A 134,019-nucleotide genomic window follows, 5' to 3' on the forward strand; every position below is an offset into this window, starting at 1 on the left:
AACATTGAGATCTGAACCTAAATTTCTTTTTTTTTTTTTTTAAAGATTTTATTTATTTATTTGACAGACAGAGATCACAAGTAGGCAGAGAGGCAGGCAGAGAAAGAGAGAGAGAGAGGGAAGCAGGCTCCCCGCTGAGCAGAGAGCCCGACGTGGGGCTCGATCCCAGGACCCTGAGATCATGACCTGAGCCGAAGGCAGCGGCTTAACCCACTGAGCCACCCAGGCGCCCCTCTTTTTTTTTTTTAATTTAATTTTTATTTATTTTTTATTTGAGAGAGAGAATGAGGAAGACAACATGAAAAGGGGGAGGGTCAGAGAGAGAAGCAGACTCCCCGATGAGTGGATCCCAGGACTACAAGATCATGATGGGAGACGAAGGCTGTCACTTAACCAACTGAGTCGCCCAGGTGCCCTCAGCCCAAATTTCTGACCATATTCTGAGCTCTGAACTTTCTCCTTTAGATTAAAAAAAAAAAAGGGAAGAAAAACTGGTTTTTAAAATCTTATCATTCATTTGGCTGCATGTTAAATCAACAAGTTTCTAATCGTAGGTCTTCTGGGAATAATATTTACTTTGTTTCTGAGTCATGAGAATTTTCCTCAAATAATGTTCAAAAGTGTATGATAGTTGAAAACATTACTGAGTTGCTGGGAAGGAATATTTGATTAAAAACAAAGCTTTGCTACAATTTGTGATTACAGAACATGATTACATTGAGCATGGCCTCATATAGCATTCAACAAACTATCTCGCTATTGACAGATGATGTCTTAGGTTTTCAGGCTGGCTTTTCTTTCTGAACATTTTCTTTTTTTTTTTTTTTTTAAGATTTTATTTATTTATTTGATAGACAGAGAGAGATCACAAGCAGGCAGAGAGGGAGGCAGAGAGAGAGGGGGAAGCAGGCTCCTTGCCGAGCAGAGAGCCCGATGCAGCACTGAGATCATGACCCGAGCTGAAGGCAGAGGCTTAAACCACTGAGCCACCCAGGCGCCCCTTTCTGAACATTTTCAACTACTACCTAAACACACCCCATTAGAAATAGCTAAGAGGGGCGCCTGGGTGGCTGAGTGGGTTAAAGCCTCTGCCTTCAGCTTGGGTCATGATCCCAGGGTCCTGGGATCCAGCCTCGCATTGGGCTCTCTGCTCAGCAGGGAGCCTGCTTCCCCCTCTCTCTCTGCCTGCCTCGCTGCCTCCTTGTGATCTCTGTCTGTCAAATGAATAAATAAAATCTTAAAAATAAATAAATAAAAACTTAATTCACCCAAGGAAATTGAAAACATACGTCCACACAAACACTTGAACATGCGTGTTCATAGTGGCATTATTGATAATAGCCAGAAAATAGAAATAACCCAGATGTCCATCAATTGATGAAAGTTTAAACAAAATGTGGTATGTCATGTCCATGTGATGGAATATTATTCAGCCATAAAAAGGAATGGAGTGGAGCACCTGGGTGGCTCAGTCAGTTAAGTGTGTGCCTTTGGCTCAGGTCATGATCTCAGAGTCCTGGGATAGAGCCCAGGGTGGGGCTTCTGCTCAGTGGAGGGCCTGCTTCTCCCTCTCCCTCTGCTGTTCCCCCTGCTTGTACTCGCTTGCTCTCTTTCTCTGTCAAGTAAATAAATAAAATCTTTAAAAAATATTTTTAAAAGATTTTATTTATTCAACACAGAGAGAAACAGTGAAAATCCCAGGGACCCAGGGATCATGACCTGAGCTGAAGGCAGAGCCTAAACAACTAAGTCACCCAGCTGCCCGAAATATATAAAATCTTTAAAAAAAAGAAGGAATGGAGTACTGGCAGGTACAACATGAATGAATCTTGAAAACATTGTGCTATTCTTAGACACAGAAGGTCACATATTGTATTATCCATTCATATAAAATGTCCAGAATGGGCAAATCAGTAGAGACAGAAAGTAGGGTAGTGGTTGCCAGGGTCTGGAGACAAGAGGCAATGGGAGTGACTACTGATGGACCCGAGATTTCTGGAGTTAGACTGTGGTAGTAATTATACAATCTTGAGAATACAGGAAAAGCCACTGACTTGTATGCATGCTTTAAAATTCAGGGTGGGGGCGCCTGGGTGGCTCAGTGGGTTAGGCCGCTGCCTTTGGCTCAGGTCATGATCTCAGGGTCCTGGGATCGAGTCCCGCATCGGGCTCTCTGCTCAGCAGGGAGCCTGCTTCTTTCTCTCTCTCTCTCTCTCTGCCTGCCTCTCAGTGTACTTGTGATTTCTCTCTGTCAAATAAATAAATAAAATCTTTAAAATTCAGGGTGAAGTTTATGGCCTGTGAAAAATATTTCAAGTTTTAAAAAGTGGAAGAAAACTCTCAGTTCTCTTCAGAACATCTCAAAGTACACTATAAAATAATAGATGTGTGTTTATAAGTCTGAGAGTATTAGGAAATGTTCCCTTGTTTAATTATAAACTGAATGGAATGTTTGGAGATTTCAGTAATCTGACAGCAGAACATTAAGAGGATTAACCTGACTTCCCCAGTGTTAAGAACACTAATTTAAACTGCATCATTCGAAAACTACATGGTCATGCTAAAATAATTGTAGCAATGATTTACACACACACACGCTCACACGCACACGCACACACACAAAATTAGATTAACTACCCATTAAGGCTGTCATCATTTCAAATCCCTTATATTTACATAATGCTTTTACTTCCTTAAGGATTGAATTGTACCGAAAGATCTAATGTATGGGAGAGTCACATCTCTAACCATGCAGTTAAAGGCAGGGAAATGGGTGGGATTGAACATAAATTAATTAGCAATGCTGACATTCCAGATTGAAGCACAAAGTAGAGCAGGAATTTAAGAAACCGAAATTCTAGGCTTCAATGCAGATAGTTAAATTGCCAATAACTAAAATAGTAACATTTTGGAGTAAAATTATTATTATTTGTTTTTAATTTAAATTTTAGGCAGTTAACATACAGTACAATATTGGTTTTGGGGAAGGATTTAGTGATTCATTACTTACATGCAATACCCAGTGCTCATCACAAGTGCCCTCCTGAATGCCCATCCCCCATCTAGCCCATCAACCACCCACCTCCCTCCATCAACCCTCAGTTTGTTCTCTGTCCATAAAAGTCTCTTATGACTTGTTTCCCTCTCTCTCTCTCTCTTTTTTCCTTTCCCCCTTCCCATCTGTTTTCTTTCTTAAATTCCACAGATTAGTGAGATTTATGGTATTTGTCTTTCTCTGAATGACTTACCTCACTTAGCATAATACACTCTAGCTCAATTCATGCCATTGCAAATGTCAAGATTTCATTCTTTCTGATGGCTGAGTAATAGTCCATACTATCTATATCCATATATCTACATATCTATATCTGTATCTATATATATTTACCACATCTATTTCATCCATTCATCAGTGTATGGACCTATGGACTTTTGGACCTTTCCATAGTTTGGCTATTCTTGATAATGCTTCTATAACATGGGGGGTGGGGGCATGTATCTCTTTGAATCTCTATTTTTATATCCCGTGGGTAAATACCTAGCAGTGTAATTGCTGGATAATAGGTAATTCTATTTTTAACATTTTGAGGAATTTAGTATAGTATATTAATATACTATATAAAAAGATACACAATGCTATGTGTTAGACGATGAATTTTCCTAAGTGAACACTCCTTTGGAATTAACCTCCAGATCACGAAATAGAATACAACACACAGAACTAGGCTCCCCCGCCCCCATCCAAGAGAATATTAAATAGTTTAAATCTCGGGGCGCGGCAAAGGACGTTGAGTTGTAAATAATGGATACTACAGTGTGAACTTTATTTTCATGGCAAATTTACCAACAAGAACATCTATCATCTCTCACCTTCATTTAACCTCTCTGAGTAATGGTCTTCTTGTCTGGCTCCAGAGATTCAGAAACAGTTCCTTAATTTAATTTTGAGATCTCCCACTTCTGGCTGCTTCTTTCCAACAAAATCTTACCAAATTTTCGGAGCAGAAAATTGGTAAGTAAGGAGGGGCATTTCGCGTCGGAGGGCTGAGTACCCTTGGACCTTCTTCAAACAGTCAGTCCCCTCCAGACGTCCCTTGGCCTGGGATCGCTAACTACTCCCCTGTTCTACCCGAAGCCTCCCGAGTTCGGAGCGCGCCACAGCGCGGGCCAGGGCCACCCGCACCCTCCCGGAGCCCGGGCGCCTCGTCTACGCTCAGTCCCCAAGGCTGCGCTGTTCCTTTAACTGGGATCGCGGCAAGGGTGTGCGGAGAAGGGCTGGTTCCTCCCGCCTCCTTCTCCACCGCTCCCTTCCCCCTCCCATCCGAGTTTCAGGTGAATGGGTCACTGAGGGAGGGGACGGCCACAGCACGCTTCCTCGCCGGCGTCTTCCTCCCCCTTTCTCCTTCCCCTGCAGGTGGCGGCGGGACTCCAGCCAGAGCACCCAGGGGCCCGCGCAGGGTGCAACAGGTGAGCTGGCCGTGCGCGGGGCCGCGGACCTCCAGCACCGGCCTGGCGTTGGTGCGCATGCCCGGGGGCAGGACGGCCGGGGTGGTGGGTGGGGGCGAGGGGGAGGAGGAGGAGGAGTGGAAGAGGACTGACTGAATTCCTAGCCGAGTCTCCGGCAGGTGCGCCCGCCAAGCGAGCGCGTCCTTGGGCTCCCGCGGTCCTTGGAGGGTCGGCGGGGCTGCCGTGAGTAGGTGAGAGTTGGGCGCGGCGCCGGGGGCGCACGGTAGCCTCCGAGTACCCGCGCGGGATCGTGGCTCGGGTCCGGTAGGGGAGGCGCGGGGAAGGACGCCCAACGCTGGTTTCGGTGGCGGTTTCGCTCTGGGCTGGGACCGGCGGGAGTCGCAAGGGAGCGGGTCTGGCCGGGGAGCCGCACTGGTCTAACTTGGAGGCTGCCTCGGCGAAGGGCCACTTGGAGCGGCCGATCAGCTCTTTTCGGCGGAAAGCTTGGTGCTCTCCCTGCGTCTCGGCAGCGCGCCCACCTTTTCGCTTTGATGGGGGCGGGCGGGCGATTCCCGAGCCCCGCGTTCAGCCCTCCGGAGCGATGCTGGGAGGTGCTCGGGAGCGGGGCACACGCCCGGCTTCTCCGGGGGCCTGAGCCAGACGGCTGCAGCCGGGGGGCCTGCTCGCTGGCCGGGCGGCTGGGATCCCGGGGCTGGGGCAGGACCTCATCGATTCCCCCCGACCCACCCCTCGGGTGTCGCGGGGCGGGGGAGGCGCGGGGGCCGGCTGTCTTCGTGAAATACTGCTAGCGCCCGGGGTGGGCCGGCCGGCCGTGTGGCGTCCAGTTGGTGGGGAGCTGTGCGAGCCCGCGTCGATTCAAGCCTGGGGCGGGGATTTATTTTCGAGCGAGGCTGGCCTTCGAGGGAAGCTGCTCACGCTTCGGATTCTCACCCGTGACCCAGAGGCCGTGGCCGGGTGGGCGGACCTGCCTCCGGGCTTTCGCAGCTGGGCGCGCGCGGGCGCTCACCGGCCGGGCGCACCGACGCGGACCTGCCGCGGGGCTCAGACACCTACGGGGCAGGGCCGGCCGACATGTTGCCTGCGTCGGAGGAAGTGTGCGGGGAGAGCGGGGTTGAGGGGCCAAAATGGCCTCTGCTCCTCGAGGCTGGAAGAGCAGTTCCGAGCCCCTGTGTCCCGGGCAAAGCGATAACCCCGAGAAGCCAGGGCATCCTCAGGCCGGCCCTGGGGCTGGCTGGGCAAACTGCCCACCTGGGAGACGACTCGGGGCCGGGCAGAGGCAGCCTGCCAGGTTAGTGTGTGGCCCTCACGCACAATAGGTGTATTATTGGGATCCCTGGAAAAGAGAAACCTTCCCATGAAGGCACTTCTGGTGATGCTTGGTGGAACAGCAAACTAGTCCTTTCTAGGCGCAGGTGGATTTCTCAAACTGCCCATTCCCATTATAGCCGTGTTGCTTTTGCTCGGTACAAATGAATCTTTGTTTTCTCTTTCTGGTGTTTTAGAATAGTAAATGGTGGAGCCACAGTAATAGCTGTCTCCTCAAAGCAACACTTCTGTGTAGGTTTTTTTTTGTTTTGGTTTGGTTTTTTTTTTGCATTTATTTAGTTATTAGTGCCACCGTGGTTCAGTGATGGAGAGGCGGAGGGCGAGATTTCAAGGAAACGATGGGCAGTGCCTCCTGACTGAGAGCCCGACACTGTGCCAAGAGTTTTGTTCTTATCATTTGGTGATACTGACAACTCTAAAAGGCAGATCTTACTAGAACTTCATTTCAAAGGGAAAACGAAGGTAGGGGAAACATTACAAATAGTATGGCTTGAAAACTGCTTTGGCTAATCAGGGAGGGTATACCAGAAAAGCAGCAGCCCTTGATACTCCGGCACTAGAAGGATTTGGGGTTTTTCTGGATCACTCTACTTTTGACTAGCCGCTCTGGTCTCATAGAATATTTCCACCTCTTGTTTGCTGTGATGGTAAACTTCCTGTTTTCTTTTAAAGATAATTGGAATTACTGTCCTTTCAAAATAACAAAGATTACTTTTGACCACACAAATTAATTGATATAAAATCTTTCACCTGCCCAGGAGACTGCCAGAAGGCAGTTGCGTTTAAAGGCTTCCTTGATTAGAGTCCTTAGCAGTTTTTTTTTTTTTTTCTCCATCCAGGTTATTATTTATGGAAATACTGGGGGTGAAAAGACCCTGAGGATTTTTATTAACACTTTTGTTTTAGCCTCTTGGCTTGCCCTGCCCCCTAACCCCATGGTTCCTAACCTTGATTGTGGTATGAATCACCTGGGGATCTTATTAAGATAGATTCGGATTCATTGGGCAGATGTGAGACTGGAATTCCGCTTTTCAACAGACTACCAAATGATGTCCTCATGGTTGTGTGTTTGACTCTCTTCTCTCCTTCAGATTGTAAACACTTAACTAATTTGGTCGAAACTAAAGGATTATGTTTACTGAGTGCTAGCATTGTGAGGAACTTACAGGCATTCACAGCTGTATTGAAATCCCAACTGTAATATGAACTGTTGGGTTTTATAAATCGTATGTTGATTGATCACACAACACTTTATATCAGGGATCAGGAAGAAGAGTGATTGATGGTCAAGACAGAAAAACTGTATTCCAGTTGGGGCGGAGATGCTGGCAGTTTAAGAAATTTTTAAAAAAGAAAGAAAAAATAATAATTAATAGGGGGGGGTGTTCTGAAAAAACACGATTTGGTGGATGAAGTGGGTGACTTCCAGGAGGGCACCTCTGAGGAGGGGATATTTGATGTGAGATCTGAGCAGCTGGTTCCTGCCCATTATAGACAGGAAATGCCAAGATCAAGGCCCTCCTGGGATTGACTCCTTTAATCTAGGCAGCTATGCTGGAAACACATGGTGTGCTTAAGAATCATTTGGAGAGTTTATCTGAAACACAGTTACCAATACAGAACTCCTCTATTGCAAAATCTGCCCAATTTTTTTTTTTAAGATTTTTATGTATTCGACAGACAGATCACAGGTAGACAGAGAGGCAGGCAGAGAGAGAGGGGAAGCAGGCTCCCCACTGAGCAGAGTGCCCAATATGGGGCTCGATCCCAGGACCCTGAGATCATGACCTGAGCTGAAGGCAGAGGCTTTAACCCATTGACCCACCCAGGTGCCCTAAAATCTGCCTAATTTTAAAATTTTAGACAACTTACTAATTATGTGCTAAAATATAAATAGAAAATTTTGTACCAGTCACAACTTTAAAAAAACTTCATAAAGACAAATTAACCGTTGCTGCATGTGATTGAAAAGGAATAGGCTCTCCTTAGATATGATAAAATTTATCTTTTACTGACCATTGCTTTAAAGAATTATTCAGGGACATAGTGTTTTCAGGCAGAAGAAAATTCTTTGTCTTAGCTTAGACTTCTATTTAGGACAGCTTTAGCCAGTAAACATTTTCAAGGGGAGGGGCGCCTGGGTTGCTCAGTGGGTTAAGCCTCTACTTTCGGCTTGGGTCATGATCTCAGGGTCCTGGGATCAAGCAAGCCCCCTATCGGGCTCTCTGCTCAGCGGGAAGCCTGCTTTCTCCTCTTTCTTCCTGCCTCTCTGCCTACTGTATTCTCTGCCTGTCAAATAAATAAATAAAATCTTCAGGGGGGAAAAAAAAACATTTTCAAGGGGAGAACTTTTTAATATTTTAACTTCAGTCAACCTTACATATTTAGGAAGAGTCTGCTGTTTCCTTTTTGCTCCTGACTCTGCTCCTGCCTGTTTGACTTATGTCTCTATCATCCGCTTGGTTTGGGCACTGTGACCTTGGCCACTGAGCCCCTTAGGCTGGATCCTGTATCCTCTTCATTCCTTTTATTTTATCCTTCAGTCAACATACATTTATTGAGCGGATAATGTTAACAGTGTCCCGCTGGCGTTTGGGTAACAGTCTCTTGTTGATTCTTTTCTTTTCTTTTTTCCCTGTGGCTGTATCCTGAAAGCATGTCCCAGACTGCCTTGAAGGAGACATTAGAGTTCCTTCAGTTCAGCCTCCCCAGATATCAAACAGTTTAAGGTTTGCATACATGGCTTGAGATAAAAATTGTTATTTGTTATTTTTGAAGGGTGTGGGAAGTCTGGGTGAGGGAGAGGCTTCCTAACATTGACATGAAATCTGATCCTGTGGTATCTTTTCTTCAAAGAATGGTTTCTAGGACTACAAAGACAGCTCTGCAGATACGTGAAGGTTGCTGTGGTGGTCCATCTGATGTTGATTTGACCAGGCCAGACATTTCCTGTTTTTTCAATCAGTTGTCTTAAGACATGGTTTTTCTAGTTCTTTTTAAGATTTTATTTATTTATTTGCGGTGTAGACCATGAGGGGGGGGGGGGTGTCAAAGGGAGAAGTAGACTTCGTGCTCAGTAGGGAGTCCAGTGCGGGACTCGATCTTGTGACTCCAGGATCAGGACCTGAGCCGAAGGCAGTCACTTAATAACCAATTAAGCCACCCAGGAGCCGGGTTTTTCTAGTTCTTGAACAGTCAGTCACCTCCAGGCAGGCACCTAGTTGGGACACATGATGCACAAATTTCATGGTTATGCAGGTTTATTTTTTAAAGTGTAGCATTCTGGGGCGCCTGGGTGGTTCAGTGGGTTAAACCTCTGCCTTCTGCTCAGGTCATGGTCCCAGGATGCTGTGATCAAGTCCCACATCGGGCTCTCTGCTCAGCAGGGAGCCTGCTTCCCTCTCTCTCTCTCTGCCTGCCTCTCTTGGCTACTTGTGATCTTTCTGTCAAATAAATAAAAATCTTAAAAAAAAAAAATAAAGTGTAGCATTCCTAAATGGAAGCACTGTTTGTGAATACTGCCAGAGTTTGGGATAACTTGTTAAGTTTGTTGAAATTCTCACCAAGGAAATGCCTTTTTAAAAATTAAGCCTCCTTTTGTAACATGTTTATTTGTGCTACCGGTATTTGAAAATGAATACAATGTACCCAAGTGCCTGAACACTGGAATGTCTCACTTTCAAGATAACCACCTTGCTGTGCATGCTTTTGCTCATCTTCCTTAATATATTATCTTAATTATTTCAGCCTAGAGGTCAGGCTTATCCCCTGCCCTTTGGCAAAGTAGGGTAGTGAGGTTCAAGGAAGAGAAGTAGAATTTGTCCTCTCACAGTGAGCCTTTAAAACCGCTAGGTTTGTTTTAATCCATCAGTCTGGCCCTGCGGAGAATTTGATATACTTGAAGCCAGTGGGTTGGTTATCCTTTATAGTGTTTTGTCAGCTGCAAATCTGGATAAGCTTGCCCACCTCATCTGTGGTCACCAAAGCAACTTCCCTTTAGGTGGACATAAATGGTCCAAGTTTTTTTGTGTTTTATTTTAGGATTTCATTTGTCACAGTGACGGAGCTAGCAAACAGGAGCAAAAGCAGGGGGAATGGCAGACAGAGGGAGAAGCAGGCTCCCTGCTGAGCAAAGAGCCCCAGGTGTAGGAGTCAGTCCCAGGAGGCTGGGATCATGAATGGTCTGTTCTTTTATCATATTTACATTCCATTTTTCAGTTCTAGAGGAGTGTCTGTGCACGGGGATGTGCTCGAGATTCTTGGGCTTCATCTGCCAGTTTGGTAACCTTCTAAAAAAATGAAATGAAGTCAATATGGTGTGCCTTGTTCTTGATAAACTTCCTAAAATTACTTGCTACACAATATAAAATTTTTGGTAATAGAGGAGGCATGATAACTAAACTCTGAATCCCTGAAATAGCACTGTGGAAAGAGGTTTTGGTATCTGGATTTTTGACAAAATTTAAACTTTAGCCTGAGTCTGGATTAATTTAGAATTCCTGAAAACTACCATGGAGGGGCCACTGGCTGGCTCAATCAGTAGAGCATGCGACTCTTGATCTTGGAGTTGTGAGTTCAAGCCCCATGTTGGGTGTAGAGATGACTTAAAAAACTACCATTGAGGGCTCCTGGGTGGCTCAGTTGGTTAAGCCACTGCCTTCAGCTCAGGTCATGATCCTGGAATCCTGGGATCGAGTCCCACATTGGGCTCCCTGCTCAGCGGGGAGTCTGCTTCTCCCTCTGACCTTACCCCTTCTCATGCTCTCGCTTGTTCTTTCTCTCTCAAAAAAAAAAAAAAACAAAAAAAAAAAACAAAACCATGGAGCCTGGAATTTTTTGGCATAGTCTTGAATGTGTGAGCCATAGCTATAAAAGGGTTAAGATAACGTTTGTCAGCATTTGACATTCAGCTTCAGATTGGAGTCCTACATTTCATAGTGTTTAAATTCAGTTTATCTTTTTTCTTTTTAAGATTATTTATTTGTTTATTTGACAGGTAGAGATCACAAGTAGGCAGAGAGGCAGGCAGAGAGAGATGGAAGCAGGCTCCCTGCTGAGCAGAGAGCCCAATGTGGGGCTCAATCCCATGACCCTGGGATCATGACCTGAGCCGAAGGCAGTAGGTTAAGCATCTGCCTTCAGCTCAGGTCATGATTCCATGGTCTTAGGATTGAGTCCCGCATCAGGCTTCTTGCTGGCAGGAAGCCTCGTTCTCCCACCGTTTACTGCTCTGTCTACTTGTGCCCTTTCTCTCTGTCAAATAAATAAAATCTTTAAACAAATTAAGATTTTATTTATTTATTTGACAGAGACACAGGAAGAGAGGGAATATAAGCAACAGCAATGGGAGAGGGAGAAGCAGGCTTCCTGCCGCTGAGCAGGGAACCAGATATGGGGCTTGATCCCAGGACCAGAAGGCATGAGCTGAGCCACCCAGGCACCCCCAAATTGATTTATTAATCAGAGAGCAAGTGCATGCCCTTGCGCTCATGAGTTGTGGGGAGGGGCAGAGGGAGAATCTCAAGCAGACCCTGTGCTGAGAGCAGAGGCTCCCTAGGGGCTCCATCTCAGGACCCCCCTGTCCCAACCTGAGCTGTGGAAATAAAGAGTGGGTTGCTTAACAGTCTGAGCCACTCAGGTTGCCCCTAATAGTGTTTAAATTCAGTTTTTTTTTTTAAATGTTCTTTTTTTGAACATCAGTTAGAAAGCCAGTCTGGACTTCTATTACTCTTCCACAACACTGTAACGTGCTAATGGCTTAAGTTGCCCATTTATATGTGCATTTAGGTGCTAGTTTCAGAGCTCTGTACACTTAAAGATTTGTGCATTTTTTTGGGTATGTTAATACTCAGTAAAACAGTTTTTTGTTTTGTTTTTAATAAACTAAAGAACTTGTCTTCCCTCACTGTGTTTGAAAAATCACGCTAATTGTCTTGGTGTTCCTAACAAGTCAACATATTTCCATCTTTGAGGTTTTATATACATTTGGGCGACATCTTATTTTGAAATTTGGAATTGACTGTCCATAAGGATGTGGAGGATAATTGTCACTGATTCTAAGGAACAGAATTTAGAGAGTTTGAATTTATTTACCTAACATAATACCTTTTTTCTGCAAACTTTATTTTAAAAGGAAAAAATACATAGTTTAATATACTTGGATTGTAGCTCTTGCTCAAGTGATCTTCCTTGCCCACCCCCCCACCCCCAGCTTCTTCCTCCTCTTCTTTAAGTCTTGGTCTTTCTCCTCTGCTTATCCCTGCCCTGCACTTGATCACATAGTCATCCCTGATAACTAAATAACTGCCTGTTGTAGTTGCTTTTTTTCTTTGTCTCTGACCTTCTCTAGTACTTCTACAGACTCCCATGGTATAGGGTAGGCACTTAATAATTACTTGTTGATTGGGGTGCCTGGGTGGCTCAGTCAGTTGATTAAGCATCAGACTCTTGATTTCTGCTCATGTCATAATCTCAGGGTCATGCTCTCAGGGTGGTGAGATTGAGCCCCATGTCAGGTTCTGCATTCAGTACGGAGTTCCCTTGAGATTCTCCCTCTTCCGCTCCTTCTGCCCCTCCCACTACTCATGCCTGTACTCGCTTGCTCTCTCTCAAAAAATAAAAATTTTTAAAAAATGGTGTTACTCAAACTTTAAAAAAAAAACAACAACAGTAAATACATTTATAGAAATTTTCTTATTTTTTACGTTTCTTGTTCTTCGAAGGAACGGTTTGGAAAATACCGTTTTTATTTTTAACCTATGCTGTAAAAACTTTGTGAATTTTTTATGACTACAGCTTAGTAATTAAAGTTAGGATTTCTAGGGTGCCTGGGTGGCTCAGTGGGTTAAAGCCTCTGCCTTCGGCTCAGGTCATGGTTCCAGGGTCCTGGGATTGAGCCCCACATTGGGCTCTCTGCTCTGCGGGGAGCCTGCTTCCCTCTCTCTCTCTGCCTGCCTCTTTGCCTCCTTGTGATCTCTATCAAATAAATAAATAAAAAAATATATTTTTTTAAGTTAGGATTTGTTTCCAAGATTTTTATTTATTTATTTATTTATTTATTTATTTATATATATATATATATATTAAAGATTTTATTTATTTATTTAACAGAGAGAGAGATCACAAGTCGGCGGAGAGTCAGGCAGAGAGAGAGAGAGAGAAGCAGACTCCCGCCGAGCAAAGAGCCCGATGTGGGGCTCGATCCCAGGACACTGAGATCATGACCTGAGCCGAAAGCAGCGGCTTAATCCACTGAGCCACCCAGGCGCCCCCAAGATTTTTATTTATTTATTTATCTAAAAATTTATTTATTTGACAGACAGAGATCACAAGTAGGCAGAGAGGCAGGCAGAGAGAGAGGAGGAAGCAGGCTCCCTGCCAAGCAGATAGCCGATGCGGGGCTCGATCCCAGGACCCTTGGATCATGACCTGAGCTGAAGGCAGAGGCTTTAACCCACTGAGCCACCCAGGCACCCCTAAAGTTAGAATTTATTTGCCAGTGATGTGCAGAGCATGGTGCTTGGTACTGTGAGGACCACCAGGCTGAGTAGTTCTATGCTCAGTGATTCCCTGTACTCAAGGAATTAATGGTATGTAAGGAGGTAAGGATGTAAGGATGGCGGTGAGAAGGACAAGAGGAATAATCATGGTGTGTGGAGTTATTTGAGATTGGTGTCATTAGTTTTCTTAGCAATCAAGGAAACTCTGAGCTCAGCAGTAATGCCATTACCCTCCTTACGTTGCTCAGATCGGTTTATTCTGGGGAGCTGTGGGGCAGTGCCTGAAGAGCAGGTGATCAGTGACATCAGCCATGTCGTCGCGGCCTTTTGAAAGTCCACCTCCATACAGACCTGATGAATTGTGAGTAATGCTTCACTTTTTTTTCTTTTTGTTAAGCCTGTCACGTGTAAAAAATATATATAAGTGAAACTTTGATCTGTTAAGTGTTTGCTGTTAAGAATAGCAAAATAACATGTGTTTGTAAATTTAGATGGAAACAAAGGGTGTAAAGCAGAAGTGAGTTTCCCCCGAAGCTTAACATCCAGGATGCCCGCGTTTCTCTGCAGAGGCAACTGCTGTCACCTGTTGCTGTTGTTTGCTTCTGTATAGTCTAGGCTGATACTTTTGTGTCTCTTTATTCCTTTTTGTTTTTTCACAGATGGTATGAAGCTTCTGTATTAATGCTTCGTTGAGGTGACTGATCCTAACCCTGACTCATTGTCGATTCTTTAATTCATACTTTTTTGAGATAGTGGTAACACACGGTGCAATTCACCCATTTAGAATGGACCCTTCAGGGGTTTTAGTATAGTCACAGAGCTGTGCGGCCATCACATCAATTTAAGAACATTTTCATTACCCCCCCACCCCCCGCAAAGAAACCACTGCCAGTTACCACTCACTTATCACCCCACCCCCCCACCCTCCACCTTCCCTGTACTAGGCAGTCACGAATCTCTCTGTGTTTCTAGATTTGTCCATTTTGCACCTTTCCTGTGCATGTTACCATGCAGTATGTGGTCCTCTGTGGCTGATTCTTTGACTTGACATAATGTTTTCCACATTGTCAGTTTTTTTTTTTTTTTTTAACTTATTTTTTTTTAAGATTTTATCTTGAGCTGGGAGCTGGGAGCCCAATGTGGGACTTGATCCCGGACTCCGGGACCTGAGCTGAAGGCAGTTGCCTAACTAACTGTGCTACCCAGAGGCCCTCCAATTGTCAGGTTTTTTTTTTTTTTTTTTTTAAAGATTTTATTTATTTATTTATTTGACAGAGATCACAAGTAGTCAGAGAGGCAGGCAGAGAGAGAGAAGGGGAAGCAGGCTCCCCACTGAGCAGAGAGCCTGATGCGGGGCTGGATTCCAGGACCCTGGGATCATGACCTGAGCTGAAGGCAGAGGCTTTAACCCACTGAGCCACCCAGGTGCCCCCACATTGTCAGTTTTAAGAGTGATTCTTGCCATTATATAAAACAAGAAGCGAAGTTAAGGGTTCTTGGCATCCTTAGTCATTTGGAAATTTAATAGTGAAAATTTTTAAATTTGTTGCAGAGATTTTTTTCCTTTAAGTAGTTTGTAGCCTCAGCTCTTCGATACCTCAGCTATGGTAGGAATTGTGCTCCTGTTACATTGCCTCTTGATTAATACCTGAGCATTGTAGGGACACAGTTGTTCATGAAGATGTGGTCCTTACGTTATGCTAGAAAATATAGTAATTGAGTAGTGCTCCATGAACCCGAAACTTATTTTGTGTTGCTTTTGTAAACATTGATGAAATATAACGCACATATAGAAAACAGCACAGGACCTGTATATGAAACGATGAATAAAGTCAAAGCAAGATCATCATATAGGTCAAGAATAGAACACCTCCAAGCCCTTCTATGTGTCCCCACCTTTCCCTGGAAACTGCTGTTCTTACATATGGTTATCACTTGCTCTTTTTCATTTTCTTTTTTTTTTTTTTTTTTTTTTTTACTGTTTTATCCTAAACAGTACATTTCAGTTTTACTTCGTTATTAAACTTTCTTTGCTTCAAAGGACTACCATAGAAATAAAATGTGAGGGGTGCCCGGGTGTCTCAGTTGGTTAAGGTCATGATCTTGGGGTCCTGGGATTGAGCCTTGCATTGGGCTCCCTGCTCAGTGGGGAGTCCGCTTCTCCCTCTCTGCCTGCTCCCTGCCTGCCCCCCCATACCCTTGCTCTTTAAAATAAATAAATAAAAATTTAAAAAACAAACAAACATGAACCATATGTGTAATTTTGTTTTCTTCTAACCAATTAAAAACAAATTTATTTTAATAATTATACTGATTTTAATAACATTTAATTTTTCACTTAACCTAATGTATTTAAAGTATCATTTCAGTATGTACTGTAAACACTGACACATGAGGTACTTTATATTCCTTTTTTAGAATAATAGTTATTTTTTTTTTTTTAGAGCAGTTTTGTATTCACAGCAAAACTCTGAGAGGGAAGTACAAAGATTTCCCATATGCCCCCTCCGTTATGCATGTGTTACCTATCCCATTATCAGTATCCTCCACCAGGGTGGTACATGTGTTAAAATTGATGAACCTTAACTGACAAATCATTGTCACCCAAAATACATAGTTAATATTAGGGTTTTCTCTAGGTGGTGTTAAATTTCTTTTTTCTTTCTTCCTTTGAGAGAGAGAAAGAGAGAGGGAACATGAGTGGTGGGGGGTGGGGCAGAGGACGAAGGATAGAGAATCTTTTTCTTTTCTTTTTTTTTTTTTTAAAGATTTTATTTATTTATTTGACAGAGAAAGAAAGAGAGCACAAGCAGGGGGAAAGGCTGAGGGAGAGGGAGAAGCAGGCTCCCCGCAGAGCAGAGGAAGCCCCATGTGGGACTCCATCCCAGGACTCGGGCCGTGACCCGAGCCAAAGGCGGTGGCTTAACCAGCTGAGCCACCCAGGCGCCCCGAGGATAGAGAATCTTAAGCGGCTCCCTGCTCAGTGCAGAGCCCAACATGGGGCTTGATCTCATGACCCTGAGATCATGACCTGAGTTGAAACCAAGAGTCTGATGCTTAACTGACTGAGCCCCCCGGGAACCCCTGCATTTCTTTTTTTATACTAGAATTACTAAGTATTTTATACTTAATAGCACATCTCAGTTTGGACAAGGTATATGTCAGGTGTTCAGTAAATCATGTAGCCAGTGGCTGCTGTATTAGCTCATCATCTCTGTAGCATTCCGTCTGTGGCTATGTTACAGGTACCTGTTCCTCTCTAGGTAGATATTTGGACTATTTTCCAGTTTCAGGATCTCATAAACAATGCTTCTCTGAATGTTACAGTGTCAGTGGGATTTTAAATGATAGAATCATTTAAAAAAGTGCTGTAATCATTTTGGATTTTAAATGATAGAATCATTTAAAAAAGTGCTGTAATCATTTTGGAAAACACCTCGATGTTGTCTCAGAGTGGAAGGTAAAAAAAAAAAAAATTGACTCAAAAATTCTCCTGGATATATACCGTAGAAAAAGAAGTACTTGTGTTTGTGAGGACACATGTTCAGGATGCCCAGAGCTACACTGTTCGTGACAACTCCAGATAGAGACATCCCAAATAACCAAGTAGAATGAGTTATGGAATTTTCATGTGACATTTTCAAAGACCAGCATGTCAGAGTTCTTTCCAGTTTCTCCTTTTCCTTGAATTCTTGTGGCAGCACCCAGTTGTAGGATGTCTTGCTTTGGAAACAGAGAAGCAGACCAAGGAAATAATGGCAAAAACCAAAGAGGATGAGGTCAGTTTGAGAATTGAATTCTGCTCTGCCCGGACCCACATTTCTTAGATTCTGCATGCCACACATCAACGTATCTGTCTCCAGCGAGTTTATGATTATGTCACTAGAGTTGACAAGTTAATAGGCATCACCCTGATGAGCCCTCAGTGAATATCCGATATATCTTGTAGCTCTTACCATAACTAACTGGAGATCATGTAGTGATTTGTTTAATGTCTTACTGCCTTCAAAGAGACTAACCTGGATTGGGGGGCTGGGTTGAGACACTTGCGTTGATTGTTGTGTCGTCAGTACTTGGCACAGTGCCCCCCACACACCAGCCCAGCAGCTCCAGTAAATAGCTGTCATGTGAATAAATGAATGAATGTGCTTTCTCAGGTAAGAGAGTGAGGCTGCCAGAAATTGGATGTGACACTGCGTGGGCCACTGTAGGTGTTGTATCTGAATGCACTGGTCTCACCTCACACAAGCCAAAGGGTTAACATCATTGTTCTGAACTGCCTGGGTCCCCTCCCCAGGGGTTACAGTTTTACTGGAGATGGAGTGCTCCATCTGGGCATTCTACAGATTCCCCAGGTGATTCTCGTAGGTAGAAGATTCGAGAACCTCTAGTCCATAGAACTTAAGAGCTGTCGTTCTCAATGTATGGTTCCCAGACTGGCAGCAGCAGCAGCATCTGGAAACTTGTCCTGCCCCAGATTTGCAGAATCAGCAACTTGGGGTTGGAGACCAACAATCTATGTTTAAACAAGCCCTTCAGGTGATTCTGATACACAGAAACCTTTACTGTTCAGTGAAGGTGTCTCAGTAGCTTCAGGTGTCTCAGTAGCTTCAGGGTGCTATAAAAAGTACCACACACTGGGTAGCATGTAAACAACATGAATTCCTTCCTTCCGTCCTTCCTTCCATTTTCTCCCTCCCTCCATTTATTTATTTATTTTCCTTCCTTCCTTTCTCTCTCTTTTCTTTCTTCTGTCTTTTCTTTTCCTTCCTTCCTCCTCCTTACTCACTCACTCACTCACAGTTCTAGAGACTGGAAGTCCAAGATAAGGTACCAGTGTGGTCAGGTTCTAGGGAGCGTTCTCTTCTGGGTTGCAGACTGTGGACTTCTTTAGACCCCCACCCCCTGAGTCACCCAGGCACCCCAGACTGCCGACTTCCTGTATCCTTACATGGTAGAAGGGGCGAGACCGTTCCTGGGATCTCCTTTGTGAAGGCACTGTTCCCATTCATGAGCACTCTAGCTCAGAATCTAGTTAGGCCATACTTCTAATACCATTACATTGGGACTTAAGATGTCGATATTTGAATTTGGGGAACATAAAGTGTCCCATTGTAGTGACGTAGTACTAACAGGTTTTTTTTTTTTTTTTTTTTTGGCCAGTGGCTGGTTTAAATTATTCCATGTACATTCTGTGTTCTTTCTGCTGCCTCCAAATGGTATTAACTTGAAAGTGTTTTCATGTGCATTTCAGCAAACCCAGTCATTATGCACCAAGCAATGATGTCTATGGTGGAGACATGCACGTCCGACCCATGCTCTCTCAGCCGGCGTACTCTTTCTACCCAGAAGATGAAATTCTTCACTTCTACAAATGGACCTCTCCTCCAGGAGTCATTCGGATTCTGTCTATGCTCATTATTGTGATGTGCATCGCCATATTTGCCTGTGTTGCCTCCACACTTGCCTGGGATCGAGGCTATGGAACTGGCTTACTGGGTGGCGGACTAGGCTACCCTTATAGCAGTGGCTTTGGTAGCTATGGAGGTGGCTATGCATATGGTTATAATTATGGTTATGGCTATGGAGGCTATACCGATCCAAGAGCAGCAAAGGGCTTCCTCCTGGCCATGGCGGCCTTTTGTTTCATTGCCGCATTGGTGGTATTTGTTACCAGCGTTATACGATCTGACATATCTAGGACAAGAAGATACTACTTGACCGTCATAATACTGAGTGCTATCCTGGGTGTCATGATGTTTATCGCTACCATTGTCTACATAATGGGAGTCAACCCAACTGCCCAGGCTTCTGGGTCTATATACAGTACACAGATATATGCCCTCTGCAACCAGTATTATGCGTCTACAGCTACTGGGATCTACATGGATCAGTATCTGTATCACTACTGTGTGGTGGATCCCCAAGAGGTATGGATGGTTTTTGTCCTGGCTTTGGGTAGAGGCTTTGGGTAGAGGCTCTCGGGATGCTTAATAGAATCACTTGGGGGAACTTTGAAAAAATATAGCTGACAAGGTGTCACTTGTATTTAGATCAGAATCTGTAGAGGGGCTGGGTGTCATTATTACAATACTATTAACAGGGGCGCCTGGGTGGCTCAGTGGGTTGAGCCTCTGCCTTCGGCTCAGGTGGTGATCTCAGGGTCCTGGGATCAAACCCCGCATCAGGCTCTCTGCTCAGCAGGGAGCTTCCTTCCCCCTCTCTTCTCTGCCTGCCTCTCTGCCTACTTGTGATCTCTCTCTCTGTGTCCAATAAATAAATGAAATCTATTAACAAAGATACTATTAACATACCATATAATTCATTCACTTAAAGTTTGGTTCAGTAATCTAAGTATATTCAGAGTTGTGCAGCCATCACCATCATCAGTTTTAGAATTTTCAGTAGCCTCAACAAAAACCCCATACGAATTAGCGGTAACTTTTTTCTCTAACCCTTCCCAGATCTAGGTGACCGCTAATCGTATTCTATACATTTGCCTATTCTGGATATTTCATATATACAAAATCATACAATATGTGGCATTTTATGATTGGCTTCTTTCTTTTCTTTTTTTTTTTTTTTTTTTTTTTGAAGTTTTATTTAAGTAATCTGTGCTTTCATTGTGGGCCTCGAGTTTACAACCCCAAGATCAAGAGTCACATGCTCCACCCCTGACCAAGCCATCCAGGTGCCCCCATGATTGGCTTCATTCATTTCACATTAATGTTTTCATGATTCATGCATGTCTTATCAATTCCTTTTTATTGTGGAATAATATTCCATTGTATGGCTATAGCATATCTTACTTATCCGTTCAGCAATTGATGGGCATTTGGGCTATGTCTGTTTTGGCTGTTAGGAATAATGCTCTGACCATTTGTGGACAAGTTCTTGCGTGAACCCATGTTTCAGTTTCTCTTGGGTGTATGCCTAGGGATAGAATTGCTGGGTCTTACAGTGTGTCTGTTCTTAAGCTTTTGAGGAGCTGCCAGACTGTCCTCCAGACTGGTTGGACTGTTTCACATTTACCAGAAGTGTGTGAGGATTCTATTTTGTACACATTCTCACCAGCATTGTTTTATCTCTTTGATTCTACCCATGCGAATAGGTATGAGGTTGCTGATCTTTCTCATGATGGAGTTCTAATCTTTTTTTCCCTGTTTTTTTTTTTTTTTTTTCCTGCCCCCCCTCCTTAAACTGAACCAGGAATTCTTACTCTTTTACCTGAATGAGTCACTCCTTTGGGGTTAGATTATTTCCAGTAACTACCATTATTTTGTTTTTGTTTTTGTTTTTAAGATTTTATTTATTTATTTGACAGAGAGAGATCTCAAGTAGATGGAGAGAGAGGCAAGCAGAGAGAGAGAGGGAAGCAGGCTCCCCGCCGAGCAGAGAGCCTGATGCGGGACTCAATCCCAGGACCCTGAGATCACCACCCGAGCCTAAAGCAGCGGCCTAACCCACTGAGCCACCCAGGCTCCCACTACCATTATTTTGAAGACTGAAATGTTTTCCCTCTGAATTTCAGCAAATTTGTTGTTGGCATTCAGATGTTACCTGTGGTAAACAGGGCTGAGGGTTGGTACTCATGCCTTACCACACCCCATCTCTCTTAGTCCTTTGAGTGCCCCAAACCTATATTCACTGAAAAAGGGTATAATGGCTACACAGAGACCCCCCTGTTACAGTGAGCAGAATCTAGGCCAGGGGCCTGGTACCTGCCTCAGTTTCAAATTTCTTCAGGCCACTTAACAGACCTACCAGACACTGGGAGAACTGTCGGGGTGGGAGTTTCCTTGTCACGGGGCCCTTTCTTGCAAGTACACAAAAAATTTCCAGCAGAAACCACCTGCCAGACTACATGAATCACTCATCCATTTTCTCTAATTTATAGCTTGGTTAAATCATGTCTGCATACTTTATGGTAAGGTAGATCCTCTATGGACTGGAATTTACATTCAGGGTAAAAACATTTGCCCAGTATGTGTTATGAACGAGATTATAAACATGCTTATGTGTCTAAAGCTATTTCTGAGAGTCACAATTTTCAAGCCCTTTAGAAGGATACTGATGATTGAGTTAATTTACTGGCCATTTTCATCTGTTAATAAAAATAAGGCCAATTGGCACTCAAGCTTTGGAACTAGAGTTCTGTCACTTAAAATGGAATGATGATAGTGCCTAACTTGAAGCCTTTTCTGAGTATTGAATCAAACTGCGTGTGTTGTTAGCTTCAGCCCACCTAGCCTGGGCCAACATTTTATATTTCTGAAATGTGAGTGTTTCAGTTTTTTATCTGTTAAACCACAGATATGTAGTGTAGGGCCTTAGGTTTTTACTGGATTAAGATAAAGTAAACAATTAAAATCTAACTGTCAATATCTTTAATCTCTTTTTAGGCAATTGCCATTGTACTGGGGTTCATGGTTATTGTGGCTTTTGCTTTAATAATTTTCTTTGCCGTGAAAACCCGAGGAAAGATGGATCGGTATGACAAGTCGAATATTTTGTGGGACAAAGAACATATTTATGATGAACAACCCCCCAATGTCGAAGAGTGGGTAAGTGGTAAAATATTGGACATTTGCTTTTTTTTTTTTTTTTTATAACAGGTTTCTGTCTCAACCTGACCTTTAGTGCTTTGTGAAATTATGTTCTTAGAATTACTGTTTGTATATGTTGCAAGAGTTGTGCCCTCATGTTTTACTCAGAATTTAAGAAGGTGCGATGATTTTTAAAAAAAGGTGCTATGTTAAGTGGAAATTGTTTTACTGCAAAATGAAAACCAGATCTTTTTTAGATTGATTGACTGATTTATTCATTCATTCATTTTGTGGGGGTGCATTCACAAGCAGGGGGAGGGGCAGAAGGAGAGGGAGAATCTCAAGCAGACTCTGCACCAAGCCCGACATGGGGCTTGATCTCATAACCCTGAGATCATGACCTGAGTCAAATCAAGAGTCAGACACTGGGGCACCTGGGTGGCTCAGTCCGTTAAGTGTCGGACTCTTGTTTCTTGCTCAGGTCCAGTCTCAGGATTGTGGGATTCAGCTCTGCATCGGGCTCCAAGCAGCTTGGAGTCTGCTTGTCTCTCCTCCTCTGCTCCTCCCTTCACTTGCGCTTTCTCTCTGTCTCTCAAATAAATAAGTAAAATCTTTAAAAAAAAAAAAAAAAAATCAGGCGTTTAGCTAACTGAGCCACCCAGGCACCCCTCAGATTTCCATTTGCAAGAAGTGTATCTAGGCATTGAAAGAAATGGCTTCTAAAGGAATTATGCAGAAAGAACTTGGTCTTTGCAAAACAGAACCATTCCTCCCCCTTTATATTCCTGGTTATCATTTTGGAGGGGGGCACTGCTACTTCGGGTGCTTGCTGTCTTGGGTCAAGAGGGGTGTTTTGGAGTGGTGGCAGGTGCTATGTACAAAGTGTTTACATGAGTAACAGCCTAGCAAATTATAGTGACTAATTCTTTTTTTTTTAAGATCTTATTTATTTGACAGAGATCACAGGTAGGCAGAGAGGCAGGCAGAGAGAGAGGAGGAAGCAGGCTCCCTGCCGGGCAGCGAGCCTGATGTGAGGCTCGATCCCACAACCCTGGGATCATGACCTGAGCCGACGGCAGAGGCTTTAACCCACTGAGCCACCCAGGTGCCCCTGTAGTGACTAATTCTGCATGGATACTTAGGAAATATGTCAGTGAGGCAGAGAGAAATTAGAGCAATTCCCTTTTTTATATATGCCATATTGTCATTTCTACCAGTATGTGTAGATGTGGTTTGCTGAAAGCTCAGCAATTTCCTCCTTCCGAAAATACCTTGGAAATATGTATTACTGATACCTAACATGTCCTCAGAGATGTCTGGAGTGAGACTTTATTTCTCAGAAACTCCATTAGGAAGCAGTTGGAGGCATCCTCAGAAACTGCCATCATAGGTTTCTTTGAGCAGACTGACTTCCTGTGATGAGGGTTAGCTGAGAAGCCTGGACAGGGCTTCAGGGGAGGTTTGTTCTGGCCAGTGGGAGTGAAGGGAAAAGCACTAAGGGCGGGGACTGCTGGTCAGGTCAGGGATAAAGACGTTGCTTATCTTGAAGACTTCTTTAGCTCTGGCATTCTGTATGTCTGCTTTTTTTTTTAAGATTCTATTTCTGTATTTGAGAGGGAGAGAGAGAGAACTATCAGGGGGAGTGGCAGGCAGAGGGAGGAGCAGACTTCCCGCTGAGCAGCTGAGCAGGGATCCCGATGGGAGGCGCAATCCTGGGATCATCACCTGAGCTGAAGGCAGACGCCCAACTGACTGAGCCATCCAGGCGTCCCTGTGTATGTCTGATTTTAAGAAATCTAGAACTGTAGATGAGATTTTCCTCTAGTTAGTTAAGGAGCCAAAAGGAAACAGTCTTAGGAACATCAGAAGGTGTGGCATATATACACCACTGAGAGGAGAGTTCCTGTGTTCCTGGCCTTGCCTTGAGGCCTGCGTGGTTTCTTTTTCCTCCCCCTTTTTCCCCCATAAAGTGTGAAGGTGTAGGGGAGTGTTTTCTTTCGACCTTTAGCTCCAAGCAAGGCCACCTGTAGACGGAATAGGACGTCTATTGTGAACTATGAAGTAAATGTTTCGCTGGGAGTTTCTGGGTGTGTCAGTTTTCACTGGCTGTTGGATTTGTTTACTCGAGGTTTCGAGAGCCTGGGGAAAAAAAAAACAACTAAAGAGAGACTAATGCTGGTAGTAATAATGTTCTAGTGAACTTTGGTCTCTCTCGTCTGATTTTATTGTCCTGAGGTTTTAATCAGTTCTAGGTGCTTTTGATAATTGGGCAAAAGATAGCCATAACAATTTATGAAAATGATACTTCCATAAAGCAGAAAGGACTTTACTTTTATTTTTTTATTTAATCATTTTATTTTTTAAAGATTTTATTTGTAAGTATTCTCTACACCCAGTGTGGGGCTCAGACCCACAAATGGTGAGATCAAGAGTCGCATGCACCGCCGGCTGCTTCCCTTAGTTTCCCCAGTTGATGTGGCTAAGAAATGCTATTTGAAATAAGTTATTTGGAGGTGATTTTAGCCACAGGTAGTTTGCTTTTCCATCCATTCTCCCCTCTTCCTTGTTTCTGCCGTTTACTTACACAACTCTCCTTTCTGTGCTCGTTTGCTCCATTCTGCTCAGCACCTCTGTCCCTCTGATAATGTGTGTTACAGGATTTGTATCCCCTTAATGCCCATGGTTCTTGGCCATGCCACTTCCAAGAATGAAGAGGTAGACCAGACAAATACTGGTGGGCAGCAAAGCAAAGGTTATTGAGCAAGAGTGTAAAGTTCCCAGAGAGGGAGGAGGGACCCAGGTGGGTTGCCCCTGGAAGTCCTAAGTTTAGGGGTTTTTATGACCTCTTTTGCGGAACCTTCTTAAGTAATCAGGGTGTGCTGAGTGGTGCCAGTCAGGGCTTGGGCCACGTATTTGTCTATCTATTAGGTTAATGTTTTGTGTTGATGGTCTTTTTCTCTTACTGAATGTGGAGGCTTATGTCTTCACTGTCCCTTGCCTGTGATACTAACTAGTGCTTTGTGGTAATTGTCTTATTTTGGGTCGTTTTGCAGAAATCATTTCTGCAGAGGCTGCAAAATGGGATGTCAGTGCTATCCAGTCTAAGCTGCAGAACCAGGATGTCACTGATACTTGATTTTAGCTGTCCTGACTCTATCTTCTTTTTGGGGACCCTGACCGCCTAACTGTCCAACTAACTCCTAACAATAGCGACCCAGGTGAAAATGTTTGATGCTGCATTTGAAATGCCTGACAGTGGATTTGTGATTTTTCTACCTTTTGGATTTTAGAAATTAATACCGTAAAAATAATCTTCACTTAAAATAATGGAAAGAGGGTGCCTGGGTGGCTCAGTTGGTTGGGCAACTGTCTTCGGCTCAGGTCACGGTCCTGGAGTGCCGGGATCGAGTCCCGCATCGGGCTCCCAGCTCCATGGGGAGTCTGCTTCTCCCTCTGACCTTCTTGCCTCTCATGTCTCTCTCACTGTCTCTCTCTCAAATAAGTAAATAAATAAAATCTTAAAAAAAAAAATAATGGAAAGAAAATGTACCATTGATTAGTTGTACTAAGTGGGGATTAAAATTTGACTTCTAGGAGATCTGGGTGGCTCAGTTGGTTAAGATTCTGACTCTTGATTTTTTTCCGCTTAGGTCATGATCTCAGGGTTGTGAGATTGAGCCCCACAGTGGGGGCTCTGTACTGAGCATGGAGCCTGCTTAAGGTTCTCTCCCTCTCCCTCGGCCCCTCCCTCACTTTTTCAAAAAATTAAATAAATAAATAAAAATGTAAAATTTGAATTTAATTGTAGGGAACTGAGATCAGATACTCCCCATATAGCTAATATCGCGGGGGTTTTTTTGGGGGAAGAAAACCTTATTAAAGGAACAATTAATTAGCTATTGAAAATTAGTTTCCTTCTTCCCTATGTATTAGGGTAGGTCTAGACAGTTATTATTTTATTAGGTCCTACTGCTTTTTCCTGGATTTTTGAAATCTTTAGGATCAGAATCCCCAGAGAAAAGCACTTCAAAAGTTGTGTCTTGGGGTGCCTGGGTGGCTCAGTGGGTTAAAGCCTCTGCCTTCGGCTCAGGTCATGATCCCAGGGTCCTGGGATCGAGTCCCACATCGGGCTCTCTGCTCAGCAGAGAGCCTGCTTCCTCCTCTCTCTCTGCCTGCCTCTCTGCCTACTTGTGATCTCTGTCTGTCAAATAAATAAATAAAATCTTTAAAAAAAAAAAAAAAGTTGTGTCTTAAGAGTTTAAAGCAGGTTTCAGCCCTTAGGTATTATGTGTGAGAGAATGTACAACTCTAATTTCCTGTCTCCCAAATCTCTAGCGCAATGGTTTCTTTGCCTTCCTAGGGATTCTTAGGGTTTTTTTTTTCCCCCTTCCTTTTTCTGCATATCTTATACTTTATAAAATAAGCAGGCCATGTTGTGGGTGTTAATCTGGTCCTTTGTAGTCAGTCCCTTAAGTTTGTACCAACATTGTTGTATGTTAGATGTTTGAAGGCTTTTTTTTTTTTTTAAAGATTTTATTTATTTATTTGACAGAGAAGTTTCTTTTAATAAATCTGAGGGTGTTTGTTTTCTTCTGTTATGTCCTCAAACTCCAGAACTAGTTGGTACTTTTTCTTTCTTTCTTTCTTTCTTTTTTTTTTTTTTTTTAAGATTTTATTTATTTATTTGACAGAGAGATCACAAGTAGGCAGAGAGGCAGGCAGAGAGAGAGGGGAAAGCAGGCTCCCTGCTGAGCAGAGAGCCTGATGCGGGGCTCAATCCCAGGACCCCGAGATCATGACCTGAGCCGAAGGCAGCGGCTTAACCCACTGAGCCACTCAGGCGCCCCATTGGTACTTTTTCTAAATTAAAAAATGTATATATTGGGGTGCCTGGGTGGGTCAGTTTGTTAAGCATCTGCTTTTGGCTCAGGTCATGGTCCTAAGGTCCTGACATTGGGCTCTCCCTGCTTAGTGGAGAACCTCCTTCTCCCTCTCATCCCTCCGCACCGACTCGTGCGCTCTCTCATACTCTTTCTTTCAGATAAATAAAATCTTTAAAAAGATATATATATATAGTAACTGGGTGACAGGCATTAAGGAGGGCCCATGATGTGATGAGCTCTGGGTGTTAATACGCAACTAAAGAATCATTGAGGGGTGCCAGGGTGGCTCAGAGGGTTAAGCCTCTACCTTCAGCTCAGGTCATGATCTCAGGGTCCTGGAATCAAGCCCTGCATTGGGCTTTCTGCCCAGCGAGGAGCCTGCTTCCCCCTCGTTCTCTCTGCCTGCCTCTCTGCCTACTTTTGATCTCTGTCGAATAAATAAAGTATTTTTAAAAAAAAATCACTGAACACTACATAAAAAACTGATGATGTACTATATGTTAGCTAATTGAATTTCTGATGTATTATTTTTTTAAAAAAGATTTTATTTATTTATTTGGCAGGCAGAGATCACAAGTAGGCAGAGAGGCAGGCAGAGAGGAAGGGAAGTAGGTTCCGTGTTTAGCAGAGAGCCCTGTGTGGGACTCGATCCCAGGACCCTGAGATCATAACCTGAGCCGAAGGCAGAGGCTTAACCCACTGAGCCACCCAGGTGCCCCCTGATGTATTTTCTTTAATCCCTCCCCCCTTCTTATTCTAAATCAGAGGAAGTATGATTATGTTCCTTGTCAGTGTGAAATTCTTTTTGTTAAGACTTTTTTTTTTTTTTTGACAGAGATCACAAGCAGGCAGAGAGGCAGGCAGAGAGAGAGGGGGGAAGCAGGCTCCCTGCCAAGCAGAGAGCCTGATGAGGGGCTCAATCGTAGGACCCTGGGATCATGACCTGAGCTGAAAGCAGAGGCTTTAACTCACTGAGCCACCCAGGCGCCCCAAAATTCTGCTTTTTGATTTAACATTATATTACAGTTTTTTAAATCACATCATTAAATACTCCTCAAACATTTTTGATACTTTTTATTGAAGTGCAATGTATATCTGTGTGTACAGAGTAAAGTACAGTAGGTCCACCAGTTGCTTAGCTTGGTGAGTTTTTGTACTCACCCAGGTTAAGATGTAGTTTGTTCCAGTGTCCGTGGTTTCCTCATGCCCTTTCTCAGTATCCCTTAAAGGATGGTAACCCCTCTCATTCCTGTCACTTGGTTTTTCTGTCAGTTAGTTTTGCCTGTTCTTAAAATTCATATGAATGAAATTACAAAATGTGTGTTTTTGTGTCCACTTAACATAGTGTCTGTGAGATTCATTTATGTTGTTGCAACTATCAGTGTGCTATTTTAATTTTTGTACTTTTTAGCGAAGTAGCAACTTCCCCAATCAATTATAATCTTTTAAAAAGCTGGGTGGCTTAGTGTGTTAAGTGGCCAACTCTTGGTCTTGGTTTAGGTGTTGGTCTCAGGACTGTGAGCCCAGTGTGGAGCCTACTTAAAAAAACAAAACAAAAATCCTGTGGTCAGAATTATAATTAAAAACAAAACAAAACAAAACAAAAAACAGGTTTGCTCAAAGAGGTGAACGACCTGTACTCTGAAATACAAAACACTAATGAAAGAAATTAAAGCTGACACAAAGAAGGGGAAAGACATGCCCGTGGATTGGAAAAACAAGTATTGTTCAAATGTCTATACGACCCAAGGCATTCCTTATCAAAATACCAACAGCACTTTTCACAGAAGTAGAACAAATAGCCCTAAAATTTGTGTGGAACCACAAAAGACCCCAAATAGCCAAAACAATCTTGAAGAAGAAAAAATTCAAGGCATCACAATTCCAGACTTCAAGTTATATTACAAAACTTACGTTCACAGTTGTTGTATGGAAGTTTTAAGTCATTATGTTGTACCCTTGAAACTAACATAATACTGTATGTTAACTAACTGGAATTAAAATAAAAACTTAAAAATAGTAAAAAACAAAAAGGTTTTAAGGGAAATCTGTCCTTTCCATCCTTGTATTATTCATTCCCATTTGCTCATTTCTAGGTATCTTTTTCTACCATTTCCTACTCTTGGAAGTACTCTTCTTAGTTTTTTATGATTCCTTTTATTGTGGTTTTTGTTGTTGTTTTTTAAAGATTTTATTTATTTATTTGTCAGAGAGAGAGTGAGTGAGCACAGGCAGACAGAGTGGCAGGCAGAGTGGTAGGCAGAGGCATAGGGAGAAGCAGGCTCCCTGCTGAGCAAGGAGCCTGATGTGGGACTCGATCCCAGGACACTGGGATCATGACCCCAGCCGAAGGCAGCTGCCCAACCAACTGAGCCACCTAGGCGTCCCTATTGTGGTATTTTTTAAAAAGACTTATTTACTTATTTTGAAGAGAGCACAAGTGGGGGGTGGGGCAGAGGAAGAGGGAGACAAGCACACTCCCCACTGAGTGGGGTTTCTGAAGGACCCAGGACTCTGCACCAACCCCAGGACCCTGAGACCATGATCTAAGCTGAAACCAAGGGTCAGACACTCAGCCAACTGAGCCAACCAGGCGCTTTGTTTCATTGTTTCATTTTGTGAAAATAAATCAGAGAAAAGTAGACTCCCTGCTTAATTACACGGAAGTGTACTGATCACACCATTCTACCTGTACCTTGCCCTTTTCGCTTTACAACCTATTGTGATGAACTTCTTACCACTTCATATTCATGTTTCCTATGGATATAACATGTTTGATGTAACCAGTCTCATTGATGATTACATTTGCTCTTTATTTTTTTTTAAGATTTATTTATTTATTTGACAGTGAGAAAGAGAGCACAAGCAGGGGGAGTGACAGGCAGAGGGAGAAGCAGGCTCCCCACTGAATAAGGAGCCCAATGCAGGGCTTGATCCCAGGACCGCGTGATCACAACCTGTGCTGAAGGCAGACGCTTAACTGACTGAGCCACCCAGGCACCCCATACATTTGCTATTTAATATTATAATCAGTGATAGGATTTTAAAAACTTTGTATACCGGGGTGCCTGGGTGGCTCAGTGGCTTGAGGCCTCTGCCTTCGCTTTGGGTCATGATCTTGGAGTCCTGGGATCGAGCCCCGCATGGCTCCCAGGGAGCCTGCTTCCTCCTCTCTCTCCGCCTGCCTCTCTGCCTACTTGTGATCTCTGTCTGTCAAATAAATAAATAAAATCTTAAAAAAAAAAAAAAAAAACTTTGTATACCTTGTGTATCTGGTTATATACTTCTCTAGGACAGATTTTTCAGAGTAGTATTACTGAGTCAGAGGAGATATATATATATATATATATTTTTTTTTTTTTTTTAATAAATATTGAGAAATTGAATATTGAAATTGCCTTTTAAAATACCTGTACCGGGCGCCTGGGTGGCTCAGTGGGTTAAGCCGCTGCCTTTGGCTCAGGTCATGATCTCAGGGTCCTGGGATCGAGTCCCGCATCGGGCTCTCTGCTCAGCAGGGAGACTGCTTCCTCCTCTCTCTTTCTCTGCCTGCCTCTCTGCCTACTTGTGATCTCCCTCTGTCAAATAAATAAATAAAATCTTAAAAAAAAATTTTTTTTAAATAAAATACCTGTACTAATTTAGACAACCAGCAGTGATGTTTGAATCTGTGGTTCCACACACCTTTTCTAGTAACATTCCATTGTATAGATATATTTGGCCAATCCCTATTGCTGAATATTAAATTTTTTTTTTCAGTTTTTGACTTTTTAAAGTAATGGGTTTTGTTTGTGGTGGTTTGTGAGAAGGTCTTAGTATGAAAATAATCAAATTTATTCTAACAAAACACAAATATAGGAAAAAAAAAGAAAAAAGTGAAAGTTCCATCTTCTCTCTCACCATTTCCATTGGGCCTGCTTAATGACTTCTAAGAGGTTTATATCTTTTTTCTTTTTTTCTTTTTTCTTTTTCTTTTTTTTTAAGTAGGTTCTCTGCCCAGTGTGGAGCCCAGCACAGGGCTTGAACTCATGACCCAGAAATCAAGACCTGAGGTGAGATTAAGAGTCGGAAGCCTAACCAATTGGGCCACCTAGGTGCCCAATCCTTTTTATGAAAATTCAGTGCTCGTTTTGGCAGCACATATACAAAAAAAAAAAAAGAAAGAAAAGAAAATTCAGACAAATTTTATTCTTAAAATTTTTAATGCTCTCTGAAGAATTTTCTCAAATGAACTATTCAGTTGTTCCATATCAGAAAGGTCAATGTCTTCCTAATCCTTCTCCTTAATTATTGATTTCATGCTTTTTTCTTTTCTTTTCTATTTTTTTTTTTTAAGAGAGGGAGAGAAAGAGTGAGGGTGGGGAGTAGTGAAGGAGCAGAAGGAGAAAGAGAATCTTACACAGGTTCTCGATCTTATGACCCTGAGATTGTGATCTGAGCTGAAATTAAGAGTTGGACTTTTAAATGACGGAGCCACCCAGACGCCCCCGATTTCATACATTCTCAGACACTCATTTGCTCACTCACAATTTAATTTTTTGAAATTAGGTACTTCTTACTGTCATGTGGATGTTTCTCCTCCCCCAGCTCCCCAACTTAGACTCCATTCATGTGTGTAGTCACAGACACAAAATCAGTACAGTATAGCAGAGTGGGTATAAAGTGTAGACTTGGGCCAAATTCCCCAGGTCAAAATGCAGCCCTGCCAGTTGCTTTTGTGGGACCTGGCAAGATCCTTCTACTTGAGCTTCCCCATCTCTAAAATGAGGATGATCGTTGTACCTACTGAATGGGTTTGTTACAATAAGTGAACTTTGTAAAATACTTAGAATAATTAAATCTGTCAGTACATAACCCTTTACCTAGTTGCTTTTAGCAGCTGTATGGTATTACATAGTATGACAGTCCTATGATTCATTCTCCTATTTATGGACATTTTGATTGCTTCCACTTGTTTGCAGTTAGAGATAACGGTGCAGTGAACATTCCTACATGTTTTTATGCACTCTTAGTAGTATATATGAGGTAGATTTTTAAAAGGGTTCATCGAGTGTCAGATTTTAAATTGTCAGGTGCTGCCACATTGCCTTGTTTTTAAAGGCTGTTTAGTTCTACTGACAATATGGAAGAGTGCTTTTTTCTCCACATCTTTGCCCTGCTCTGGACATCACTAGTCTGATTTTTATTAATCTGATAAGTGAAGATTGAGTTTTATTTTAACTTAAAAATTACTGTGATCAGGGGTGCCTTGGTGGCTCAGTTGGGTAAGCATCTCCCTTTGGCTCAGGTCATGATCTCTCTGCATCAGGCTCCCTGCTCAGTGGGGAGCCTGCTTCTCCCTCTCCCTCTGCCTGCCGCTCCCCCCGCTTGTGCTCTCTCTGTCAAAAAAACAAATAAAATCTTAAAAAAAAAAATTTTTTTGTGATTCAGCATATTTCCATCTGCTAATTTGTATTCTTAAATTGATTGATTCATACCTGGCTTAGTTTTCTTTTGGTTTGTTCACTCTTAATGGAGTTTTTCATATTGTGAATATTAGCATTTTGTCTTATATGTTGCTAATATTTTTTCGCAGATTGTTTTTGGTCTTTCACCTTTTTTTTTTTTTTACAATGTTTTTATTTTTTAAGTGCTTACATTTTTCCATTTGTATGTTTATGGCTTCCATATTATTTTTGTGCTGTTCCTAGAGTTTTCCAGACATCTTTGAGGTGTGTTAATAGTCTTCTGTAGTTTTGGGGCACCTGTGTAGGCAGTTGGTTGTGTCCAGCTCTTGGTTTCAACTCAGGTTGTGGGTTGTGATTTCTGGGTCATGAGATGAGCCCTGCATCAGGCTCTGTGCTTAGCAGGGAATCTGCTTGAGACTCCCTCTGCCCCTGGCCCTGTATGCACTCTCTAAAATAAATAAATAAAATCTCAAAAAAAAGAATAGTCTTCTATAGTTTCTTCAGTTTTTAAAGTTTTATTTTTTTACCCTGTTGTGGACTAAATGTGTGCAGAGGATTCAGTTAAACATACCTGTCAGTTAATCCTTGATTGGTATAAAGTTCCTCTCTTGTGTTTCTTGATTTTATAATTTTTTCATTTTAAACCTTTAGACCCAAGAACTTTTATTTTATTTAAAGATTTTATTTATTTATTTGACAGAGAGGCAGGCAGAGAGAGAGGAGGAAGCAGGCTCCCTACTGAGCAGAGAGCCCGATGTGGGGCTTAATCCCAGGACCCTTGGGATCACCACCTGAGGCTTTATCCCACTGAGCCACTCAGGCACCCCTAGACCCAGGGACTTTTCAAAATAGCTTTAGTGAGGGCGCCTGGGTGGCTCAGTGGGTTAAGCCTCTGCCTTCAGCTCAGGGTCATGATCCCGGGGTCCTGGGATCGAGTCCCGCATTGGGCTCTCTGCTCAGTGGGGAGCCTGCTTCTCCCTCTCTCTCTGCCTGCCTCTCTGCCTACTTGTGATTTCTCTCTCTGTGTGTCAAATAAATAAATAAAATCTTTTTTTTTTTTTAAGATTTTATTTATTTATTTGACAGAGATCACAAGTAGGCAGAGAGGCAGGCAGAGAGAGAGGAAGGGAAGCAGGCTCCCTGCTGAGCAGAGAGCCGATGCGGGACTCGATCCCAGCACCCTGAGATCATGACCTGAGCCGAAGGCAGCGGCTTAACCCACTGAGCCACCCAGGCGCCCAATAAATAAAATCTTAAAAAAAAAAAATAGCTTTAGTGAAGTATAATTTGCATACCATAAAATTCACACATTATAAGTATACAATTAACTGATTTTTAGTAAACTTGTAGCATTGTGCACCCATTACCCCCAATCCAATTTTTAAAATAAATTTTTTTATGTTAGAATAGTTTTAGATTTATTGAAAAGTTGGAAAGATGATAGAAAGGTTTCCCTATACACTGCATTCAGTTTTCACTGTAAAGTCTTTAATAAATACTGATTCCTAATGAGACAGTTCATTACGATTGACCAAGTTATTTCTTCGTGTGATATGAGAGAAGATCTAATTTAATTTTGTTCCCAAATGGCCAGTCATCCTGAATTTTTATCTTCTGCAATTTTACATTTTTGGTGAAAGTCAATTCTCTGGGTTACTCATTTTGACAAGAATAATTATGTAAAAAGTTACTAGATTGGGACATCTGGGTGACTCAGTCAGTTAAGTGTCTGCCTTCAGCTCAGGTCTGATCTCAGAGTCCTGGGAATGGAGCTCCATATTAAGCTATCTGCTCTGTGGGGAGTCTGCTTCTCTCTCTCTCTCTCAAATAAATGTCTTTTTTTTTTAAAGTTGTTATGTCATTTTCTTCAAGTATATGGTTTTTTTTTTTTTTTTAAAGGAGGAAATCAGTGTTGAAGTTAATTTTGCTATTATGTAATGGAGAGCATTTTTTTATTTACATATATAGGGTCATATAGTAGGTTTAAAGCCAGGTCTAGAACCCTAACTGAGTTTTTCCATACCAGCATGCTCTTAGGGAAACTTTAATTATTACTTCTCTCTCTCTTTTTTAATTGGATTACAGGTTCATAGAAACAAATTAATCTTAAATCTTGGTTCATGACATTGTCACCTCTGGCCTATGCATAGCCTCCCTGTTTATTATTTGTTTCATAATGGACACCTACATATCCACCAGCTCACTCAAGAATTATTAAGTCTAAGTTACATTATGCTTTGTGGATTTTACCCTTCCATTTACCTGCCCCCAGAGGTGAACTAGCTCCAAGCTGCCTTCCCTGCTTCAATTAGATGAGATGGTGATCTTTCCCTTTCTATTGTCTTGACCTTAGGACAAGGTGCTTTTCAGTGCTGGGAATCAGCTCATAGTCCCAGTGGAATCGAGTAGGTCCCCTCAGATGTTCTCATATGGAGCAGACCTCCTCCTCGATGCTCTGAGCAATGTGAACAGCCTGGAAAACCAGGCACTGCTAGGTTTGTGCGTTGCCATAGGCGGAGGAGACGCTTCCTTCTTTTGTAGTGTGTTGTGGATAAACAGCCTCACAGGGTTGTTAGGGCCACCCCTTTCTTCTACTCTTCATGTATGATGGTGGCTTTTCTACCTTTGTCTGGTAGAAGCAGCGTATTAGCTCAATTCCACTCGAATAATTTTTTTTTATTATTGCATAGATTCTGTATATGCTTTGATGTGTTCCAAACAGAAGAATTAATAAATTATGTAACCTACCCTAAAGCAGCAGCAGCATGCTAGGGACTTGAAATAACAGGGTTTGGAGTCTAGCTTCAATGCTTCTGTTGTGACTTAAGGCAGATTGTTTCTATTATTTTTAACCAATATGTATGTCAAGGAAGTCTGGTTTGGGAATGGATGCCTGGTATAGGGCAGCAACACAGGATTTTGAAGGTCTGGGTTTGAGTGCTGATTCCAGCACTCTTTGGCAAACAGATTAAATCCTCTCGACCCTGGGTTCCTTATTCATATAATCTGGCCATATTATCTTGTCTGCTTCTCAAGACCAATATGGCATGTATCTGAGAAAATGCAGTAGAAGTATAGTTGTGTGCCTTCCAGGGATATTGAAAACAATTCAATGTACAAAAAAGAAAGAATTTTGATGTTGAACGAATTAGCAATTTCCTAGTTACAGGTGACAGACAATACAACTTAGTATAGGTAAAAAGATTTACCTATACCTAATCTTTATCTTATTTGCAAGATTTTGGGTGTTGACTCATGGTACTTAGAACTTCAACAACTTAGCCACAGAGGACGGGGATATGGCTGGATATCAGGAACAATTAAAATCAGGGATTTAAACGCTGTTAAGATTTATTTCCTTGTTTTCCTTCTGTCTGGATAGGCTTCATTTTTCTATAGGAGGAGAGGGGCAGGAAGCAGCCACTTAGAGCTCTTGAATTTTTCATGTTAGTGCTTCATCTAGGACTGGCCTGCGGAAGGGGCCCTGATGAGGCTGAGGTCAGGGCACCATCTATACACTAACCCGTGGTGCTCATGGGAGGACCCTCGTCACATAACATGTCAGTTGGCACTTCCCATAGTTACCGTGTGGAATAGCGAGGTGGTTTCTAGGGAAACTGCCCTGTAGACAATATGTAGTACATGAATTAATTGTAATTGCCCTCTGATTCATGATGACTCTGGCCACATGGGCTGGTTTAAATTCAGAATGGCTTAGGATGGGTTTCTGAGTAGCTTTCTTTTTTTTTTTTTTTAAATATTTTATTTATTTATTTCACAGAGAGAGATCACAAGTAGGCCGAGAGGCAGGTGGGGGGGTTGGGGGGAAGGGGAAGCAGACTCCCCGCTGAGAAGAGAGCCCAAAGCAGGGCTCGATCCCAGGACCCTGGGATCATGACCTGAGCCGAAGGCAGAGGCTTTAACCCACTGAGCCACCCAGGTGCCCCTCTGAGCATCTTTGAACGTGCCTGCTTCACTCATTGCCCCTCTGAACTCTGCCAGCTTCTCCCAGGAGGGTGTCATGCTGCTCAGATCCCTTCCAGCCCCTGCTTGAGTTGGGCTTCTTACCAGGGCAGAGAACTGTGTTATGAGGAGCCAAGTCTTGCCAGAACACCAAGAATGCAAGTGGGGGCACTCTTTAGCCGTAGATGTCAGAGCAGAGTTGGGAAGGACTAATATTCAGTAGCCCACGAAGATGAGTATTTCATGTTTATCTTTGTGTTCAAATCTCTCTTCCCTCCACCTGCACTTTCAGAAGGTCGTAAACATAAGTATCAAGACATACATATTCATTTTCTCTCGAGTTCATACTTACCAGTGGGGCTGGGCCTTGGAAAAGCACATGCCTATGGTAAATATCAAGGCACTGATTGTGAGACATGTGCTCTGGAGGTTAGTTTTTATTGCTACCAACTGTGTTCGGGTTGCTATAGTAACTAAGAGTTCAGCTCCTCGCTTTCTAGTGCTCTGTGAATAAATTTTGATCCGGCTTTGGTAAAGTGAAACAACCTGAGTGAGGTCCGGGATCTTACGGTGGGGTCACTCTACCACACTACCTCACTACCAAGATGGCAGCTTGTCAGTGACCTGGAGTCAGGCGGAGGCTGCTCTAGCTGAGACTGCTTTCTCAGTGCTCTTGCCGGCATAGTATATCAAGATGAACCGGGTTTGAGTTTCACATCTGAATTTTGGCAACAAAGCCAAAAGAAAAAATCACAGTAAAAGAAATAAAGGAATCAGCACTTCCTAAGTATATATTTTGGGCTAGCCACTTTATACATTATTATTATTATCCTAACTGCAGCCCTAACAGGATGGGCACCCTTCATGTAGAAAGAGAAACCAAGGGCACCTGGGTGGCTCAGTGGGTTAAGCCGCTGCCTTCGGCTCAGGACATGATCTCAGGGTCCTGGGATCGAGTCCCACATTGGGCTCTCTGCTCACCGGGGAGCCTGCTTCCTCCTCTCTCTCTCTGCCTGCCTCTCTGCCTCCTTATGATCTCTCTCTGTCAAATAAATAAATAAAATCTTAAAAAAAAAAAAAAAAAAAGAAAAGAAAAAGATAGAGAAACCAAGGTTTGCAGAGGGCTTTGGCAGCTTGTCTCAAACCTGTCCTCATGACCAGCAGGACAAGTGTTGTATTTGCCTTGTAACGTATAGATTTTGTTCTGTTGTTCTTCTTTTGAAAACCTCTAAGCCTCAGTTGTCTTTGCCAGTAGAATTGGGGAAAACAGTACTTAGGTAATAAAACTTACAGACTAAAATGAGATTTATATGCATGCGAAATGCTTGTCTACTACAGACCAGGATATCACTTCCCAGCTAATATTTTCTGCATGTCTCCTAATTTGCACTTTTTCTGGTTATGCTACTTGGTTTATATCAGAAGCAAGAATAGACTAAGTTTGGAAAGAACACGCCATCAACTAATTTCTCCATTGTTACCAAGTTGTAAGTGAAGTTTATTAAATAAGATCCTGTTTTTAAGTAAGACATACTTTAAATCTAAAGACTGACTTTGATCTCTACCTAGTCTCATTTCTAGAAGTTTGTAAGGTTTTGACATAGTGATGAAACATTTATGTAGCCTTATTTCCAGCATTTACCTCTCATGATGGGAGCTAGTGAGGATGATCTGGCTGGACCTAGAGAAGGGGAGAGAAAGAGACAGGGTCCATGATGTGGCTCTTGGGCCCTGTTCTTTGTGATCAGTATTGGGTGACTTTCGGCTTCCTTGGACTCTGATGAAGGTAATCACCTTGCCCCAGGTCTTTGTCTTTTCGTTTGATAGAATCTTTATATGTCACTGAAAATAAAGGTTTTATCTTCAGATAAGCTGACGCTGTAGTGATTAAAGGGCTTAGGTCAGGACCAGCACATAACTTATTAACGCACAGTAAATTCTAGCTAGAATGGTAATTGCCTTGTTGCAATGATGAGCTTGAATAAGGAAGCTTGGTAAGAGTACCCAAAATATAAATACGTTTAATGTTGGTTCATTTTTTTTTTTAACATCTTTGTTTTATTTTATTTTTTTAGTGTTCAAAGATTCATTGTTTATGCATCACACCAGTGCTCCTTGCAATATGTGCCCTCCTTAATACCCACCACGAGGCTCACCTATCCCCCATGCCCCTCCTTCCAAAACCCTCAGTTTGTTTCTGAGTCCAGTCTCTCATGGTTTGTCTCCCACTCTGATTTCCCCCGATTCACTTCTCCTAATGTCCTCCATGTTATTCTTTATGCTCCACAAGTAAGTGAAACCATATGATCATTGACTTTCTCTGCTTGACTTATTTCACTCAGCACAATCTCCTCTAGTCCCATCTATGTTGCTACAAAAAGAAGAGTATATATCTTTTCTGATGGCTGAGTAATATTCCATTGTATATATGGACTGCATCTTCTTTAGCCATTCCTCTGTTGAAGGGGATCTTGGCTCTTTGCACAGTTTGGCGGTTGTGGACGTTGCTGCTGTGGACACTGGGGTACATATGGCCCTTTGTTTTACTGTGTCTTTATCTTTGGGATAAATACCCAGTAGTGCAATTGCAGGGTCATAGGGTAGCTCTGTTTTTAATTTTTTGGGGAATCTCTACGGTTTTCCAAAGTGGCTGCACCAACTTGCATTGCCACCCACAGTGTAAGAGGGTTCCCCTTTTTCCACATCCTCTCCAACACATGTTATTTACTGTCCTGTTGATTTTGACCATTCTACCTGGTGTAAGGTGGTATCTCAATGTGGTTTTGATTTGAATTCCCCTGATGGTTAGTGATGATGAACATTTTCTCATGTGTCTGTTAGCCATTTGTATGTTTTTATTTTTTTTTTAATTTAAATTTTTTTAAATTAACATATAATGTATTATTAACCCCAGGGGTACAGGTCTGTGAATCACCAGGTTTACATACTTCACAGCACTCACCATAGCACATACCTTCCCCAATGTCCATAAGCCCACCTCCTCCTCCCTACCCCTCTACCCCCACAACCCTCAGTTTGTTTTGTGAGATTAAGAGTTTCTTATGGTTTGTCTCCCTCCTGATCCCGTCTTGTTTCATTTATTCTTTTCCTAACCCCCAACGCCCCCCACGTTGCCTCTCAACTTCCTCATATTAGTAAGATCATATGATAATTGTCTTTCTTCGATTGACTTATTTCACTAGCATAATACCTTCTAGTTCCATCCACGTCATCGCAAATGGCAAGATTTCATTTCTTTTGATGGCTACATAGTATTTCATTGTGTGTGTGTGTCTGTGTGTGTGTGTGTACACACCACATCTTTATCCATTCATCTGTTGATGGACATCTAGGTTCTTTCCATAGTTTGGATATTGTAGACATTACTGCTATAAACGTTGGGGTGCACGTGCCCCTTCGGATCACTACATTTGTATCTTTAGGGTAAATACCCAGTAGTGCGATTGCTGGGTCGTAGGGTAGCTCTGTTTTCAACTTTTTGAGGAACTTCCATGCTGTTTTCCAGAGTGGTTGCACCAGCTTGCATTCCCACTAACAGTGTAGGAGGGCTCCCCCTTTTCCACTTCCTTGCCAGCATCATTTCCTGACTTGTTCATTTTAGCCATTCTGACTGGTGTGAGGTGGTATCTCACTGTGGTTTTGATTGTATTTCCCTGATGCCGAGTGATGTGGAGCACTTTTTCATGTGTCTGTTGGCAATTTGGATGTCTTCTTTGTAGAAATGTCTGTTCATGTCCTCTGCCCATTACTTGATTGGATTATTTGTTCTTTGGGTGTTGAGTTTGATTAAGTTCTTTATAGATTTTGGATACTAGCCCTTTATCTAATATGTCGTTTCAAAATATCTTCTCTCATTTTGTCTGCTGTCTTTTGGTTTTAACTGTTTCCTTTGCTGTGCAAAAGATTTTGATCTTGATGAAGTCCCAATAGTTCATTTTTGCCCTGTGTCCCTTGCCTTTGGCGATGTTCCTGGGAAGAAGTTTCTGCGGCTGAGGTGGAAGAGGTTGGTGCCTGTGTTCTCCTCAAGGATGTTGATGGATTCCTTTCTCACATTGAGGTCCTTCATCCATTTTGAGTCTATTTTCATGTGTCGTGTAAGGAAATGGTCCAATTTCATTTTTCTCCTTGTGGATGTCCAATTTTCCCAACACCATTTGTTGAAGAGACTGTCTTTTTTTCTATTGGACATTCTTTCTGCTTTGTCGAAGATTAGTTGACCATAGAGTTGAGGGTCTATTTCTGGGCTCTCTCTTGTATTCCATTGATCTGTGTGTCTGTTTTGTGCCAGTACCATTCCATCTTGATGATAACAGCTTTGTAATAGAGCTTGAAGTCTGGAATTGTGATGCCACCAACTTTGGCTTTCTGTATGTTTTCTTTTGAGAAGTGTCTGTTCATGTCTTCTGCCCATTTTTTGACATGATCATCTGGTTTTTGGGTGTTGAATTTGAGGATTTCTTTCTAGATCTTGGATATCAGCCCTTTGTCTGTAATGTCATTTGTGAACATCTCCCATTCTGTGGGTTGCCTCTTTGTTTTATTGACTGTTTCCTTTGCTGTACAGCTTTTTATCTTGATGAAGTCCTAAAATTCATTTTCACTTTTGTTTCCTTTGCCTTTGGAGACATGTCTTGAAAGAAGTTGCTGTGGCCGATGTTGAAGAGGTTACTGCCTATGGTCTCCTCTAGGATTTTGATAGATTCTTGCTTCACATTGAGGTCTTTCATCCATTTCCAGTTTATCTTTGTGTATGGTGTCATGGAGCGGAAGAATAAACATTGTTAAAATGTCTATACAGCCCAGAGCAATCTATACTTTCAGTGCCATCCCTTTCAAAATTCCACCAGCATTCTTCAAAGTGCTGGAACAAATAATCCTAAAATTTGAATGGAACTGTAATGTTGGTTCATTTTAACTTAATCTTCCCCTGATTTGTAAGCTTGCCACGAGAGATTAAGTATCAAATGTTCTCTTGAGGGTTTTTTTTTTTAAGATTTTATTTATTTATTTGACAGAGAGAGAGATCACAAATAGGCAGAGAGTCAGGCAGAGAGAGAGAGGGAAGCAGGCTCCCCGCCCGGCAGAGAGCCCGATGCAGGGCTTGATCCCAGGACCCTGAGATCATGGCTTAAGCCACTGAGCCACCCAGGAGCCCCTCTCTTGAAGGTTGTAGGCAGGCTCTGCCTGTTCTATCCCTGCACATGGGAGTGGGGAGGCCAGTGTGTTTGGGCAGGTGACAGGGACAGGGGGGTACTGGTGATCAACATTAGACATCTGCAGAAACTGGAACAGCATTTTAATTTTCAACCAGGGTCAAGAAAGGAGTGCTGACTCTCAGGATCCTAGATTCTCACCCCAGGAAAGATTTTGCTGTTATCTGTGGCCTCAGAGGGGACAGAATAGAACAAAAGTAGGAGCCCCCTATTCGTCTGCAGACTTAGGGCTCAATCTTGGGGAGGCGAGAGCATCATGGAGAGCCAGTTTAGGGAGTTGTGATGAATGGTGAGGTGGGAGGTTGAAAATGCTTGAGCTAGTGGGTGTCTCTGTGGCTCTTTGAAAGCAAAGATTCTTATATTTCTGGCACTGCAATAAATGTTAACTGTAGTTGTCATGGTCTAAGTGGGTCACTTGTCTGTGATGTGTAGGAAAAGTTTGTGGTCCCTTAGCAGTTTTCAAACCATAGCAAGCATCAGGATCATGTGGAAGGCAGAGTTAAAAAGGGCTTGCTGGCCCACCCCCGTGGTTTCTCATCCTCAGGAATGGCACATGAGAGTGTGTGGTTCTAGCAAGTTCTCAGGTACTGTAGATGTTCTGGGAGTGGGGACCACACTTTGAGAACCACTGTTCCATAGAAGCAAGCTGCAGCTGTAACACCGCAACCCCAGAGAGCTTTTGAGAGAAGCCGAGGCCTTTTCCATGCTATGGCATACTTAGAAAATGGTATTGTTGTACAGAGCAGTAAACTTAAAGGGGATGTGGATCCCCAGATGGTGACTGACCATGGGCTCTAGCTCTGAGGACTTAAGTGTTCTGTGCCTCATGGCACACCTGCTGGGGTGTGCTGACACAGGGTACATGAGTCTGCAGCAGGATTTCCGTTTTCAGGACAATGAGATCACAGATTGAGTATGAGGTTTCTACACTGCTCCCCACTTTGAAACTTAGGAGCGGCAGAATTCACCTTTGCTGGTATACGTTAGTAATTCCCTGTGGGCAACGTCAGTTTGGGCAGGGGACCTTGTGTTAGCTAAATCCTCAGTGGCATCTGATTAATATAAATTAATTATAAATTAATATAAATTAATCTGATTAATCTGATTGACATAAATTAATCAGATTTGCTCAAGCCTCGTCCACCATCTCATCACTTGTCGGATTAGTTCCTTGGAGAGCATCTCTGTTCAACCCGCTGAGGGCAGAGGAACCTCTTGACGGTGCTTTCTGGAGGCAATTTTGAGGCTTTGTTGAGCGAGCATCTATGAGAGTAAAACAACCCAAAACAGGAAAAACGAGTTGGGCCACTTGCTGTAGTGCCAGAGAAGGTGGACCTCAGGTGGTAAACACTGGAGATGGTACTTTGAGATTATGGTGCTCTTCCCTCTGATGTCTGCTATGTTTCTCCACTTAACTTACCAAGCAGGAAAAGCCTTTCTGTTTCCCTTTGGAGGGTGGTGTTCCTACACTCTGATCTCAACAGAAACCCCTGGTGACGAAGCACGTATTCGTTTTAATTTTCAAGTCCCTTTAATCCACAGTAGTTTTGTTTCAAAATTGTCTCTAACAACATTCGTTTGATAAGCAAGTAAAACTCTTCAGAGTGGATACACGTCATACCGGTTAGGGTGTGGTGAGGAGGGAAGGCGCTGAGAATGGTTCCTGTTGTTTCGGGGAATAGTCAGCACCTAGATAACAGGAGTACCTCCAGCCATCCTTAAGTGACCGAGGTGGCTGTTAGTTGTGCCAGAAAGAGTTTGTCTTTGGAGTCAGGCAGACCAGGGTTCCAATCCTCCCTCTACCAAGTGACCTTGGGCCGATTAATTTATTCACAAAGACTCAATTTCCTCATCTGAAAATGGAGATAGTCCTATCTCTCCTGGCAGTGGTGAGGAACAAACAAGGCCAGGTTTTGTAGGCATGTGACCGATACTCAAACAGGTGAACTTTCCCTTCCGTTCTCAGAGGTCAGTGACTTGTGTCACATTGACCCCACCACTTGGATGTGGGTGGAGCCTGTGTTGTGTGGACTGGGAATGAAGAGGGGGCCAAGAGGAGAGTGGGGGTTGGTTGTCATTGCTCTTTTTGAGTTATGCTAATTGCAGACGACCTTGGTTTGTGTGGAGAGCAGTGTTTACCCACACTTGGTTTTGGGAGAGGGAAGGTTTCCTTTCAAAGTGACCTAAACCTTTCTTGACCTTTTTGTGCCATCTCTGACTTGAAGAAAGTCAGGGTGGGGCGGCTGCACAGAAGCCCAGAGCGCAGGCACCCATGATGGTGGAGATGATCCGATCCAGGGAAGGAGGGGCCGTGATGATAGTTGCTGGGGGGACACCAAGGTGGCGCTGGAGCCACCCCTTTTGTTTGCCTTTTGGCACCCCACAGGGACTTAGGATGTTTTTATTAACTCTCCAAGGAGCGTTAGATGTTATTTATTACCAGGATTTTTTTCACAAGTGCATAATCAGAACACTTCTAATAAGTATAATTAAAATGGAGGATTTTTTTTTAAAAAGGATTTTATTTATTTATTTGAGAGAGTACGAGCAGGAGGAAGGGCAGAGAGGCAGAGGGAGAAGCAGGCTCCCCGCTGAGTATGGAGTCCAACCTGGGACTCTAGCCCAGGAACCCAAGATCATGACCTGAGCCCAAGGCAGGCACTTAACTGATTAAGCTACCCAGGTGCCCCAGGTATAATTAAATTTTGAATAAAAATTTGTCCTCGTTGTAATTACCTCTTGTGAAAATCTTTTGAAATTACTTTATTTGAATGTATTTTATTTTGACATTTCAGAAGCACTTTAGTTCTTTCTTAATGGGAGTAGGACTCTTAGTGGAACTTTCCTATGTATCACCCTAAATTACTTATTTGTATTCTTTAAACGTGGTCTGTGTGAGTACTTGTCCTTTTTGAAGTTAGTCTTGAGTGAGTCTGAGTCACTCTTTAGTTGGTTAAATGTATGTCTTCTCCACAGCCACTGTGTATGTCCGTCCCTCTTCTTTCTTCTCTTGTTAAAAGATTTCATTTACTTATTCGTCAGAGAGAGAGCACAAGCAGAAGGAGCAGCAGGCTCCTGTGTGGGGCTCCACGTGGGGCTTGGTTCCAGAATGCTGGGACCATGACCTGAGCCAAAGGCAGATACTTAACCAGCTTGCCACCCAGGCATCTGCTTCCTTCTGCTGTCTTGTTTTTCCCTTTCACAATGTCTGAATGTGGGATGGGGTGCTACTAGGACCAGCACCTCCTCAAACAGAAGCCATTTAAGGGAAGCCAATTGGGCCTGCTGTGTGGATTTCTGCAGCATCCGTCCACCCCCACACCCCCTGCTTTACTTGGGTCTCCTCCCCACTGAAAGGCTCTGGGGTGGGAGTAGGGGATCAGGCCTCCAGGCTGGCCCCAAGGCTCTACCCGGCTTCAGAGCAGTACCCACCGGCTCTCAAACTTTTCTTTCCCCTCAGTACTTATGCTTAAAAGGCCTCTTTTTTTACTTCATAGTTGCACTCTGCTTTCTACTGACCCTAATCCCTTAGAGCTTTTCTCAGGATAGTTTAGGAAGGTTGTTCACTATTTTTTATTGAGTATTAAGCCTCGTTTTTCTCAGGTTCTAAAGCTTTAAAAATTTACAACAGTTATTAGAATGGTGGGTTTTATTTGCTTATTGTCAAGAATTTGAGCTGCATCATCAAGTTTTGTGGACTGGCTGAGGACCCAATCAGTAATACCAGTGCCACTCAGAAATCCCTTTGTGGGGTGCATCAGGCGAACCTGCCTTTGGCTCAGGTCATGAGTCCTAGGGTGGAGCCCCATATGGGGCTCCCTGCTCAGCAGGAAGCCTGCTTCTCCCTCTCCCACTCCCCCTGCTTGTGTTCCCTCTATTCCTGTGTCTCTCTCTCTGTCAAATAAATAAATGAAATCTTAAAAAAAAAGAAATGCCTCTGCTCAAAAAAAAAAAAAAAAAAAAAAAAAGGAAATGCCTCTGCTCACTCCAGGAAACACAGGCTGAGGACTCCTGTGTAAGTGCCCACTGGGGCTGCTGTTCTTTGAATGCAGCAAGTTTGCGTTGGTACTATGAGAAAAGGAATAATTCAGCTTCTTTCGGGAAAAATGAAGGATAGGAAGAAAAAAAATACCTTACTCCCTGTTTTACAAACATATTTTGCCTTTGCCTAGAGATTGTTAAGCTCCTTTTCAGGACAAAGCCTGCTTCTTATTTATCTTTGAGTCTGGCTGGAGAATTTTTTCTTTTTAATCTACAATGCATTATAAATTTGCATATCATACTTGCACTGGGGCCATGTTAATAATTAATCTTCCCTGCATTGTTCTAACTTTAGTGTACCTTCTGCCAAAGCAAAGCACTGCCTTGGGATTTTCTGTGTAAAAATGCATAAAAAAGGTTTAAAAACTGGAGCCCTGTGCTGGAGGGTGAAGTGAGGGGTCAAGCTGGTCTGGTTCTGCTGACTCAAAGACCTGAAGGTCAGCTCAGAGCAGCTCATTTGATAAGATGTTTGGATATGTACAGCATAGAAGTTCAGCAGTAATAAACGAGATCACCTTTCTGCAGCCAGTTCTGGGCTCTTGATTTGTGCCTGGTACCATGCTGGGCTCTGGAGACCCAGGGAAAGGTAGGAGGCAGCCCAGGGAGGGGTGGCGGATTGTAGCAGAGGCTTTTGAGGGAGCCGTATAGTTCAATCCCACATTAACCTTTATCCTAAGTGTAGGTGCTTGGAAAAGGTGTCTATTTCTCTGAGTCATAGCTTCCTCATTTCTGAAAAGGGAATGTTAGTATTTATCTGTACGCTTGTGCCTACTGAATGATCTGTGTTTATTGTTTGACACATTGTAAGCGGGAAGAAAGTTGTGGTCTTAAGAATAGTCCACTGCCCCCTGAAGTTAGAACAATGACGGGAGCAAGCCATCATTATTCTGGTTGGGAACGCCTATAAGGCCGTGCCTAAGTGCTCTCCTGTGGGAGGCTTGTGTGCACAGGTGCTGAGCGAGACCGAGCGCAGGTGGCTGCCTCATCTCTCAGCAAAGACATGTGTGGAAGGCCTCTGGGGCTTATGGGCATGGCCACTACTTGGTAATGAGCCAAGACTTGAAGCCCAATTAAGGATTATCTGGCAAAGACAGAGGAAGGGCTTATTCTTCCAGGCACTAAGAAGTCTGCAAGTACACCCAGGTGCCTTTTTTTGGTAAGGTTTCGATTTCAGGTTTGCCAGAACAGTAGAGCTTTGCAGCCTCAGCTCAAGTTGTGAAGAGGAAAAACATGGAAAAGTGTTAAATGGGTCTTTAAGTAAAGGAAGTCTTTTGAAATTCTGATGAAGTGTCCATGATAAGAATAGACCTTTGAGGGACGCCTGGGTGGCTCAGTTGGTTAAGCGGCTGCCCTCGGCTCAGGTCATGATCCCAGCGTCCTGGGATCGAGTCCCACATCGGGCTCCTTGCCTGCTTCTCCCTCTGCCTGTGCTTGCTCTCTCTCCCTCTCTCTCTTTGATAAATAAATAAAATCTTTAAAAAAAAAAAAAAAAAAAGAATAGACCTTTGACTTGGGGAGTGTTTGCCTGTGAAGCTTGGCAGTGGTGTCAAGTTCTAGGGAATCCACTGGGAGCTGAGAATGGCTCCCACCTGTCCGTGTCCCCATGCGGTGACATCTAAGCACACTCCCTTGCAAGCCACCCACTGGTTTCCCAGTTGCCGCCAAATGCCCACTTTCCGAAGGAAGTGATCCCATTTCTGGCTTGAGGGACTGCTAATCAAGAATACCTTATGTACTTCAAGTGGTGGGTAAAGAGGTATCGTGGTATGTGTTACTGCAGTGATGGAAAGGAGCAGGTCCCGTTTCAATGCTACGCTTAATGGGAAACAAGGAGTAAACTGTGTGTGTCATAGGGAAATACGCTGTATTGGTGCTGAACCTAATTGTAAGGACTTAATAGCAAAATAGTCTGCTTTCATATTTAAATACTTGCAGAAGTTCTTTATTTACATCAGCTGGCTTTAATTTCAAAACCCAGCATCTTCTGAGTTTTTACTATGCTCATCAAGGTACTGTGCTAAATATGGTGTATTCTTAACTCATTGGCCTGTAAACAGAACTTTATGACATAGGGCGTTTCCCCATTGACCATGCCACTAATTTTTTTTTAGTTATAGTTAAATTAACATAAAATGTTATATCAGTTTCAGGTGTACGACGTAATGATTCCACAACTGTCTATATTCCTCATTGCTCATATGATAAGTATAGTCACCACTTGTCACCAGACAACCTTATTACAATCTTACTGACTGTATTTTCTATGCTGAACTTTTCATCTTTCTGACTTGTTTTGTAACTGGAAGTTTGCACCTCTTTTTTTTTTTTTTTAAGAGTTTATTTATTTATTTGATAGAGATCACAAGTAGGCAGAGAGGCAGGCAGAGAGAGGGAGGGGGAAGCAGGCTCCCTGCTGAGCAGAGAGCCTGACATGGGGCTCCATTCCAGGACCCTGAGATCATGACCTGAGCCGAAGGCAGAGGCTTAACCCACTGAGCCACTCAGGCACCCCAAGTTTGCACCTTTTAATTCCCCCTTTTTTTTTTAACCTATCCCCCGACCCACGTCCCCTCCAGCAACCACAGATTTGTTCCTTGTATTGAAGATCTGGTTTTTTGGGGCGCCTGGGTGGCTCAGAGGGTTAAGCCTCTGCCTTCAGCTCAGGTCATGATCTCAGGGTCATGAGATCAAGCCCCGCATTGGGCTCTCTGCTTAGCAGGGAGCCTGCTTCCCCCTCTCTATTCACCTGCCTCTTTGCCTACTTGTGATCGCTGTCTGTGTGTTAAATAAATAAAAATCTTAAAAAAAAAAAAAAAAGATCTGGTTTTTGTCTCCCTTTTTCTCTGTTTGTTCATTTATTTCTTAAATTCCATATATGAGTGAAATCATGTGGTATTTGTTTTTCTTTATCTGACTTATTTGACTTAGCTTGACTTACATGACTAACATAGCTTCTAGGTCCATTCATGTTGTTGCATATGACCAGATCTCATTCTTTTTTGTGGCTGAGTAACTTTATTCCATATACATCACATCATCTTTGCCCAGTCAGCTGTCATTGGACACTGGTTGTTTCCATCTTGGCTATTGTAAATAATGCTGCAATAAACACAGGGAGGGATGCATATATCTTTTTGAATTAGTGTTTTTGTTTTCTTTGGGCAAATGGCCAGTAGTGGAATGACTGGATCGTATGGCCTATTTTTAATTTTTTGAGGAGCCTCCATACTGTTTTCCACAGTGGCTGTACCAGTTTGCATTCCGTCCAGTAGTGCCTGAGGGTTCCTTTTTCTCCACATCTTTACCAGTGTCTTGTCTTTTTGTTGTTGTTATCATCATTATTTTATCTTCTTATTATTTCTTTTTGATTTTGGCCTTTCTGGCGGATGTAAGGTGATACCTCATAATGGTTTTGATTTGCATTTCCCTGATGATTGGTGATGTTGAGCATCTTCTCATGTGTCTCTTGGCCATTTGTGTGTCGTCTTGGGAGAAATGTGTCAGGTCTTCTGCCCATTTTTAATCAGATTATTTGGTTTTTCTGGATGCTGAGTTCATGTATTTTAGATATTAATCCGTTATTGGATGTATCATTCGCAAATACCTTCTCTCATGCAGTGTCTTGCTTCTTTGTTTTGTTGATCGTTAACTTTGCTGTGCGAAAGTTTTATTTTGGGGTAATCCCGGTAGTTTATTTTTGCTTTTGTTTGCCTTGTCTCAGGAGACAGACCTAGAAAAATGTTTCTATAGCTGATGCCAAAAAGATTACTGCCTGTGTTTTCTTCTAATTGTTGTATGGTTTCAGGCCTCCCAGTTAGGTCCTTAGGCCATTTTGAGTTTATTTGTGTATTTGGTGTAGGACAGTGATCCAATTCCAGCCTGGGCATACTGCGGTCCAATTGTGCAGCCCCGTCTGTTGGAGAGACTGTTTTCTCCAGGTTTTGTGTTCTTGCCTCCTTTGTCTAGTTTGACCGTATGAGTGTGGTCTGTTTCTGCGCTCTCCATTCTGTTCCACTGATACGTGTGTCTAATTTTTGTCCCAGTACCATGCTGTCTTGAGTACTTCAGCTTTTTAGTGTATCTTGCAGTCCAGGGTTGTGATACCTCCAGTTTTGTTGTTCTTTCCCAAGATTGCTTTGGCTTTTTGGAGTCTTTGTGCCTTCATACAAATTTCAGATATTCTAGTTCTGTGAACAATGCTGTTGGTATTTTGATAGGGACTGCATTACATCTGTAGATTGCTTTGGGTACTATGGACATACAAACAATAATCGTTCTTACAATCCGAGAGCATGGAGTATCTTTCCATTTGTGTGTGTCATCTTAAGTTTTTTTCTATCAGTTTTTTTATGGTTTCATGTGTCTGTTGGCCATCTGTTCGTCTTCTTTGGGAAAATGTCTATCAGGTCCTCTGCCCATTTTTAATCAGATTGTTTGGTTTTTCCTGATAACTGAGGTCGTGTATTAAGAACAGAGCCATTGAAAATGTATGTTAAAGGAGAATAGGTGCACCTGGGTGGCTCAGTGGGTTAAGCCTCTACCTTCGACTTACGTCGTGGTCTCAGAGTCCTGAGATCGAGCCCCACATCGGACTCTCTGCTCAGCAGGGAGCCTGTTTCCTCCTCTCTCTCTGCCTACTTGTGATCTTGTGATCTTTGTCAAATAAATAAAATCTTAAAAATAAGATAAACAAATCTCTCATTGAAGAACTATAGCAGAAGTCAGTTTGCGCTTCTTAATTTCTTCTGTGGCTTCAACATTCCATATTTAGTGTGGATAGGTTAAGAAGAACCAGTGTCTTTTGTCCTAGATTAATTGTTTTCTAACTGTGGTGCCCAGACAGCAGCATAAGCATTACCTTAGAACTTGTTAGGGATGAAAATTCTTGGGGCGCCTGGGTGGCTCAGTTGGTTAAGCGTCTGCCTTTGGCTCAGGTCATGATCCCGGGGTCCTGGGATTGAGCCCCGTGTTGGCCTCCCTCTCAGTGGGGAGTCTTCTTCTCCTTCTGCCACTACCTCGCTTGTGTTCTTGTGCTCTTTATAAAATAAAATAAAATAAAATAAAATAAAATAAAAAAGAAAGGAAAGGAAAACAAATGAAATGAAAATTCTTGCCCTAACCCAGACCCAGCCTAGATAAAATGAGATTAGTCCTTTTATATGGGGTGGAGCAATGGATAATCTTTCTGCCTGGTCACATCAGGATGAGGGTCAGGTAATTGGGATTTTTTCCCCTTCTTTGTAATTCTGGACTTGTTAACAATGGCATCAGTTGTGTATTGGTAGGAATATGGGTTTGATTGTTAACACTAACTAACAATAACAAGGTGGGTTAACAGTATTAATAAGCCCAATAAGTATTAGGTAATTTTATATGTGATATTTTCCTTCATTTCTTTCTCCTTTAAATTACAGGGTCAGTAATAACTGTGTCTCCTGGGGCTTTTTCTTTAGGTTAAAAACGTTTCTGCAGGCACACAGGACATGCCTCCTCCCCCTTCTGACTATGTGGACAGAGTGGACAGTCCTGTGGCCTACTCTTCTAATGGTAAAGTGAATGACAAGAGGCCCTATCCGGAGTCTTCCTACAAGTCAACACCGTAAGTAGCATCTTCCTCCTTCAGATAGAATGAGTCTTAAAAATGAGTAATTGGATATACGTTGATAAATCAGTTCCTATTGTACCATTTAAAATAAATGCTTTAGGGACGCCTGGGTGGCTCAGTTGGTTGAGCAGCTGCCTTCGGCTCAGGTCATGATCCCAGCGTCCTGGGATCGAGTCCCACATCGGGCTCCTTGCTCCGCAGGGAGCCTGCTTCTCCCTCTGACTCTGCCTTCCACTCTGTCTGCCTGTGCTCGCTCTCACTCTCTCTCTCTTACAAATAAATAAATAAAATCTTTTAAAAATAAATAAATAAATAAATAAATAAAATAAAATAAATGCTTTAAAATAAATAAATAAATTTAACAGTTTCCCAAAGGCTGGAGACTGATCTTTTGCAGTGTTGATGGAGGGTTGGCAGATGAGAAGGGTGAGACTGTCAGCTGGTGGGATCTTCTCCCCCTTCTAAGCTTCTTTTCTCTTGCTGGTTTAAGGGTGAAAGGATAAATCGGGTTTTTCTGCTCTGAAAAAAGTGGTTCTCTTCCCTCTTGCTGGTTTTGAAGTTGAGGTTCAAGTGGAGGATGGTACTGATAGAAGTCAGAGCTGTGTGCGGTTCTGTCTCTCCTTGCCTGTAACTACTAGGTCTCATGAATGGAAGGGGAAGGTTGCAGGTTGATCCACCCCCCAGGCATGTCCATCTTTATTTAACGAGCAGACTTTGTTTGAATTCAGGAATTCTGAGATCTCACTGGCTGTGTTAGATCCTTCATGTTGCTGGGGGATGTGAAACTGATAAAGCCTGTAGGTGTCCGTTTTACAAGTAGTGTAAATAATCTCACACTGAGCTTCTGGCCTAGAGTAGGTGCCATTATGGTTGCTGAAATGGTATCCCTGTTGTGGTTTTAATTTACCGTAAAGCCTAATTCAAATTCAACCTAATGACTAGAGAGGGAAGGGTATTTTGAAATACATTTGTAGACTGGATATAATTTTTGCCTGAGGATGAAAAATTACTCATCTTTTTTTTGAAGATTTTATTTTATTATTTTTTTAAGGTTTTATTTATTTATTTGACAGAGATCACAAGTAAGTAGAGAGGCAGGCAGAGGGGGAGATAGATGGGGAAGCAGACTCCCCGCTGAGCAGAGAGCCTGACTCAGGGCTCTCTGACTCCATCCCAGGACCCTGAGATCATGATCCAAGTGGAAGGCAGAGGCCCAACACACCGAGCCACCCAGGTGCCCCTGAAGATTTTATTTTTAGGTCACCTCTACACCCACGGTGGGGCTGAAACTCACACGGCCTTGAGATCAAGAGTCACGTATTCCAGCGACTGACTCAGGCAGCCACCCTCTTTTCTATATACAATTCTAGAACTTCAGATTCCTTAGTAGACTAAAAAATAAAGCCTTCCCTGGGTGACTGCGTGGCTCAGTGGGTTAAATCCTCTGCCTTCGGCTTAGGTCATGATTTTAGGGTTCTGGGATTGAGTCCCACATCAGGCTCTCTGCTCAGCAGGGAGCCTGCTTCCTCCCCTCTCTCTCTCTCTGCCTGCCTCTCTGCCTACTTGCGATCTGTCTATCAAATAAATAAATAAATAAATAAATAAAAATCTTTAAATAAAAAAATTTTAAAAATAAAAATAAATTTAAAAAATAAATAAATCTTCCCTTTAACTACTTGGATTGTTTTAAGTTAAAGGTGTATCTGCTGGAAAACTTGGTGTTGCTTCAAAGTTGTATCTCCAGCTCCCGCGCCTACCCCCATCCCTCCCATCTAGTGGTCCACTTTAGGTAGAAATCCCCCCGAATGCACTGTAGTTTGGGCACCTGCAGCTGAGTTAATTGTGGAGTCAGTTTGAGACAATAGCTTTTTTTATTACCCTGGAATGGAACTTGGAAACAGGAGTTTGCCTTACCCTCAATACTTACTTTGTTTGGGTCTTTAGAATTGACTATGCTGGGACACCTGGGTGGCTTAGTGGGTTAAAGCCTCTGTCTTTGGCTGGGGTCATGATCTTGGGGTCCTGGGATCGAGCCCCACATCGGGCTCTCTGCTCCTCGGAGAGCCTGCTTCCTCCTCTCTCTCTGCCTGCCTCTCTGCCCTACTTGCAGTCTCTGTCTGTCAAATAAATAAAATAAAATAAAAAAGAATTGACTATGCCATTGGTTTCAGTTGTGAATGATTTGGAGGAAGAGCATTTTCTTTGTTCTCCTTCTGTTTGGATTTTGAGAAAAAGCCAAAGTGCTATAGGCAGTCAGGGGCAAAGGTGTACAAAGTAGAGACACAATCCTTGTAAAAGTTTAAAAGTATGATTTGTATGACTTCCGTGCATACATAATAAATATTTATAATGCATCTTGTGACCAGCTGTGCCTCTAAATTAATTATAAAGCCTGAATGGTTACATAGTATTCCACATACTGTCTCTTTTCATGAAAACCAAGATATTTTCACAAGTTCATTTGCAATAATTTAAAAATCTTACTTATTCTTGAATAAGCCAGTACATTTGTAAATATAAAATGGAAAAGGGACATAGGTTTAGCTTTTGTCCCCCACTACCTAGTTCCTGTTCCTAGAGGCAGCTAGTGTTACCACTTTCTTTTTTTTTAAGTAGGCTCCACACTGGGCTTGAACTCAGGTGCAGAGCTTGAGCTCACAGCCCTGAGATCAAAACCTGAGCTGAGATCAAGAGTCAGATGCTTAACCAATTGAGCCACCCAGGCACCCCACCAATTTTTCTTATATAACTCTTTTTTTTTTTTTTTAAGATTTTATTCATTTATTTGACAGACAGAGATCACAAGTAGTTAGAGAGGCAGGCAGAGAGAGAGAGGAGGAAGCAGTCTCCTCGCCGAGCAGAGAGCCTGATGTGGGGCTCGATTCCAGGACCCTGGGATCACAACCTGAGCTGAAGGCAGAGGCTTTAACCCACTGAGCCACCCAGGTGCCCCTCTTATATAACTCTTGATTTCTCTTAATTTCTCTTATAATTCCAGAAATTATTTTTTAAAATATGTTGGCCAAAATGTACATTAGTTAGACCTTTCTTTAGAAAATACTGGCATATTGAGGGGGTGCCTGGGTGGCCCAGTATATACCTTTGGCCCAGGTCATGGTCTTGGGGTCCTGGAATTGAGCCCCATGTTGGGCTCCCAGTGGGGAGCCTGCTTCTCCTGCTCCCTCTGCCCCCAATTCGTGGTCCCTTGCTCTTCTCCCTCCATCTCAAATAAAAATAAAATCTTTTAAAAAAATACTAACATATTAAATACATTATTAGCAATACATCTTGGAGATTGTGCGTATCAGTGTACAAAGAGTTTACTGATCTGCTTTATAGCGGCATAATATTCCACCAGATGGATATACTGTACTGTACAAAATGGTTGCTTCCCTACCTTTTAACCCTATATTGATGCACACTTTTCCCCCAGTGTTTTATTAAAATCGCTACAGGATATAAACTTGTACATGAATCACTTTTCACATATGCGAATACATCTGGAAGAGAAATAACTAAAAGCAGAAGTGCTGAGCTGGAAGAAATTTCCTATATCATTTTGATAGGTACACTCGAATTGTAGTCCTCAGGGGGTGTACTTATTTTTATTCCCAGCCTAAACCCTAGAACTTTTTTGAAGGTCTGGGAAATGCAAATGTGATGCCTAGTTTCAAAATCTAGAAGGGGACGATGGGGATGGTGCTAAGGAATGTGATGGGACATTATGTCCTGTTTTGTATCTATTAATGTTGGAAGGAACTTGCAGCCTCTGGGGAATAATAGATATGGCCAGTTGTTGCTCATGGCAGATTTTCTGCATGCTCTGGAAGATTCAGAGCACATCCACTTGTATGGGGTAGGAGATGCACATTATGTAATGGGTTTGTCTGTCCTCAGGCTTTCATAAAGGTGCTTAGTAGCCCACGAGGGCCTCTCCTTGCTCTTGTAGTCCATAGACAAGGAATTAGAGCAGGAACATTGTGTCTGAGGTCCATGGTAAGGATGAGGTACCTCCACACTTAGAATTTTTTCCCCCAGGGCATAACACATTCAGTCAAGAGTACTAATCTTGAACACATACAGTTTGATGATTTTTTTTGCATGTGTGAATGCTGAAGTCACCATCACCACACCAACAGAGAAACATGCCAAGCACTCCAAAAGGTCCTCATGTGCCCATTCTTCATTGATGTCTCCATCCCCCCCCCCACAATTTTATTTATTTATTTATTTATTTTTTAAGATTTTGTTTATTTATTTGACAGACAGATTACATGTAGGCAGAGAGGTAGGCAGAGAGAGGAGGAAGCAGGCTCCCTGCTGAGCAGAGAGCCCGATGCGGGGCTCCATCCCAGGACCCTGAGATCATGACCTGAGCCGAAGGCAGAGGCCTAACCCACTGAGCCACCCAGGCCCCCCCCCCCCCACAATTTTGATGCCTGTAACTGCCTCTTAGTTGAGTTTATTATTGAAGTTCTTATAAAGTGGAATCATACGGTAATTACAGTTGTGTCTGGTGCCTTGTGCTCATCATGTCCTGTATCTTAGAATTTCAAGGCAATTAGAATTCACACTTGGGTTAGGAGATAGCAGAATTTAACTGAAAATGGTTGCTTCCCTACCTTTTCTAGTTAAATTTAGGAGCTAACCGCCCCCCCACTAGGTACCTCTCCTGCTATCCTGTCTAAATCCAGGGTGAATTCATCTTTGTAAGTCAAGGAAGTTGAATGTTGGCATGTCCCAGAGCTTTCAAGGTGGGCTGACACCCGAGAGTGCCAATGAACCCTTGTATGGTGCAGTAAAGAAGCCATTACGATAATCTGTTAGGACTGTATACGAGTTGTAGGAATTCACTGGTCCACATTAGACCAAGGAATGGGCTCCCTTCAGGAAGGATGTGAGCCAGGAACTCAGAAGGAAGATATGAGGACTCCTGTTGCTGTGTGGGCTTTATTGTCAGTACAGCTTCTTTTAAAGCAGCACAGTCATCCACTTTTTCCAGGCTACATTGACCTTCCAGCACAGGATTTAGAAAATAGAATGTTTTTTCCCAAAGCTGACATACAAAATATATTGAAAGATTCTTGATTGGCCCTTTTTGAGTCATTGTCATTCCCAAGGCTAGGGAGGTGGGGTTCTCTGATTGACAAGGTTTAGATATTCCCTCCAGTAATGGTGGCAGTTCTAAAATACTACATGGCTCAGTCGTTAAGCGTCTGACTTTGGCTCAGGTCAAGATCTCAGAGACAGGGATCGAGTCCCGCTTCAGGCTCTCTGCTCTGCAGGCAGTCTGCTTCTTCCTCTGCCTCTGCCTCTCCTCCCTGTCCCCTCTGTCTCTCAAATAAATAAATAAATTCTTTGGTTAAAAAGATTAAAATCAAATAAAATACCATGTACATAATGGACAGTATGCTGACTGATGTTGATCATGTCTTGTTTCTCTTTCCTCGTCGGTACTGGGTGTCATCAGAAAAGAGGATTCTTGTGAATGTGTTTTCAGTTCAGGAATTCTCTTGAACACCTGCCATGTAACCAGTATTTGGCTAGGTGCCCCGGGAATTCCAAGTCCTTGTTCTCATGGAGGTGGCGATCTACTAGGGACAGAAGACCACACCTAGTAGCTACACTGAAAATCAGGGCAAGGTGGGAGAACCAAAGGCAAGTGAGGGAGGATGTGTAAAGAAAACATATGCATAGAAGAGACAGAATACACAAGGGAGAACTTCTGGTCCTGGACACGGAGTTTGGAGACCAGGGAAAGCATACAGCTGGTTGCCTCTTCAGGGTCATGCAGATTATGACCTAATGGAATTTGTATCTAAAGGTAGGTTCAGAGATTATTGACAGTACACATATTCCCTCTTTTTTAAAAAAAAAAGATTTTATTTATTTATTTGAGAGACAGAGATCACAAGTAGGCAGAGAGGCAGGCGGGGGTGGGAGGGAAGCTGAGCAGAGAGCCCGATGCGGGGCTCGATCCTAGGACCCTGAGATCATGACCTGAGCCGAAGGCAGAGACTTAACCCACTGAGCCCCCCGGGCGCCCCCATATTCCCTAGCTCTTAACTGTACATATACTTGTAAGCATTTTGTGTTTAGGTTTTATGCTGTATCAAGTATGTTACCCCTCTGGTGTTGAAAGTATGTAGGAGAGTGGGAGGTGGAAAACTTCCAAAGTAAAGAGCTATTTATTTATTTTAAAAGATTGTATTTATTTATTTGAGAGAGAGAGTGTGTGTACAAGCAAGGGGAAGGGGCAGAGGAGCCCAACAAAGTAAAGATTTGTAAGATCAATATCTAAAGTAATTATGGGAGGAGGCCCTTTTTAATGTTTTGGGTTTTGTTCTTTTCTACTTTCTTTTGCTGTTTGGCTTCCTCCTCCTCTAGTCACTACTCCCTCAGATACACCTACTGCGTTCCCAGAGCGAGAAGCATAATACTGGCAGTTTTGGCAGAGTGTCTAGGAACTTGTTACTCATTGACTCGTGGAGAAAGTCACATTTTCCCTTCTTTAGATGTAGCAATAACAAAGCATACAAAGCCACTGTAACCTGAATACATTCAAAAGTAGGCATAAATCCCATTTAACCACCGCAACTGTGCATACACATCCCAACGCTTTAGGTTTCTACAAGACATTAGTACGTGTGATAGAAATCTGAAGACTGACAACAGTTAGTGGCAAGCAGTTCTGGATCACCTAGAAAATAGATTACACCTCACAGACAAAGCTCAAGATGAGAGCTTCTGTAAATTGAAAGCAGTGAGAAAACAAAAATCTTAAGACATTTTATTTATTTTTTTAAAAGTTTTTATTTATTTATTTGACAGAGAGAGATCACAAGCAGGCAGAGAGGCAGGCAGAGAGAGAGGAGGAAGCAGGCTCCCTGCTGAGCAGAGAGCCTGATGTGGGGCTCCATCCCAGGACCCTGACTGAGATCATGACCTGAGCCAAAGGGCAGCGGCCCAACCACTGAGCCACCCAGGCGCCCCTCTTAAGACATTTTAAATAGTTGGTTTGAATATCAAGGCTGAGGCTGGAAAGTCTGGCGTGTCTTTTGTCTTCCTTTCAGTGCTCTTCTTGCCCTTCTGCAGCTCTGCTGCCAGGAAGAGTTAAGCTCTGCATCGCTGTCACTCACATGTACTTAACCATTGCCATAGCTCTTGCTACTTATTTCTGTGTTTGGCCTCGTTTTCATGCTTGGCACAGAAACATTTGCAATAAAAAATCTAATGCAATATTAAATAATTGCATTAGGAAAATAAGTCTAATAATTGTAATGCTTCCATGCCATTCAGTCTACATGGCTATAAGATGACCTTAGCAGTTTAAATTTTTAGTACTTGAGTTTTTCTAGATTATATCTTGACAAGAAAACTGCTGAAGAGGAGTCTAGAATTAATATTAAAAATGCATACCTCTGGGGTCCCTGGGTGGCTCAGTGGGTTAAAGTCTCTGCCTTTGGCTCAGGTCATGATCCCAGGGTCCTGGGATCCAGTCCCTCATTGGACTCTCTGCTCAGGGGGGAGCCTGCTTCCCTCTCTATCTGCCTCTCTGCCTATCTCTCTCTGTCAAATAAATAAACAAAATCTTTAAATCAAAAAATGCTTACCTCTGAGAGTCATCTTCCAAAGGTAGATAGGTACGTGCATTTCTCTTCAACTCTGAATTCCACGAACCTGGAAGAACCTGTGGAAAAGAATTCTGAGTGTTATTTTCTTGACCGCCTTTTGTGGAGTAAGTCCCTGGCACAGGTCCAGAAAACACCTCTCCCACAGCAGCCTGGGCTTCCTAAAGTGCAATCTTGGGTCCATCTTACTCAGAAGGATTTCCAGAGGGCCTCCCCTTACATTGGAACCTCTGGTGTGTTCCAGAGGGTCTGAGCTGGTGCTAACCTGAACGCAGGAGCCTGGGGATCTCCATCATGCAGAGTACGTGAACTGCTTGTGCGAACACACGTAGGTGTGGATGTCTCTTAGTGCATACTGTTGTCGCTCTCTGTGGTTACGGTGCTCTTGCTGGCCACGTGGTGTAGGTGACCCCACCATCCCTGAACACTGCTTGCTGTTTCGTTAGGGTGCCGGAAGTGGTACAGGAGCTGCCGGTGACCTCGCCCGTGGATGACTTCAGGCAGCCTCGCTACAGCAGCAGCAGCAACTATGAGACTCCTTCCAGAAGAGCCCCCACGAAAGGAAGAGCAGGCAGGTCCAAGCGGCCGGAGCAAGACCACTATGAAACAGACTATACGACTGGCGGCGAGTCGTGCGACGAGCTGGAGGAGGACTGGATCAGGTAGTGGATGGCCTCGTGCAGGAACTGCCTATGCCGGTTCTGATGTTAGCCTGGGCCAGCCGGCTGGGAAAAGTGCTTGCGGGCTCAGCTGGGCTTGGGTGGTACAATTTCATCCTTGAAAAGCCAGGACTGGAGGCTCTTTTCCCCCCTAGTACTCTTTGGTAACAAAGGTGGATGGGGAGGGGTCTGTTTGGCTGTGACTGTGTTCTAAAAACATGTTGAGCATCTTTCACGAGGTGACTGATGTTGGGGCACCAGTTATCACCCAAGAAGGGTCTTCCAAACAAAGAAAACATGAGTATACAGAAACTGCGGTTACTGATCATAAAATTCCCAGACCAATGCTATGGCTTTGTTTTGGCATTCACTTTATTTTTTTTTTTAAAGGTATATCGATTTTTTTTTTTAAGATTTTATTTATTTATTTGACCGACAGAGATCACAAGCAGGCAGAGAGGCAGGCAGAGAGAGAGGAGAAAGCAGGCTCCCCTTGGAGCAGAACCCTGATGTGGGGCTCAATCCCAGGACCCTGAGATCATGACCAAAGCTGAAGGCAGAGGGCTTAACCCACTGAGCCACTCAGGTGCCCCTGGCATTCACTTTTAAGTTAAAATTTCATGATGAGACCAGAGATTCTTTTAGAAGTTTAATCCTCTGGGTGGCTCAGTGGGTTGGGCCTCTGCCTTTGGCTCAGATCATGATCTCAGGGTCCTGGGATCGAGCCCCACATCGGGCTCTCTGCTCAGCCAGGACCCTGCTTTCCCCTCCCTCTCTGCCTGCCTGTCTGCCTACTTGTGATCTCTGTCTGTCCAAAAAAAAAAAAAAAAAAAAATTAATCTGGAGGATTTTGGCAATTACATAAACAGTGGGCAATGCAGTGTTCTGGGGGAGGTGTGGTTAAGTTCCTGTGTGTGCTGGTGGTTGAGTTACAGTGCATAATTACCAACTCTGCTCGTGGTGGTGTGTGGCCCTTTGATGCTCAGGTATTCTGAAAAGTGGGGTACAAATCAGAAACATCTGTAGTGTGAATCGTGGTGCATCAAAACATTGCTTCTCAGGGTAGAAGGAGGGATGAGTGGTATAGTAGAGTATGAAATCTCACTGGTGATTCTCATTCTTCATTCCCCTTTCTTCACAAGAGTTCTTGGCCAGGGACACCTCAGTAGTTCAATAGGTTAACCTCAGTTTTGGCTCAGGTGGTGAGATTGAGCCACATTTCCAGTGGGAAATTTACTTGAGATTCTCTCCCTCTCCCCCTCCCCTACACGCTTGCTCGCTCTCTGTCTCTCAAATGAATAAATCTTCAAAATAGAAGTTCTTGGCCAAGTTCAGCCATCTAGATATAAAATATATTTTTAACTAGAACCATGGAAGATTTAAATGAAAACTTTTTTTTTTTTTTAAGATTTTATTTATTTATTTGACAGAGATCACAATTAGGCAAAGAAAGAGAGAGGAGGAAGCAGGCTCCCCACAGAGCAGAGCCCCATGCGGGGCTCGATCCCAGGGCCTGGGGATTATGACCTGAGATGAAAGCAGAGGCTTTAACCGACTGAGCCACCCAGGCGCCCCTAAATTAAAACTTGTAAGAAGCCTCAATTCTTACTCCTCTTTTGAGCAAATCATTTCATTTCTCATCTTTGTAAAATGAAGATGTTAAAAGGCCAATTTAGATGTAAAAATGGAAATTCCTTGTTGTTGTGAAGTTCCTTAGTCCTGTGAAACAATTCAGAGTATTTCCTCAGTGGATTGTTAGTTAATGAGCATCACAGTGACACATAAAAAATGGCTAGTATATTGAGAATTACAAGTGATGCAGAATTTCAGGGCTTTTTTTCAGTTTTGTGCACTGCTGCATTATTTGTATGCTGAGCATGTATTTTTGTACATGTACATTTTAAAGTCTACTTCTGTAATCAAAGGACTCAAAATAAGCTATTCCTGTTTAGGAAAACAAGATCAATTTAAAAAGACAGTCTAGGGGCGCCTGGGTGCCTCAGTGGGTTAAAGCCTCTACCTTCGGCTTGGGTCATGATCCCCGGGTCCTGGGATCGAGCCCCATATCAGGCTCTCTGCTCAGCGGGGAGCCTACTTCCTCCTCTCTCTCTGCCTGCATCTCTGCCTACTTGTGATCTCTGTCTGTCAAATAAATAAATTTTTAAAATCTTTAAAAAAAATAAAAATAAAAAGACAATCTAAAAACTGTAGTTGGTAGCAGAAAACAACTACTTGGCTGTCACCTGCTCTGCTCTGCTCTGTGATGATGAAAACATACTTATGTTCCAAAATTCCAGTTTTAAGACTTTAAACAGAAATATTCTATGATTGTGTGGTGTTGTATATTTAGAATAAGTGAGTTCCTATGACTTTACTTTTAAAGTTCATAAATGATTTTTAATTTTCTTTATTTTTTTTTAAGATTTTTGTTTATTTATTTGATAGACAGAGATCACAAGTGGGCAGAGAGGCAAGCAGAGAGAGAGAGGAGGAAGCAGGTCCCTGCTGAGCAGAGACCCTGATACGGGGCTCGATCCCAGTACCCTGGGATCATGACCTGAGTCGAAGGCAGAGGCTTTAACCCACTGAGCCATCCAGGCGCCCCTTTAATTTTATTTCTAAAAATTATATAAGTACAGTAATTTATTTTTCAAAAGATGTATTTATTTTAGAGACCATGCACAAACTGGGGGAGAGGGAGAGAGAGAGAAGTAATCTCAAGCAGGCTCCCCACTGAAGTTGAGCCAACACTAGGCTTGATCCCAGGACCTTACTAAGGTCATGACCTGAGCAAAAACCAAGAGTCAACCACTCAGCTCACTGGGACACCCAGGCACTGCACTCCCCACAAGCATAGTATATATATTTTTTCAAGCATAGTATTTTTAAAAGCATAAGCAGTGATATATAAAGTATAATCATTCTTTTTTTTTTTTGAGAGAAGGAGAGAGTGCAAGCAGGCAGAAGGGACAGAGGGAGTGGGCGAGAATCTTAAGCAGCCACCATGCTGAGCATGGAGCCTGAAGAGGATTGGTTTTATGACCTAAACTGAAATCAAGAGTCTGATCCTCATCTGACTGAGCCACCCAGGTGCCCCTGAAGTATAATCTTCTTAAGAGAACTCATTTGCATCCCACCTTTCTCTTTCTGTAAGCAACAAAACGAAAGCAGGAGATTGTAATTTTCCATATCCCACCAGCTTCATTATCTTTGATGAAGAAATACTGTGATTTATGTCAGCTAGAGTCATAGTCATTTTTTCAATTTTTAGAGAATATCCACCTATTACTTCAGATCAACAAAGACAACAGTACAAGAGAAATTTCGACACTGGCCTGCAGGAATATAAGAGCTTACAAGCAGAACTCGATGAGGTCAATAAAGAACTCTCTCGTCTGGATAAAGAATTGGATGACTATAGAGAAGAAAGTGAAGAGTACATGGTAAATTCAGACCTGATAATTACATATTATAGATGATGTTATTCTAATCTATGAGGATAGAGTATCCTTTCTGTTAATGCAGACTCAGATTTGGCTAGCAGTTCTCAAATTGATTTCCTTGAAAAACAGCTGAAATCCTGTCTTGGATGAAAGTCTTTCCAAAATGAAGAATGTACTAACGTAGTTACAAAGTACAAAAATTAGGCTATGTACATTTATCCCTTTCTATTAAAAAAAAAAGCTATATTTTTCTATTTATAAACACAGTTCATTCTTTATATAAAATATTAAGCAAACAGAATTGGGTACTGAAAAATAAACTGCCTTAAATTCTGTCAGTTGTTTGTCACCAAAATATTGGTTGTTAATATAGCCCCTTCGTGCACAAGTGCACCTAGACACACACTATCTTTGATATGAAGTTATCTTGTGTTTTACTACATCCTTCTTATTATTTTTCTCAGCAGTAGCTTATGGTGGTGGTGGTGTTTTCCCCCATGGCTGAGATAATGTTTGTCTGTGAAAGTTACTCTTTCCTTTTTAATCCCCCTTTCTATACTGTACTCTTTACAAGGAAGTCACTGTTCCTACATCACCCTTCAGGAATGGGAAATTACGCTTTAGCTCTTTAAAGACAGTGCACTTACACAAATTATTTGGAATTCTTGTGCATAAGAAATATGTCACTTCCTCACGTTTATTTATTTTAATCATTTATATCCGTATTGACATAAATTTATGTCGGTACTGACATAAATGGATATCTGTTTTATGCTTTGCGTTATAATCCAATACTAGTTTATTGCTCAAAATATTTTATATATGTATAGTATATAATAACATATCTATAATATATACATCACAAATATATATATTAGTGTGGGTATATGTCTGTACACTTACATATATACATAATACATATATATTTAAGTTAGTTACTAAGGAGCTTAGACCAGTTTCATAATGGGCTATAACCAGATGAAAGCTATGCTTTAGTGAAGGTCTCTCTGGTGTCAGCGTGGCACATGGACCAACATGGGGACAGATGAGAGGCAGCTAAACAAAATAGTTAACCTGTCTATGAAAATGAAACATAAGGAATAAGTCATACATTTCTCTTTACTGGCTGCCTTAAGGCCCTCTGGCTGACTGTAATAGTTGTTAGAACCTAAAGACTTCATTATTTTAATTGCCTGTCATTTTGGCATTGGTATCAGTTTTAGCTCTAAAATAGAACATCAGGAATGTTATTTTTGAAAGAGAAAATGCCCCGCTAACCATCCTCTATTGTGTTTCTCATTAATAGGCTGCTGCCGATGAGTACAATAGACTGAAGCAAGTTAAGGGAGTAAGTATCCCAGATTGTAAGATCCTTCGAGGAAGAATTTTTCTATTATATGTCTTTTATTTAACCTTTTGAAATGACTATGAACACTTAGCACACAAGCACTGATTATGACAAAAGGCCCTAAAACCACAAGCTGAAAACTGTAACAGAAGGTAGAACTTCATTTCAGTTGTTTGCAGCTACAACCAATTCTGATAAGCTTTTTTTTTTTTTTTTTTTTTTTAAAGATTTTATTTATTTATTTGACAGAGAGAAATCACAAGTAGGCAGAGAGGCAGGCAGAGAGAGAGAGGAGGAAGCAGGCTCCCCGCTGAGCAGAGAGCCTGATGCGGGACTCGATCCCAGGACCCTGAGATCATGACCTGAGCCGAAGGCAGCGGCTTAACCCACTGAGCCACCCAGGCGCCCCTCTGATAAGCTTTTTTAAAAACTTGAAGTATATATATATACAGAAACCACACATCATGAGTGTACAACGTGGTAAATTTTCACCAAGCAACCATCTACCTTTGTAGCTGGCACCCAGATGAAGAAATACATTTCCCAGTGTATACATTTCCCTGGTAAACCCCTCTTGTGCTCTCCTCCAGTTTTTCTTCTCCCCACAGATAACTACCATCCTATTTTCTACCAACATAGAGGAGAAGAGTGAGTTTAGCCAACATAGAGGAGTTTAACCTATTTTGGACTTAATGTACATGGAATCATGTAGTATGTATATTTTAGATGTGATTTCTTTTTTAAAAGATTTTATTTATTTATTTATTTGTTTGTTTGTTTGTTTGTTTGTTTATTTGAGAGAGAGTGAAAGCACAAGCACAGAAGGATCAGAGGGAAAAGCAGGCTCTGTGCTAAGCATGGAGTCCAATATGGGCCTTGGTTGGGCTTGGCTTGTTCCCAGCTTATGGCTTTTATAATTAATGCAGCTTGAAACATTTTTGTAAGTGTCTCTGCACATGTGAACACATTTGTTAGGTGTGTGCTTGGGAGTGAAATTTCAGGGTCATTGGGCAAGTATCTGTCTGACCTCGGATAAATGGTGTCAACGGCTTTCCTGGTTTGCCAGTATTTTCCCAGTGAGCTGTGTAGATTCCTTTTGCTCCATATCCTTGTCAACACTTGGCTTTATCGGTCTGTCTTGGTTTAAAACTTTGTTTTTAATAGGTATTATATTAAATTTTTTTAAAAATTACAAAATACCATAATTTTAAATGCAAGAACTTAAAAGAGCATATAGTGGGGGCATCTTTGTTCTTGGGGTTTTGAGTTCAAGCCCCATGTTGGTTGTAGAGATTACTTTAAAAATTTTTTTTTAATTTAAAAAAAGGAAAGGAAAGGGTATATAGTAAAATTCCCTGTCTTAATCCCCATTTACCTATTTCTCCTTTCCCAAGTCAACCAATAACACCAGTTTTTGTTTGACTAATTGTTTTTTAAAGATTTTGTTTTTCGAGAAGCTCCTAGGGGCTCAGCTGATTAAGTTGTCTGCCCTCAGTTCAGATCATATTCCCAGGGTCCTGGCATTGAGTCTGTTCTCGGGCTGTCTCCTAAGCAGAGAGTCTCCTTCTCCCTCTCCTTCTGCCCCTCCCCCCATTCATGCTCACTTGCATTCTCTTTCTCTGTGTGTCAGATAAATCTTTTTGGGAGTCCCTGGGTGGCTCAGCCGATAAAGCATCTGCCTTCAGCTCAGGCCATGATCCCAGGGTCCTGGGATGGAGCCCCACATTGGGCTCCCTGCTCAGCAGGAGGCCTGCTTCTCCCTCTCTCTCTGCCTATAGCTCCCCATTTGTGTGCCCACTTTCTTTCTCTCTCTCTGTCAAATAAGTCTTTAAAAAAAAAAAAAGATTTGTTTTTGGGGTGCCTGGGTGGCTCAGATGGTTAAGCGTCTGCCTTCGGCTTAGGTTATGATCTCTAGGTCCTGGGATCGAGCCCTACATTGGGCTCCCCGCTCTGCTGGGAGCCTGTTTCTCCCTCTGCCCCTCCCCCTCCTGGTGTGCGTGCGAGCACACACTTGCTCTCTCTCAAATAAATAAATAAAATCTTTTAAAAAATTGTTTTTAAGTTCTCTCTACACTCAGTGTGGTGCTTGACCCCACAACCCCGAGACCAAGAATCACATGCTCTACCAGTTGAACCAGCCAAGCACCCTTGCTTTAATGATTTTTTTAGATGATGTGTTAGCAAAAAATCCAGCTAATTTTTGGGGTCACTTTACAAATAACTAGAAATTAGCATATGCTTTGTAAAACTCAGGTTAGAAGATACAATTGAGCAAAAAGAATCAACCGCCTGTATGATCAGAGAAACTGCCTAAGCCTGTATGTATTACTCCATTCCTCAACCCAACAATTTTGACATATTCCATGATTATTTTGCTTCACCTCTGCCTTCCTAGCAGCTAACACAACTTGTTTTTATTCTGTTAAATTTACCTGGTTTATTTATTTTTTTTCTTTTTTAGTCTGCAGATTACAAAAATAAGAGGAATTATTGCAAGCAGCTGAAGAGCAAATTGTCCCACATCAAGAAAATGGTGGGAGATTATGACAGACAGAAAACATAAAAGACAAATGGCATAAACTTGAGAGATTAAGAAGTATTTGACATCTCTGCAATGTTGTCAGAAGGCAAAATGACTTTGGATTCTAACCCAGGAGACCAAGTCTTTGTGATCATTACAAAGTTTTGGTAGCTTTAATATCATCAGTATTGAAGCATTTTATAACTAGCTTTTGATAATCAACTGGGCTGAACACTCCATTTAAGGATTCTAGGCTTTAAACTTTGGCTGCTGTATTAAGGACTGACTGACTACAGGTTGAGGATTTTAAACCTTGAAGCACGGTGACCTGTGCTGTGAACTTGCACAGTCTTCTGTTAATACGTAAGTGCGCTCATTAGTTCCCATAGGCTATCTCGTCCATTCTTCCCGGAGTTCTGCCTTCAGAACTGTTATTTATAACCATTCCTTCTCAGGTAAGGAAATTCTGTCCCTGCAGTGAAGTGTCTGAAGTGAAAGTGCTTGTTTCCTGGCTTGCAGTGTTGGTTAAGTCTGTTTTATGACTTGAGTCCATGAATAAAGTCCCTGGCCTTTTGTATGTTAGCTGTGTTAGCTAACTACAACCTTCCTGTTGATTTCTTTCTGCGAATCAATGGTGTTAAAAAGAGCTTCTATTATTTTATGTTATCTAGATAATAAAGATCATATAAAAATAACAAATTATGGGAACTTAAAGATTGTTTATAGATTCACTTTTTAAGAATCAAAATTTAAAGCTCCTGGTTAGAATTCTGTTGTGTAACCTAAAATACGTTGTAATCTTTTATGGTTTACATGCATTGTTTGTTTGTTTGTTTTTAAACCAACTAGGCTTTTTCATTATATCAGAGTATCTGATGACGTTGCTGATTCAGTTGTGACTTGAATTGAACAATGTTCAGGTTCTGTACATACTTTCTAAGGTATTAAACCTGGTGTTGTCTCTCTTTCATACACTTGTTTTACATCATTAGTGCTGTTAAGTTTTTGGAAAATCATACTCAGTTTTATCTGTTCATGTTTTAAACTATTTTGGGTGCTGTGCTGGTTGCTCACTTTCCCAGTCTTGGCTATCAGAAGGATGATTTTTCTGGAAATAGAATGCAATCCTACAAAACATGAAATTACTTCAGATGGTACCCTTGGTTCACCACTTGTTTTTTAAATTTAAATTTTTTTTTTTTTTTTTTAAAGATTTTATTTATTTATTTGACAGAGAGAAATCACAAGTAGGCAGAGAGGCAGGCAGAGAGAGAGAGAGAGGAGGAAGCAGGCTCCCTGCTGAGCAGAGAGCCCGATGCGGGACTCGATCCCAGGACCCTGAGATCATGACCTGAGCCGAAGGCAGCGGCCTAACCACTGAGCCACCCAGGCGCCCCAAATTTAAATTTTTATTAGTAAAGTGTAATTAGCTGATAGTAGTGGGCATATAGTGAGCACAGTTGGTTGTGATTATCCCCCCAGTTTAGAACTGTTTTTGTGAAAATTTTTGAAGAATAAACTTTAAATAATCATTAGTATACAATTCAGACATTTAAGTATGTAATTCTTTATATACAAGTCTGAATCTTTTTCCAAAGATATATCTTAAAATAATTTTTCTATTATAACGTTGATTCATTTCTTCAAATTGAAGAAATTCTTAATTTTCCATGTGCCTTACATACTTACTACAAAAGGTAATAGTTTATAGTTTTCATACCTTTTGGTTTTACACCAGACGGTAAAGACTCTCTTGAGCAACTTAACTCAGTTTTATGTATGCTAAAATTGAAATTTCTTTGTTCTTGGAAGTCAGTGTACTTAGATTATGAAGATAGGAAGGTTGCTGGGGTTCTGACAAAACAAAAGTGTACAGCTGAATGAACAGAATCAAATAGCATGAATTTCCACTGTAAAATTGTGTCAGAAAATTGGACTTAGAAATAAAATAACAAAACCATTTCTCAAATGTGGTACTTAAATACCTCTTGGAATTAAGCAGCTGGATGTAACTTTAAGAACCACTTAGGCCAAATTCTAGTTTGGAAAATTAAAGGTTTAGATTAGATGTCAGAGGTCTCATACAGCTCTGACCTGAGATGCTTACTTCTGCAGTCTGCCTTCTAATATAAACAGTTGTTCCAGAAGTTCTGTTGGGAAAGCCTGTGATCCTGCTGATAGCTGCACACAGGGATTCCTTTATGTAGGTGATTTTGTATTAAAAGTAGATAAGATAAATATTTTAATTTCTCTGTATTTTGAAAAATTTAAAGAAATATAGAAAACTATAAACATATGTATATCCATCTTCCAGAAAGAACGGGTGTTAGTTTTTTCATATATGCCGTGTAGTTTTGGAAATAAATTGAAGGCTACTAGTATTTATAGTAAAAGTTAAACTGTATACACGCACATATATAAAATTATCATTTAATCCTTATAACATTCCATTGACATGTAATCATTTCTCATCTTCATTTAACATGTAAGAAAACTGATGATGTGGTAGGTTGACTGGTCCCCCATCACACAGTGGCAAGTGATTAAATAGGATTGGAATCTTGGTCTGTTGGAGTATTAGGTTCTGTACTCCCATTCTGGGTTGACTGTCACTAAATTCATGGGTTGGGTAAAATGGGATTGCTCTGTCTGGTGTTAATAAAATATATTTTAAGAGTATTTTAAGTACTTTCAATTGATATAAAATGTTTCATATGAAATACTGAAAGTATCTATAATGACCAGAATGGGTGTGTGTGTGTGTGTGTGTGTGTGTGTGTGTGTGTGTGTCTCCGCTCGTTCTGTATGAGCAGCAGAAGAAGGAGTTCTCCAGTCGTGGCTCTAGGGACCTTCTTGAATTGAGGTTGTTTAAGACTTCCTCACCCAGAGCTGTCTTCCCTGCTTCATCACTGTGATAGGAAATACCTCATCTGCACATTTCTGAAGGCTCAGCTGGAGGAATCAGGATTCAGACCCAGTCTCCTGGCAGCTTGTGGTTCTCCACTAACTGTGTGACTTCTCTTCTGTGAAAGGACGAATGACTTAGGTGGAGGGCTGTGTCATCCTTCCTCCTGTGTTTCATATTGTTCACATGTCTTAATGGGAACAGTTTTCATAAAGAAAAATGCCCAAGTAATTTGGGCAGTTTTTAGAAAGCACTGTTAAGTTAAAATAATATCACTTTGCAGTTAGAGAAAAGCATGGAAACATAACTGTGATTTTATGGGGGGGGGACTGCAACCCAGTATAGGCATCCCCCCAAGATTTCTAGTGGCTGCCACAGGACCCGCTTGCTCCTCCCTGCTTGTGTTGTCCTATTCTTCCTTTGCCCTGCAGCAGTTACTTGCTGTGTGACCTTGGACAAATTACCTAGCTTTCCTGTCCCTCAGTTTGCTTATTTGTGTGAGAACTATGTGTACCTATTCCCATAGTTGTTATGAAGGTAATGTAGGACTTAGAACAACAGTCCTTATCACAACATAATAAATATGCCAGTTACACCTAGTTTCCAAAGCTGCAAGGTGAGACTCGAAACAAGCTTTTAAAAAGCAAATCGTGTGTAAGAGTGTATAATCATCCCAATCCTTATTGGTCTGTGCTGGGTGCAGCCTTAGGGTATCAATTCTTTTGACTTTTAGGTAGATAACGGCATTAGGCTTGGCACTGTGACTTCAGGGATGATAACAAATCCTTTACGTGTCAAAATAAGGATTATTCTATACCGTTAAAAGCAGTTGGGGTGCCTGGGTGGCTCAGTGGGTTATAATAGCCTCTGCCTTCGGTTCTGGTCATGATCCTGGGGTTCTGGGATCGAGCCCTGCATCGGGCTCTCTGCTCGGCAGGGAGCCTGCCTCTCCTCTCTGCCTGCCTCTCTGCCTACTTGTGATTTCTGTCTATCAAATTAATAAATCTTTAAAAAAATAAAAAGTTGTGAAGGTTTTTAATGAGTCTCTGCAGTGTGTGAGGTTTCATCTAAAGGTATTGGAAAAGGCAAGTCTACCTCTTCCAGTCTGAATTTTGGCACAATAACATTGGCTGAGCTCTTCATAAATTTATTAAGCCTGGTGGCTGTGTCTAGCTACCCATGGGCAAAGAACAGACTGTTCCATTCTTCATAGCTATCCTTTAGTTTTACTAGTTGAAACATTAGGCTAGATTAGATCCATTTCTTCTCCCAATTTGTACACAATTAGAATATTGTGTCAGCCCTAGTTATGTCAGGGGATTACCATGGATTTATACACGCTTTGTTTTGTCTTGGTACAACTTCTAGTTAAGATCCTTGACTAAAATATATACAGAGGAGAGTAAACTTCACAGTTGTGAATTTGAATGATCCAGCCTCCTCTCCACAAATGCACTTTGCTGGGGACTCTTTTTTTTTTTTTTTTCCATTTAAAAGAAAAGCCATCCCTAGGGTTGCTGGCTAGCTCAGTTGGTAGAACATGGGACTCTTGATAGAGTCATGAGTTCAAGCCCCACATTGGGTATAAACCCTACATTTTTTTTAAAAAATTAGAATTTTTTTAAAAAGATTTTATTTATTTATTTGACAGAAATCACAAGTAGATGGAGAGGCAGGCAGAGAGAGAGGGAAGCAGGCTCCCTGCTGAGCAGAGAGCCCAATGCGGGACTCGATCCCAGGACCCTGAGATCATGACCTGAGCCGAAGGCAGCGGCTTAACCCACTGAGCCACCCAGGCACCCTAGAATTTTTTAATTAAAAAAAAAAAACCAAGGCGGGACGCCTGGGTGGCTCAGTGGGTTAAGCAGCTGCCTTCGGCTCAGGTCATTATCCCAGCGTCCTGGGATCGAGTCCCGCATCGGGCTCCTTGCTCAGCAGGGAGCCTGCTTCTCCCTCTGCCTCTGCCTGCCATTCTGTCTGTGCTTGCTCTCTCCCCTTCTCTCTCTCTGATAAATAAATAAAATCTTTAAAAAAAAAAAAAAAAAAACAAGGCTTTCCCAGACTGATGGATTGTGAACATATACGACACATACTTGGGGCTTGGGGTTGTGGCCAGTTGTTCCATAGGAATGCATCCTGTCTTATAACACGATGGCCAACCAGAACGGAGGAACAGAAAAAGGAAGAAGTGGAGTTTGTGAAAGGAAGGGAGGACAGAGGAAAGTAGGAAGGGCAAGGAAAAAGTCCGAGTCCTGTGAAGAGTTAAAGATGTGGGGGAGGCAAAAATGAAAGGTGACTGGTCCTGGGAAAGATTTCAGCAATGCCAAATTCTCCTCCTTTCCTTTTTAAAGACAACACTGAAAATAACAAGGCCTTTGTCTTCGGGGGGGGGGGGGGATAAAAGTAGTTGGTAAGGGAGCTGCCATTATGTGATGCGTAAGCCCTGTAGGGTAGCTGAAGGTATCGCCACTCCATACATCAAATGTAGTTTGTGACTTGCTTGTTGGCTACTCACCCAGTGTGGCAGAGCCTGATTTTAAATCCAGGTCTTTTCAGTATCCTGCTGCATGGCTGGTGTTTATATTTTTGAGCGGACAGAAGCTAAGAGGAGATGTTGGTACCAACAAGGCGATATAGGCAGCAGAGTCGGGGAAGTGTATGCTGATGGGGAAGTAAGCTCCAGTTCCTGCAGTTCCTTCCCACTGTTAGTCTCCTGGGCGTAAGCTTTTTCTGATGCCTCTGCATGGGCCTTGCCTAGCCATCTCTTTGTGAGAAAGGCTAGTGTCCTCTTAAAAAACAAAAAAAGCCCGCCTCCCAGTAGGTTAATAAATGCATTATTTGTCTTACTGAGGACTGTAGCCCAGGAAACTTTCGCATTGCTCAGAACCTCTCTGAAACTTTCACCTTCACAGGGGGTTATATACAGCAAAGCGGGAAGGGGTAGATGTGCTTGCAAACAGTTATCTAATGTATAATTATGTGTCAGGACATATAATCAGTTGTAAAAATTCAGTTCTAAAATTTAGTTCCACATAAACACATGAAAAATCCTTCGGCCTCTGCTTCTTTGGTTTTCCACTTCTTGTTTTTGGTTTCTGCTTGAGGTCACCGCAGTCACAGAAGGCTGACATCTTTCTCCCGTTTTAAGGCCCTACAGTGTTCATGCACACTACTAACTGTATGTATTAGCATGCATCACAGGCATCTCAAACTTGTCCAAAACTGAACTGATCAACACACACACACACACACACACACCCATCCTTTAAGAAATAGCAACTCTAACTGGGCAGTTGCTCAATTGAAAACTTTTGGGTCACTGGCTCTTTTTTAACCCACAGCTGGCCTATGGACAAGATTAGAATCCAACCCTTCTTGCTAGCTGCACTGCCATACCGCCCTCCTCCAAACCACTATCATCTGTCCCAAGTTTTTGAAAATGTCCAGAGCCCCCAGCCGCCTTCCGCTGCCATCACTCAACCCATCTTCTCATTCAGTCCCAGAAGCACATGATGTGTTTCCACGTCCGGGCGGTAGCTCTTGCAGTTCCCTTCGCCTCAGGAGATCTTGCTTGCCCTAGCTGTAACTATGGTTAACTCCCTTCCTCATTCGGTCAGGGCTCGACTGTCTTCTCAGTGAGGACTCCTCTGACTTGCACTCTGCTAAGCTGGTACCATTTTCCCCTTCCATGCTTAATTTTTCTCTATTTACACTATCACCATTTGATACAGTATGTTTGTCTCCATAAATGTATTCATAGAAGAATTCCACGGGGGGCAGGGATTAGTCTTTAATTGCTATTTACTCAGTGCTTAGAACTGTATCAGGCCCAAAGCAGGTGCTCAATAATACTTCTTGCAGGAACAGGGCAGCGGAGCAGCCCCAGAAAACTGTTGCACGGCAAGGTTCTGGCTTAGTTGCTGCTGCTGCATTCAGAATACACCAAATTCAAGCTCCTAAAATCCTAGTCCGACGGCTACCCGGCCGAGGAGACACCACTTTTCCTGCCTTTCTGTGAATAACGGCTGAGAGTGCGGCAAGAGGCTCCTCCTCGCACCCTAAGTCAGCTCCTGAAACGCCCCGTCCCCGAGCCCTTTGCTCTCGCGACCGACGCTCTCATCATCCGGAACGTTTGTGCGTCGCCGCGGCGCTCGGGGGAAGGACTTCGGCAGAGGCCTCCGCGCAGACTGGGCGGAGCTTCCGGCTAGAGCGGCGTCCTACGAGACGGGCGAGTGCGCGGGTAGAGGTCCTCGCGGAGCCAAGGTGGGAACAGACGGTCTGGGGAGCGCGGCAGCAAGGAGGGTCCTTCGCGGCCGGGCGGGAGGGTTGGGGGGCGGAGGCTGAAGGGCTTCGACCAGCAGGTTGTGGATGGAGGGTGGGAGGGAGCGTGTGGAGGGGGTGGACGGCAGCTTCCGTCCTGTAGCTGCACAGAAGCATCCAGGGCTGCAGTCCAGGGCCGGGCTCTCCTTCCCTAAAGCGGAATGCGAGTTTTGGGAATTGTGGGCTTGAGTTCGAGTTTAACTTGCCTCCGGCTGTGTGACCTCGAGAGATTACCAGCGTTTTAAACCTCGAGTTCCATGTATGAAAACAGGACAGTGATCACCCACGCCTCGTAGCGTGGCAGGGTGATGTGTGAATAAAAGCTTCATAAACTGCGATGTTGGGTGCAGATCTCGTTTGTTTGCAGCAGCATTCTGAGTTCGTGTGACAGGAATCACACTGACAGGCTTCTGCTAGGCAGAGTGGCTTTTCTGGAGTCGGAGCCTCAGGAAACGGATCTTTTGGAGATAACAGACCTAAGACGTCGCCAAGTACATCTTTCTCTAGGATGCGTAGCCTTCTGCTCCGTTAATAACATCCATGATAAACTTCCAGTTTCCCCTGGAACGTCAGTAGTTACGGGATCATAAAACCTCTGTCCTATCCCTGTCATTTCCCAGTGCAGACAGCTCTACTTAGGAAGTCCTTGGATGTAGTGAGCCAGAAGTATGCCTCTTTGCAGCTTCTGTTCTTTAGTTCTCACTGCGTTTCTGAACTTCCAGAAAAATTAAAAGTAGCAAACTAAGAATAAAATAGAGGTTTAAATATTGGTATGATGGATGGCCGTAGTGACTTTGTAAGAATTGGTGTTTAAAAACATCATGGGGACGCCTGGGTGGCTCAGTTGGTTAAGCGGCTGCCTTCAGTTCAGGTCATGATCCCAGCGACCTGGGATCGAGTCCCACATCGGGCTCCTTGCTCAACAGGGAGCCTGCTTCTCCCTCTGCCTCTGCCTGCCTGTGCTCGCTTTCTCGCTCTCCCTCTCTCTGACAAATAAATAAATAAAATCTTTTTTAAAAAAATCATGAATACTATGTAAGCTTTGGTTTTTATAATTCACAGTAAATACAGAAACTTTCATGTAGGATCAGAAACTTCATTTAATCACCATATCCTCTGCCTGCAGTCATCATTAAATTTACAAGCACTAGCCCAGTGCATTGAAATAATACAAATGTTAGAATTCTAAGTCATTTGTCCTTGCTTCAGGCACTCTACCGAAGTATGTTAAAGTAGATCACCAGATTTCCTGAAACCAATAGATCTCTTCCTATGCCCGGGAATGGTTTGTCTATTCAGTGAGAGGCATACAGAACTTTAGCAAATAATACCTGATGATAGCAGGTGCCACAGAAAGCAGTGATACCATTAAAGCAGTCTCCAATTTGTCAGTAGATGTTCATTTCAGAAGTCCATGATAAGTCAGTTCTCTAGATTTTAAAATACATTTTTCTGTAGAAAACCATGATATAAGTGGAAGTGTAAGGTCTTGTTTATGGTCCTTATTACAGAAATTAATTTTTTCTCCTGTCAGTGAGAGGATTTGTGTGCCTTAATGTCTTCTTAGCCCTTAGGATTCCTTTGATCATATATGGAAGAAGGAAGCCAAAGGAAGTGGGAGCATAGGATGGGGAGGGATATACCATTTGGGAAGATGGAAGTGTAGATGTGACTAGAATGTTTATTACTTGGCTGTGGTTAGTAGATTTCCCCCACCACCATTTTCATCCCCGATTATTAAAAAAATTCATGTTCACATGAAAATACAGAAAGTAATAAAGCAAAAAACCAGTTAACCTTCATCTAGATGAAACTGTGTCCTATTTATTGAGTTACTAAACATCTCCTATTTTTTAATAGTTGAGAGCATAATAAACATTTAATATTTTGTCCTTTTTTGAATTATGAGCCATAAGCTTTTACCATTTATAAATAATACATTTCATTTTAAAACTGATGATTAGATGGGGCACCTAGCTGGCTTAGTCAGTAGAGCATGTGACTCTTGGTATCCACCTTATGAGTTTGAGTGCCACTTTCACCATAGAGCTTACTTAGAGATTTTTTTAAAAAGATTTTGTTTGTTTGTTTATTTAACACAGATCATAAGCAAGCGTAGAGGCAAACAGAGAGAGGGGGAAGCAGGCTCCCTGCAGAGCAGAGAGCCCAATGCAGGACTTGATCCTAGGATCCTGAGATCATGACCTGAGCCAAGAGCAGAGCCTTAACCCACTGAACCACCCAGGAGCCCCAGAGTTTGTTTTTTTTTTTTTTTAATAAGAAAATTCACACATATACAAAGGTGGAAAGGTAGTAGAGTGAAGCACCATGGTCCATCACTTAGCTATAATAATAACCATCATTTGTAGCTAATCTTGTTTCATCTGTACCTTCTCTCACTTCCCATAATTCTGTAGTTTTATCCTATGATAATAATGGATTTTTGTTTTTAAAAATTTTAGAAAGATGCTTATCTCTCTCTCTTGGTGCCAAACTCGTGTGTGAACATTTGTATTTTTTCTTACGGATGGGAAAAAGAGTTCCATGAGGATTTTGTTCAGTATTTTCATTCAACAATGATTATTAAATAAATAGCAAAGAATAGGATGACCTTGCATTCTTTGTTTTTTACTTTGTATGTTTGCTTCCCTCTCTTTACTTTTCACATTTAAATGTATGAATTTGGTGCCAAATATTCTTAGAAAATTCACACTCAGTGGTTTTTACAGGATATTGAATAATCCATTAAAGGAAAAAATGGATGAAGAACCTGAAAGAACTAAGCGATGGGAAGGAGGCTATGAAAGGACATGGTGCGTAGGGCATTATTTCTCCCTTCCCTTTTACACCTTGTTTCTTCCTGTTCTTTACAACTTTGTCTCTCTTCTCGTTCAGTGATTGGATTTTAAAATTTATTGAAGTGTGTTTAACGCATGTTAAAATTCACCTGTTCCCAACTTAAAATTCATCGGTTTTTTAGATTTATTGAGTTGTGCAATCACCACCATAAATCAGTTTTAGAAAATTTTCACCACCCCATTAAGATCCTTCATGCCTGTTTGCGATTAATTTCATTCCTGTCTCTAGCCAGAGGCAACTACTAATCTATTTTTGTCTCCATGCATTTGCCTTTTTGGATATTTCATGTAAATGTAATCATAGAATATGTGATCAGTATTGTCTCGCTGCTTTCATATAACAGTATTTTCAAGGTTGATCCATGTTGTAGCAGGGATCAGTAATTCATTCCTTTTTATTACCGGATAGCATTATATTGTATACCATGTTTTCATTCTTGCATTCACCAGTTGATGGACTTTTAGACTGATTACACTTTTTGGCTTTTATGAGTAATGCAGGTATGAACATTCATTCATCTGCAGATCTCTGTGTAAATATATTTTTTCATTTCTTTTGACTTAATAAATTTTTAGCTTTTCAAACAAGTAAATAATGCTTTTAGGGAGATTCTTAAAGAAGATGAATCGGGATCACTTAAAGCTACAATAGAAGACATTCTCTTCAAAGCAAAGAGAAAAAGGTATGTAAAATTTTGTGTGTTACAAAAGATTAAATAGAGTCCTTTAAGCCTTTCTGTCCACCTATACCCACTCCTCAGTACTTCATTTCAGCTGTATTCTAGGGAAACTGACCTTTAAACTCTTGAGTAAGGGGAAAGAACCAGCAACTTAGCGCCTCAGAAGGGAAATGGGTCTTCAGGAACTGTCCAAAATGCCTGTTAATTATGTGGACCACATAAGTTAATAATTTGCTTCACTGAAAAATGCAGGTAGTTGAAAAGTTGTATTTTGGGGGGTATAACAGAGGACATTCCATTAAAATGTTTACATAATTTTAACAGAGTATTTGAGCACCATGGACAAGTTCGACTTGGAATGGTATGTTGACATTTTTTTTCTTTACCAATACAAGAGCAGTTGGGTTAGAGAAACATTCTGTCATGACAGAATTAACAGTAGTAAGAGAATAAATGTTTTAGACGAATATAAGAAAAAGTATGTGTAGAGGGGCGCCTGGGTGGCTCAGAGCCTCTGTCTTCAGCTCAGGTCATGATCCCAGGGTCCTGGTATCGAGTCCCGCATTGGGCTCTCTGCCAGAGGGAGCCTGCTTCCCTCCCTCTCTCTCTACCTGCCTCTCTGCCTACTTGTGATCTCTTGTCTGTCAAATAAAGAAATAAAATCTTAAAAAAAAAAAGTATGTGTAGAATATGTAAATACTAAATGCCATTTTTACTTCTTGGCCAAAAATTTATTTGAAAATTGTTGTATTTGTGGCTTATATTTGGTAGATGCGTCATCTTTATGTGGTAGTAGATGGATCAAGAACAATGGAAGACCAAGACTTAAAGCCAAATAGACTGACTTGTACTTTAAAGGTATTGTAAAACCATTTTAATTTATACTAAATGTGAAAAAGGATGCTGAATTCGAAGAAAAAAAAATTTTTTTTTACTATAAGGTCTTTATTAAAACATAATTCATATACCATAAAGTTAATTTACTTAAAATAATACTGTTACAGGTTTTTGAATATTACAGTAGTTGTGCAACATTATTACCACAGTCAATTTTAGAGCATTTTTATCATTACGAAGAGAAAACCCAGGGGTGCCTGACTGGCTCAGAGGAGTATGCAACTCTTGATCTCAGGGTTGTGAATTTGAGCTCCACGTTGGGTGTAGACATTACTTAAATAAATAAAATTTTTTTTAAAAAGCGGGGGGGGGGGGTAGAAAAACAAACACAAAAATTTTCTGTAGTTTTGCCAAACAGTATTCCATTGTGTACAACTTTGGGTTGTTTCCACTTTTGGGGGCCATTATGAATAATGCTGCTGGGAACCTCTATGAATAGGTTTTTGTGTGGGTCATGTTTTCCCTTCTAAAGCTTGATTTTAAAATCTTTAAAAAAAAAAAATAAAAAAAAAAAAAAAATAAATAAAGCTTGATTTTAGACTGGGTAGTTCAGGGTACCGAACTTTTCTACTTTTCTGTGGCCTAAAAGTAGCCCCTGGGGTGAAATGGTGTGCACCAAAGGGGTGAGGCTCAGCTTGGGTGGTGTGCAGACTCTGTTGGATTTACAGGGCTTCGTTTCATCTTCTGAGATTATATTAACCATCCTGTATCTTGTTTAACTAACTGGGCAGGAGAGGGAGGAAATAATGCATTTCCATGAGGCTATTCCAGCCTTTGAACTCTTTCCCTCAATTAAGTGGAAGCTTGGGTTCTTCTCTTCTAAAAAGGAAGGTCAGTTCTTTATTTCTTTCCCTATTCATTCATAACAGAGGAGGAAAAAGTTAAGAATACTCATTCTCTTCACTTCTTTCCAAAAGCAAGAGTATTAGTGGAAGTTCTCAGGATTTTTTTCAGTGGTGAATGGGGCTTCAGAGGAGTAGGATGAGGTAGAAACTGAGTCCTACAGCTGGACTGCATTATGCTCCAGAATCCCCTGCTCCTTTTCGGGTACATGAGTTTGTAAAATTTATTAGATTATATTTGTCTTTTATTGCAGTATTGAGCAACTCTCCACAGTTGAATGTCTGCAGCATTCTACCTTTAACACGCTCCAGTTGGAGTGTTTTTTTCACAACTACATTTTCAAGGTCCACCATAAACCTCTAGGAAGTGAAATTCAACTCCTTTTTATCTTTAATAGCAACTGAAATAGTTGACCACTTCTTCCTTCCTCAAAGGCATTCTTCTTTTGTTTTTTGTTTGTGTGGTGGGTTGGTTGGTTTGTTTGTTTTGTTTTAAGTAATCTCTACCCCTGATGTGGGGCTCAGACTCAGGATCCTTTGACCAAGATTCGCACCCTCTAAGGACCGAACTAGGTAGGCGCCCCACACATCCTTCTTTTGACTTTGGTCACATATAGTCTCTGTTTCTTCTTAGGCTCCTCTCTCCCACTTTAGAATGCCAGAATGCTCTAGGACTTGGTCATAGTTCTTTCTATCTACCCTCTACCCTTGGGTAAATATTACACATTCCCATGAAGAAATTTTCTTAAAGAATGCACTTTTTTGAGTTAATACAAACTATAACTAATTAGAAGTTTCATCACATTATTTAGAAAAATGAACAAACTGGCTAATTATTTATGCTCTTAATTTATGTCCTCTCACCCCAGTCATGGTCTTGCTTTTCATTGTCTTTGGACTTACTCAGATCTTTCCCCCCAGTTCAGAAACACATTCAGATTATTCCTAATTTATCAAAACGCATCCTCATTTCTGCTCATTCTCTCGTTTCTGGCTTCATTGGAGCTTTCCATGTTTAGATTATTTCTATCTCATAAGTCCAGATGGTTCCATCTTTTATTTATCTTTTCTTATTATTTTTTGAAGATTTATTTATTAGAGCATATGTGCCAGGGAGTGATGTAGGGACAGACAGAATCTCCAGCAGACTTCCCACTGAGCACAGAACCTGACTTGGGGCTTAATCTCATCACCCTGAGATCACCACTTGAGCTGAAATCAAGAGTCAGATCCTTAACCAACTAAGCCACCCAGTGCCCTGGTTCCATCTGTTAAACCCATTTCATCACTTACCATTTAAAATTCACATTTATTTAATATTGTGATTTTTATTTATTTGAATGTTCTTAAATTTATTTTTGTTTATTTAATATTTTTACTAAACATATTTGAAAATCTATGAGCCTAAAAATCATGAGAAGTAATGCTTGATAAGTGGGTTTCACAGAACATGTTCTGTGTGGTTATTAATTTCGCCCTTATCTCATATTTGTGTTTCTTTATAAACAGTTATTGGAATACTTCGTAGAAGAATATTTTGATCAAAATCCTATTAGTCAGGTATGTAGATAAGTGATGGAATTCAGAATTAGATTCCTGCTATTACTGCAAGTTCTAATTTATTTTTAAAATTTTGGACATGCGTTCTGTGAATTACTGTATGACCCAGATTTTGTAACAGTTTCTGGTACAATTACCAGTGACAAGACAATTCTAAAAGTTAAATAATGTACAGTGAACTCATAGCTAAATTTCTGTCAAAAGCATGAGAAAAAGTTTCTCATATGTTACTTACGCCTTTTGTAATTACTAATTTATTTTCATTATGTACATTCTTATGAAGAAGAAATAATTTGTTAATAATCATTTTTGTTTTTATTTTGAGATTGGAATAATTGTAACAAAGAGTAAAAGAGCTGAAAAACTGACTGAACTCTCAGGTATGCATAAAATTACCTTTATAGAACTCAAGGACTTGGCTTTATTTACTCAACCTTGTAACCCTGTTCAGAAGGTTGGCTAATAAGTAAAATGGAGACTTCTTTTATGCTATCCATGTGAAACTCTTAATAACCTGTCCATTAAATCCTCCATTAAACTCTTGGTATCTAAGATGAACTGTTTTAAATTGAGTTCTGTACGGTAATGGCTACTACTGCAATGAATGTAAATGTTTATATAAGGCTTACAGATTCTTATCCTGAAAGTATTAAGATAAAATTATTGTAACAACTCCAAAAATCCACTTACTCTTAAAATTAATTTTTTAAAAGTTAAACCTCTAAGGAACAAAGGGTTTAAAAATTGAGTTGCAGTTATTGTTAATAATTCAATTTTCAATTATTTTTTAAAAGTTAAACCTCTAAGGAACAAAGGGTTTAAAAATTGAGTTGCAGTTATTGTTAATAATTCAATTTTCAATTATTGTTAATAATTCAAATTTTCTTCTTACAAGACATGCCTAAACTAAATTTTATTCTCTTATAAGATAGTGCAATGGTGGGGGTGGGGGGAGGGATAGAGTCGCTGGTTTGTGGACATTGGGGAGGGTATGTGCTATGGGGAGTGCTGTGAAATGTGTAAGCCTGATGATTCACAGACCTGTATCCCTGAAGCAAATAGTACATTACATGTTAATTAAAAAAAAAAAAAAAGGTAGTGCAGGTTTCATTTGCTTTGGTATATGTGCTGTAACAAATTCACATCACTGATTCTGTTTTAATGTCTCCAAAATATGCTATCCTTTAAATGTGTTTCTCTTCCTTTCATCCTTACCAATACAGATGAATGTGAAATAATATATTTTTGTCATTAATTAATAGTTTTTCACTATGGCAGTGAGGAGTGACATGTATGTTAGCCTGGAGTGATCAAGAAATTCAGTTATGAGTAACTAAAAAAAATCTCAAACTAGCTTTAGCACACAAGGGAAATTATTGACTCACATCTAAAGGAGGGCTGATTTCACACATAGTAGTTTCCAGGGTTTCTAGTTCTGTTTGACCTCATTTTCTGAAGGATTTCTGTAAGGTGAAAAGATGTCTGTTACTAGCCCCAAGTCTGCATATCCCTCATAGTCAGTAGCTTCAGCACAAGTCCCAGAGAGGTCTCCAAATGACCCTGCTTCTGACCTGCCTACCCGTGAGCAGAATGACCCAGAGTGCAGTATTGTGTTGGTAGGCCTGAATTATGTGCCTGTACCTGGAGCAGGATGATGGAAGCAGGGGGAGCAGCTGGTTTGTTATACTGAGAGGACAGGTTGGTTTCCCCAAGGAAAGGACATAGGACCAACCGTCTTGCACCCTTCTCACGTTCAGAGTAGTTTTCTGTGGGTGAGGGAAGTCATATGTATATAGGGATGAAAGTCCTCTAGGTATTTTGATAGGCCTTTTGACAGCACCCGTTGTCTCTCTGATCAGAATCACTGCTGTAAACCACACTGACAGTAAACTAACTCACCTTTTTCCTATGCTCACAATACAGTAGGATATGAACAAACTCTTTTGTATGGCATAGTAGAAAGAGAAGTGGGTGGAGAGCAAGGAGATGTAGGTTTAAGTGATGGTGCTGCTGTCGGGTAGGTAGTTGTCTTAGGCAAATCTTTTAACTTGTTAGATTCATTTCTTACTTATGAAATGACAGATTTGGACTTAGTGAGGTACTTCTTGTTTCTAAAATTTTTTGATTCTGAGACTAAATACTTGAAATATGTATTAAATAATGGCAGATATTTTAAAACTTACTCAGATAAATAAGAACGTGAAGAAGTTATACGTTGATGAATGGACAAAGATGACAGATAATTCATACCAGAATACAAAGAGAAATTAAATAGATATTAAAAAAGAAATTTTAGGGGGGCCTGGATGGCTCAGTGGGTTAAAGCCTCTGCCTTTGGCTCAGGTCATGATCCCGGGATCAAGCCCCACATCGGGCTCTCTGCTTGCTGGGGAGCCTGCTTCCTCCTCTCTCTCTGCCTACTTGTGATCTCTCTCTGTCAAATAAATAAATAAACTCTTTTAAAAAAAAAAAAGAAAAATTGGGCGCCTGGGTGGCTCAGTGGGTTAAGCCGCTGCCTTCAGCTCAGGTCATGATCTCAGGGTCCTGGGATCGAGTCCCGCATTGGGCTCTCTGCTCAGCAGGGAGCCTGCTTCCTTCTCAGTCTCTCTCTCTGCCTGCCTCTCAGTGTACTTGTAATTTCTCTCTGTCAAATAAATAAATAAAATCTTTAAAAAAAAAAAAAAGAAATTTTAGGTTGTTGTGGGGAAGGGACTAGGGAGAGGGTGGTTGGGTTATGAACATTGGGGAGGGTTTGTGCTATGGGAAGTGCTGTGCAGTGTGTAAACCTGGCGATTCACAGACCTGTACCCCTGGGGCTAATAATACATTATATGTTAATTTAAAAAAAAAAAAAAAACAGAATTAAGGGGCACCTGGATGGCTCAGTGGGTTAAAGCCTCAGCCTTTGGCTCAGGTCATGATCCCAGGGTTCTGGGATCGAGCCCTGCATTGGGCTCTCTGCTCAGCAGGGAGCCTGCTGCCTCCTCTCTCTCTGCCTGCCTCTCTGCTTGCTTGTGGTCTCTGTCTGTTAAATAAATAAATAAAATCTTTGGGGTGCCTGGGTGGCTCAGTGAGTTAAGCCGCTGCCTTCGGCTCAGGTCATGATCTCAGAGTCCTGGGATCGAGCCCCGCATTGGGCTCTCTGCTCAGCAGGGAGCCTGCTGCCTCCCCTCTCTCTGCCTGCCTCTCTGCCTGCTTGTGATCTCTCTCTGTCAAATAAATAAATAAAATCTTAAACAAACAAACAAACAAAATTTAAATAAATAAATAGATAGATAGATAAAATCTTTAAAAAAGTGTTAAAAAAATAATTTAAAAAAAAAGAAATTTTAGTCAAACAAGTGATCGAAAATCTAAACCACTCAGTATTTTATTACTTTATATACTTTAAATGAACAAAATGAAGTTTAAAAAGCAGTATATTACTTATGGAACCATGGAAAAACTGGTACCTATAGTGTTGATAGACTGATTAATTTATTTAACATTTTTGGGAAAAGATAGAAAAATGGTTGTTCCTTGGAATTTATACTTAAGAAACATTATGAAAGAAGAAAAAAACCTCATTCTACAAATACGCTCTTTGTAACAGTAGTGACAAATTGGGAAGAAGTGTTCAATAGTGTGGAGGTAATTTGATGAATTACCTGATCAAATCAATTTCATGATATTTTGATTTTCATTAATTAATATGAAGACAGTGTTGAAATAGAAGAAAATGTTTGAAGAGTACCATATGTCATTGATTCTGAGATTCCATCATTTGTAAGATACTTTTATTTTATGAGCCATCAAGAAGGAAGCATTCTAGCAGTTAAAATTTGTTACAGTGCTAGATGATATATATAAATTGTTCACACCAAAAAATGTATTGTTTGGTGTGAGAAAATAGCAATAGACAATCTTTTCAGATGTTATTTTGGTAACAGAAGATAATACAGCTGTTTTTATTTGCAGAAATCTTCCTTTCTTAGGTCTTCTAAAGCTCTTTTTTTAATCCCCTGAAGAAAAATAGGGAATTTTTCTTTTATTAGTGAATTTTTTTCACTAGTAATAAATTTATACCTCACTGCTCTGTTCCTTGCCTTTCTACATAAAAATAGAACCTTTTGCATTAATAACCTTTTGTAGAAACACTTGAAGTGGCAGTGAGACTAAGCATGAATAGCACAAAAAAGTACGTGATGCATTTGGAAAAAGGCCGCGGTAGCCATTCGTAGGTTCACGTGGGAGCAGTGATGTCTGCGTCACAGGTGCTCCTTGGCTGCCAATGATTGGAAGATGCAGCATGACTTCAGAGATGTGAAAATGTTTGAGTCTTAAAATTAAAAAGTTTTGCACTTTAAGTTAATAATATTTAAAATATGTGCTAATAGGGTACCTGGCTGGCTCAGTCAGTAGAGCATGCAACTCTTGGTCTCAGGGTTATGAGTTCAAGCCTCACATTAAAAAAAAAATGTGGGGGCACCTGGGTGGTTCATTCGTTAAGTGTCTGCCTTTGGCTCGGGTTATGGTCCCAGGGTCGTGGTCCCAGGGTCCTGGGATTGAGCACTGCATCTGGCTCCCTGCTCGGCGGGAAGCCTGTTTCTCCCTCTCCCACTCCCCCTGCTTGTGCTCCCTCTTTTGCTGTGTCTCTCTCTGTCAAATAAATTTTTAAAAAACCCAAATCTTTTTTAAAAAAAATGTGTGCCAGTTCATAGAAATTTTTTTATTTTGTCTTTTCTGTATGAAGTAAAAGTTGATACAACAAATGCCTCTGGTAAAAGTGGAACTTGTTAAAAATGTAAATCAAAGTGATTCTGTTCTTTAACAACATAGATAAGTTTGGGGAGAAACAAATTTCTGTAATGTATAGATAAAATGTTATGAGTAGATTATTCTATTTCTATTTTAGGAAACCCAAGGAAACATATAACATCTTTGAAGAAAGCTGTAGATATGACCTGCCATGGAGAACCATCTCTCTATAACTCCTTAAGCATGGCTATGCAAACTCTAAAGTTGGTATTTCAAATTTTTTATTTATAATTGGTGTCCAGTTGTTTTGAATGAGTTGAGATGATAATGTATTGATATGTATCTTCCTAAGCTGAGCAGTAATGAAACCATTAAGAGAAATATGTAATCTCATTTATGATGTTTAGTGTGGTGTCCACTTGTAGTTTTTATTTTACGTTTGAGTTGGTAAGATAGATTCTTAGAGGTTTTAGAAAAATACAGTTAAAACTGTAGCAATATTAGTATAAAAGGAAATGTTGATGGAAAAATATTTTGTTAAAAATTATGAAATTATGAAATGTAATGTGCATAATAGTTTTGAGTTTGTTGTACGTTTATTGACTTTCCTTACTTTGTAGTACATCTGCACATTAGTAGCATGCTTTTCCAGCAACTTCAGATATCTGGAAGGTTGTTAAGACCCTAATGGAAATATTCTGTTAGTGCTAGCACATATATTTTATCTCTGGAAGTCTGTCGTGACTTTTATACCTTTGTATAATAGGCATTTTTCTAGTTTTGAAGTAGGTGAGAAGGAGCTAACACCCGCATTAGAGGTAGGCTCAAGAGCAGCATCCACAAATGAAATCCGAGGGCCCAGCAATGCAGACAGAAGCAGGAAAGTGGAAATAGCTGATAAAATTGCTCCAAAAAGCATAGATACCTTTTAGATAGGGGAAAACAGTTCATTGTGTCTTCAAGTCCTTTAAATTATCATATAATTAAATGATACACAGAAATTAATGTTTATGAATATTATCACTCTGAATCACCATGAGGTTAAATTATACCCTTCAAAAAAGAAGCATGCTACTTTTGTCAAGACACACCTTAAAGTTGATCCATATGGTATTGTCATACTTTTCCAGTGTACACTTTAGAGTTTGCACAGAATGAATCTACTGGTTTGTAGGCTTCATGATGTCAGAAACCTTGTTCATTCTTGCATATTACTCTATTCCTAGAACCTAAAAGAGTATTCAGTAAATATTTATGGAAACAGTAAATGAATCAGGTTTTTGTGTAGCTAATTTTAGAAAAATTTACCTTAACATGTTTAGAATATACCCAGTTCATTCCTTTGCAATGTTAAAACAAATGAGATACTCTGTAGTCTAAACACATAAACCACATGGACTATTTTGTCTGGGTAAAGTCTTTATTAATTAGTTATACCTAATGGGAATATATTTTATCTTTCTGTAGACACATGCCTGGACATACAAGTAGAGAAGTCCTAATCATCTTTAGCAGCCTCACAACTTGTGATCCATCTAATATCTATGATCTAATCAAGGTAGAACCACTGCATTTTTTCATAATCAAAACCAGAGTCATAACTCTAAAGAGAATTCTGTAGTGAATTTATTACTAGTTTTCAGAAAATTCTGTTTTTCAAGTATGTTAATTTTTGCATTTTTTTTTCTTCCCCCAAAATCCTTCATTTACATGGATTTTATGAAGACCCTAAAGTCAGCTAAAATAAGAGTGTCTGTTATTGGATTGTCTGCAGAGGTTCGGGTTTGCACTGTACTTGCTCGTGAAACTGGTGGTATATATCTAGATTCCTCAATATTTATTCATAATTACTATGTAAGAAGTAACAATTTATTAATTAGGATGTTTTCATCTACTTTTAAGGTACTGAATTTAAGTCACTTCATGGCCTGAAATCCATAATATGGATAGTCATCTTAAATGTGTCATTGCTTCTATAAGATATCATCTCAAAATGCAGGGACTTTACAGTAATTATGTCAGTGTTTAGAGGAAGCATTATAAGTCTTGAAACACTAGAGGGGAGCCTGGGTGGCTCAGTGGGTTAAAGCTTCTGCCTTCGGCTCAGGTCATGATCCCAGGGTCCGGGGATCAAGCCCCAAATTGGGCTCTCTGCTCAGCGGGAAGCCTGCTTCTCTTCCTCTCTCTCTGTTCCTGCCTCTCTGCCTACTTGTGATCTCTGTCTGTCAAATAAATAAATAAAATCTTTAAAAAAAAAAAAAAAGAAACACTAGGAATTTCACTAATACGTAATACTTTGTAAAGATCTTACAACTTGGCTTTAATTATATTGTGATTATAATTATTCCTGGAGAAGTTAGTTTAGAGATGTCATTTAAGTGAGGTTTTTGAAAAATGATAATTTAACCTAAATACTTACTTTGAAAATATACATTTTCAAATGGTAAAACTTTTACAGAATTGCATAGGAATTACAATTGAGGGGCATCTGGCTGGCTCAGTCAAAAGGGCATGTGGCTGTTGATCTCGGGTTTTGAGTGTGAGCCCCACCTTGGGTATAGAGATTACTTAGAATAAAATCTTAAAAAAAAAAGAAAAGAAACTATGATTGGTACCTATGCCTGGAAAGCTAATTTTTTTTCCTTTTACTTTTCATCTGATTAGGCACATACCATGTTATTTTAGATGAAAGCCATTACAAAGAATTGCTGACACATCATGTTAGTCCTCCACCTGCTAGCTCAAGTTCTGAATGTTCACTTATTCGCATGGGTAAGTGTTTATTTTATGTTATTTTAAAATGGATATTTAGGGGTGCGTGGGTGGCTTAGTCAGTTAAGTGTCTGACATGGGCTCAGGTCATGATCTCGAAGTCCTGGGATCGAGCCCCTCATTGGGCTCTGTGCTCAATGTGGGGTCTGTTTGTCCTTCTCTGTCAGCCCTTCCTGCTCTTGCTCTTTCTGTCTCTCTCCCAAATAAGTAAGATCTTTAAAAATTAATAAAATAAAATAGATATTTGTTTATTATTAAACATTTATTTGAGGGATGCCTGGGTGGCTCAGTCATTAAGCATCTGCCTTTGGCTCAGGTCATGATCCCTGGGTCCTGGGATGGAGTCCCACATCGGGCGCCCTGCTCAGCAGGAAGCCTGCTTCTCCCTCTCCCACTCCCTCTGCTTGTGTTCCCTCTCTCGCTGTGTGTCTCTCTGTCAAATAAATAAATAAAATCTTTACTAAAAAAAAAAAAAAGACTTATTTGAGAGAGAGTGTGTGCATGTGCAAGCCACAGGGAGGGACAGAGAGAAGAAAAGAGAATCTTGAGCAGACTGTGCTGAACGTGGAACCAGGTGTGGGGCTCAATCTCATAACTCTGAGATCACGACCTAAGCCCAGATCTAGAGTTAGATGTTTAACTGACTGCCACCCATGTACCCTTACTTACTTGCTTTGATATGTAGATAGACTTAACATTTTTCTGTAATGAAATCTTTTTTTTATGGTTTTTGTTTTTCTTGGATGTATTTTCAATTTAAAAATATGTATGGAAGACAGACTGCATGAGTTTAGGCATTCCAGGATTTTAAACATAGAAGTAAATTCTTACGTAAAATGAAATTGGGCAGGGTGCCTGGGTGGCTCAGTGGGTTAAAGCCTCTGCCTTCAGCTCAGATCATGATCCCAGGGTCCTGGGAGCTCAGCGGGGAGCCTGCTTTCCCCTCTCTCTCTGCCTGCCTCTCTGCCTACTTGTGATCTCTGTCAAATAAATAAAATCTTTAAAAATAATAATAATAAAATGAAAGTGGACAACTATGTAATAGATTCCTCCATTATGTCTGAAGTATTTAAAACTTACAAACATTTTCTTTTTAAAAGCAGTATGTGTCGTCATTAAATTAGATAATTATAAACTTTAGAATCTGCAACCATATGTACAGACAGAACTTTGCCCCACATTCTCTACTTTTAATTTTTCTTATGACCTGAATTACAGTCAGCTTGGCCATACTGTAATAAATCTGAGAGGCAGGAGAGAGAACTTTTGTATAACTCTGTGGGCTCTCTGGTAGGAACATTTTTAGGTTCCTAGTCCTAGAATTTTGCTATTTGCTTGAAAAAAGAAAGTAATACATTTTCTTCTCTGAAGGATTTCCTCAGCATACCATTGCTTCTCTGTCTGATCAAGATGCAAAACCCTCTTTCAGCATGGCGTAAGTAAAAACCTTGAAACTGTCAGTGATTATGTTTTGACATTTTAAATTCTTTCCTATAAGTTATAAATAAAAGAACATAACTGAGTTATGTGCGCTTGCGGTGCAATGGCTTTCGTAAAAGGTTACCGTCTTCATAGCTGTAACAAGGGTGAGGACTATCTCTGTTTACTCCTGCGGAGTAATCTTCTATTACTAAGTAAAACAGCGGGTTAGAGAAAAGTGTATTGTATGCTGCTACTCATCTAAGATGACGGTGGGCATTTCACTGGATATACATACTTGTTTATGGGGCGCCTGGGTGGCTCAGTGGGTTAAGCCTCTGCCTTAGGCTCAGGTCATGGTCTCAGGGTCCTGGGATCGAGCCCTACATCAGGCTGTCTGCTCGTCGGAGAGCCTACTTCCCCCTCTCTCTCTGCCTGCCTCTCTGCCTACTTGTGATCTCTGTCTGTCAAATAAATAAATAAAATGTTAAAAAAAAAAAAAAGTAACAAATAAAAAGTAAAAACTAAACAAATGTTTACCTGGGCAGTGTGTGGAGAAAGGCAAAGGGATGGCTCCTAGGCCTTTTTGAACATACTGTGTTTTAACTTCAGAGCTTTTTATTTTTGTAATTATAAAACTAAAAGCAATTTTTCAAAATCACAAATAAGAGTTGTGTCTTCAGCTATAAAGGTACAATAAGGGACTGAATGTATTGTCCTCCCTCCTGCAAGAAAACCAGACAAAATATATGAAACAATGATTTTCAGATGTGGACAACAAGCAGCGCAGGAAGGGAAGCAAATGAGGTGTGGGCCCTGTGAGTGCAGCTTACTGCCTCGAGAGAATTTCTAGGCTGCAGTACAGGGAAGGAAAACCCATGAAGAGCCTGGGGGTCTTGGTCAGGTGAAGACACCAAGTTCAGAGTTGGGGGAGGCTAAATGGGTGTAGTTTTCCAGGCACAGTGCTAGAAAGTAAAGAGATGTACAGAGAGCTCTCTAGATTGCAGAGACTTCCCCATGAGTTATCAGCAGAGTCATGATCAGCACATTCGTGTGGGAGCCACTAGAGGCCCAGGAAAGAACTCCTGATGAGGAGCAGGCAGCATAGTTGTAGGAGCCCACATGGGGCAGGAAACACTTCATGGTCCTACCAGTGTGGAGGGATATCTTAACAATGGGCTCTGAATAGAGTCCACAGAAATGGAACCAAATTAACCCTAGACTAACAGCTGTTCTGGACAGCCTGATGAACTCTAAAGCAAGTTTTGAACAGTTCAAACTATTTCCAAGTTACTTTACTGTATTCTAGAAAAAGCCCCAACATATTATTTGCATTACCAAAAAATCCGGCATCTGAAACAGAAAAATTCATAATGTCTGGCAGCCAATTAAAAATGACCAGGCCTGACATGAAAAAAAAATGAAATCTTGCATTTGCAACATCATGGATGGAAATAAGTCAATCAGAGAAAGACAATTATCATATGATCTCACTAATATGTGGAATTTTAAAAACAAGGCAGAGGATCATAGGGGAAGAGAGGAGCAAATGAAACGAGAAAACCAGAGAGGGAGACAAACTAAGAGACTCTAAATCTCAGGAATCAAACTGAGAGTTGCTGGAGGAGAGGGGGAGGGAAAGATGGGGTGACTGGGTGATGGACATTGAGGAGGATATGTGCTATGGTGAGTACTGTGTATTGTGTAAGAGTGATGAATCTGTACCCCTCAAATAATACATTATATGTTAAAAATAAATTTAAAAAAAGAATTATGCTATCAAAATAAATAGATAAGTTGGACATTAAATTTAAGAATATGCATTTATCAGATGAAAAAACTTAGCCCACAAAGACACCTATGATAATGTAACTGAGAAGTGGTTAGTACCCCACCCACAAAAAATGACCAGGCATGGAAAGAAATAGGAAAATAGGACCCATATCAAAGAGAGATTCATGGAACAGAAACATACTTAGAAACAACACAGTTAGAGGCGCCTGGGTGGCTCAGTGAGTTAAGACGCCGCCTTCGGCTCGGGTCAGGATCTCAGGATCCTGGGATCGAGCCCCGAATCAGGCTCTCTGCTCAGCGGGGAGCCTGCTTCCTCCTCTCTCTGCCTGCCTCTCTGCCTGCTTGTGATCTCTCTCTGTCAAATAAATAGATAAAATCTTTAAAAAAAAAAAAAGAAAGAAAAGAAACAACACAGTTAATGGAATTAGTAGACAAAGTATTAAAACAGCTATTACATAAAGGACCCAAATCAAAGTTTTAGAGACGAATACAGGGTCTGAAATGAAAAATGTACTGGATGGAACTAATAGCAGATGAGCCCCTCAAGAAGAAAAAAAATGAGTGAATTCAAAGACATTAATGCAACACACCTGACGGGCTCAGTCAGGAGAGCATGCAGCTCTTGATCTTGGGGTTGTGAGTTCCAGCCCCACGTTGGATGTGCAGATTACTTAAAAACAAAAACACCCCCACACACAAAAACAGACATTAATATATGCTATTCAAAACAGAAATGCAGAGAGAAAAGAAGAAAACCTTGGCTTAAATGAACTATGAAACAGCTTCAAGATTTTAAAATCAAGGTAGTGTACTTCGTTTTGCTGTAACCATTCCCATCTTTCTATACCACTTTAAAAGTGCTGTTTCCTCACACAGGCACTTGGATAGCAACACTGAGCCAGGACTTACATTAGGAGGATACTTCTGCCCACAGTGTCGGGCCAAGTACTGTGAGCTTCCAGTTGAATGTAAAATCTGTGGTAAGAAACTAGCTGTTCTCTATCCAGTAAATTAATCTTGAATAACTTCTTATCTATGTAGCTCTTAAAGTAACTGTAAATATTAAGGATTCCTCTTTTTACAGAGGGCCCAATACTCCATTTCTAAGTATAAACATGACATTCCATGAGTTTTCTGATTCTCCCTCTGAAAGGAGTCTGTTCTTCAAAGGCTTTGCAGTAGATCCAGGAGACATCTTTGCAGCTCTTAACCTTTGTAAAATATATGTAAAGACAATGAGGAATTAAAGTAATTGCATTGAAAAAAAAAAAGTAATTGCATTGTAGAAATTTGTTTCATTTTTAAGTAAGCAAATAGCCAAGAGAGGTCACACGATTAATGACAGAAAACAGACTCCATCCTGGAATCTCCTTTTTAAGGTGATCTGTAAATGAAGAAATGAGTACCAGCAAACCTAAAAAAAACCTTGAAAATATTTAGACTATCATTTGACATTTCAGCCATTGTCTTAACGAGGTTTGGGCTATTAAACATGGTTCTCTGCTTTCTTTGTTAGGTCTCACTTTGGTGTCTGCTCCACATTTGGCTCGGTCCTACCATCATTTATTTCCTTTGGATGCTTTTCAAGAAACTCCTCTAGAAGAACATAATGGAGAAAAGTATATGAGTGTTGATTAATCTATAATCTGTTATATGTGGTAGAGTAATGTTTGAATGCATTGTTATTACATTAAAAAAATAGTCCTGTTAACTTGGGCAAGATTACTTCTAAAATGGAAAATGAGATGGTAGAATGCCTTGGTTCTGACTGAAATGAGTTATTATTAAACAGATCTAGATCTCCAGAAATCTATTAATTTCCCTAAGCCCATCTCTGAATAGTAAGTATGGTATATTTTGAAAAATCAGCTCTCTAAAACAACAAAAAAATTCCCAGTTTGCAGCCTTAGCTGATTTTCATGGTATAAAACCAGAGGGTTTATCCAGAAGGTCTAGTATTGAATAATAAGAGAAATAGAGAAAAGATCATATGAAGAGTAGGGAAGAAATAGTTAAAGGACATTTTCTGCTATGGGAGGACAGAACTTGAAAGGGACTCTCAGGAGTCTTAACAGAGAAAATAGACCCATGCTAGAGTTTATCATTGTGCAATTTTAGAATAAGCAGCAAAAAACTAAACATTTCTGATGAGGGCAAATTAGGTCACATAATCTGGAATTAAAATTATTTTGCTTCTCAATAATACTGGATGCTGCCAGAGAGCAAGATTTCCTTCAATATGTGGACAGTTGTTACCAACTTAAATGACATACCTAGCAAACCTATCAATTAAATGTTGGGTAGAGGACCGTCTGGGTGGCTCAGTCAGTTGAGCGTTTGCCTTTGGCTCAGGTCATGATGTCAGGGTCCTGGGATCTGTCCCACATCAGGTTCTCTGCTCAGTGCAAGCCTGCTTCTCCCTCTGCCTGTGCCCCACCCCCACTGTTCATGCTTGCTCTCTGTCTCAAATAAATAAATAAAACCTTTTAAAAACTTAAAAAAAAAAATAAATGTAGGTAGAATAAAGACATTTTCAGACTTGTGAGGCTTTCAAAAGAGACTTTCTGGGGAAGCTGTGGAAGTGATGATTCAGAGGAACTGAGAAAGAGAATGACCGGAAGAGAATAGGAATATTGTTCTAGTTCAAATGTGTCTAAAGAAAGCCCTAGGATGATGATAAGGGGAGATTCCAGAATAACACTTTTGTGTCACATGTCAAAATAGTCCAGTTTGGAGAAGGTTAGAATGTTCCAGGAGAGAGGTCACCAAGAGGGTGAAAACTGGAATTCCTGATGTGGGTGAATGTAGAGAGGACATTTAGATTTTTCAGGGAAAAGTTGAGGGTGTGCTGGTGGTAATTATATAGAAAACTAAGCTTGTGGACCACAATATAGTTATTAACTCCAGGAAAAAAATGTTTTGAAGATTGGAAGAGTTGTTTTATATGGCTTAGATGAGTATGTTTGTTTGTTTATTTTTTAAATTCCTCATTTGTCCCTTTTTAAATTTATAAGCCTTTTTTGTTTTTTAAAGATTTTATTTATTTATTTGACAGACAAGAGATCACAAGTAGGCAGAGAAGCAGGCAGAGAGAGGGGAGAGCAGGCTCCCCGCTGAGCAGAGAGTCCGATGATGTAATGATGCAGGGTTTGATCCCAGGACCCTGAGATCAGGACCTGAGCTGAAGGCAGAGGCTTAACCCACTGAGCCACCCAGACACCGCTGAATATGTTTATATAGTCCTAATAAGCTAAGCATTTAATATTACTCTATTCAAAATTATTGCAGTACATAGAATTGAGAATGGCATTACTTATGTGTATGTACATGCTGTGGGATCAAGAGGATTGAAAGAGAATTAAATTCTGATCTTCCTTAGATAGAGGCTTATAACCAATGGCAGAAAAACAAGAAATAGCACTGTGAGGGTAGCTATCAAACAGTTACAAGTTTCGAAAGTTTCGAAAGTGTTTGGGAACTGGAAATGAAGTGGGGTTGGTAAGGAGAGGGCTGCTATATTTTGTATTAAGTTTTGAGAACTTCTAACTCTTAAAACCATTTCTTGAAAATTAAGCCCTTAGCTATCCAGACATGAATTAGCTTCTGTTCTGTGCATCTGGAATTATACTGGCTACCTGCTATTCTCAGGAGAGTTGCAGAATAGTCACTCAGATTATTTTCTGTAGGGTGTAATTCCCTCACAGAATCCCAGGAGGGAAAGCATGCTCATATTTAACCTTGATGAAAATAAAATTTAACAGATTTTCTGAAGTAGGATTTTGCTTTCTGAGATGATCTTGCAATATACTGTAAAATTTCTTAAGTTATTGGTATTCTTAATTCTGTTTTTCTCATAAAAGTCATGTGTAAAGATAATATACTTACTAATTACAGGATTCTTGTTACTGAGATTTTGCTACGCTATTTTAAGGAATGCATTCCTAACAAAATGATTCTTAAACTTTCTTTTCAGATTTTGTTATGGATGTCAGGGGGAATTGAAAGACCAACATGTAAGTTCATCTACTTTCTAAATATTAAGTATTGGGATGCCTGGGTGGCTCATTTGGTTAAGCATCTGCCTTTGGCTCAGGTCATGATCCTGGGTCCTGGGATCAAGTTGGAGCCTGGTTCCTCCACCCTGGTGCTGCTCCCCCTGCTCGTGCTGTCTCTCTCGCTGACAAATAAATAGATAAAATCTTTTTTTTTTTAATAAATAAATAGATAAATATTAAGTATTATGTAAGAAATATTGAGGAAATAACATTAGAAGTTTCTAGTATATTACCGAAAACCAAGCTCCTATCAGGTTATTCCTGATAAATAAACTGATAAATAAATTCCTGATAAAATGGGAGTAAAATGGTTTAAATAGTCTTTGTTATAATTCTGCATTTTCATTTTTCTGTAACAGCATTTTGGTACTTTAAACTGTCTTTAGTTGGCACCTGGGTGGCTCAGTCGGTTGTCTGTGTTCAGCTCAAGTCATGATCCAGGGGTCCTGAGATAGTCCCATGTCAAGACTCCCTGCTCAGCAGGAAGCCTGCTTTTCTGTCTCCCTCTATTCCTCCCTACCCCCTTCTCATGCTCTCTGTCTCTGTCTCTCTCTCTTAAATAAATAAAACCTTAAAAAACAAAACAAAACAAAAACTGGGGCACCTGGGTGACCCAGTCATTAAGCATCTGCTTTCAGCTCAGGTCATGATCCCAGGGTCCTGAGATGGAGCTCTGCATCAAGCTCTCTGCTCAGAGAGAAGCTTGCTTCTCCCTCTGCTTCTGTTCCCTCTCTTGCTGTCTCTCTCTCCCTGTCACATAAATGAAACCTTAAAACAAACAACCTCCCCTTAAAAAAATTTATTAACTTTTACATCCTTCTTGGACATCAGTAGCTTCATCCTTACTAGAGCCACCTTTGAATCACTTGACAGTTTGTTTTTTTTTAAAGATTTTACTTTTTTGTCAGAGTGAGAGAGGGAGCACAGCACGGGGAGGAGCAGGCAGAGGGAGAAGCAGGCTCCTTGCTGAGCAAGGAATCCATACAGACCTGAGTTAAAGGCAGTGGCTTAACCATTTAATCTACTGAGCCATCCAGGCATTCCTCACTTGACAGTTTTTAAAAACACTTTGTCTTGGGGCACCTGAGATGGCTCAGATGGTTAAGCACCACCACCCCATCCCCCTACCCCGCATCGGCTCCCTGCTCATCGGGCCCTGCTCAACGGGGAGTCTGCTTCCCCTCTCTATCTGCCTGTCTTGGGATCTCTCTCTCTCTCTACCAAATAAATTTAAACATAAATAAATAAATAAATAAAAGTCGTTGAAAACACTTTGTCTTTATTTTTGTGCCTTTTGAGATGTAATAATTTTTTTTTTAATATTTTATTTATTTATTTGAAAGAGACAGCGAGAGAGAGCATGAGTGAGGAGATAGTCAGAGGGAGAAGCAGACTCCCCATGGAGCTGGGATCCCAATGTGGGACTCGATCCCGGGACTCCGGGATCATGACCTGAGCCAAAGGCAGTCGTCCAACCAATTGAGCCACCCAGGCATCCCTTGAGATGTAATAATTTTTAACCTGTTTATAATGCTGCCTTGGAAATTTCACCCCAAGGCATAAGTATCCATATATGTAATATTGATGGAATAATGGATTTTTTTTTGTCTTAAATTTATTTTTTCCATATTCTTTTTTTTTTTTTTAATTTTTTATTTTTTATAAACATATATTTTTATCCCCTGGGGTACAGGTCTGTGAATCACCAGGTTTACACACTTCACAGCACTCACCAAATCACATACCCTCCCCAATGTCCATAATCCCATCCCCTTCTCCCAAACCCCCTCCCCCCGGCAACCTCAGTTTGTTTTGTGAGATTAATCCATATTCTTTAATAGTTAAATAAAAGAGGAATATAACTTGTTTGGTTGTGAGGTCATTCCCTAGCAATAACTAAATCTGTGTTAAATATTTATGATTTTCTTTGTAATCAAATCAGAGGAATGATCTAAGCATTTGAAAGTAGTACTAATTTCAAGCTTAGGTGTCTTCCCCAGTAGTTACTTAAAACGAAGTAATTAAGAATGTTTTACAATACAAGAAACTTTAAGGAGTCAAGACAAAGTAATTTTCTCATTTGTAAGGAATGGGTTTTTTTGAAAAATAATCACCTTAAATTGGAGAATAGTATATTGAAAGTAATAAAGTAGGTAGATGGGTAGGGAAAATTGATAGAGATCTAAAAGAGCAAAGCAGTTTGAATGTCTTCTAGCTGTTCTGTACTTCTGGAAACTGCTGTCTAAATTTTCTTTTCTTTTTCTCTGCAGGTCTATGTTTGTGCTGTGTGCCAAAATGTTTTCTGTGTGGACTGTGATGTTTTTGTTCACGACTCTCTTCATTGTTGTCCTGGCTGTATTCATAAGATTCCAACTTCTTCAAGTATTTGATTCTAGCATATGGTACACATTATACATGTTAAAAGGACATTTGCAATTGTTAATAAAGTGATTCTTCAGAAGAAACTCCAGTTAAAATGTGAAGAGCAGTTTGAAAGGAAAATCTGACTTAAGAAACTTTTTGCTAAGAAAATGTAGGATTGGGCGCCTGGCTTGGTCATTTGGAAGAGCATGAGACTCTTGATCTCAGGGTTGTGAGTTCGAGCGCCACGATGAATTGCTTAAAGGTAAAATAAACTTAAAGGGGAGGAGGGGAGAAAAAGAAAATGTAGAATTTTATTAAATTTTAAAATTTGTGTCCTGTCACAGAAGTGCCCAGAATTCAATAGTAGTTCACTCATTTTTGTTTTCTATTATTTTGAGTTACAGTGTTTTCAAAGTCTTACACATTATGTTATCTACTTTACTTACAATGATTAAATTGATGGGATAATTTCATTGCTTTATAATTAAAGTAAATACAGAATCTCTGATTTATTTTTATTCAGTTTTAGTGTAAACAAAATTAAGTATAAATGTGAATTCAGAGGTGCCTGGATGGCTCAGTCAGTTAAGTGTGTGCCTTTGGCTCCAGTCATGATCCTAGTCCCAAGTCCCACACTGGGCTCCTTGCTCAGTGGGGAGCCTGTTTCTCCTGCTTTCTCTCCCCCTGCTTGTGTTCTCTCTCTTTCTCTCTCTCTGGCAAATAAATATTTATTATTTGTTAAAAATTTTTGATTTAAATTTATTTTTAAAATCTATTCATTTTAAATTTTATTATTTATTAATTAATTCAGTGTGAGATTAAAACTAAGCAATATTTAGGAAATTATTACTGTTCCACCCACCTGAGGGGTCTCTTTGGTCTTAACTAAACAATCATAATATAACTATAGAATTTATGCATCTAGAGCTATTTTATAGCTTTGACCAAAAGGGATCTTTTTAGGTGTACACGTTCAAACTCAAAAGATAACTGTGGCCACACGTGGCATGGGTTGGCTGCTCCAGGGGCTATTAAACAGGAGCACTGGACTGCCGGAAAACCATCAGGCAGTCCCCCTTAGCAGCAGAAGTCCTGTAGCAGTTCATCCAATACAGTTCAGGTGCAAGGTGATGACATCCTTCTCGGGCCTTAAGGAGCCACTACCTCTTACAACAGTTCCCTAATACAACTTATAGGGGCCCCACAAGGGACCTGTCAGTTTTAAGAGACCCCATACCCAGAAGAGCCCAAAGAATGAAGTTCCCATCAGGTTATTTATAGTGCATTTAGTCCAGATACAATTTAGTAGCCAGGAGTCATTTTTGCCACAGTAAAGTTGCCTAGAAACCTAGCTGACCTTCCTCCCCTCATCAGTTATTATGATGACATGGTGAGAAAGCATAACTAACGGGGCATTCTCATGCAGTGAATGAAAAGTCTTGTTAATCCGTTCATTTTCATATGGTAAGCCTCTTTCATCCTTTGTAATGACTGCTAAAGCATTTTTACTTAGTGGAGCATATTTGATACCACCGTTCTGTGTATTTGATATGTGAGACTGGTTTACCTTTCCATTCAGGCTCATGAAGTCAGAGTTGTGTCTGTTGCTGTTAGTCTGAGGTTCATACCTAGGGACCATTTAACTTAATCCTCTCAACTTTGCCACTGTTTTCACCACAGGTTCATACCCAGGGACCATTTAACTTAATCCTCTCAACTTTGTCACTGTTTTCACTGCAAAAACTTAAGTGAGGATGTATGATGAGGCCATGTTTTAGGTTCAGTGTAGAGAGACCAGTATAGGCAGAAGTCTTTACAAGGCATACCCTGTTGAGAGTTACTGAGGTCTCCATAGCAAAGGTATGTTTATTTTAAATCTACAAACTTTAAAATTGAGTTTTGCTACAATATGTATGAATTTATAAATAACAACTTTTAGTTAGGAACAATGTCAGGAAGACAATGTAATCCTACCTTAGAGAGTTCATTCAGTGAATCTTGACTAGAGCCCAGCAATATGCACCTTCCATAGCACGTGCACACACATGCCCAGAGACATAATGTGACCACATGAAAGTAACAGCTCTCTCTCCCTTGAGTCACACTCTCCGAACCTAGACCCAGTGGTCCTTTATATGGAAACAGATTTCAGCTATAGGTAACCAGGTAACTACTGTTTTCCTTCCTTTTGTCAGCACAGGTTATCTGTGGTAGGAGATGCCATTAACAAGATCACCTGATCTAGAAGAACCGCCATGGGTGGTCACCTCTTGAAAAGTTACTAGACATACTTTAGAGACATAACCTTACTACCATACATAAAAGGGATATTGTAGAGAAAGTACTGGCTTGTTTAAGATGACAGAAATAGAGATGGTGATCTAAGAATGTTAGTTCCGGTTTTTAATTTCCCTCTTGGAACTTCACAATATACTATAGTAGTAAAGGAGACTATTTAACATAAGAGATCTTTCTGAGGGGAGCCTGGGTGGCTCAGTGGGTTAAAGCCTCTGCCTTCAGCTCAGGTCATGATTCCAGGGTCCTGGGATCGAGCCCCGCATTAGGCTCTCTGCTTGGCAGGGAGCCTGCTTCCTCCTCTCTCTCTCTCTGCCTGCCTCTCTGCCTACTTGTGATCTCTTTCAAATAAATAAATAAAATCTTAAAAAAAAAAAAAAAAAGTGATCTTTCTGAAGAAAAAAGAGGACATACCACTCTGGACCTTATGGAAATAAAGATTATAATGTGAGTGCTGTGAACAGCTAGCTGGGACAATGAGTGAATGTCAGTGGGCAGAGGGCTGCTTTTTGGAGTGATGAAAATAATCTGCGACTGTGTGATAATGATGATTCTTCAACTCAGTGAACCTACTGACAACTATGGCGTGCTTTGACTGGGTAAGTTGTATGGTACGTGAAATATATCAGTAAGGCTGCCTTTTAAGAACTAAAGCAGTGGTTGGGATGCCTGGGTGGCTCAGTTGGTTAAGCAGCTGCCTTCGGCTCAGGTCATGATCCCAGCGTCCTGGGATTGAGTCCCACATCGGGCTCCTTGCTCAGCAGGGAGCCTGCTTCTCCCTCTGCCTCTGCCTGCCATTCTGTCTGCCTGTGCTCGCTCTCTCCCCCTCTCTCTCTCTGATAAATAAATAAAAATCTTTTAAAAAAATTTAAATTAAATTAAATTTTAAAAAAAAGAACTAAAGCAGTGGAAGAAAACTCAGAGATCTACTAAAAGTGTTTGTCTGGGGTGGGGGTATAGAACTGAGTGGACAAAAGCAGGGATGAGAATGAGAATTTTTTAAAAAAGATTTTTATTTGGTTTAAGTTTTTTGAGCCATATAAACAAATTGAGTATTCAAAATAATAAGATGTATAGAATTGTGGGAAGTCATAGTGAAACAAATGAAAATAAAGTAATGTAGTTAATGTTAGCTGTTAGTGGAGGCCCTGAACAATAACACAAAAGCAGTCCCATTCATCAAAGAAGGTAATAAATAACTAAGGAGCAGGCGGTTGAAGGGGAAATGGAAAAAATTTTTTTACTTGGATCATGGTTCAAACAATAATCTTTCCCTCTAATATGGCAATGTGTGCATTGTTTCTTTTGTTTGCCCTTGAGAAGAACTACATCCATGCAAGAAGTAATTGGTTGAAGATCAGGTAAGTTCTGGGTGTAGGGGCCACATGTAATGTGCTGTACATCCGCATGCCATGTCATAATCAAAACATGACCCGTGTGGAAACTGAGGGGACAAGAGGGCTTCTGATGCTCAGAATGGCAGTTGGAAGAAGAAACAAACATTTTGTAAAATTTCTCAAAACGTTGTACGTTCCTCACGTGTGGGCACATCTGTGTTGTGCTATTTGTATCTCTGTAATGACTGGCTAGTACATAACCAGAGGAACAGTTTCACAGAGGTGCCACAGGGCACGTCCAGCTGATAGGAAGCCAGGTGGCAAAATCCTAAGAGCTCTAGTGGGGCCAGAAGTTTGAATCCCGGACCCTAGGAAGAAAGGGTTGTATGACCACACTTACGGGAAGTAGCCTCAGGAGTGTCCTTGATACCTCTTTGGATCTGGTTCTAAAAGAATTGAAGATGCATTACTTTCCGTGTTCTCAAATTCTCTTCTGGGGTTACCTGTTACAAGGTTGACTGGGGACTCTGATGGGGTCTTTACGGGAATTCAGTTCTTCTTTTCACCTGACTAAATTGCTGTTTGAGTCGCACCTCAGGCTAGGGTTCCGGAAATACTACACAGTTTCTTAATTAACTTACTAATTCTCTAAATAAACCTGTACATCTGCTATGGGATCCTAGGCATTAGGATGTAGACACCAAAAGGACACACACCCTAACCTCGTGGATCAGTGGTCTGTCCATCCTTAAGAGGCCAACCTATGAAGAAGTCAGTGTGAATGTGCTAATAAAATCCAAGTGCTGTAAGCACAAGAGGTGGGGGAAAGGGGGGAGGGAGAGGGTGGCTAAGTTACGGACATTGGGGAAGGTATGTGCTATGGTGAGTCCTATGAAGTGTGTTAACCTGGCGATTCACAGACCTGTACCCCTGGGGCTAATAATATATGTTAATAAAAAAATTTAAAACAATTTTTTAAATGCACAAGAGGGACTGGAAAATGGTCTTGGATGCAGTCAGATGCCTAAAGGGACCAGGCAGATAATGGCAGTAAGTGAAGGGGGGGGTCAGGTAATGCGAAGTGGTGGTGTCTGGAAAGCTCTGTGCCATCTAAAGGAGACAACATCTAGACTCTGGGCTCAGGGATGGAAGAGAGATACAGCTTTCACTGGGCATCCTTCATACCTTCAGAATTCTGTACAGGCTCATTTGTTACCTAGTCAAAAATACTTTCTAGGGGAAATAACCATGACTCAGCCCCAGCCAATTTTTTCCTCCTGGGAATGTAGTCCCCCTGGTACCAAATATTTTGATACTGAAACTGGGTTTTTAAGTGAGTTTCCCTAGGGATGCCTGGGTGGCTCATAAAGTTAAGTGCACGACTCTTGAGTTCAGGTCATGATCTCAAGGTGTGGAATCCAGCCCTGCGCAGAACTCTGCATCAGCCATGGGAGTCAGCTTGAGATTCACTTTCTCCCTCTGCCTCTGCCCCTTTCCCCACCCCCATTCCCCCAACCCCGCTCCCACATGCTCACTCGCTCTCTGAAAATAAATACAATCTTAAGTGAGTTTTAAGTTTTAAATGTTGACATCTAATTTTCAAAAACCACACAGGCTATGCAATTCAGTGTACAGAATTGTTGAATCACTATATTGTTCACCTGAAACTAACATTGTATGTTAACTATACTAGAATTTTTTTTTAAGATTTTATTTATTTGACAGAGAGACAGATCACAAGTAGGCAGAGAGGAAGGCAGAGAGAGGGGGAAGCAGGTTCCCTGCTGAGCAGAGAGCCCGATGCGTGGCTCGAGCCCAGGAACCTGAGATCATGACCCGAGCCGAAGGCAGAGGCTTAACCCACTGAGCCACCCAGGCACCCCTATACTAGAATTTTAAAAAGCCTGGGAACTCATTAGAAAGGCACATCGTTAGGACCTGTTACAGACCTGAATCTGCCTTTGGGGAGGGCCTAACAATCTGTTTCAGCAAATCCTCTGGGGACTGTGATAAATGCTGAAGTAGGAAAACCACTGCTTCTCATAGTATTGCAAGGTGCGTAGAACTTAAAAAGAGGTCCCAGTAATAGAATTCTACCAAATTTTAAGGCTATGCAGGAGTTTTCAGGGGCACTAGGAGTAAAAGGGTTGTTCTTTCAACCGATAAAGGATATCCACTAAAAATCTACAATGCATATTCTTTTTTATTAAGCTTTTTATCTTTTTTTTTTTTTTTAAGATTTTATTTATTTATTTGACAGACAGAGATCACAAGTAGGCAGAGAGGCAGGCAGAGAGAGAGGGAGGGAAGCAGGCTCCCTGCCGAGCAGAGAACCCGAGGCGGGGCTTGATTCCAGGACCCTGGGATCATGACCTGAGCTGAAGTCAGAGGCTTTAACCCACTGAGCCACCCAGGCACCCCTACAACCCATATTCTTTAGGGTGAAAGTTTAGAAGAATTCCTACCGAAGTCACTATACAGTATCTATTATCACTGCTTTAAAGCAACATTGTTTTAGGGGCGCCTGGGTGACTCAGTGGGTTAAGCCGCTGCCTTCGGCTCAGGTCATGATCTCAGGGTCCTGGGATCGAGTCCCGCATCGGGCTCTCTGCTCAGCGGGGAGCCTGCTTCCCTCTCTCTCTCTCTGCCTGCTTCTCCATCTACTTGTGATTTCTCTCTGTCAAATAAATAAATAAAATCTTAAAAAAAAAAAAGCAACATTGTTTTAAATATAATCAATGTGACAAGACAATGAAATGACCATAAAAAAACAGTCATAATATTCAGAAGATACAAATATCTACTTACAATATACAAGAGGATTTACAATCATGTATTAAAAACAGACCAGAAGGAGTCCTGGACATCATCAATAAAAATTCAGAAGATAGAATTTTAAGTTCAAAAAAATCCAATCCATAAAGGCAACAAAATCTTTTAAGATGCTACAATAAATATATATTGGACAAAGAAGCACACAACATTATAAATGGAAAGTAAGGTTGATTTGGGAAAATTTTATAGGCAGAAAGGTCAGCAGCATGGAGAAGGTCCACTGACCTCTGGACATCCTACAAAAGGAATTGCTGGTTCAGCAGCAGCTGGGTGACTCATGGAAAGTGCTTCAAAGGAGCACAGTTGCTGTAACAGCATACCTGGTAATAGAAAGGTGAGAAGGGGCTGGTGAATACCTACTTGCATGTGCTCTCTTTCCCTTGCTCCCCCTCTCAAAGGAATAATATCTTTTTTAAAAAAATGAATATTTTAACAGATTTTTGGGAGATGGAAACTCCAATGGAATTGTAGTCATCAAAGAACAGCCCAAAGAAAACCACAGTCTGAAAACCCACGTAGCCTATGAGAGAGGATGTTCCCTGCATAGAACCCTGGGGACCCAGAATGCCAGGTAAGAAGGGCGGGAGTGACAGGAAGGGCTGAATGTCGAGGGACCAATTTAAAGGCAGCTCCCTCTACCCCACCACCAGGTTATTTATAGACAGGTGTTAACACTGAGGCAAAAAATTGCCTCTTGGGTGCCTGTTGGTTAAGCTGCTGCCTTCAGCTCAGATCATGATCTGAGGCTCCTGGGATTGAATCCCACATGGAGCTCCCTGCTCAGCGGGGAGCCTTTTTCTCCTCCTCCCTCTGCCTGTGGTTCTGCTTACTTGTGCTCTCTATCTCTTCTGCCACATAAATAAATAAAATCTTAAAAAAAAAAAAAAAAAAAAAAAAAAGGTCTTCTCTTAAAAAAAAAAAAAAAAGTGAATAAACTGCTTCAACTGGCTTTGAGGAGCTAGTGTGGGCACTGGCACCCCCAAACAATCCTTCCAGAATTGACCATTTTATGCTCAAGGACCATCCCAAGTGAGCTTTGAGCTATTAGCTCTGTCTTTACAAAGGTAAGTTGAATTCATTGTTTGAGGTGTTTCTCTGACACTTAAGATTGGCTTCTCTGAAGTAAATCTTGGCTTCCTACTCTGTTCTCCATAAAGTAAAGGGCTTAGGTTCAAGGCACACTCATGTAACTTTGATTTTTTTTTTTTTTTTAAGATTTTACTTATTGGGGTGCCTGGGTGGCTCAGTGGGTTAAAGCCTCTGCCTTCGGCTCAGGTCATGATCCCAGGGTCCTGGCAGAGAGCCTGATTCGGGGTTCTCTCTGCTCAGCAGGGAGCCTGCTTCCTCCTCTCTCTCTGCCTGTCTCTCTGCCTCCTTGTGATCACTGTCTGTCAAATAAATAAAATCTTAAAAAAAGAAAAAGATTTTACTTATTTATTTGAGAGAGACACCACAAGCCAGGGAGAGAGGCAGAGGCAGATGTGGGGCTCAATCCCAGGACTCCAAGATCATGACCTGAGGCAAAGGCAACCGCTTAACCGACTCAGCCACCCAAGCCTGCGTAGATTTTTAACCATCCCAATTGGCCAGTGAGCTTTTCATTTGCCTAACACTTTTTTTTTGAAGACTTTATTTATTTATTTGACAGAGAGAGACAGAAAGGGAACACAAGCAGGAGGAGTGTGAGAGGGAGAAGTAGGGTTCCCTCTGAGCAGGGAGCCCAGTGTGGGGCTCCATCCCAGGACCCTGGGATCATGTCCTGAGTCGAAGGCAGAGGCTTAATGACTGAGCCAACCAGGCACCCCTCATTTGCCTAACTCTTAAATGTGAAACCAAAGGCGTGTATACATTTGAGGAGAGCTGGTAATGTGAAAAACAGACACCAAGATAAAAGGTCATAGCTTTTCAATGAAACAGGTAATGCAGAAGACAGATGAGCTTAAACATCAGTATTGATAAGTTCAATTTCTATAGCAGGACCCACAAAATGGAGACTAGCCCCATAGACAGGGCCAAGTCTAAACCTAGGTAAAATCTAAACCTAGGTAAGCCTGCGCTTACTGGCAACATCTGTCAGAGAAATCTAACTAGACCAGCCACAGTGCTCTACCTCAGCTTTAGCTCTTTTACCTTGCCCTAGAAAATAGGGCCTGCCACCCTTACAAGGAAACCATCCGCCTCCTAGCCAATGGTAGTTTCCATGTTGCCTCTTCTCTACAAAGCTAGTGGCTCCTCAAAATCCCTTGGCAATAGCACTCCCTTACCTGTGAGGTTCTTACAGACTTGTTATTAAATTGGTTTAGTTCTGGGGCACCTGGGTAGCTCAGTGGGTTAAGCATCTGCCTTTGGCTCAGGCCATAATCCCAGGGTCCTGGGATCCAGTCCCGAAGTGGCTCCCTGCTCAACAGCGAGTCTGCTTCTCCCTCTCCCACTCTCTCCCCCTCTCTCCACTCATGCTCATTCTCTCTCTGTCTCTCTCAAATAAATAAAATCTTTAAAAAATTGATTTAGTTTTGAGAGTCAGAACAACAAAGAGCTGTGGGAATTAGAAGTGTAATTGCAGACATTAAGGGCTCCTGTTGGAGAGTTGGAAGATCATGGAGAGGGAATCTCCAGAAAGTAGAGCAAACTAGTAGGAGAATGTTTGAGGGAAGGAAAGTGAAGACTTTCCAACTGAATATTGGGAATACCAGGCAGAGTGAAAGAGAACAGACGGTAGGCACTTACCAAATAATAGAAGATAATTAATTGCCCAGGGGTGACAGGAGACTCACGTTTTGAGAATAAAGAAGCCTGCTGAATGCCCAGCACGATGGATGTAGAAACACTTACACCTAGACGTAATACTTTGAATTTTTATAATCCCAAGGATAAAAGAGAAAATCCTTTTTTTTTTTAAGATTTTATTTATTTATTTGACAGAGAGAGATCACAAGTAGACAGAGAGGCAGGCAGAGAGAGAGAGAGAGAGGGAAGCAGGCTCCCTGCTGAGCAGAGAGCCCGATGCGGGACTCGATCCCAGGACCCAGAGATCATGACCTGAGCCGAAGGCAGCGGCTCAACCCACTGAGCCACCCAGGCGCCCAAAAGAGAAAATTCTTAAAAGATACCAGAAAGGTAGAGAAACTGTCACCATCGAAGAATAAGACATACTAGCATCATAAATTTCATTAATCTTTTTTTTTTTAAGATTTTATTTATTTATTTGACAGAGAGAAATCACAAGTAGATGGAGAGGCAGGCAGAGAGAGAGAGACGGAAGCAGGCTCCCTGCTGAGCAGAGAGCCTCGATTCCAGGACCCTGAGATCATGACCTGAGCTGAAGGCTGCGGCTTAACCCACTGAGCCACCCAGACACCCCTCATTAATTTTTTTTTTTAAGACTTTATTTATTTATCAGAGAGAGGGGGAGAGAGCAAGCACCGGCAGACAGAATGGCAGGCAGAGGGAGAAGCAGGCTCCCTGCCGAGCAAGGAGCCCGATGCGGGACTCGATCCCAGGACGCTGGGATCATGACCTGAGCCGAAGGCAGCTGCTCAACCAACTGAGCCACCCAGGCGTCCCCCTCATATTTGAGAGAGAGCACAAGCAGGGGGAGCAATAGAAGGAGAGAGAGAAAAAGACTTGGTGCTGAGCAGGGACCCTGTCTTGGGGCTCAATTTCTCGTATAACCCTGAGATCAAGACCTGAGCTGAAACCAAGAGCTGGACAGTTAACCAACTGAGCCATCCAAGCGCTCCACCTTTCATTAATCTTGAAAAACTCTTTAGAATAAAATACTTTCTTTTGGGCCAGCTGGTAGGTGTTAAGTCCTGACCATTTAATGCCTCTTGACTCCGTGCTCTAGAACTTCAACTGGTAACCTCCCAGGACACTGCAATTTGAGTCCAAGTTCCTCACATACTTTCCCACTGTTTCCCATTGAAAGGCTGGCCCAGAGCCTCTCCACTTACGTCACACACTCCCCTTCCATCTGAGGAGGATGCAGGACAAACCTCTGTAAGTAAATCTTCTCTGGCCAAGGTGCTTTCCTTCCACACCTAACCTTATAGCCCTCGTATTTCGCTCATTCCTGTTTCTCTCTCAGGAGGCCAGAGGACAGGCACTAGAGTCACACAGAGGTCACGCAGAATCCGAACTGCCTGACACGGTCACCTCCCTGCACCCTTAGCTCTTGCTGACAAAGAACAGGAGAGCTAGGAAGGCCCTGGAGGGTTCTTCTGCCCAGAAATGACCTGCGCACCAGCAAAACTGACCTGAACTTTGTTGTCTAAGAATAGGACTGATTCCAGCTGGCCTGTTGTGACCTGGTGCTTCTGTAGATCTCCAGAGAGATGGGGAGCTGCGGTGCTCAGTGCTGGCCAAACCGAATGAAAGGTCCTAACGAGTTATTCATCTCCTAACGAGTCCTGTGCCAGGATCTGAGACAGACGAGGGGGCAGCCTGGACCAGCTCATTTCTGGTTTTGAGACTGGCCTTGCAGCCTAATTTGTGCGACATGACCAGAGGCGTATAAAAGACCCTGAGGTGATGGCTTACCCAACAGCTTCCCTAAGAGCTGTGTAGGTGGTTCATGGCCTAAAATGAAGAGCATTTTGTGCAATAGAGAAAGGATCCCTAGAAACTGAGTAGACCTGTTTTTAATTTTTATTTTTGTGGGGCACTTGTGTGGCTCAGTCAGTTAAACAGCTGCCTTCAGCTCTGGCCATGATCTCAGAGTTGTGGGATTGAGCTCTATATCTGGTTCTCTGCTGGGTGGGGAGCCTGCTTCTCTTCCCTCTGCCCCTTCCCCCAGCTTCTGTGTGCTCTCTCAAATCAGTAAAATGTTAAAAAAATTTTGTTACTTTTGTATTTTGTCTTTAACCTTAATTATAGTCTTATAAAAGTATATTGTGTAGAGTCTTACGAGTTTTTTCAGTTAGCTGCCCTTGTGTAATTGCGGAGAGGGCACTGTGGCTCGAATCGTTCAAGCAGTTGTTGCACTTATAATTTATTTGATGGTGAAAGCTTTCGGAGGGAAAAAAGATGAAAAGTGGGAGAGAGACTGAGGCATGGATTGCTTGATTTCAAATAAGAGAACTAGGGAAGGGAGGAAAAGCACAGCAAAGGAAGTGAAAGGGGGTATATCAGAACCAGAGGAAAGAGCCACACTTTATTAAAACAAATTCAGAAGGAGAAGTCTGCCAAGAATACTCTTCCTTGGCTGGTTTTGGCTGCTTTGGCTAAGTCCACTGAGTCCACTACACTCTGGCCCTTTATTCTGGAAAGAAGCATGATGCCAAAGGAGAGTTGTGGCTCGATGTTGTGTTGGGCTGGATCCCAAGATCCTGGGATCACCACCTGAGCGGAAAGAAGGCAGAGGCTTAACCCACTGAGCCACTCATGGGCCCCCAGGTTTGCTCTTAATCAAGATTTTCAATTAGCTGCAGCTTTTGCAGCACTGTGGGTAGATCAGCTGTACTGTGTGAAGGCAGGGCCGTAAACCCATCGGTGGGGCAGAACCATTCCACTTCTGGTGTAGGTATTGAAATACTCCTGAGGCCCCCAGGAGTTGAGACCGCAAGCATGCATGCCCGGGCTCGGTAAATGACAGTACTGAGGGGAGGCCCTGTTTTGTGCCTTTGACCTAAGTGGTGATGGGGGCTCAGACAGTGACCCTTCCACTGGTGAGCTGGGGAATGGCCGCGACACCTTCACATACCTCCTGGCACATTTGTTCTGAATGGGGTTGGAAGGTAAACAGAAGATCAATGTTTTTAGGAAGAAGGGCAACAGGAAGGATGAAAGGGTAGAAAGAAGTTGGAGGACTAGGGGCACCTGGGGGGCTGAGCTGGTTTAGTGTCTGATTTCAGCTCAGGTGGCATCCCCCACACACTCCTCTTCCTGCTCTTGCTCTCAAATAAAGAAAATCTCCAGGGGAAGTCTGGGCGCTAGTAAACCACACAGAAGTGGTTTTCTTCCCTTTTCAGAAAATGGCCGCCGGGGAGGAGGCCTCGGAAGAGAGCATTTCTCTGCTTCCGTTAGCTCTGGAGCTGTCAGCCGTCCCCCGCACAGCAAAAGGTTCCCTAAGCCGAAAAAAATGGAAGAGGAGCAGAAGGAACAAAACGCAGGAAGGCTTTGACTCGCAAATGTGTAGTGAAGCAACAAGCTTGGGGTTTGGTGCCCTAGGACCAGTCCAGCGCATGCGCGCCCGGGAGATGGCGGCGCTGGGCTTCACTGCACCCGCGGCGGGTTCGGCGCTTCTTCCGCAGCTCAGTCGTCTGTGGTGCTCGCCTCCGGAGTCTCCCCGCAGAAGACCACAAGCACTTTCATGCAGACTGTGGGTTCCTTTTGGGCAGCGGTGTTGGTAACATTGCCAAGTATGATAAAAGAGCCAAGAACCCAGGGAACAAGCTGGGAGGGCACAAAGCTAGATACCAGGAAGACAGGGGAGAGTGGAATCTTGCAGGAACTGGCCATTTTCCGTACAAGTGGTATCTGCAAGGGACCTCTCAGCTGCTGCCTTTGTTTTTATAGGTAATTTTGAAGTCATTTTATGAAAAATTTCTCTGGGTTTTTAAGTTTAGGTTCCACTTTTGTCTTTCTTTCTTTCTTTTTTTTTTAAGATTTTATTTATTTGACAGAGAGAGGTCACAAGTAGGCAGAGAGGCAGGCAGAGAGAGGAGGAAGCAGGCTCCCCTGCTGAGCAGAGAGCCTGATGCGGGACTCGATCGCAGGACCCTGAGATCATGACCTGAGCCGAAGGCAGCGGCTTAACCCACTGAGCCACCCAGGTGCTTTCTTTTTTTAAAGCGAGGGAGGGGCAGAAGGAGAGAGGGAATCTCAAGCAGGTCCATCTCCAGACCAGAGCCTCGAGGGTGGGAGTGGGAGGTGGTGCGGGGGTGGGCTGGGTCTCCCAGTCCTGAGCTCATGAACTAAGCCCAAATCAAGAGTCCTGGTTAACTCACTGAGCTACTCAGGTGCCCCTAGGTTCCATATTTGAATTGCAATAATCTTTGAATTTTTCCTCACCTGTTAAATGTGTTCTATGAGGTATATTGTCTATTTTATTAAAATTCAATTTTAGTATCTTGAACTCACTGTATAAAACAATTTGCCAAATATTTCATAAAATGTTACTTTTCCTTAAATTTGGACCTTAGACAGTACTGATTGCATTCTCAGGACCCTCCAACTAAATCATGAGGTCAACCTGACCCTAGTTTTCTATGCATTTCTCAGCTTTTCCTCCATCTTTCTTTAATTCTTTTAATTGCTACCGTACTGGAGGGAGTGTTCTAAGCTTTTTGTTTGTTTGTTTGTTTGTTTTATTTTATTTTTTTTAAAGATTTTATGTATTTATTTGACAGAGAGAGATCACAAGTAGGCAGAGAGGCAGGCAGAGAGAGAGAGAGGAGGAAGCAGGCTCCCCGCTGAGCAGAGAGCCCGATGCAGGACTCGATCCCGGGACCCCGAGATCATGACCCCAGCCGAAGGCAGCGGCTTAACCCACTGAGCCACCCAGGTGCCCCTGTTTGTTTGTTTTAAATTTGACAGACAAGAGAGCACCAGTAGGCAGAGAGGCAGACAGAGAGAGAGGGGGGAAAGTAGGCTCCCTGCTGAGCAGGGAGCCTGATGTGGGACTCGATCCCAGGAGCCCGGGATCACGATCGGAGCAAAGGCAGCGGCTTAACCCACTGAGCCACCTAGGTGCCCTTTCTGTTTGTTTTTATTAACATATAATGTATTACTTGTTTCAGGGGTACAGGTCTTTGATTCATCAGTCTTACACAATTCACAGCACTCACCATAGCATATACCCTCCTCAGTTTCCATCACTCAGACACCCCATTCCTCCAACCCCCCCTCCCCTCCATCAATCCTCAGTTTGTTTCCTGCGATTGAGTTGACCAACCAGTTCCTGCACCTCTGAGTTGGGTATGTCAGAATGCACATGGTAGCATGGAGATGTATGGTTGTTGTCAGGAGTCTAAAGTATAGGCAACAAATGCCTTATAAAAACTATTGTGTGTTACATGAAGATGACTAATGTCACCTTTCATCTTTTTGTCCTCATGAGCACATGGTTAGCCAATAAATTTCAGAGCTGAAATTAGGACTAAAAATGTCCAAGCTTCTGTTTGGTTGTCTGTTGTTAGCTGCTTGGAGTTCAATTTTGTAAACTACCTTTGCTGCTTCTTTTATAAGCTATGGACAGAGATGTCTGAGTAGACTTTTAAATTTATTGAGTACTACAATTTAAAAAGCATAAACTGGGGATGTTGAGATCAAGAGTCAAGACGCTTAACTGACTGAGCCACCCAGGCGCCGAAGGAATGTGTTTTTTAAATGGTGTTCAATATCCTCTCAAAATTTCAAAATTTATTAATTTCCATTTTTAAAAAAAGATTTTGAGAAAGACACAGCAAGAGAGGGAACACTAGCAGAGGGAGTGGGAGAGGAAGAAACAGGATTCCTGATGAGCAGGGAAGCCCGACGTGGAGCTCCATCCCAGGACCCTGAGATCATGACCTGAGCTGAAGGCAGAGGCTTTAACCCACTGAGCCACCCAGGTGCCCCTGTGTAGAACTTTTAAATATAATTTACCTTACTCCCAGTGGCTTATATATAACCAATGTAGGAAAGATGTTGGTGTTCAGAGCTGAGGAGTAAGAAATAACTCTTGAGATGTCTTTGGTGCAGAAAGGTGTTTTTATTAAAGCACAGGGCAGGACCCGTGGGCAGAGAGAGCTTCAATGGAGTTGTGAGGGTGGTGATTATATATCTTCAAGTTGGGGTGGGGGGTTAGGGATAGTGTAAGCCTCTCCCCTGTTTTGGAAACAAGGTTTCCAGGATCCTGAGGGGGCTACCTATTTATTACTGTTGAGTAGAAATTCAGTCATGAGACCATTCAGATGTATATCATTGGGTCATATGCTTGGGGTGGTGATTGCCAAAAGGTATCTTGGGGGGTTTAGAGATAAAGGAAATATCTAAAGGAATTGTTACATGATAAATTAGGCTTACAGGATCCTGGAGGCTGGTGGGGGTGCGGTTTGGGCTGGGATTGCCTTTGCCCTTAGCAAAATGTCAACATCGATGCTGTTAAGTCACCAGAAGAATCTCACTCTGCCTGTTTCAAGGACTAGTCAGTGAGCTGTACGTAGTAAGGAAACTCAATCACAAAGGTTGAAGTGAAGTGAAAGTTTATTAAGTGAAGGTGAGACCAGAAAGGAAAGAAAAAGCTCTCTACAGGGATGGAGAAGGGTTGCGGATGGGTTGCCCCTGAGGGCTTTTGCAGGCAGCCTTTTACTGAAAAGTTACCAGGAACCTGAATCTTCTGACTTCTCTACCACTGATAGAACCATGTTTGCTTTTCCTTTGGAGTTGGGTAATTTTTAGTGGTCCAGCTGAAACTGTCATAGGGATAGCTCATCTCCGACATTTAAGATGTAACGAGGGGGCACTTGGGTGCCTCAGTGGGTTAAAGCCTCTGCCTTCAGCTCAGGTCATGATCCCAGGGTCCTAGGATCGAGCCCTGAATTGGACTTTCTGCTCAGCAGGGAGCCTGCTTCCTCCTCTCTCTCTCTCTGTGCCTGCCTCTCTGCCTACTTGTGATATAGTTTAACAACAACAACAAAAAAAGATGTAACGAGGCAGTCTCGATGAGGTAGCAGAAGGTGGGCTGAGGGCAAGCGTAGGCTGACATCTTGCAGCCCACCCCTACCCCCAGCTCCCAGGTGGGGTCTGTGGGGCATTCCTCAGGCTCCCCTGGCTGCCCTAAAGCTAAGGGAAGGGAAAACAAATGGTTAACTAACAGGGATCACAGTGCAGCCAGAGCCAGTCTCCCTCAGTTTACAAAATGTCAGTAATTTACAAGAAAAAAAGCATTTTTGTCCATAACCTAACCTCCAGAAAGAAACTCCCAACTATCTGAATGTTAATGGTTTACTAGAGGGAAAAACAACCAGAGCTTGACAATGGTAAGGCTTCCACTATCCGGTAGTCCTCTTTAGCATACGAAAGTTCTTCTGAAAACATCTCTTTTCCTTAACTTTCCCCAACTCCAGAATATATCTTCAGTCAGCTCTTCACAACCCCTCAGGACCTGTGGCCTTGTCCCTGTGCTTTAATAAACCACCTGCGCTTTGTAAAAAGAGATTTTATTTATTTATTTGAGATGGGGAGAGAGAACACAAGCAGGGGGAGGGGCAGAGGGAGAACTCCTGGGCTCGACCCCAGGACTCTGGGACTATGGCCCCAGCCAAAGGCTAGCCACCCAACCTACTGAACCACCCAAGCGCCCCTAAAACCACCTTTTGCACCAAAGGCGTCTCAAGAACGTTTTCTGGCTGTCAGCTCTGGACCTCACCCCACCGAACCTCACCTACATTCCAAAAATGACCATTAGTCTCCTTACGTTCCCTTATCTCTGGTTTTGTAAGCCTGAGTGTTTCTCCGCTGCTAGGAGTTGTATGAGCCTGGTCACGTAGTCTCCTGCGTGAGTCTGGTTGGGGGAGTCAGAGGGTCTCCTGTCTCTCTTGGCTAGACCTTTTTGTTTTTGTTTTTTTTTTAAGATTTTATTTATTTATTTGACAGACAGAGATCACAAGTAGGCAGAGAGGCAGGCAGAGAGAGGAGGGAGCAGGCCCCTGTTGAGCAGAGAGCCCGATGTGATGCTGTGATGCGGGGCTTGATCCCAGAACCCTGAGCCCAAGACAGAGGCTTTAACCCACTGAGCCACCCAGGTGCCCCTTGGCTAGACTTTTGATGAGGGAGTGGAAGGCTAGCTAAAAACAAAGCAGAAGCTGCTCCACCCCCTACTCCTGGGTGGGGCAGGTGGGACATTCTTCCAGGAATCTCCCAGCTACCTTAATGTTAATCCCTTGCTAGAGGGGAAAACAGCCTTGAAACCTGCAAGGCCTCTGATTATCTTGTTGTTCTCTCTGGCATTATCTTGGAGGTCCACTTTAGCATATAAAAGTTTTTTTTTTTTTTTTTTAAGATTGTATTTATTTATTAGAGAGAGCAAGCACGCGAGCAGGGGGCGCTGTAGGCGTAAGGAGAGTGGCCGGATGTGGGCTCCATCCCAGGACCCTAGGATCATGACCTGAGCTGAAGCTAGACGCTAAACTGATTGAGCCAGCCAGGCGCCCCAAACCTCCCTTTTCCTTACTTGCCCCAACTCCCTGAGTATATAATCAACCATTCCTCAAGACTCTGGGGCAGTCGCTCTTTCTGCACACCGGGCCTGTCCCCGTGCTTCAGTAAACCACCGTTTTGCACCAGACATGTCTCAAGAATTCTTTCTTGGTGGTCGGCTCCGGATCCCAGCCTGCCGAACCTCCCCTGTATTCCCAAACCACATACCTTCACGGCTTCCCTACTCACGGGACAGGACCTGTGGGCAGAAAGAGTTAAGGTGGATTGTGAGGAGTGACTGATGGTATCTGTCTTCATTAGTAGAGGTTAGGGTTACCGCAAGTCTGCAAGGAATCTGGAGGCAAGGCTTTCAGGACCTCCAGGGGCCTGCTGCTGCCAAGATAAGGTACTTTTAAACTTTAAGGGACTAAGGCAGCCAGGAGTTCCTTGAGGAAGGTCATACTCTGCAGGTTTCTGGTATCTCTCCGTGGGCTGCAAGCTTTAACAAGATTTTAAGCTGCATTTCTTTTGCTTTTGTTTCCCACATGGACACTGTCTTGTTGAACTGGAGCCAGTGTCCCCCTCTTTGAGGCCACTTCCCCTAGCCTGCCTTGGTGCCCCAACCTGAAGGGCGGCATGAGATATTCAGATCAGGTACCATCCCTCCAGCCGGCCTCAGAGCTGCTGCCTGCTGGTCTGCTGCCTGCTGGTCGCTTACTTTATGCTCTGTTAGTAAGGATTCACTGTGAATCCTTACTGTGGCAGGTGACAGTCCATCCCAAATTGGCTGAAGCAAAAGGAGGACTGATGGGCTAAGAGGACTCAGAAGATGAGAACCCTGAAAAGAATAAGACGGGGAAGTGGGGGAGGAGTGTTTGCTCAGAAAGGAAGCTGGTGTTATTACCAGAAGGGGAGGTTGCTTAACACCTATCCACCCTTCTGAATCCATTTTCCTCCCTGTAGCTTAAATGTCCTCATTAACCAAAGTATATCTGAAATGTAAATATAATCCTGAGTTTGAACTGGATCTCTGGAGCCCTAAGAAGGCTCCTTGTTGACTCAAATACACATTCATAGGTGTTCTTTTGGAGCGGGGGTGGGGGGGGGGTTGGGGGGCTGCACTGCATTAAAATTCCATTATGGGGCTCCTGGGTGGCTCAGTGGGTTAAGCCTCTGCCTTCAGCTCAGGTCATGATCTCAGGGTCATGGGATCAAGCCCTGAATGGGGTTCTCTGCTCAGCAGGGAGCCTTTTTCTCCTTCTCTCTCTGCCTGCCTCTCTGCCTACTTGTCATCTCTGTCTGTCAAATAAATAAAATCTTTAAAAACACTCCATTAATAGAAATGAAAATTAAAGGAATGACCATCCAAAAACCCGTGCCCCTCAATCCAGTCCAACTCTTTGTTGGGGGTGGGGGAAGGTCTAGCAACTATTATTCATAGATCAGTGTATACTCTAAGTCATACAGTTGCTAACTTGAATTTTAATTTTCTTCAGGGAGAACATTTTGTAGATCCTGGGTCAAGAGTGAGTTACTGCTTACATCAGGAATAAAGACTCCAGCATATTCCAAAGGCTTTGCTTATTTGTTCCTTTGCTTTGTCTTCATCTTTTTTTTTTTCATTTTCATTCTCCTCATTTTACAGGGTCATAATCCATTAAAAAAAAAAAAAAAAAAGATTTTCCTGAGATTTCCACTCTCCTGGAGTGCTTCAGTTTTTCTTAGCATAAGTGAGCATAGGGGAATTTGACAGAGTTGGGTCTTTGGCTGACAAGTCTGGTAAAACACTCAAAATTTCTGGAGTAAATAGTTTTGTTTTGTTTTAAGATTTTATTTATTTGACAGACAGAGATCACAAGTTGGCAGAGAAGCAGGCAGAGAGAGAGGCGGGAAAGCAGGCTCCCTGCTGAGCAGAGAGCCCAAAGCAGGACACTATCCCAGGACCCTGGGATCATGACCCAAGCTAGAGGCAGAGGCTTTAACCCACTGAGCCACCCAGGCGCCCCTGGATTAAATAGTTTTAAAAAGATCAGTGGTAAATAACCCTGTGAATCCCTAAGTGATAAGAGCTCTAAGTGCACCTTTTGTTCTAATGAGGTGGGTGCATCCTGGGTGCTCTTGGATGGGCTCCTGGATGGAGGCTGCTTACTAGAAAGGTCAAGCCATGACTAGAAGGTTGGAATTTTCAGCCCCACCTTTCATTCTCCAGAGAGAGGAGGGGGGATAGAAATGAAGTTAATGATTAACCAAGCCTACCTGAGGACGCCTCCATGAATATCCCAGCACTTTAATGTTCAGGAAGCTTCCAGGTGAGAGAACACATCCGTAATGGGAGATGACAGAGCAATTCCATGAGGATGGAAGCTTCTTGTTTTTTATTATTTTATTTTATTAACATACAATGTGCTACTTGTTGCAGGGATACAGGTCTGTGAATCATCAGTCTTACATACTTCACAGCACTCAGCATAGCACATACCCTCCCCAGTGTCCATCCCCCAGACACTGCCCCCGTCCTTCCCCTCACCCCCCAGCAACCCTCAGTTTGTTTCCTGACATTAAGAGTCTCTTATGGTTTGTCTCCCTTTCAGGTTTCATCTTGTTTCTTTTTTTTCTTTCTTCCCCTATGATCCTCTTGTCTTATTTCTCAAATTCCTGTATTAGTGAAATCATATGATAATTTTCTTTCTCTGATTGAATTATTTCATGTAGCATAATACCCTCTAGTTCTGTCCACATCATTGCAAAGGCAAGATTTTATTTTTTTGATGGCTGCATAATATTCCATTTGTGTGTGTGCGTGTGTGTGTGTGTGTGTGTGTGTACCTACCGCATCTTTTTTTAAAAAAATATTTTATTTATTTATTTTGGGGCGCCTGGGTGCCTCAGTGGGTTAAGCCGCTGCCTTCGGCTCGGGTCATGATCTCAGGGTCCTGGGATCGAGTCCCGCATCGGGCTCTCTGCTCAGCAGGGAGCCTGCTTCCTTCTCTCTCTCTCTCTGCCTGCCTCTCTGCCTACTTGTGATTTCTCTCTGTCAAATAAATAAATAAAATCTTTAAAAAAAAAATAAAAAATAAAAAATATTTTATTTATTTATTTGAATCAGAGAGGGATCACAAGTAGGCAGAGAGGCAGGCAGAGAGAGAGGGGGAAGCAGGCTCCCCACTGAGCACAGTCTGAAGTGGGACTCAAACCCAGGACCCTGAGATGATGACCTAAGCTGAAGGCAGAGGCTTAACCCACTGAGCCACCCAGGTACCCCCATACCACGTCATTTTTATCCATCTGTTGATGGACATCTAGGTTCTTTCCATAGTTTGGCTATTGCGGACATTGCTGCTATAAACATTCAGGTTCATGTGTCCCTTCGGATCACTACATTTGTGTCTTTAGGGTACATACCCAGTAGTGTGATTGCTGGGTCATAGGGTAGCTCTATTTTCAACTTTTTGAGGAACTTCCATGCTGTTTTCCAGAGTGGCTGCACCAGTTAGCATTCCCACCAATAGTATAGGAGCGTTCTGCTTTCTCCGCATCACCAATGCCTGTTGTTTTCTGACTGGTTAATTTTAGCCATTCTGACTAGTGTGAGGTGGTATCTCACTGTGGATTTGATTTGTATTTCCCTGATGCCAACTGATGTTGAGCACTTTTTCATGTGTCTGTTGGCCATCTGGATGTCTTCTCTGTAGAAATGTCTGTTCATTTCTTTTGCCCATGTCTTGATTGGATTATTTCTTTTTTGGGGTGTTGAGTTTTTTGGTTTTTTTTTTTAAGATTTTATTTATTTATTTGACAGAGAGAAATCACAAGTACACTGAGAGGCAGGCAGAGAGAGAGAGAGAGAAGGAAGCAGGCTCCCTGCTGAGCAGAGAGCCCGATGAGGGACTCGATCCCAGGACCCTGAGATCATGACCTGAGCCGAAGGCAGCGGCCTAACCCACTGAGCCACCCAGGCGCCCCTGGGTGTTGAGTTTGATGAGTTTTTTATATTTTGGATACTGACCCTTCATCTGGTATGTCATTTGCAAATATCTTCTATTCTGTCTGTTGCCTTTTGGTTTGTTGACTGTTTCCTTTCCTGTACAAAAGCTTTTGATCTTGGGGTGCCTGGGTGGCTCAGTGGGCTAAAGCCTCTGCCTTTGGCTTGGGTGGTGATCCCAGGATCCTGGGGATGAGCCCCTCGTCAGGCTGTCTGCTCAGCAGGGAGCCTGCTTCCCTTCTTCCTCTCTCTCTGTCTGCCTCTCTGCCTGCTTGTGATCTCTGTCTGTCAAATAAATAAATCTTTAAAAAAAAAAAAAAAGCTTTGATCTTGATGAAGTCCCAGTAGTTCATTTTTGCCCTTGCTTCCCTTGCTTTTGGCGATGTTTCTAGGAAGAAAGTTGCTGGGGTTGAGGTTGAAGAGGTTGCTGCCTGTGTTCTCCTCAAGGATCTTGATGGATTCCTGTCTCACATTGAGGTCCTTCATCCATTTTGAGTCTATTTTCATGTGTGGTGTAAGGAAATGGTCCAGTTTCATTCTTCTGCATTTGGCTGTCCCAATTTTCCCAACACCATTTGTTGAAGAGACTGTCTTTTCTCCATTGGATATTTTTTCCTGCTTTGCCAAAGAGGAGTTGAACATAGAGCCGAGGGTCCAGTTCTTGGCCCTCTATTCTGTTCCACTGAGCTATGTGTCTTTTTTTTTAAGATTTTCTTTCTTTCTTTCTTTCTTTCTTTCTTTCTTTCTTTCTTTCTTTCTTTCTTTTTTTAAGATTTTATTTATTTAACAGAGAGAGAGAGATAACAAGTAGGCAGAGAGGCAGGCAGAAAGAGAGGGGAAGCAGGCTCCCCACTGAGCCCGATGCAGGGCTCAATCCCAGGACCCTGAGATATGACCCAAACTGAAGGCAGATGCTTAACGACTGAGCCACCCAGGCTCCCCTAAGGTTTTATTTCTTGATACAGAGAGAGCAGGAGCACACAAGCAGGGGGAGTGGCAGAGGGAGAGGGAGAAGCGAGCTCCTCCTTGAGCAGGGAGTCCAATGCGGGGCTTGATCCCAGTATCCTAGGATCATAACCTGAGCTAAAGGCAGTTGTTTAACCAACTGAGCCACCCAGGTGCCCCATAATCTGAGTGTCTGTTTTTGTGCCATACTGTTTTGACAATTAAGCTTTGTAACAGATCTTGAAGTCCAGAATAGCGATGCCACCAGATTTGCTTTTCTTTTTCAACATTCTTCTGGCTATTTAGGGTCTTCTCTGGTTCCATAAAAATTTTAGGATTATTTGTTCCATTTCTTTGAAAAAAGTTGATGGTATTTTGATAGGGATTGCATTAAATGTGTAGATTGCTCTAGGTAGCATAGGCATTTTCACAGTATTTGTTCTTCCAATCTATGGGCATGGAATATTTTTCCATTTTTTGTGTCTTCCTCAGTTTCTTTCATGAGCACTTTGTAGTTTTCTGAGTACAGACTCTTTGCCTCTTTGGTTAGGTTTATAACTAGGTATCTTATGGTTTTAGGTGCAGTTGTAAATGGGGTTGACTCCTTAATTTCTCTTTCTTCTGTCTTGCTGTTGGTGTATAGAAATGCAATTGATTTCTGTGCATTGATTTTATATCCTGACACTTTACTGAATTCCTGTATGAGTTCTAGCAGTTTTGGAGTGGAGTCTTTTGGGTTTTGCACATAAAGTATCATATCATCTGCAAAGAGTGAGAGTTTGACTACTTCTTCACTGATTCGGATGCCTATTATTTCGTTTTGTTGTCTGATTGCCAAGGCTAGGACTTCTAGTACTATGTTGAATAGCAGTGGTAATAATGGACATCCCTGCTGTGTTCCTGACCTCAGGGGAAAAGTTCTCAATTTTTCACCATTGAAAATGATTCGCTGTGGGTTTTTCATAAATAGCTTTGATGATATTGAGGTATGTACCCTCTATGCCTACAACTGTGAAGAGTTTTGATCAAGAAAGGATGCTGTACTTCGCCAAATGCTTTTTCTGCATCTATTGAGAGGATCATATGGCTCTTGTTTTTTCTTTTATTAATGTATTATATCACACTGATTAATTTGCGGATGTTGACCCAGTGTTGCAGCCCAGGAATAAATCCCACTTGGTCTTCGTGAGTAATCCTTTTAAAATGCACTGTTGGGGACACCTGGGTGGCTCAGTGGGTTAAGCCTCTGTCTTTGGCTCAGGTCATGATCCCAGGGTCTTGGGATCAAGCCCCACATTGGGCTCTCTGCTCAGCAGGGAGCCTGCTTCCCACTCTCTCTCTGACTGCCTCTCTGCCTACTTGTGATCTCTCTCTGTGTCAAATAAATAAACAAAAATCTTAAAAAAAAAAGATATTGCACAATTTAAAAAAATAAAATAAAATGTACTGTTGGATCCTGTTAGCTAGTGTTTTTTTTTTTTCAGATTTTTTTTTTTTAAGATTTTATTTATTTATTGACAGAGATCACAAGTAGGCAGAGAGGCAGGCAGAGAGAGAGGCGGGGAAGCAGGCTCCCTGCCAAGCAGAGAGCCCAATGCGGGGCTCGATCCCAGGACCCTGGAATCATGACCTGAGCTGAAGGCAGAGGCTTTAACCCACTGAGCCACCCAGGCGCCCCGAGACCTTTCTTGTTTCTTGAGAAAGGCTTCTGTTGCTATATACTTTCCTCTCAGGACCACCTTTGCTGTATCCCAAAGATTTTGAGCAGTTGTGTTTTCATTTTCATTTGTTTCCAGGAATTTTTAAAATTCTATTTAATGAATGGGTTGACTCATTCATTCTTTAGTAGGATGCTCTTTAGCTTCCATTTATTTGAGTACTTTCTAACTTTCCTTTTGTGATTGAGTTCTAGCTTCAGAGCGTTGTGGTCTAGAAATATGCAGGGAGGGTCGCCTGGTGGCTCAGTGGGTTAAAGCCTCTGCCTTCTGCTCAGGTCATGATGCCAGGGTCCTGGGATCGAGCCCCTCATTGGGCTCTCTGCTCAGCAGGGAGCCTGCTTCCCCCCCTCTCTCTGCTTGCCTCTCTGCCTACTTGTGATCTCTGTCAGGTAAATAAATAAAATCTTTAAAAAAGGGGAAAAAATGCAGGGAATGATCCCAGTCTTTGGCACCAGTTGAGACCTGATTTGTGACCCAGGATGTGATCTATTCTGGAGAATGTTCCAGGTGTAGTAGAGAAGAATGTGTATTCTGTTGCTTTGGGATGGAATGTACTGAATATATCTGTGATGTCCATCTGGTCTGTGTCATTGAAGGCCTTTATTTCCTTCTTTATCTTTTGCTTAGATAATCTGTTCATTTCAGTGAGGGGGGTGTTAAAGTCCTCTACTGTTATTGTATTATTGTCGACGTGTTTCTTTGATTTTGTAATTAATTAATATGATTAATTAATTAATTGTAATTAATTAAATTAATTTCTTTGTTTTGTTATTAATTATAATTAATTACATGGGCTGCTCCCATGTTAGGAGCATAGATACTTAAAATTGTAAGATTATGTTGTTGGACAGACCCTTTAAGTATGATACAGTGCCCTTCTCATCTCATTATGGTCTTTGGCTTAAAATCTAATTTATCTGATATACAGATTGTTACCTCAGCTTTCTTTTGATGTCCATTAGCATGGTAAATTGTTTTCCACCCCTTCACTTTAAATCTAGAGGTGTCTTCTTTGGGTCTAAAACGAGTTTCTGGGCGCCTGGGTGGCTCAGTGGGTTAAGCCGCTGCCTTCGGCTCAGGTCATGATCTCAGGGTCCTGGGATCGAGTCCCGCATCGGGCTCTCTGCTCGGCAGGGAGCCTGCTTCCTTCTCTCTCTCTCTCTCTGCCTGCCTCTCAGTGTACTTGTGATTTCTCTCTGTCAAATAAATAAATAAAATCTTTAAAAAAAATAAAAATAAATAAAACGAGTTTCTTGTAGACAGCATATTGATGGGTCTTGTTTTTTTATCCATTCTCATCCCCTGTGTCTTTTGATTGGGGCATTTAGCCCATTTACATTCAGGGTAGCTATTGAAATATATGACTTTAGTGCCATTGTATTGCTTGTAGGGTAACTGTTACTGCATATTGTCTCTATTCCTTTCTGTTCTATGTTACTTTTGGGCTCTCTCTTTGCTTAGAGGACCCCTTCCAATATTTCCTATAGGGCTGGTTTGGTGTTTGCAAATTCTTTTAGTTTTTGTTTGTCCTGGAAGCTTTTTATTCCTCCTCCTATTTTCAGTGACAGACTGGCTGGATATGGTATTCTTGGCTGCATATCTCGTTTAGTGCTCTGAATATATCATCTAAATCCTTTCTGGCCTGCCAGGTCTCTGTGGGTAGGTCTCCTGCCAATCTAATATTTCCACTATTGTATGTTACAGACCTCTTGTCCCCAGCTGCTTTCAGTTTTTTCTCTTTGTCACTGAGATTTTTAAGTTTAACTATTACATGATGGGGTCTGGAGCTATTTTTATTGATTTTGAGGGGGAGTCTCTGTGCCTCCTGAATTTTGATGCTTGTTTCATTCACCATATTAGGGAAATTCTCTACTATAATTTGCTCCAGTATACCTTCTGCCCCTCTGTCCTTTTCCTGGGAAACCAATTATTCTAATATTGTTTTGTCTTATGATATCATTTCTCTCTCAAATTCTCCCCTTGTGATCCAGCAGTTGTTTGTCTCTCTTTTGGTCAGCTTCTTTATTCTCTGTCATTTGGTCTTCTATATCACTAATTCTTCTGCCTTATTTATCCTAGCAGTAAGAGACTCCATTTTTTTTAATTTATTATTTTTTAAAGATTTTATTTATTTATTTGACAGAGAGAGATCACAAATAGACAGAGAGGCAGGCAGAGAAAGAGAGAGGAGGAAGCAGGCTCCCTGCTGAGCAAAGAGCCCGATGCGGGACTCGATCCCAGGACCCTGAGATCATGACCTGAGCCGAAGGCAGCGGCTTAACCCACTGAGCCACCCAGGCACCCGAGACTCCATTTTTTATGGTACCTCATTAATAGCTTTTTTGATTTCAACTTGGTTAGATTTACTTATTTCTCCAGAAAGGGATTCTCTAATATGTTCTATGCTTTTTTCAAGCCCAGCTAGTATCTTTACAGTCATCATTCTGAACTTTAGATCTAAGATATTACCAATGTCTGTATCGATTAGATCCCTAGCCTTTGGTACTGCCTATTGTTCTTGTTCTTGTTCTTTTTTTTTTTTTTTTTTTTTGAGGTTAGTTTTTCTGTTTTTTCATTTTGTCCAGAGAAGAATAGATGAATGAGAGAACAAAATGCTAAAAGGGTAACAACCACCCCAGGAAAATATACACTAAAGAAATAAGAGACCCGAAACTGGGGGGAAAAGAATGGGGAAACAAAATGATCAGGCTGGTGAATAGAACAGAGCCACACACTTCATTTTGGGTGTATTTTGGTCTGTTATGAAACTGCCTCCCCAAATTTTATTTTTTATTTATTTTTATTTTATTTTTTCTAAAATTCTTATTTATTTGACAGACAGAGCTCACAAGTAGGCAGAGAGACACGCAGAGAGGGGAGAAAGGCTCCCTGCTGAGCGGAGAGTCCAATGTTGGGGCTCGACCCCAGGACCCCAGGATCATGACCCAAGCCAAAGGCAGAGGCTTTAACCCACTGAGCCACCCAGGTGCCCTTGCCAAGGCCTGCCTCCCAAAATTTTAAAGAAAAAAATATATCCAAAAATAAAGGTAGGTACAATGAAGGGATGGGATATGACTGTAAAGGTGAAAATTAAAAATGATTTTAAAAGAGGAATTGGTAAGATAAGTTGGCTGAAAAAAGAAAAAAACAACTAAAAAAAAGAAGAGAATGTAATCAGGTGGGAGACTAGAACAAAGCCATATATTAAATTTAGGGTATATGTTGGTGTGTTAGATGAAACTATGTCCCATAATTTTAAAGACAGAAAAACTTACATATATACAAAAGTAAAGGTAAATACGATGAAGGGATGGAATAGGACTGTAAAGATGAAAATTAAAAAAAAAACATTTAAAAAGAATTAGTAAGATAAGATATTGGCTGAAAAAAGAAAGGAAAAAGAAAAACGAATGTGATCAGGCAGGAGACTAGACCAAAGATGTACACTAGTTGTAGGGTATATTTTGGTGTTAGAAGAAACTGTATCCCAAAATTTTAAAAAAGAAAAACTTATGTATATAGAAAAATAAGGTCAATTACAGTGAAGGGATAGAATATGACTATAAGACTGACAAAAAAGATTTTATTTTATTTTTTTTTTTTATTTTTTTTTTATTTTTTTTTATTTTTTTTAAAGATTTTTTTTATTTATTTATTTGACAGAGAGAAATCACAAGTAGACGGAGAGGCAGGCAGAGAGAGAGGAAGGGAAGCAGGCTCCCTGCTGAGCAGAGAGCCCGACGCGGGACTCGATCCCAGGACCCTGAGATCATGACCCGAGCCGAAGGCAGCGGCTTAACCCACTGAGCCACCCAGGCGCCCCGACAAAAAAGATTTTAAAAAAGGTATCATAAGATGGTTAAAATAGGAAAGAGGAAAACTTTTGTTTTATTTTATTTAAGGATTTTATTTATTTGACAGAGAGATCACAAGGAGGCAGAGAGGCAGGCAGAGAAAGAGGAGGAAGCAGGCTCCCTGCTGAGCAGAGAGCCCAGTGTGGGGCTCGATCCCAGGACCCTGAGGTCATGACCTGAGCTGAAGGAAGAGAGTTAACCCAGTGAGTCACCCAGGTACCCCAAGAGAAAAAATTTAAAAAAAAAATAGAAAAATAAAATAATTTAACATTGAAAGACTAAGGAATCATGGGAAAAAGCCATGAATTTTATGTGCTATATTCCCCTAGCACTGTAGTTTTGTAGTTCTCATTGATTGGCAAAGTTGATCTTGGCTCGATATTCTTGCTGGGAGGGTTTTGTTGCAGTGATTTTCAAGTGTCTTTGCCCAAGGCGGAATTGCACTGCCCTTGCCAGGGGCCAGGCTAAATAATCCATTTGGGTTTGCACTCAGGAGTTTTCATTCCCTGAATGATTTCCATACAGCTTTGAAGGATGGAAGTGAAAATGGTCGCCTCCCAATCTCCGGCCCAGAGGAGCCGAGAGCTTGGGGCTCCCTTCCTCAGTGGGCCCTCTGAGAAAAGTGCTCAGTCCCTCCTATCTCCCTGGTCTCTGGCTGCGCTCCAAGCTCACCCAGCCTGTGACTGAGCATTTCTGTCTCTGGCACATGGCTCCATTTGAAGTCTCCAAACCCAGCAGATTCCTGCTGCTCTTCCAGGGAAGTCTCCCCGGATCTGCCACTTGTGGGGTCCCTTCTCGAAGAGCAGTGGTCCAACTGTGCCTTGGATCCCAGTTTAAGGTAACCCTGAGTTGAGAGCTCATTCCTCAGCTCTGTCTCTGTAGCCAGCTTTTCTGCTCCCGATACCTGGGAGCTCTGCTACACTCATACTCCAGTCCTTCTGTGACCCCGCGGGACCTGAGATCACACTGTCCCCTCAAGGGCTCTAGCCCTGCTTAGTCCCTGGAGCAAGGTCCCGCAGTGGAGCAGACTTCTAAGAGTTCTGATTGTGTGCTCCTCTCCTCTACCACTTACTTGCCAGTAGCCAGCTGACGGAGGCTTAAGGATAGAAGCTTCTGTACTCAGCCCCCCCCCCCCCGGCCTATGTATCTCTTCATCTGGCTTGTTCATCTGTATCCTTTATCATAACTTGTAATAAACTGGTTAAGTAAATGTTTCCCTGAGTTCTGTGAACCACTCTAGCAAATGAAGTGGGCTAACAGCAGTCTTATGGGTTGAGCCCTTAACTCTGGGGTCTGACACTATCTCTTGGGAGTGTTAGAATTGTGTGGAATTGTAGGACACCCAGCTGGTGCCAAAGAATTGCTTCCAGGCAGAGCAGGGATAGGACCCCCATACATCTAGTCTTAGCAGTCTTGTGAGTGTGGTAGTTGTGTGAGAGTAAAGGAGACACAAGGAATAAGACAAGTTTTTCCAAAACCTTGAGTAATACTCAGATTAAAAATGGAGTTAATAGCGGGTTTCTGGGTTTAAAGATGGAACAGTGAAGCAAGCTTTCATCTTAAATGTCCAGAACTAAATTAATATTTAGTTTTCAAGTCCTCACAGTGTACAGAAGATAGGAACCCAACCTCAGGGTCAGCCCAAGGTGGGAAGTCTAATGGAGACTAGCTCAGGAATAGATACCCCAAAGGGGAATAAAATGAACCTGCCTGCTCTTAGGGAGAGAACAAGGAAAATTTGATTTTCTCAAATCTTGACACAACCTCGTGGAGAAAGGTAATCTCCTCTAGCATTGTCTTGTTTTATTCTGATGCTGGATGGTGGAGAGAATGTTTTATTATAGAAAAATCTGAACCCACACATAAATAAGACCGTAGCATAGAGCCACCATGTATCTTCCACTACTTCAACAAGCAATGTGTCGTCAGTCCTGCTTCTTCATAGCCTTGCATCTTTTCCAACCTATCCTCCAGTAACACTGAAACAAATGCTATACATCCACATTCCATGTGTATATAGGAAGGCATAATTTGAACATTGATACTTGAAATAGCAACGCGTGCTGGTCTCACAGTATGCCTTTTGTTTAAGCTTATAGCAGTGACATTGTCTTTGCTTATGAAGAGCTCTGACTGGACTTTCCTAAGAAAGGGCCCCTTGCTTCCCCTGCAGGAGCTGCAGCCCTGGCTAGAGCAGGTGTCCTTTACACAGGTGAGTTGGGGTTTCCGTCATGCTGTGGCCTTCTTGAGCCTACTTAAACCCCACATACACTTGATGGTCCTGGACCTGTATGTATCTAGACCCAACAATCTCCATTTTCTTTTCTTTTTTTTTTTTTTTAAAGATTTTATTTATTGGAACATCTGGGGGGCTGAGTCAGTTAAACATCTGCCTTCAGCTCAGGTCATGATCCTGGGGTCCTGGGATTGAGCTCCAAGTGGGGCTCCTTGCTCAGCGGGGAGCCTGCTTCTTCGTCTCCCTCTATCCCTCTCCTGGCTTGCGTTGTCTGTCTGAAATAAATAAGCAAGCTCCCCACTGAGCAGGGAGCCTGAAGCAGGAATTGATCTCAGGACCCTGGGATTATGACTTGAACCTAAGGCAGATGCTTAACTGACTGAGCCAACCAGGCGTCTCATTTTCATACTTAATTTTTGTGATTAAAGCTAACAGTAAAATTGAAAACGTAAAGCAAATGCACTTAATTGCCTACCGCTATTCTTATATTTAAAAAAATTTTTTTTGGGGGGACACCTGGGTGGCTCAGTTGGTTGAGTAGCTGCCTTCGGCTCAGGTCATGATCCTAGCGTCCTGGGATCGAGTCCCACATCGGGCTCCTTGCTCGGCAGGGAGTCTGCTTCTCCCTCTGCGTCTGCCTGTGTTCACTCTCTCTCCCTCTCTCTCTCTGACAAATAAATAAAATCTTAAATAAAAAAAAATAATAAAAAATAAAAAAAATTTTATTTTTTAAAAGATTTTATTTATTTGACAGACACAGCAAGAGAGGGAATACAAGCAGAGGGAGTGGGAGAGGGAGAAGCAGGCTTCCTGCCGAGCAGGGAGCCCAATATGGGGCTTGATCCCAGGATGTTGGGATCACGACCCGAGCCGAAGGCAGAGGCTTAACCCACTGAGCCACCCAGGCGCCCCTGTTCTTATATCTTTTAACTTTGTGCTTAGTTGTCAGTTTCTCCAAAACACGAAATCCTTTGCAGAAGTGATTCCAGACTTCAGAACCATTGTGAACTTTGTGAATTGATGGTAATGAACACCAGCACCTTGTTTATTTTAGCAGTGTGTGGTACTGTGATAGAAAATGGTTTTTCAGTAGGAATTGCTCATCATAAATAGGAAAGTAAGTTCTACAAATACCTATTAAGCACCTGTCATGTACTAAGTACAGGTGAGGATACTGCAGTAAATAAAACCTCAAACCTAGCTTCATGAATGCAGTCAGTCCCATCTACTTTAACATTCAGGTCTTGCAGATCGGGGCGGGGGGAAGGAAATCTGCGGACTGCTAGCCTTTGAAAGCATTTCCCCTTTCCTCACCAGCTTATCCTACTGACTGATGTGCTGAGGAAAGAAGGCTGAACAAGTTGTTTATCATTGAACAAAAATGACTTAGGTGTCCTCAGTTCCTTAGTTTAATGAAGGCTGAACCCTACAGACTGAGGCAGTGTAAATCTCTGTGGAATTAACATGCAGTGTTGGATGCAGTATGGTTCTTTGAAGCTGAATGTGGAAGTGGTAGTTTTGAGATTTGTCAGTAATTTTTTTTAAAGATTTTATTTTTGCAAGAGAGCAAGCAAGCAAGCATGGATGGGAGAGGAGAGGCAAAGGGAGAAGCAGACTCTCCGCTGACCAGGGAGCCCAAGTCAGGGCTTGATCCCAGGATCTCAGGACCATGACCTGAGCTGAAGGCAGATGCTTAACTGACTAAGCCACCCAGGCGCCCCTGTCAATAATTTTTATATCAAATTTTGGTTTTGTTTCAGATTTGTCACTGCTTTTGTTTCTTTGTATAGTATTCCTACTGTGTGAATGTTTTGTGCAAAACTGGAGACCTTACGGAGTCTGTGGTCTTACTTTATAAAAGAGAAAACTGATCCCTGGAGAGTGTCCAAGTTCATGCAGCTCACCAGTTAGTGGCAGAACCTGAACCTGTAAGCTGAGTGGCCCAATTCTTTGATCATTATATCATGGATCAGCTTTGTTTTAACTCTGTTATTGTTGAAACAGGATAATTATATGGCTAATTCTGATAGGAATTTGGAATTTTCTCTAATTGCTGAAATGTTTGATATTTTATAGTGAAATTAACTCAGAATTCTCCAGATTGTTTTTTATCTGCCATGTCATTTCTTTTCCGATTTTGAATCTCTCATGACTTCACTTGCTTCCTACAAGAAAAACTCAAATTAATTTTTCTGGACCATTTTTACAACCATCCCACTTGGTAAGTGCTACAAACAAAACTGTCTTAAGATTCATCTGTATACAGTCATGTTAAGCACTTTTGAAAGGTATATATATATATATATATATATATATATATATATATATATATTTTAAAGATTTTATTTGACAGACAGAGATCACAAGTAGGCAGAGGCAGCAGAGAGAGGGGGAAGCAGGCTCCCTGCCGAGCAGAGAGCCCGATGTGAGGCTTGATCCCAGGACCGTAGGATCATGACCTGAGCTGAAGACAGAGGCTTTAACCCACTGAGCCACCCAGGCGCCCCTGAAAGGTATATTTTTAAATTTATTTTATTTTGGGGGCACGTGGGTGGCTCAGTGGGTTAAGCCACTGCCTTCAGCTTGGGTCATGATCCTGGGATCGAGTCCCGCATCAGACTCTCTGCTCAGCAGGGGGCTGCTTCCCTTCCTCTCTCTCTGCCTGCTTGTGATCTCTAATAAATAAATAAAATCTTTAAAAATAAATAAGTAAATTAATTTTATTTGACAGAGAAACAGCCAGAGAGGGAACATAAGCAGGGGGAGTAGGAGAGGGAGCAGCAGGCTTTCCGCAGAGCAGGGAGCCTGATGTGGGGCTGGATCCCAGGACCCTGGAATCATGACCTGAGATGAAGGCAGATGCTTAACAACTTAGCTACCCACGTGCCCCCAAAAGGTAAAATTTTAAATATGCAATTGATGTCAAAGAATAAAAGTATTAAAATAGATGTTTTTACTTTTTTAAAAGATTTTATTCATTTCAGAGAGAGAGAGTACATAAAGCAGTAGGAGAAGCAGGCTCCCCACTGAGCAGGGAGCCCAACTGGACGCTTGATCCTTCATATCATGATCTAGGCTAGAGGCAGACACAACCAGCTGAACAACCCAGGCACCTCATAGATCAGATTTTAAATGAATTTTCAAACGTGGTGTATTTGTTTCTGAATTATTTATAGTTATCAGAATTCTTTCCTGAGCTAAGATTTATTTATTCAGTCATACTAAGTAAGTCTAAATTATTGTATTAATTTCTATCCCTTTAACAACACTCTTTAAATACATTTGTTGGCATAAAAGATGGAGCTGAATAACTAGACTTTAAATACAAATCTGGAGGAAAAAAAATGTAGTTAACATAACTATTTTTCTTTCCTTTTATAGTCATTGTTTCTCTAAATTTTATTTCTTTGAAGATATTAAATCTTGAATACCAACACTTTCCTGATAAGGAAACACCTGAAAAATTTGGTATGTTTACAAAATCATGCCTTTTACTTTTTTGTTCTTCCCCTAAAATCCTTCTATTTTGTATTAACTACAAGTCATAGTAGTATTAGCTGCCCTTACTCTCTTGGAAGAAGGGACAGTGCTCTTCAGGACCCTCCAAGTGCTTGATCTCATTCAAAGCAGTGTCTTCAGAGTGATGTACTTTTTTTTTTTTTTTTTAAGATTTTATTTATTTATTCAACAGATCACAAGTGGGCAGAGAGGCTCTGTGGGGGGGAGCGGGGAGAAGCAGGCTCCCTGCCAAGGAGAGAGCCCAGTGTGGGGCTGGATCCCAGGACCCTGAGATCATGATCCGAGCTGAAGGCAGAGGCCTCAACCCACTGAGCCACCTAGGTGACCCGAGTGATGTACTTCATTGGATACATATTTGGTACTTACAACCTGATGTAATTTTATGTGACCCATTCCAGAAATACTTAATCCCTGTTACTTCAAAAGTTTTGGGATATAGGTAAAACTATCTTTTTTTTTTTTTTTTTTTTTAAAGATTTTATTTATCTGACAGAGAGAGTACATGCAGGGACAGCAGCAGGGTGGAGAAGCAGGATCCCGCTTAGCAGAGTCTCATGTGGGGCTCGATCCCAGGACCCCGGGATCATGACCTGAGCCGAAGGCAAATGCTTAACCGACTGAGCCACCACGCACCCCATATAGATAAAGCTATCTTTTAAGAGAACTTAGTATGTGAAATTGGAATTAACAAAATGATAATTATATAAATTGCCTAAATACTTCAGTTTTTTTTTTTATGCTTACAAAAAGAATGTATATTCACAGAAGAATTCTAATAGGTGGGGTTTTTTAAATATTTTCACTGAATTACTCCCTCCCCCCAAGATTTTGTTTATTTGACAGAGAAAGACACAGCGAGAGGGAACACAAGCAGGGGGAGTGAAAGGGGGAGAAGCAGGCTTCCTGCTGAGCAGGGAGCCCGATGTGAGGCTCGATCCCAGGACCCTGGGCTCATGACCTGAGCCAAAGGCAGATGCTTAACAACTGAGTCACCCAGGAGCCCCTCTAATAGGTGTTAAAAGATAAACTAAGGCATATTAGAGTGCCTAGGTGGCTCAGTTGTTAAGCATCTGCCTTCAGCTCACATCATGATCCCAGGGTCCTGGGATTGAACCTCCGCATTGGGCTCTCTGCTCATAATGGAGTGTGCTTCTCCCTCTCCCTCTGCCTGCTGCTTCTCCTTCTGGTGCTTTCTTTCTGTCAAGTACAGAAATAAAATCTTAAAAAAAAAAAAAAAAAGATAAACCAGGGCATATTAAAAATTTTGAGAGCTCATTTGAACAAAAATGGATTCGAATCAGGTACCATCCAGTGAATGAAGGACCTAGAAAGGAGCTCTGAGAAGCTGTATAAAATTAAAGATTTCTTTACAGGTATACAGGAGCAGGAACGAGAAAGTTATAGCAGGTGAAAAAGCAGGTGAGTTGATTACAATAAGGTTATTTTCCTTTAGGGGGGATGGCAGAGGTCTGTTGGGCAGATGACCTAACTAATGCTAATCAGGTGATTCCTGCTTGGTTGGTTGAAGATTCTGTTTCTGGGATAACTCATACTAAAAATTAAATCTTCGTTTAATGATATGGGGCAGAAGGAACTCCATTTTGGGTCTGTGTGTTTTTTTGGTTTTGGTTTTTGTTTTAAAAACACAGAAGAATAGGAGTCAGTGGAGATACGGAGAGCAGTAGTGATTCTTAAACGTTGGCCCTCTTCGTGATCACCTCGATGTCTTGCTCTTCCCTTCTGTTTCCTTCCTTTGCAGGCAGCATGTGGCTGGGGGAAGAGCAGGAAGGCGAAGGAGGACAGAGGCAAGATCCAGGGGCTGAGGAGGTGAGTGGCGTACACAACAAGCTAAGTAAGTAACACATTAAGTTGAATGAGAACCAAGTTCCTCATTGTTGCAGAAGGAATTTGGAAGTACTGAAGGGAGAGGGTGTGAAGAACTCTAAGGGGTTATCCTTGCGGAGGGGCCATGCTAATCTTCTCTGTATCGTTCCAATTTTAGTATATGTGCTGCCGAAGCGAGCACAAGAACTCTAAGGTGTTAAATTAAATTTGGGAATACTGTGGTGGACTCAAAAGTTTTTAACCTATGTATGTGAGTCTATGGATACACATGGATACAGTAAGCTATGTATTTCTATACACACACATATACATAGCTCAGTCAACAAAGAAAGTGACCTAGTCGTAATGAACACCCCACACACCAGATCTTCACGCCTGAATACTAAAAGGAACACCTCCCTAAAAGGAACTAGAGTCTCTGGAGGAATGGCTGATACAAGAACTGGACACAAAAGATAAGCTTCATATACCAGTGGATGGTAGAAAGTATTGAAAACATTACCAGGTGTAAGGCTT

General features: G+C 41.9%; 2 protein-coding genes, 1 non-coding gene and 1 pseudogene across 5 annotated transcripts; 2 read left to right on the top strand and 2 right to left on the bottom strand.

Annotated features, from left to right (window-relative positions):
• The first annotated feature begins 4,326 nt into the window (after positions 1-4,326).
• On the top strand, positions 4,327-69,292 carry OCLN (occludin). 3 transcript variants are annotated; one of them, XM_059175183.1, is made up of 10 exons: positions 4,327-4,467; positions 13,541-13,653; positions 18,547-19,222; positions 21,695-21,856; positions 50,860-51,005; positions 59,089-59,304; positions 62,573-62,744; positions 64,051-64,092; positions 66,554-67,787; positions 68,004-69,292. In XM_059175183.1, the coding sequence occupies exons 2-9, from the start codon at positions 13,604-13,606 to the stop codon at positions 66,653-66,655; spliced, it is 1,566 nt and encodes a 521-aa protein (XP_059031166.1). In that variant the 5' UTR covers positions 4,327-4,467; positions 13,541-13,603; the 3' UTR covers positions 66,656-67,787; positions 68,004-69,292. The 3 variants fall into 3 exon arrangements, with proteins under 3 accessions (XP_059031166.1, XP_059031165.1, XP_059031167.1); XM_059175182.1 differs by lacking the exon at positions 4,327-4,467 and adding an exon at positions 4,567-4,697; XM_059175184.1 differs by lacking the exon at positions 4,327-4,467 and adding an exon at positions 6,096-6,255.
• LOC131832887 (U6 spliceosomal RNA) lies at positions 45,612-45,723 on the bottom strand. Its single transcript, XR_009354236.1, has one exon. It is a non-coding gene; the product is annotated as a U6 spliceosomal RNA (small nuclear RNA).
• Positions 69,293-73,428: 4,136 nt separating the features above from the next.
• Positions 73,429-98,317, top strand: LOC131832322 (general transcription factor IIH subunit 2). The gene is made up of 16 exons (XM_059175185.1): positions 73,429-73,781; positions 76,568-76,651; positions 77,302-77,379; positions 77,701-77,737; positions 78,148-78,234; positions 80,625-80,675; positions 81,001-81,055; positions 85,570-85,675; positions 86,880-86,970; positions 87,138-87,225; positions 88,077-88,184; positions 89,556-89,619; positions 92,274-92,377; positions 92,914-93,016; positions 95,371-95,410; positions 97,723-98,317. The coding sequence occupies exons 2-16, from the start codon at positions 76,596-76,598 to the stop codon at positions 97,840-97,842; spliced, it is 1,188 nt and encodes a 395-aa protein (XP_059031168.1). The 5' UTR covers positions 73,429-73,781; positions 76,568-76,595; the 3' UTR covers positions 97,843-98,317.
• A 35,266-nt stretch (positions 98,318-133,583) lies between these two features.
• Positions 133,584-133,684, bottom strand: LOC131832839 (U6 spliceosomal RNA; annotated as a pseudogene).
• Positions 133,685-134,019: the final 335 nt, after the last annotated feature.

The sequence above is a fragment of the Mustela lutreola genome, chromosome 5 (assembly GCF_030435805.1).
Source record: "Mustela lutreola isolate mMusLut2 chromosome 5, mMusLut2.pri, whole genome shotgun sequence".
Taxonomy (NCBI): Eukaryota; Metazoa; Chordata; class Mammalia; order Carnivora; family Mustelidae; genus Mustela; species Mustela lutreola.

What these genes read in the sequence shown, in the direction of transcription:
- LOC131832322 (XM_059175185.1), top strand. Translation starts at nt 76,596, where the DNA reads ATGGATGAAGAACCTGAAAGAACTAAGCGATGGGAAGGAGGCTATGAA. An exon ending in GGAGGCTATGAAAGGACATG is followed by an intron (nt 76,652 to 77,301) that starts GTGCGTAGGGCA and finishes TAATGCTTTTAG; the next exon opens with GGAGATTCTTAAAGAAGATG. An exon ending in GAAGAACATAATGGAGAAAA is followed by an intron (nt 93,017 to 95,370) that starts GTATATGAGTGT and finishes CTTTCTTTTCAG; the next exon opens with ATTTTGTTATGGATGTCAGG.
- OCLN (XM_059175183.1), top strand. Translation starts at nt 13,604, where the DNA reads ATGTCGTCGCGGCCTTTTGAAAGTCCACCTCCATACAGACCTGATGAA. An exon ending in CCCCCAATGTCGAAGAGTGG is followed by an intron (nt 21,857 to 50,859) that starts GTAAGTGGTAAA and finishes CTTTTTCTTTAG; the next exon opens with GTTAAAAACGTTTCTGCAGG. An exon ending in CTGGAGGAGGACTGGATCAG is followed by an intron (nt 59,305 to 62,572) that starts GTAGTGGATGGC and finishes TTCAATTTTTAG; the next exon opens with AGAATATCCACCTATTACTT.